Source organism: Brachypodium distachyon, chromosome 3 (genome assembly GCF_000005505.3).
Source record: "Brachypodium distachyon strain Bd21 chromosome 3, Brachypodium_distachyon_v3.0, whole genome shotgun sequence".
In the NCBI taxonomy this organism is placed as follows: Eukaryota; Viridiplantae; Streptophyta; class Magnoliopsida; order Poales; family Poaceae; genus Brachypodium; species Brachypodium distachyon.
Window position 1 is genome coordinate 16690115 of NC_016133.3, and position 116385 is coordinate 16806499.

Here is a 116385-nt window from a genome sequence, read left to right on the forward strand (position 1 = left end):
ATACCGACGATCAAATCTCGGGCAAGTAATATATCGCGAGACAAAGAGAATTGGATACTGGATTAATTGAATCCTCGACATAGTGGTTCAACCGATGAGATCTTCGTGGAATATGTGGGAACTATTATGGACATCCAGGTCCCGCTATTGGTTATTGATATTTGATCATGTCCACATGTTCTCGAACCCGTAGGGTCACACACTTAACGTTTCATGTTGCTTGGGTTAGATGAGATAAATGATGATGATATCGAATTATGATTCGGAGTCTTGGATGGGATCCTAGACGCAACGAGGAGCTCTGGAATGTTCCGGAGATAAAGATTTATATATGGAAAGTTGTTTTCAGGGTTTTGGAAAGTTTGGAATATTTCCCGGTTTTGACCGGGAAGCTTCTAGAAGGTTCCGGAGGGATCCGGAGGGTTCCACCTTGAGGCCCACCTATCCCTGGGCTAAATGGGCCTGTGAGGGAGCACCCTGGCCTTAATGGGCCGAGGGGCTAGCCCACAGGGCCCATGCGGCCAGGAGGAGAGTCCTGGCCGCGGGAGAGTCCTGGCCGCATGAGAGTCCTGGCCGCCGGAGAGTCCTGGCCACGGGATAGTCCTGGCCGGCCACGCCTCCTCTACCCCTATATAAATAGAAGGGGGGGCAAGGGAGAGAGACACCCCAAGCTTTCAGTTGGATCTCTCTCCCCTGAGCCCTCCTCTCCTCCTCTTCTCATGCGCACGGCGTAGCCCTGCCCGTGAGAATATTCACCATAGTTACCACGCCGTCGTGCTGCCGGGATCTCGTCTACCTCTCCCTCTCGCTTGCTGGATCGAGGAAGGAGGAGACAACGTGAAGCTGAACGTGTGGATACCAAGGAGGTGCTGTCCGTTCGGCACTGAGATTGATCTCATTGAAAGTTCCACTACACCAACAACGATCTCGTGATCGTAACGCTTAGCGGTCTACGAGGGTATGGTGTTCATGATCCCTCTCGTTACATACATCTAGTATATATATTCTTGGGTTTTCTTCCGCACTTCTCGTAGGAAATTTTTTTGTTTCCTATGCAACGAACCTAACACTAAACTTCATCGAAGAGCTTCGATGCCGGGCTGCTGTGCGAGCCGCGCTCTACCAGCAGGGACTCTGTCGTTATCACGACAGGCGAGTCCGTCCCCGGGGGCTCGAGAACGGAGACCTTGTCCTGCGCCGGATACAAGGAACGAAGGTCGGGAACAAGTTGACTCCGAAATGGGAGGGCTGAAGGGGCGCGTAGAGATAAACAAAAACTTTTCCTACGCGAACTCCCAAGATCTAGCCGAGGTAGAAGGCCACGAGGATTACCACTAGACGCGCAGTTGCGGATTATCGATGCGGCGCCTTGATGCAGTGCAGTCCGTCGATCCGATCCAGCCGATCCAATCCCGCGATCGTCGAAGTATTACCACTAGACGCGCAGTTGCGGATTATCGATGCGGCGCCTTGATGCAGTGCAGTCCCTCGATCCGATCCAGCCGATCCAATCCCGCGATCGTCGAAGTGCTGAACGTACAGCACCTCTACCGGTATCCACACGTGCGAGGAGGAGCTCCGGCGGCGGACTGCTAGGTCCGGTGCGACGGTTGAACTGAATCGGGCTAGGGTTCTCAACGCATGAGAGTGGAAAAACAGTTGCCCTTTAGGCATCCCACGCCCCTGCTTATATATCGAGTGGAAGTGGGCTCCAAGCCTTGTGGCCCATCCACCCTGCGAGTCCAACTCACATTGTCAGCCCAATTCCAGTTCGGGTCCAACCCGACCAAATATTTGCTCCCGCTCTTAAGTGTGTGACCCCGCAGGCTCATGGCGACTTGGACACGATTGGAGTCCGACTCACAATCGATCAATCGGTAGCGGCTCCTAGCAGAACGTGCCGACTCCCAAGTACCATCGAGTCATGACGACGTACCTTCCAATGTGACATACGTCTTAGTCCCTTTTGCCTCACGATATACCTTGTCGAACTATAAGCGATTAATCGTCATCCCTTTAATAGTTCAACTCTCTTCTCGATCTGTGATATACGATTCATCCGACTAACTCTTAGTCGATCGACCCGGTTAACAGTTAACCAAGTCGCGCATGGCCATGCTTCCCGAATCATATCACTCGAGAGGGCCCAGAGAATATCTCTCCAGTCGGAGGGGCAAAATCCCATCTTGGTTATCCACATCACACAGCTTGATTCTCAGTCAACCCGAACTCTACCTTTATAACTGTCCTGTTACGGAACAACGTTTGACAGAACCTAAGTTGGTGATCCACAACTCGGATTGTGCGATAACCTCAGGTCTAAGTATTACATTGATTGAGACATGCAAATGACGACCTACTCGTTGCATCTCAATATGGGTCAGTCCGACTCGCTAAACTCTTTAGCCGAGTCCGTGTAAGCTGGAATGACATCACCATGCCCATGACAAGTGGAACCGAGTCATCAGCCAACTTTCACATTAGTCTAGGTTATGTGTCCAGCACAACCTCAATGACTAAGGACAATTTAGTATGAACAACATGAATACATAGTTCCACAATCAAATCACATATTCAATGATACATATCAGATGTTCAAATAAGGACAACTTAATAATATTTATGAATACATTGGGAATTACATCATACATGATTGCCTCTAGGACATATTCCCAACAAGGGCCCCTTCCGGGTAGTGCAGGTGACCAGGTCGGGGGCTGTCCGGCTGGAAACCGAAGACGGCTTGCCGGTGCCCAATAGTTGGAATATTGAGCACTTGCACAAGTTCTACCCGTGAAGTGGCGGAGCCCGATCCTCAGGTGATGCCGCCGATGCATACCTCTCGAACTAGTGTAGCCGGGCAGCCCCCGTGTGTAAACCACTAGTTATTGTGAATAAAGATAAGTGTTTCGTTCTTGAGCTTTAAAGTTGTCCTGTTTATTCGCATGTTCTTCATTCTTCTGTCTCCTGCTTTAAATGCACAAAAGTGCCTTTCCATACTTGGTTGTGAGCAGGGGGGCTGCTGGAGCCTCGAAAACATAAACTCGTTGCCGGATCGTTCCGGCACGGGACATGCAGTTGCCGGGCTCCCCGCAACGTGCACCGCGCACACGCTGCGCTTGGGAAATGAAATGCTCACATCCAAGTTTGGCATCGACCCCTTTGTGCCCGGGGGCTGGGAGGCAGGAGGAGTTTGTCCATGTTGCTTTGTATTTTCGTGGATTTTGAAAATTTTGCAGCACGTTGGGCCTGGTAAAAATTGAACCTGCAAGAAAAGATGGAATCTTGTGCACTATAATACCTGTGGGCTGCCCACGGATCGTGGCATGCACCGGTGCCTTGTGGTGTGGGACGACCGCAACACAAGGGACACACCGCACTCCCAGGCTTCTGACTCGGGAGGGCGCCGCCACGTGTACCACATCGGCTTGGCATGCGTGGTGGCGGAGACTGTACTGCACTTCAAGGGAGGGATGCCGCGGGTGCCTCGCGGATCCGTCGCGCGCGGTGGCAAGTCCCTCCCCCGCGCCTATAAAAGGCACGCCCCAGCCATGGAACGCCTCAGAGTGAAGCCAAGTGAGGGGTTGGTAAGGCGGGCGGTGCCGCAGAGGCGCGATGGTGGTGCATGCCATCAGCGCTTAGCCGACGGGTGCACTGCCATCATGCCCTTGCCGCATCACCCCATCGAGCACACCCCGAGGGGCGTCGCAGAGGCACGGTGGTAGTGCATGCCATCAGCGTTCTGCGCCGACGGGTGCACTGCCGCGCCTCCTCAAGCGGGTGGCTCCTGGGCGAGGGCTGTCGCGGAGGCACTGCGGTGGTGCATCCCATCAGTGTCCGGCGCCGACGGGGTGCATTGCCGCAGTGCCCTTGCCGCACCCCTCCATAAGACACCTCCGCAAGGAGCAGGGGCTGCCGCGGAGACACTATGGTAGTGCATGCCATCCGTGCCTTGCGCCGAAGGGTGCACTATCATAGTGTCCCGGCCGCATTCCCCTTGAGAGAGCCTTATTTCAGGCGCGGGTCGTTGCGAGGATGCTGTGATGGCGCCGGTGCCGGCGCCTGCCGCCCGTTCCGGCCATCACCGCGTCCCTGCCACGGCCCTCGAGCAGTTTTGCTCCCGGGCAGCGAGGGCTGTTACACCCCTCGGGACGAGCTCCCCAGAAAAACCATGTCTCCCCAGTTGTGGGGGTTGTCGCCGGGAGGCTATAACCTCCTCGCCACCCGTGCCGCCGCTCCAGGTGGGGTGTAGTTGGCAGCGAGGACGTTATAGCCATCTTGCGACAGCTCCCGGGCGGAGTCCTCCCAGGCCAGGGTTCCCCCCTGAAGGCGAGGGTTGCCGCGGGAGCATCGTCGGTGGCGCTTGCCGCCGGCGGCGATCCTGCCTCCGCGTTCTTGCCATATCCCTCAGAAGCAGATTTCCTTGAACAGGTACCCGCGAGTGGGTCCCTAGTAAGGCAGTGCTCCAGGCGCACTTTTTCGGCAAACATCCCGAAGCATCGGACTGGACGAAAAAGCTAAGTGCTTGAACATGAACGATGAATTTGCTAAGAACTGAGCGAAATCGAGCGCTGTCTCGATGGGTGTGGCCCCAGATCCTGTGCGTAGCCGAAGTGTTAGAAGGACGCTTGCGGGGGGAGTGCGCTCCCCGTGTGGCTTCGTGGATCCGTCCCGGAAGGACACGGCTTGGAGTAGTTACCCCGCAAGTGGAGTGGCTCCCCGCTACCGCTTGACCCCAGGTCGGCACCGCGGGTCCGTCCCGGGTCCCTGGTCTGGTCAAGGGTGAGGCGCGCGAGTCCCCTGCAACACAAGGCAAAATGCGCAAAGGCTAGTAGGGCCGCCCCGCGCGGCAGCACCGGGAACAAAGAACTAGAAAATGAACATGTTGAAAAACTTGATTGACTAAGAGTCGAACGATTACATGGGCTAATCATTGTTCAAACGGCGCTAAACGTCCGTTTCAATCTGTCGCTGCCCGATCAGCGTGCCGTGATGGAGTCGAGCATCGTGCGTGGCCTTTTTGGCTTTGCGGACGTTGCCTTCCATCGCCGCGAACTCCGCGGTCTTCACCGCGATCTCATTGCCGGCCTTAGCGAGCTCCTCCCGGATGGCGGCCAACTCGGTCTCAAGTCCAGCCGCTCTGTCCTTGGCGGAGCCAAGTTGGAGCTTGTGCCAGGCCGCCGCTCCCACCGCATCTTCAGTGGCCTTGACTTGCACCTCCAGCATGATGTGAAGGCCCTGGATTTCGCCACGGTAGTTGGCGATCCGGTCACTCTTCTCGTCCAGCCGGGTCTGGGCCGTTGCGACCACCTCGGCATGCTCCTTCCTGGTCGCCTCGAGGGTGGCCGCCATCGAGTCTAGCTTCCCCTGAAGCTCCATGCGCTGGGCCTCTAGCTGCCGGTGGAGCTCGGCCTCCGGGACCACCGGCTCCCGGGCATCCTCCAAGGCCTGCCGTGTGAGGCGCGCCTCCTCCCGGGCGAGGTGCGCCTCCTCACGCAGCCGGGAGAGCTCTTGCCGCTCCCTCTCCACGGCCTTCCGCACCTCGCCGAGTTGGTTCTTGGCGGCGGCGTGGTGCTCCCTCACCTCGTTGAATGAGGTGACGAAGGCTTGTTGCTGGTCCCTGACGGCGTCCAGGAACCGGTGCCCCCGCTCGAAGATGCTCGGATCCAAGGTGATGGGGTTCCAAGCGACCCCGGCGAGGGTGCCGAGGTCGGTACCAGCGAGAGCAGCCGAGGATGACAAAGCCCCCGCTGCCGACGCAGGGCTGTGCGTAGGGTCGCCAGCCTGCTCCCGGGGGTCTTGCTGCCCTTCCCCGGTAACTTCCCCTGCGCCTGCGCCCAGGGACCCCGGGGCTGGGGAAGCCTCCCTGCTCCCGGCGGGGGTTGTCTCCTGCTGGGCGGCAGGTGAGCCCGCGCCAGTCACGTCCGAAGCCGCGGGCGCGTCGCCAGGTGCCGTCTCAGTGGCGGCGGTGTCCACCGCTGCCACTGTCTCTGTCGTGGTGGGGCTTGACGTGAGAGCCGGTTCCGGCTCCACCTCCGCCCTCGCGATTTTGACGACCGGGTCAAGATCAACCACGGTGGCGCCCGTTCCAGGTGCGGGCGCACTCGTGCCTGCAGCAATGAGAAGCATGAGGATTGGCGAGCAACAGAGCTGTCAGAAATGGACAAGGGTGACCAGGGTGGTTACCTTGCGCGGCTGACGGGCTTGCGGGGGTGACCTCTCCTGCCTCGCCCGTGCCGGCGAGAGCCTCCGAGAGGCTTGCCGCGGGCGAGCAGCCGCTCACTGCAGAAAGAGGTACGTTCATAAGTTCAACTAACGACTGAAAAAATGCAGCTGAGGAGGAGTGAAGAAGACGTACCAGTTGTCGGCCTCGCCTCTGTGGGAGCTGGGCCGTCATCGGGCGTGATTGCGTCGCTGCTGACCCCTGCAGCGGTGGGGTCAGCAGCGCCGCTGGCATCTGCGCGCACCCTCTTGCTTGGCGTGTCGGGTGGGGAATCGCCATCATGCCTCCTTGGTTCGGGACGAAGCCAAGCGAGACATACGATAGACGAAGGAAGCGCCCACCCAGCAGGAGGGCTCAAACCTGTAGTTTTGAAGTTGCAAACTCCAGCTTCGAAGCTGGAGTGCTTTAGCCCTTTCGTTTTTAAGCAAGAATCACCGCCTCGCCCTCTTGCTGGCACCCGCCGGCGAGTTGGACTTCGTGGGGTTGCGCCGGAGCGCGAAGCCCCGGAAGACCCCCCGAGCAGGCGGTGCCGTAGGTGCCCGCGTGATCGTCGTGACCCGGAGTGCCGCGGGTGTCGACGGTGATGCCACCGCGGTGCTGGGAGCCAATCCTGGGGAGGTTCCCGCTACATGGGGGAAGACCGTTGCCGAGGCTCCGGCGACCCCTGTGGGCGCGGGTGCTGCCGGGGTACCGGCGGGCACCCCGGGAGTAGCTACTGCCACATCGTGTTGGAGGGCGTGTCCTATCCCCGGGGCCCGTGTACATCCACGCGGGCCGGGAGCGCAGTTGAAGCGGCGCTATACGCCGGTGGACGAAGGTGCGTGCCACGTCCACGTCGGTGAGCCCCGCTAGCCGCAGTGCCTTGATCTTCTCCACAATGGGGAGGAGGTCAGCGTCGAGGTGGTACCTGTCCTGCCAGCCATTTTGGGGTTGCGGTAGCTCCGTCGGCGACTGGATGAACTCTTGGGGGTCCTCCACTCGGACCCAGCACCAATCGCTCCGCCACTCCTTTTCGATCTTCTTCCCCGACCGGACGATGAATTCAGACTTCATCTGGTCGCGGGCGCGGAACACCACCCCGACGACATCGCCTTCGCGTTGTTAATGCGGGGGTAGAAGTAGTGGCGGAAGAGCCCCACCGACGGCATCACCCCCACGAACGCCTCGCAGAGGAACTGGAAGGTGGCAAGGAGGAACAACGACGTGGGGTGAAGCTGCGCCACCCGCAGCTGGTAGGACTCCATCAGTGCGTGGAGGAATAGTGAGAAGGGCGGCACCAGGCCGCTGAGGAGGAAGCACGCGAACACCCGGAAGTCGTTGTCCTGGTGCTCGACGCCCGCCGAGAAGATCAGCGTCTCCCCATGCTCGTTGAAGTTGGAGGCGACGGCATGCCGGACCTTCCCCAGCGCCTCGCCGTTGTAGCCGGGGCGGTAGAAGGCGAGCGTGGCCCGCATCTCCCGCCTCTTCTGGTCCTTGGCGGCGGCCGCCTTGGTTGCCGCATCGCTCTTGCTGGCCGCGGCTTTCTTTGAGACCTGGACCTCCTTACCCTTTCTGGTGGTGGGGGTGCCATGGGGAATGAAGGCGAAAGCTAGCAGGGGCGCTGGGATGCGATATGCGAAAGGGGATGAAGACGAAGGCCGTGGGGGCAGAGTGTCTTTCCCCTTTTGGCAACAGTAAAAGCCTTATATCACCCGGCCGTTTGGTAACGGCCGGTTCCGTACCCTACGGGTGCGCGGGGATAACTCCTAATTATTAGGAGTAATGCGCGGAGTGGCCTTAACTTTCCTATTTAGGGGAGGGGAAGTTAGGGCGGAAATCACGCGCCCACTACTCCATCTGCAACGGCGCTGTACACGGGGCAGCGAAGGGACGCAGGCCCGCGGCAAATCGGGGCCCACACGTCGGTCGAGGGCGTAGCCCGGCAACCGACCCGGGAAAGACTCTTCCAGGAACAGGCGATGCCGGCCCATGCCCGGGGGCTACTGTCGCACCAGTGGCACCCGGGGTACCACCGTTGCGCGACGCGTGGGCCCTGTCCCCGAGTTCTCGGGAAGGTTCCATCCCGGGCAGCGGCTACGAGCAGCCCGGCAAGCTACCAGCCCGGAAGGGCTAGCGGGGCTTCGGGGAATATTCTCGCCCGGGCACCTCCCGGGAAGCCGCTTCCCGGGGGAAGGTTTCCGGGTGCGTTGGGCTGTCCAATCCTACTCTAGGGTTTTAGACCCCTAGCGGGTTTTAGACCCCTAGCGCCGGAGGTGGCGTCCATGCGCGCCACTAGCTCAACGGGGGGGAGTTATATGCCTCCCCGCTCGACACTTGTAGCCCATGCACCGTGGCACCTGTGGCATCCTCTTGGGTATAAAAGGAGGACCCTCGCCAGCGGTCAAAGGGGTTGCTTGGGTCTTGGTTCCAGTTCCGGTTAGAGGTTCGGGGGTCACAGGCTCCAAGCTTTCAAGGGTTGGTTCAGGGTAGCAAGTAGCGTTCGCAAGGGAAGAGAGAGAGCCCGGGGACCCTCCCCCGGCAGGTTGTAAACACTTGATCCATAATCAATACTAGCTCAGACAAGCAGGACTTAGGGTTTTACACCTCCGGGTGGCCCGAACCATGGTAAAAACGTGCGTGCATGTGTTCTTTGATTAGCGCGCACCCCTAGTACATCACTTTGCCGGCCCCGCAGGGCTCATCGGCCGTGCCGGCGGTCGCCGGGGCGAACCCCGACGCCCCTGCCGAACCTAAAAGAGGGCCGTGGCCGCACGCCCCCAGTGTCGGAGCACCGTGCGACGACAACTGCAAAATCGTTTGCATCGTTATTTTGGATGATGTGAGACAAATAGACACAAAACTTATGATTCTGCAGACAAATTAGCAAAAAATGTGCCTCATGAAGAACACTGCCTCAAAGCCTAAGGTTCCGTGAAATTTACTCTTAATTAAAGAAACGTGCAAGGGACGCGAGTTCGGCGCGCTGGCAGGAATAAATGATTGAATGCTGGTGTAATTTCACTTTCAGGTCAGAAAGCTACCATTATCTTTTGTTGACGACGTTGGACAACCATCTCAGGAATTGTAAATAATAAATTATTTATGTACAGTACTCAAAATACTGGACCACTTGGACTTGGTTGACAAAGTTGGAAACGAGCTTGGTGCATGAAGCTTTATAATGAATGGCCAGAGAGAGACTCGGCATGTTTTAATTGAGGAGGTTAGGCACCAGAGATTGCGACTGTGGAGAGTACGTGGAACCCTGGCATGCATACCAGCCATGTTAGCCATTCGACCATGTGTCGGTTCTCTATCCATCCCGGGCAGGAATCCGCTGGCCAGACCTAGCCCATCATTGCTAAGCAGGCCAGGCCAAAACTGTCTGGCCTCAGGTTGGGCTTATTTTTGCTCAGATCACTGAGGAAGAATGCAGTGCTAGTTAGTGCAACCGTGGAGCCAGTTCTTTTCGACTTCTAAACCAGCTTCTAGCTGCAGTTTAAGCTAAAAAAAACTCGATTTCAAACCGTTTCTAAGAGCAGCCCAACTTCAAAAATCCTTCGTATGAGAAAAGGTTGGTCCAAGGTAGCTTCCCGAACTTCTAAAAAATTCCACCTTTCCTTGCCCTAAAAGGGAAGCCTAAATACCTCAGAAATGCAACCGTACCGATTCGCACAAATCACACTGATTCGCACATGACGACCCTGATTCCTCTCCTTTCATCTCCTGTCTCCTCCCCTGCGTAACCGCGTCTAGGGTTCGCCGCCGCCGGAAGCCCTGCCACCGCCGTCGTCGGAAGCCCTACCACCACCGCCGTGTGGGATGCCGCCTCCCCTTCTGCTTCGTGGCGCCGCCCCCGCCGCATGGATCGTGGGCCGCCGCGGCTGCCGCCGCATGTTCCGGCGCCGCCCCGTGCTGATTCGTGGCGCCGCCGCCCCTGTTTCCTGTAGCGCCTCCGCCCTGTGTTGATTCTGTCCTCCGAAGTCCCTACTGCATCCCCCGTTGCAATATGCATTTTGGCATGTTTTTGTGAGATTTTACAGTGGATTTGTTTTGTGATAAATGATGGCAAATGTCTGACATGATTGCAAATACTCCTTGGAATACCATGGTACAATGCCACAATACGAGATGCTATTGCTCTAGGATTATGCGCTATGTGTTTTTCTATTTAGCACTTTACAATTGTGTGATATATCGGTTTGGCCTGCATATGTGTGGCAAATCTGTACGAAATAACTTAATACAAATAGCCAAGACAAAATTTTAAAATAGGGGTATTACAGACTTTTCAACAAACAACTCAGACAATAAGCTAAGATGTGAGAAGCCGAAAAGAACTGGACTACAGTTTTTTTAGAGACTTCTCCCCACCACAGTTTCTACGGGTAGAGAAGCTAAAGCCGTTTTTGGAGAAGCTGAAACTAAAAAGAACTGGCCCTGATATCATTACAACCGTGATAAAACCTTACAAGTTTTAGTATAGCTAGTTAGAAGAATTGGTTTGTGTTGCCGTGAGATGAATCCTCACCGGCCTGCCCCATATTTATATTCACCTCTCGGTTAGATAAGGATTACAAGAGATTTACGAGGGATAACAACAAGGTTGTTGTGTTGCCGGATATGCTACAGTAACAACCATCCGGCAACAGCTATACACGCTAAACCTAACTTGGTTAGGATCTTCATCGGTTAACAAGTATTACTGCGTATGGGCTTCAAGTAATCTTTCAATCATGAAGGTTGTATAGATATATATACTCCGATTTATTAACAAGCAGCATCAATGCAGTTGCTATTTGTGGTTTTATGTTCCGTCAATAATATACTCCTGCTACCTTGGTTTCAATACAACAGATGGAACCTCTCAGAAAAAATACTCCCTCCGATCGATATTAGTTGTCGAAATATTACATGTATGTAGACGTTTTTTCTGCATGGATACATCCATATTTAGACAAATTTGAGACAATTAATATAAATCAGAGGGAGTACAGTAGATGGAACCATTACAGTTCCACGCAATTTTGTTCAACAAGCTATGTGTCCAACAAACTGACACGCTGGCTATGAAAGAGAACTCAGCTCTTATGCACAGCACCTTGGTTTTGTTGCTGGCTAGTTTGGTGAAAGACTCAATCAACCATCAACTCGGTCCCTAATCGGTAAGCGGGCCTACTGCTAATGCAAATAGTTGACAATACATCTCAGAAACGATCAGATTTTTCAAACCGGGCTGTCCCCTTTCCTCCGTAATTGTTTAACGGAAATACCAAGTTCTTACTACAAGATTAAACCCGGAAAAGAAGTGGCGCTAGCAGGAATAAATGATTAAATGTTGGTATAATTTCATTTTCAGGTCAGAGTCTTTGTTGATAACGTTGGATAAGTGGATAACCATCTCACAAATTTCAAATACTCCTAAATGATTGATGTACACTTGCAGTATTGGACCATTGTCTTGGTTGACAACGTTGGTGAGAGAAAAAGTTTTCATAGTAAACGAGTTTGGAGCGACCCCGGTCGCATATGATTTCTTTTCCCCTTTACCCTGGTTAGCTCTGAACTTTCATGTTTTTTTTTAACCTTTCCATCATGCGAACACAATGGAATAAAATGCCTTGTGCGAACAGAATTGAACTTTCATGCTTATTGTGCATGAAGCTTATCAGTGTATTTCCATGATATCTTTACAGCTGTGATAAAACCCCAGCAGAGTTGATAGTTCACATGTTCTGCTTGCTTGTGAAAATGATGCTTGATATTATTACAGGTTAATCCAAATTACTCATAAGCGTAGGTCGCAAAGCAGTTCATTAAAGGTAATAACCAAATGGAGGGCAGAGTTATCTTGCCACTGTTTGGCTCTGAATTCGGGATTCATGTAAGCTGTTGTTCAGGCTTGTGCCTCCTTTAAAAATTCCAAAAGATAAGAAGGTTCCTACGTCCTGCTTGCTGGTCTAAAAGATGCATAATACTTGGCTGCTATTCTAACTTGGTTGTCGCAACAGATGGTACAGTAACTCACAGTCCCCTGTTTGCATAAATATCACAAGTAAAACATAAAACATGTAAACGTACCTTACCAGCTTGATATTCATCAATCTGGAATAGGGGAAACAAAATCATACCCAGCCTTTGGAGTCAAACCCAATTCCATGATTAAAGGAAATTTGTTTATCAAGTGACCAAAAATTGCCAGACCGTACCATCATTTGATCTGTTGTACAGTTGTACTTTTAAGGATCAGTATAAATTGGCTGCAATTTAAACATCAAACTTGTAACGGTTGCAGACTTTCCAGGGAATGATCAACAAGAAATGCTCACTCAAAATGTTTTACATGCATGTCGTTGACTGATTGTATAAGAAACTGGCAAATTTAAGTATACTGATATGTATAATCACTGCGTATGGGCCTCTTGTGATATTTCAATCTTGAAGGGAACATTAGGGTTTACGAACAAGCATCATCAATGTAGTTTCTAGGTGTTATGTTTCCTGAATAACATACTTCTGCTACATGACGCTGATTTAATACAATAGATACAACCATTACAGTTCCACATTGTTGTTCGACGAGCCATGTCTCCAACAGATTGACGAAAGGTGCTGCAAAAAACTAGCTAGGCTTACCACCCATGATTCTAGTTGGTATGAGATGCTCTGGGTATACTAGCAAGATATTCATATAATCTAAGAACTGGGCTGGGTGACAATACATGCTTTGCGAAACCTAATTGTCTTCTCTAGTTCATCTCAAGTTTCAGTCCTTTGTAATCTGTTCTCTTTGGTCAATTCTCTCGACCCCCTATGGCAATATATAACATGTTCCGTTGCTGCATAAAAAAAATATAATGGACTAAGCAAAGAAAGAAACCCATTTCGCTTTCTAGGATACGTCATTGCCTTCATGTGTTTTTTGTTCTGTGGGTACCCTTCTTGTCGTTTCATTGCTCCGAGTAATGCAAGAAGACCAATGTCTATCCAAGTCCTCAAAGTATCCAAAATCTGGCCACACAAATGCAGGGTCATCCAGCTAGTTCCATTGGTTTAACTAGATTTTGAGGCCTTGTTGTTTTCATGCTCTGAAACCATCAGATAAAAAAATTAATCATGACTATTTCCTTGAAAGAAACTATGAAATAGAACTCACTCTTATGCACAGCACCTTGATTTTGTTGTACTCTGACTGATGACTGCTAGCTTGGTGAAAGTGAAAGAATCAACAAAGTATCAACTCAGTGTTACAATCGCTAATCGATAAGTGGACTAACTGCTAATGCAAAATAGTTGATAATACATCTCAGAAATTATGAATAAATGATTAAAATTTTCAAACTGGGCTATCTCCTTTCCATTTAACTGACTTACCAAGTTCTTACAAGATGAAAGGAAATGGGAAAGCAGGGATCCAAGTTTGACACGCTAGCAGGAATAAATGACTAGATGTTGGTATAATTTCACATTCAGGTCAGAGTCTTGGTTGACAACGTTGGATCTCGAAATTATTAATGCAAACTTACGGCACTGGACTACTGTCTTGGTTGACAGTGGATTCAATACAATAGATGCAGTACAATAGGTAACATTAGGATTTACGAACAAGCTTCAACAATGTATTTTCTAGGTATTATGTTCCCTCAATAACATGCTCCTGCTACCTGATGTTGATTCAATACAATAGAATAGATGCAACAATTGCGGACACCATTACAGTTCCGCATTGTTGTTCGACAAGCCATGTGTCCAGCAAACTGACAAAAAGATGGCGCCAGAAACTAGGTAAACTTAGCACCCATGTGTTCCAGTTGGCATGAGATGCTCTGGGAATACTAGCAACATATAATCTAAGAAGTTAACCACCTAGTGACTATAGACTTAGCTTAGCATGGATGATAATACTATGCTTTGCGAAACCTACTCGTCTTCTCTAACACGTCTACTAAGACAGAAGGGCAAGATCTTTTGAGATTGGCATAATCTTGGGTAGCAACCACAGCATCCATCTTATCTGAAGAGTCGATAAATTCAATGCAAACGTCCTTGAGCTTGTCACAGTTATGCTGATCAGCTAAAGCAAGCGTAGTTGACACATTCTCCACATCAAGATTCTTGCCAAGAATGCTCTGACAGACCAACTTGAGCCTGTCCATGGCATATCTATCTGCGGCCACCAGTAAATGCCTGATCATTTCCAGTTTATCATCTCCCTCAAGATCATCCAAGCCAGGCAATGAATCAGTATAGATGAAATGCAGAAGAGCCTTGAAAACAGCAGGCTGCATGTCTTCTATGGTTACAGCCTGCATATTCGTTTCCTTCATCTGCCCGTAGAGCTCTGCTTTGAAGACGGGCGACCGCATGGCCAGCAAAATCTTGTGTGCCTCAAAGGTCTCCCCTCCAACACAGAAAGTGACATCTGTTTGCTCTTTTGCTTCCAACAGCTTGGCGAGATGCTCCGTAATGTCTGACGGCGGTACATCGATTTCAGAGCACACAACCCTGGTTTTGGTCAACAACGACTCTTTGATGACAATAACCAGACATCTAACCACGAGGCGATCGTCGTCGAGGTACTTTGATGTCTCAAGATCACTTCTTGGCACGCATCCAACTGCCCGTGTTCTACTTCTACCCAGATGAACGTCCCTAGAGTTGAACACTATCGGTTCCTTCATGGAGCTGCCCCTACTATCGGTTCCTTCATGGAGCTGCCCCTGCCCAACCGCCCGTGCTTTACCAGCCTCAGATCGTAGAAGGCCCTTGCCTCCGCATTGCTGCTCATGAACTGGAGGCTGAACGCTACATCCTCTTTGGTAACCGCGGTCAATCCGTCGGGGTAGACGCGGATGGACCAGTCGTAGCCGCCGACGGTGAAGGTGGCCGACTGGACGAACTTGCCGACGCCCATGCCCTTCTTGAGGCTGTACCCGGAGATCTCGAAGACGTGAGCTCCCTTCTCTTTCTCCGTGCTGCACCTTGACGCCGTCTCCATGGATGCTGCCCCCATCCTGTACCTGTACGCAACCAAGGTTGATTCCAGTGTCAGATGGTGAGGATCTGAGCATAAGATCAGAGGAAAACAGAGAGCTTTGTCAAAGAAGGGAGAAGAAGAAGCAAGAGGAGGAGGGAGGAGGAAGGGCAGACGAAACCTGAATTGTTAGCAGAGTGCGGCGGCCGAGCAGGGGAGGAAACCAGCGAGGGGACGGTTAGGGCGTGTGTTCTTTTTACCTTTTACCAAATTTTTGACAGCTTATAACTACAAAAATTTTGAAATTTTCTAAGTATATCTCTATGCAGGTTGGTGAAATTTGATTCTGTGTGTTTTTCTAAGATGGTTAAGTTTTTAGAAAGATCATAATTTTTTTAAAATTCCACTGAAAATTACTGAAAGCTTGTCAATTTTTTGTTGAAAGTTCAAACCAAGAGTTGTTCAAAGTTCGTCAGGAAATTTGAACTAACTGTTATAGAATTATTCAAGAACAGCAACAGATTATAGAGTCACTAAAACTCCAACGAGAAATACAGATTTGGTAAAAAGCACGAGCAAGTGAAATTAATTACAGAAGAAGCAGAGGACCCTGGCCTAAACAGGGTTCCAAGTTCCAACCTCCCTAAACCAGACTTCCTTCCAGGAAATTTCCCTGAACTCGCACCTCTGAATTCTCAGTGCTACACACAACAATGGAATCTATAAAACCACTCCTGTACATGTGTAACATAGATCATTCCTCGTCCTCTGCTTTGTACGCTTGAAAGTCCACACCATCTCCAGACGAACACACAAACAGTAAACATCCATGGTCCTCTGCTTCTGCAAATTCGCACAACATGGACCCCATGAAACAAGTATTTTGTATAATTCATAACACACTAGCTTCATCAAATTAACATGCAGCAGCTACAACCAATTCGCACAACAAAAGACTATAGATTCTTTCATGAACAGGCGATATGTTAGAAGTGTAGAGAAAAGCGTACATATATATTCAGGTTCAATCCTAGGACCAAAGGAACTCCACTATGTCAGGTTTAGGGAATGTATAACTAAAACACATTTTTTATGGATGTGATGTTCAAATCTTTGAAGCAATACTACTTACTGAAGGGCCTGCTATAGTTTTACTGCTGAAGTGCACGAAAGCATGAAAGAGATTACAGTTTGCTGGATGCATTAAGAATGGAAAACCATGGTGGTTTGCCATGAGTTTCTGGAGAAAAAAAATTGAACTGAAATGATGATATCTACAAAAGGGAAGACTTGCTTGCATCCTTTGATGAAAGGTATCGCAGCAAACTCTCCATATAAAATGTCTATCGATGCAATACTGAATGTAAGAAATATGTAAATGCAGTAGTATACAAAAATAGGAACCACCAACGTGGTGGAGCTCCATCTAAAGAGGGTGTGCCACGACAATCAACATTATGTACATTTTTATTTGGAAAAGGTGACTGATTCATCATGCATTAAGAGATACGTTAGGTCAGGCTACACACCACAAGGCAAAACAAAGGCTGGCGCTACTCATAATACTCAGACATGACATAGAGCTGTATGTTCATAACAACTGATGAGAGACATGTTCACACCATGTAGCCTCCCGGGCTTTAGCCGGCAAGGCGTTTCGGCACGGCTTCTACTGGCCACGGCCCTGGCCGACGCGGAGCGGCTGGTGAGGATGTGCGAAGCGTGCCAGTTTCACTCGAAGAAGAGCAACCAACCGGCACAGGCCCTGCATGTCATCCCTTCCTCATGGCCGTTCGTGGTCTGGGGGCTCGACATCGTCGGCAAGCTGCCGAGAGCGGTTGGCGGTTACGAATATTTGTTCGTAGCCATCGACAAGTTCTCCAAGTGGGCAGAGGTGGAACCAGTGCGGAAGGTGACCGCCCAGGCGGCCATCAAGTTCTTCAAAAGCATTATGTGCCGGTTTGGTGTGCCTAACGGCATTATCACCGACAACGGCACGCAGTTCATAAGTGCAGCGTTCCAGGTCTATTGCGAAGGCATGGGCAGTAAGTTGCCCTTTGCGTCCGTGGTTCATCCAAGGAGTAACGGACAGGCGGAGCGAGCTAACGCAGAAGTGCTGCGGGGGCTCAAGACGAGAACCTTTGACAAGCTCAAAGGCCACGGGAAACACTGGGTCGAAGAACTCCAGCCCGTGCTGTGGTCCATCCGGACCACACCTCGTCGGGCAACGGGCGAAACTCCTTTCGCCCTTGTCTACGGGGCAGAAGCGGTGCTGCCCCTCGAGCTCAAGCATGGATCTCCCCGGGTACGCGCGTACGGCAACACCAGCCAACACGAGCAAAGGGCCGACGATCTAAATGTTGGAAATATGCCCTAGAGGCAATAATAAATTTGTTATTATCATATTTCATTGTTCTTGATAAATGTTTATTGCCCATGCTATAATTGTATTGATTGGAAACTCAAATACATGTGTGGATAAATAAACAAATACCGTGTCCCTAATACGCCTCTACTAGATTAGCTCGTTGATTAAAGATGGTTAAGGTTTCCTAACCATAGACATGTGTTGTCATTTAATAACGAGATCATATCATTAGGAGAATGATGTGATGGACAGACCCAAACCTAAACATAGCTTTTGATCGTGTCACTTAAGTTTAAGTTGCTTATGTTTTATTATGTCAAGTATTATTTCTTTAGACCATGAGATCATGCCACTCCCTAGTACCGGAAGAATACTTTGTGGGCATCAACCGTCATCTCGTAACTGGGTGATCATAAAGGTGTTTTTCAGGTATCCCAGAAGGTGCTTGTTGGGTTGTATGGATCAAGACTGGGATTTGTCACTCCTTGTGACGGAGAGATATCTCTGGGCCCTCTCGGTAATATAACATCCTAATGAGCTTGCAAGCATGCGACTAATGTGTTTAGTTGCGGGGGTATTATATTACGGAACGAGTAAAGAGAACTTGCCGGTAACGAGATTAAACTAGGTATGGCGATACCGACGATTAAATCTCGGGCAAGTAATATATCGCGAGACAAAGAGAATTGGATACTGGATTAATTGAATCCTCGACATAGTGGTTCAACCGATGAGATCTTCGTGGAATATGTGGGAACTATTATGGACATCCAGGTCCCGCTATTGGTTATTGATATTTGATCATGTCCACATGTTCTCGAACCCGTAGGGTCACACACTTAACGTTTCATGTTGCTTGGGTTAGATGAGATAAATGATGATGATATCGAATTATGATTCGGAGTCTTGGATGGGATCCTAGACGCAACGAGGAGCTCTGGAATGTTCCGGAGATAAAGATTTATATATGGAAAGTTGTTTTCAGGGTTTTGGAAAGTTTGGAATATTTCCCGATTTTGACCGGGAAGCTTCTAGAAGGTTCCGGAGGGATCCGGAGGGTTCCACCTTGAGGCCCACCTATCCCTGGGCTAAATGGGCCTGTGAGGGAGCACCCTGGCCTTAATGGGCCGAGGGGCTAGCCCACAGGGCCCATGCGGCCAGGAGGAGAGTCCTGGCCGCGGGAGAGTCCTGGCCGCATGAGAGTCCTGGCCGCCGGAGAGTCCTGGCCACGGGATAGTCCTGGCCGGCCACGCCTCCTCTACCCCTATATAAATAGAAGGGGGGGCAAGGGAGAGAGACACCCCAAGCTTTCAGTTGGATCTCTCTCCCCTGAGCCCTCCTCTCCTCCTCTTCTCATGCGCACGGCGTAGCCCTGCCCGTGAGAATATTCACCATAGTTACCACGCCGTCGTGCTGCCGGGATCTCGTCTACCTCTCCCTCTCGCTTGCTGGATCGAGGAAGGAGGAGACAACGTGAAGCTGAACGTGTGGATACCAAGGAGGTGCTGTCCGTTCGGCACTGAGATTGATCTCATTGAAAGTTCCACTACACCAACAACGATCTCGTGATCGTAACGCTTAGCGGTCTACGAGGGTTATGGGTGTTCATGGATCCCTCTCCGTTACCATACAATCTAGTATATATATTCCTTGGGTTTTCTTCCGCACTTCTCGTAGGAAATTTTTTTGTTTCCTATGCAACGAACCTAACACTAAACTTCATCGAAGAGCTTCGATGTCGGGCTGCTGTGCGAGCCGCGCTCTACCAGCAGGGACTCTGTCGTTATCACGACAGGCGAGTCCGTCCCCGGGGGCTCGAGAACGGAGACCTTGTCCTGCGCCGGATACAAGGAACGAAGGTCGGGAACAAGTTGACTCCGAAATGGGAGGGCTGAAGGGGCGCGTAGAGATAAACAAAAACTTTTCCTACGCGAACTCCCAAGATCTAGCCGAGGTAGAAGGCCACGAGGATTACCACTAGACGCGCAGTTGCGGATTATCGATGCGGCGCCTTGATGCAGTGCAGTCCGTCGATCCGATCCAGCCGATCCAATCCCGCGATCGTCGAAGTATTACCACTAGACGCGCAGTTGCGGATTATCGATGCGGCGCCTTGATGCAGTGCAGTCCCTCGATCCGATCCAGCCGATCCAATCCCGCGATCGTCGAAGTGCTGAACGTACAGCACCTCTACCGGTATCCACACGTGCGAGGAGGAGCTCCGGCGGCGGACTGCTAGGTCCGGTGCGACGGTTGAACTGAATCGGGCTAGGGTTCTCAACGCATGAGAGTGGAAAAACAGTTGCCCTTTAGGCATCCCACGCCCCTGCTTATATATCGAGTGGAAGTGGGCTCCAAGCCTTGTGGCCCATCCACCCTGCGAGTCCAACTCACATTGTCAGCCCAATTCCAGTTCGGGTCCAACCCGACCAAATATTTGCTCCCGCTCTTAAGTGTGTGACCCCGCAGGCTCATGGCGACTTGGACACGATTGGAGTCCGACTCACAATCGATCAATCGGTAGCGGCTCCTAGCAGAACGTGCCGACTCCCAAGTACCATCGAGTCATGACGACGTACCTTCCAATGTGACATACGTCTTAGTCCCTTTTGCCTCACGATATACCTTGTCGAACTATAAGCGATTAATCGTCATCCCTTTAATAGTTCAACTCTCTTCTCGATCTGTGATATACGATTCATCCGACTAACTCTTAGTCGATCGACCCGGTTAACAGTTAACCAAGTCGCGCATGGCCATGCTTCCCGAATCATATCACTCGAGAGGGCCCAGAGAATATCTCTCCAGTCGGAGGGGCAAAATCCCATCTTGGTTATCCACATCACACAGCTTGATTCTCAGTCAACCCGAACTCTACCTTTATAACTGTCCTGTTACGGAACAACGTTTGACAGAACCTAAGTTGGTGATCCACAACTCGGATTGTGCGATAACCTCAGGTCTAAGTATTACATTGATTGAGACATGCAAATGACGACCTACTCGTTGCATCTCAATATGGGTCAGTCCGACTCGCTAAACTCTTTAGCCGAGTCCGTGTAAGCTGGAATGACATCACCATGCCCATGACAAGTGGAACCGAGTCATCAGCCAACTTTCACATTAGTCTAGGTTATGTGTCCAGCACAACCTCAATGACTAAGGACAATTTAGTATGAACAACATGAATACATAGTTCCACAATCAAATCACATATTCAATGATACATATCAGATGTTCAAATAAGGACAACTTAATAATATTTATGAATACATTGGGAATTACATCATACATGATTGCCTCTAGGACATATTCCCAACAAGGGCCCCTTCCGGGTAGTGCAGGTGACCAGGTCGGGGGCTGTCCGGCTGGAAACCGAAGACGGCTTGCCGGTGCCCAATAGTTGGAATATTGAGCACTTGCACAAGTTCTACCCGTGAAGTGGCGGAGCCCGATCCTCAGGTGATGCCGCCGATGCATACCTCTCGAACTAGTGTAGCCGGGCAGCCCCCGTGTGTAAACCACTAGTTATTGTGAATAAAGATAAGTGTTTCGTTCTTGAGCTTTAAAGTTGTCCTGTTTATTCGCATGTTCTTCATTCTTCTGTCTCCTGCTTTAAATGCACAAAAGTGCCTTTCCATACTTGGTTGTGAGCAGGGGGGCTGCTGGAGCCTCGAAAACATAAACTCGTTGCCGGATCGTTCCGGCACGGGACATGCAGTTGCCGGGCTCCCCGCAACGTGCACCGCGCACACGCTGCGCTTGGGAAATGAAATGCTCACATCCAAGTTTGGCATCGACCCCTTTGTGCCCGGGGGCTGGGAGGCAGGAGGAGTTTGTCCATGTTGCTTTGTATTTTCGTGGATTTTGAAAATTTTGCAGCACGTTGGGCCTGGTAAAAATTGAACCTGCAAGAAAAGATGGAATCTTGTGCACTATAATACCTGTGGGCTGCCCACGGATCGTGGCATGCACCGGTGCCTTGTGGTGTGGGACGACCGCAACACAAGGGACACACCGCACTCCCAGGCTTCTGACTCGGGAGGGCGCCGCCACGTGTACCACATCGGCTTGGCATGCGTGGTGGCGGAGACTGTACTGCACTTCAAGGGAGGGATGCCGCGGGTGCCTCGCGGATCCGTCGCGCGCGGTGGCAAGTCCCTCCCCCGCGCCTATAAAAGGCACGCCCCAGCCATGGAACGCCTCAGAGTGAAGCCAAGTGAGGGGTTGGTAAGGCGGGCGGTGCCGCAGAGGCGCGATGGTGGTGCATGCCATCAGCGCTTAGCCGACGGGTGCACTGCCATCATGCCCTTGCCGCATCACCCCATCGAGCACACCCCGAGGGGCGTCGCAGAGGCACGGTGGTAGTGCATGCCATCAGCGTTCTGCGCCGACGGGTGCACTGCCGCGCCTCCTCAAGCGGGTGGCTCCTGGGCGAGGGCTGTCGCGGAGGCACTGCGGTGGTGCATCCCATCAGTGTCCGGCGCCGACGGGGTGCATTGCCGCAGTGCCCTTGCCGCACCCCTCCATAAGACACCTCCGCAAGGAGCAGGGGCTGCCGCGGAGACACTATGGTAGTGCATGCCATCCGTGCCTTGCGCCGAAGGGTGCACTATCATAGTGTCCCGGCCGCATTCCCCTTGAGAGAGCCTTATTTCAGGCGCGGGTCGTTGCGAGGATGCTGTGATGGCGCCGGTGCCGGCGCCTGCCGCCCGTTCCGGCCATCACCGCGTCCCTGCCACGGCCCTCGAGCAGTTTTGCTCCCGGGCAGCGAGGGCTGTTACACCCCTCGGGACGAGCTCCCCAGAAAAACCATGTCTCCCCAGTTGTGGGGGTTGTCGCCGGGAGGCTATAACCTCCTCGCCACCCGTGCCGCAGCTCCAGGTGGGGTGTAGTTGGCAGCGAGGACGTTATAGCCATCTTGCGACAGCTCCCGGGCGGAGTCCTCCCAGGCCAGGGTTCCCCCCTGAAGGCGAGGGTTGCCGCGGGAGCATCGTCGGTGGCGCTTGCCGCCGGCGGCGATCCTGCCTCCGCGTTCTTGCCATATCCCTCAGAAGCAGATTTCCTTGAACAGGTACCCGCGAGTGGGTCCCTAGTAAGGCAGTGCTCCAGGCGCACTTTTTCGGCAAACATCCCGAAGCATCGGACTGGACGAAAAAGCTAAGTGCTTGAACATGAACGATGAATTTGCTAAGAACTGAGCGAAATCGAGCGCTGTCTCGATGGGTGTGGCCCCAGATCCTGTGCGTAGCCGAAGTGTTAGAAGGACGCTTGCGGGGGGAGTGCGCTCCCCGTGTGGCTTCGTGGATCCGTCCCGGAAGGACACGGCTTGGAGTAGTTACCCCGCAAGTGGAGTGGCTCCCCGCTACCGCTTGACCCCAGGTCGGCACCGCGGGTCCGTCCCGGGTCCCTGGTCTGGTCAAGGGTGAGGCGCGCGAGTCCCCTGCAACACAAGGCAAAATGCGCAAAGGCTAGTAGGGCCGCCCCGCGCGGCAGCACCGGGAACAAAGAACTAGAAAATGAACATGTTGAAAAACTTGATTGACTAAGAGTCGAACGATTACATGGGCTAATCATTGTTCAAACGGCGCTAAACGTCCGTTTCAATCTGTCGCTGCCCGATCAGCGTGCCGTGATGGAGTCGAGCATCGTGCGTGGCCTTTTTGGCTTTGCGGACGTTGCCTTCCATCGCCGCGAACTCCGCGGTCTTCACCGCGATCTCATTGCCGGCCTTAGCGAGCTCCTCCCGGATGGCGGCCAACTCGGTCTCAAGTCCAGCCGCTCTGTCCTTGGCGGAGCCAAGTTGGAGCTTGTGCCAGGCCGCCGCTCCCACCGCATCTTCAGTGGCCTTGACTTGCACCTCCAGCATGATGTGAAGGCCCTGGATTTCGCCACGGTAGTTGGCGATCCGGTCACTCTTCTCGTCCAGCCGGGTCTGGGCCGTTGCGACCACCTCGGCATGCTCCTTCCTGGTCGCCTCGAGGGTGGCCGCCATCGAGTCTAGCTTCCCCTGAAGCTCCATGCGCTGGGCCTCTAGCTGCCGGTGGAGCTCGGCCTCCGGGACCACCGGCTCCCGGGCATCCTCCAAGGCCTGCCGTGTGAGGCGCGCCTCCTCCCGGGCGAGGTGCGCCTCCTCACGCAGCCGGGAGAGCTCTTGCCGCTCCCTCTCCACGGCCTTCCGCACCTCGCCGAGTTGGTTCTTGGCAGCGGCGTGGTGCTCCCTCACCTCGTTGAATGAGGTGACGAAGGCTTGTTGCTGGTCCCTGACGGCGTCCAGGAACCGGTGCCCCCGCTCGAAGATGCTCGGATTCAAGGTGATGGGGTTCCAAGCGACCCCGGCGAGGGTGCCGAGGTCGGTACCAGCGAGAGCAGCCGAGGATGACAAAGCCCCCGCTGCCGACGCAGGGCTGTGCGTAGGGTCGCCAGCCTGCTCCCGGGGGTCTTGCTGCCCTTCCCCGGTAACTTCCCCTGCGCCTGCGCCCAGGGACCCCGGGGCTGGGGAAGCCTCCCTGCTCCCGGCGGGGGGTGTCTCCTGCTGGGCGGCAGGTGAGCCCGCGCCAGTCACGTCCGAAGCCGCGGGCGCGTCGCCAGGTGCCGTCTCAGTGGCGGCGGTGTCCACCGCTGCCACTGTCTCTGTCGTGGTGGGGCTTGACGTGAGAGCCGGTTCCGGCTCCACCTCCGCCCTCGCGATTTTGACGACCGGGTCAAGATCAACCACGGTGGCGCCCGTTCCAGGTGCGGGCGCACTCGTGCCTGCAGCAATGAGAAGCATGAGGATTGGCGAGCAACAGAGCTGTCAGAAATGGACAAGGGTGACCAGGGTGGTTACCTTGCGCGGCTGACGGGCTTGCGGGGGTGACCTCTCCTGCCTTGCCCGTGCCGGCGAGAGCCTCCGAGAGGCTTGCCGCGGGCGAGCAGCCGCTCACTGCAGAAAGAGGTACGTTCATAAGTTCAACTAACGACTGAAAAAATGCAGCTGAGGAGGAGTGAAGAAGACGTACCAGTTGTCGGCCTCGCCTCTGTGGGAGCTGGGCCGTCATCGGGCGTGATTGCGTCGCTGCTGACCCCTGCAGCGGTGGGGTCAGCAGCGCCGCTGGCATCTGCGCGCACCCTCTTGCTTGGCGTGTCGGGTGGGGAATCGCCATCATGCCTCCTTGGTTCGGGACGAAGCCAAGCGAGACATACGATAGACGAAGGAAGCGCCCACCCAGCAGGAGGGCTCAAACCTGTAGTTTTGAAGTTGCAAACTCCAGCTTCGAAGCTGGAGTGCTTTAGCCCTTTCGTTTTTAAGCAAGAATCACCGCCTCGCCCTCTTGCTGGCACCCGCCGGCGAGTTGGACTTCGTGGGGTTGCGCCGGAGCGCGAAGCCCCGGAAGACCCCCCGAGCAGGCGGTGCCGTAGGTGCCCGCGTGATCGTCGTGACCCGGAGTGCCGCGGGTGTCGACGGTGATGCCACCGCGGTGCTGGGAGCCAATCCTGGGGAGGTTCCCGCTACATGGGGGAAGACCGTTGCCGAGGCTCCGGCGACCCCTGTGGGCGCGGGTGCTGCCGGGGTACCGGCGGGCACCCCGGGAGTAGCTACTGCCACATCGTGTTGGAGGGCGTGTCCTGTCCCCGGGGCCCGTGTACATCCACGCGGGCCGGGAGCGCAGTTGAAGCGGCGCTATACGCCGGTGGACGAAGGTGCGTGCCACGTCCACGTCGGTGAGCCCCGCTAGCCGCAGTGCCTTGATCTTCTCCACAATGGGGAGGAGGTCAGCGTCGAGGTGGTACCTGTCCTGCCAGCCATTTTGGGGTTGCGGTAGCTCCGTCGGCGACTGGATGAACTCTTGGGGGTCCTCCACTCGGACCCAGCACCAATCGCTCCGCCACTCCTTTTCGATCTTCTTCCCCGACCGGACGATGAATTCAGACTTCATCTGGTCGCGGGCGCGGAACACCACCCCGACGACATCGCCTTCGCGTTGTTAATGCGGGGGTAGAAGTAGTGGCGGAAGAGCCCCACCGACGGCATCACCCCCACGAACGCCTCGCAGAGGAACTGGAAGGTGGCAAGGAGGAACAACGACGTGGGGTGAAGCTGCGCCACCCGCAGCTGGTAGGACTCCATCAGTGCGTGGAGGAATAGTGAGAAGGGCGGCACCAGGCCGCTGAGGAGGAAGCACGCGAACACCCGGAAGTCGTTGTCCTGGTGCTCGACGCCCGCCGAGAAGATCAGCGTCTCCCCATGCTCGTTGAAGTTGGAGGCGACGGCATGCCGGACCTTCCCCAGCGCCTCGCCGTTGTAGCCGGGGCGGTAGAAGGCGAGCGTGGCCCGCATCTCCCGCCTCTTCTGGTCCTTGGCGGCGGCCGCCTTGGTTGCCGCATCGCTCTTGCTGGCCGCGGCTTTCTTTGAGACCTGGACCTCCTTACCCTTTCTGGTGGTGGGGGTGCCATGGGGAATGAAGGCGAAAGCTAGCAGGGGCGCTGGGATGCGATATGCGAAAGGGGATGAAGACGAAGGCCGTGGGGGCAGAGTGTCTTTCCCCTTTTGGCAACAGTAAAAGCCTTATATCACCCGGCCGTTTGGTAACGGCCGGTTCCGTACCCTACGGGTGCGCGGGGATAACTCCTAATTATTAGGAGTAATGCGCGGAGTGGCCTTAACTTTCCTATTTAGGGGAGGGGAAGTTAGGGCGGAAATCACGCGCCCACTACTCCATCTGCAACGGCGCTGTACACGGGGCAGCGAAGGGACGCAGGCCCGCGGCAAATCGGGGCCCACACGTCGGTCGAGGGCGTAGCCCGGCAACCGACCCGGGAAAGACTCTTCCAGGAACAGGCGATGCCGGCCCATGCCCGGGGGCTACTGTCGCACCAGTGGCACCCGGGGTACCACCGTTGCGCGACGCGTGGGCCCTGTCCCCGAGTTCTCGGGAAGGTTCCATCCCGGGCAGCGGCTACGAGCAGCCCGGCAAGCTACCAGCCCGGAAGGGCTAGCGGGGCTTCGGGGAATATTCTCGCCCGGGCACCTCCCGGGAAGCCGCTTCCCGGGGGAAGGTTTCCGGGTGCGTTGGGCTGTCCAATCCTACTCTAGGGTTTTAGACCCCTAGCGGGTTTTAGACCCCTAGCGCCGGAGGTGGCGTCCATGCGCGCCACTAGCTCAACGGGGGGGAGTTATATGCCTCCCCGCTCGACACTTGTAGCCCATGCACCGTGGCACCTGTGGCATCCTCTTGGGTATAAAAGGAGGACCCTCGCCAGCGGTCAAAGGGGTTGCTTGGGTCTTGGTTCCAGTTCCGGTTAGAGGTTCGGGGGTCACAGGCTCCAAGCTTTCAAGGGTTGGTTCAGGGTAGCAAGTAGCGTTCGCAAGGGAAGAGAGAGAGCCCGGGGACCCTCCCCCGGCAGGTTGTAAACACTTGATCCATAATCAATACTAGCTCAGACAAGCAGGACTTAGGGTTTTACACCTCCGGGTGGCCCGAACCATGGTAAAAACGTGCGTGCATGTGTTCTTTGATTAGCGCGCACCCCTAGTACATCACTTTGCCGGCCCCGCAGGGCTCATCGGCCGTGCCGGCGGTCGCCGGGGCGAACCCCGACGCCCCTGCCGAACCTAAAAGAGGGCCGTGGCCGCACGCCCCCAGTGTCGGAGCACCGTGCGACGACAACTGCAAAATCGTTTGCATCGTTATTTTGGATGATGTGAGACAAATAGACACAAAACTTATGATTCTGCAGACAAATTAGCAAAAAATGTGCCTCATGAAGAACACTGCCTCAAAGCCTAAGGTTCCGTGAAATTTACTCTTAATTAAAGAAACGTGCAAGGGACGCGAGTTCGGCGCGCTGGCAGGAATAAATGATTGAATGCTGGTGTAATTTCACTTTCAGGTCAGAAAGCTACCATTATCTTTTGTTGACGACGTTGGACAACCATCTCAGGAATTGTAAATAATAAATTATTTATGTACAGTACTCAAAATACTGGACCACTTGGACTTGGTTGACAAAGTTGGAAACGAGCTTGGTGCATGAAGCTTTATAATGAATGGCCAGAGAGAGACTCGGCATGTTTTAATTGAGGAGGTTAGGCACCAGAGATTGCGACTGTGGAGAGTACGTGGAACCCTGGCATGCATACCAGCCATGTTAGCCATTCGACCATGTGTCGGTTCTCTATCCATCCCGGGCAGGAATCCGCTGGCCAGACCTAGCCCATCATTGCTAAGCAGGCCAGGCCAAAACTGTCTGGCCTCAGGTTGGGCTTATTTTTGCTCAGATCACTGAGGAAGAATGCAGTGCTAGTTAGTGCAACCGTGGAGCCAGTTCTTTTCGACTTCTAAACCAGCTTCTAGCTGCAGTTTAAGCTAAAAAAAACTCGATTTCAAACCGTTTCTAAGAGCAGCCCAACTTCAAAAATCCTTCGTATGAGAAAAGGTTGGTCCAAGGTAGCTTCCCGAACTTCTGAAAAATTCCACCTTTCCTTGCCCTAAAAGGGAAGCCTAAATACCTCAGAAATGCAACCGTACCGATTCGCACAAATCACACTGATTCGCACATGACGACCCTGATTCCTCTCCTTTCATCTCCTGTCTCCTCCCCTGCGTAACCGCGTCTAGGGTTCGCCGCCGCCGGAAGCCCTGCCACCGCCGTCGTCGGAAGCCCTACCACCACCGCCGTGTGGGATGCCGCCTCCCCTTCTGCTTCGTGGCGCCGCCCCCGCCGCATGGATCGTGGGCCGCCGCGGCTGCCGCCGCATGTTCCGGCGCCGCCCCGTGCTGATTCGTGGCGCCGCCGCCCCTGTTTCCTGTAGCGCCTCCGCCCTGTGTTGATTCTGTCCTCCGAAGTCCCTACTGCATCCCCCGTTGCAATATGCATTTTGGCATGTTTTTGTGAGATTTTACAGTGGATTTGTTTTGTGATAAATGATGGCAAATGTCTGACATGATTGCAAATACTCCTTGGAATACCATGGTACAATGCCACAATACGAGATGCTATTGCTCTAGGATTATGCGCTATGTGTTTTTCTATTTAGCACTTTACAATTGTGTGATATATCGGTTTGGCCTGCATATGTGTGGCAAATCTGTACGAAATAACTTAATACAAATAGCCAAGACAAAATTTTAAAATAGGGGTATTACAGACTTTTCAACAAACAACTCAGACAATAAGCTAAGATGTGAGAAGCCGAAAAGAACTGGACTACAGTTTTTTTAGAGACTTCTCCCCACCACAGTTTCTACGGGTAGAGAAGCTAAAGCCGTTTTTGGAGAAGCTGAAACTAAAAAGAACTGGCCCTGATATCATTACAACCGTGATAAAACCTTACAAGTTTTAGTATAGCTAGTTAGAAGAATTGGTTTGTGTTGCCGTGAGATGAATCCTCACCGGCCTGCCCCATATTTATATTCACCTCTCGGTTAGATAAGGATTACAAGAGATTTACGAGGGATAACAACAAGGTTGTTGTGTTGCCGGATATGCTACAGTAACAACCATCCGGCAACAGCTATACACGCTAAACCTAACTTGGTTAGGATCTTCATCGGTTAACAAGTATTACTGCGTATGGGCTTCAAGTAATCTTTCAATCATGAAGGTTGTATAGATATATATACTCCGATTTATTAACAAGCAGCATCAATGCAGTTGCTATTTGTGGTTTTATGTTCCGTCAATAATATACTCCTGCTACCTTGGTTTCAATACAACAGATGGAACCTCTCAGAAAAAATACTCCCTCCGATCGATATTAGTTGTCGAAATATTACATGTATGTAGACGTTTTTTCTGCATGGATACATCCATATTTAGACAAATTTGAGACAATTAATATAAATCAGAGGGAGTACAGTAGATGGAACCATTACAGTTCCACGCAATTTTGTTCAACAAGCTATGTGTCCAACAAACTGACACGCTGGCTATGAAAGAGAACTCAGCTCTTATGCACAGCACCTTGGTTTTGTTGCTGGCTAGTTTGGTGAAAGACTCAATCAACCATCAACTCGGTCCCTAATCGGTAAGCGGGCCTACTGCTAATGCAAATAGTTGACAATACATCTCAGAAACGATCAGATTTTTCAAACCGGGCTGTCCCCTTTCCTCCGTAATTGTTTAACGGAAATACCAAGTTCTTACTACAAGATTAAACCCGGAAAAGAAGTGGCGCTAGCAGGAATAAATGATTAAATGTTGGTATAATTTCATTTTCAGGTCAGAGTCTTTGTTGATAACGTTGGATAAGTGGATAACCATCTCACAAATTTCAAATACTCCTAAATGATTGATGTACACTTGCAGTATTGGACCATTGTCTTGGTTGACAACGTTGGTGAGAGAAAAAGTTTTCATAGTAAACGAGTTTGGAGCGACCCCGGTCGCATATGATTTCTTTTCCCCTTTACCCTGGTTAGCTCTGAACTTTCATGTTTTTTTTTAACCTTTCCATCATGCGAACACAATGGAATAAAATGCCTTGTGCGAACAGAATTGAACTTTCATGCTTATTGTGCATGAAGCTTATCAGTGTATTTCCATGATATCTTTACAGCTGTGATAAAACCCCAGCAGAGTTGATAGTTCACATGTTCTGCTTGCTTGTGAAAATGATGCTTGATATTATTACAGGTTAATCCAAATTACTCATAAGCGTAGGTCGCAAAGCAGTTCATTAAAGGTAATAACCAAATGGAGGGCAGAGTTATCTTGCCACTGTTTGGCTCTGAATTCGGGATTCATGTAAGCTGTTGTTCAGGCTTGTGCCTCCTTTAAAAATTCCAAAAGATAAGAAGGTTCCTACGTCCTGCTTGCTGGTCTAAAAGATGCATAATACTTGGCTGCTATTCTAACTTGGTTGTCGCAACAGATGGTACAGTAACTCACAGTCCCCTGTTTGCATAAATATCACAAGTAAAACATAAAACATGTAAACGTACCTTACCAGCTTGATATTCATCAATCTGGAATAGGGGAAACAAAATCATACCCAGCCTTTGGAGTCAAACCCAATTCCATGATTAAAGGAAATTTGTTTATCAAGTGACCAAAAATTGCCAGACCGTACCATCATTTGATCTGTTGTACAGTTGTACTTTTAAGGATCAGTATAAATTGGCTGCAATTTAAACATCAAACTTGTAACGGTTGCAGACTTTCCAGGGAATGATCAACAAGAAATGCTCACTCAAAATGTTTTACATGCATGTCGTTGACTGATTGTATAAGAAACTGGCAAATTTAAGTATACTGATATGTATAATCACTGCGTATGGGCCTCTTGTGATATTTCAATCTTGAAGGGAACATTAGGGTTTACGAACAAGCATCATCAATGTAGTTTCTAGGTGTTATGTTTCCTGAATAACATACTTCTGCTACATGACGCTGATTTAATACAATAGATACAACCATTACAGTTCCACATTGTTGTTCGACGAGCCATGTCTCCAACAGATTGACGAAAGGTGCTGCAAAAAACTAGCTAGGCTTACCACCCATGATTCTAGTTGGTATGAGATGCTCTGGGTATACTAGCAAGATATTCATATAATCTAAGAACTGGGCTGGGTGACAATACATGCTTTGCGAAACCTAATTGTCTTCTCTAGTTCATCTCAAGTTTCAGTCCTTTGTAATCTGTTCTCTTTGGTCAATTCTCTCGACCCCCTATGGCAATATATAACATGTTCCGTTGCTGCATAAAAAAAATATAATGGACTAAGCAAAGAAAGAAACCCATTTCGCTTTCTAGGATACGTCATTGCCTTCATGTGTTTTTTGTTCTGTGGGTACCCTTCTTGTCGTTTCATTGCTCCGAGTAATGCAAGAAGACCAATGTCTATCCAAGTCCTCAAAGTATCCAAAATCTGGCCACACAAATGCAGGGTCATCCAGCTAGTTCCATTGGTTTAACTAGATTTTGAGGCCTTGTTGTTTTCATGCTCTGAAACCATCAGATAAAAAAATTAATCATGACTATTTCCTTGAAAGAAACTATGAAATAGAACTCACTCTTATGCACAGCACCTTGATTTTGTTGTACTCTGACTGATGACTGCTAGCTTGGTGAAAGTGAAAGAATCAACAAAGTATCAACTCAGTGTTACAATCGCTAATCGATAAGTGGACTAACTGCTAATGCAAAATAGTTGATAATACATCTCAGAAATTATGAATAAATGATTAAAATTTTCAAACTGGGCTATCTCCTTTCCATTTAACTGACTTACCAAGTTCTTACAAGATGAAAGGAAATGGGAAAGCAGGGATCCAAGTTTGACACGCTAGCAGGAATAAATGACTAGATGTTGGTATAATTTCACATTCAGGTCAGAGTCTTGGTTGACAACGTTGGATCTCGAAATTATTAATGCAAACTTACGGCACTGGACTACTGTCTTGGTTGACAGTGGATTCAATACAATAGATGCAGTACAATAGGTAACATTAGGATTTACGAACAAGCTTCAACAATGTATTTTCTAGGTATTATGTTCCCTCAATAACATGCTCCTGCTACCTGATGTTGATTCAATACAATAGAATAGATGCAACAATTGCGGACACCATTACAGTTCCGCATTGTTGTTCGACAAGCCATGTGTCCAGCAAACTGACAAAAAGATGGCGCCAGAAACTAGGTAAACTTAGCACCCATGTGTTCCAGTTGGCATGAGATGCTCTGGGAATACTAGCAACATATAATCTAAGAAGTTAACCACCTAGTGACTATAGACTTAGCTTAGCATGGATGATAATACTATGCTTTGCGAAACCTACTCGTCTTCTCTAACACGTCTACTAAGACAGAAGGGCAAGATCTTTTGAGATTGGCATAATCTTGGGTAGCAACCACAGCATCCATCTTATCTGAAGAGTCGATAAATTCAATGCAAACGTCCTTGAGCTTGTCACAGTTATGCTGATCAGCTAAAGCAAGCGTAGTTGACACATTCTCCACATCAAGATTCTTGCCAAGAATGCTCTGACAGACCAACTTGAGCCTGTCCATGGCATATCTATCTGCGGCCACCAGTAAATGCCTGATCATTTCCAGTTTATCATCTCCCTCAAGATCATCCAAGCCAGGCAATGAATCAGTATAGATGAAATGCAGAAGAGCCTTGAAAACAGCAGGCTGCATGTCTTCTATGGTTACAGCCTGCATATTCGTTTCCTTCATCTGCCCGTAGAGCTCTGCTTTGAAGACGGGCGACCGCATGGCCAGCAAAATCTTGTGTGCCTCAAAGGTCTCCCCTCCAACACAGAAAGTGACATCTGTTTGCTCTTTTGCTTCCAACAGCTTGGCGAGATGCTCCGTAATGTCTGACGGCGGTACATCGATTTCAGAGCACACAACCCTGGTTTTGGTCAACAACGACTCTTTGATGACAATAACCAGACATCTAACCACGAGGCGATCGTCGTCGAGGTACTTTGATGTCTCAAGATCACTTCTTGGCACGCATCCAACTGCCCGTGTTCTACTTCTACCCAGATGAACGTCCCTAGAGTTGAACACTATCGGTTCCTTCATGGAGCTGCCCCTACTATCGGTTCCTTCATGGAGCTGCCCCTGCCCAACCGCCCGTGCTTTACCAGCCTCAGATCGTAGAAGGCCCTTGCCTCCGCATTGCTGCTCATGAACTGGAGGCTGAACGCTACATCCTCTTTGGTAACCGCGGTCAATCCGTCGGGGTAGACGCGGATGGACCAGTCGTAGCCGCCGACGGTGAAGGTGGCCGACTGGACGAACTTGCCGACGCCCATGCCCTTCTTGAGGCTGTACCCGGAGATCTCGAAGACGTGAGCTCCCTTCTCTTTCTCCGTGCTGCACCTTGACGCCGTCTCCATGGATGCTGCCCCCATCCTGTACCTGTACGCAACCAAGGTTGATTCCAGTGTCAGATGGTGAGGATCTGAGCATAAGATCAGAGGAAAACAGAGAGCTTTGTCAAAGAAGGGAGAAGAAGAAGCAAGAGGAGGAGGGAGGAGGAAGGGCAGACGAAACCTGAATTGTTAGCAGAGTGCGGCGGCCGAGCAGGGGAGGAAACCAGCGAGGGGACGGTTAGGGCGTGTGTTCTTTTTACCTTTTACCAAATTTTTGACAGCTTATAACTACAAAAATTTTGAAATTTTCTAAGTATATCTCTATGCAGGTTGGTGAAATTTGATTCTGTGTGTTTTTCTAAGATGGTTAAGTTTTTAGAAAGATCATAATTTTTTTAAAATTCCACTGAAAATTACTGAAAGCTTGTCAATTTTTTGTTGAAAGTTCAAACCAAGAGTTGTTCAAAGTTCGTCAGGAAATTTGAACTAACTGTTATAGAATTATTCAAGAACAGCAACAGATTATAGAGTCACTAAAACTCCAACGAGAAATACAGATTTGGTAAAAAGCACGAGCAAGTGAAATTAATTACAGAAGAAGCAGAGGACCCTGGCCTAAACAGGGTTCCAAGTTCCAACCTCCCTAAACCAGACTTCCTTCCAGGAAATTTCCCTGAACTCGCACCTCTGAATTCTCAGTGCTACACACAACAATGGAATCTATAAAACCACTCCTGTACATGTGTAACATAGATCATTCCTCGTCCTCTGCTTTGTACGCTTGAAAGTCCACACCATCTCCAGACGAACACACAAACAGTAAACATCCATGGTCCTCTGCTTCTGCAAATTCGCACAACATGGACCCCATGAAACAAGTATTTTGTATAATTCATAACACACTAGCTTCATCAAATTAACATGCAGCAGCTACAACCAATTCGCACAACAAAAGACTATAGATTCTTTCATGAACAGGCGATATGTTAGAAGTGTAGAGAAAAGCGTACATATATATTCAGGTTCAATCCTAGGACCAAAGGAACTCCACTATGTCAGGTTTAGGGAATGTATAACTAAAACACATTTTTTATGGATGTGATGTTCAAATCTTTGAAGCAATACTACTTACTGAAGGGCCTGCTATAGTTTTACTGCTGAAGTGCACGAAAGCATGAAAGAGATTACAGTTTGCTGGATGCATTAAGAATGGAAAACCATGGTGGTTTGCCATGAGTTTCTGGAGAAAAAAAATTGAACTGAAATGATGATATCTACAAAAGGGAAGACTTGCTTGCATCCTTTGATGAAAGGTATCGCAGCAAACTCTCCATATAAAATGTCTATCGATGCAATACTGAATGTAAGAAATATGTAAATGCAGTAGTATACAAAAATAGGAACCACCAACGTGGTGGAGCTCCATCTAAAGAGGGTGTGCCACGACAATCAACATTATGTACATTTTTATTTGGAAAAGGTGACTGATTCATCATGCATTAAGAGATACGTTAGGTCAGGCTACACACCACAAGGCAAAACAAAGGCTGGCGCTACTCATAATACTCAGACATGACATAGAGCTGTATGTTCATAACAACTGATGAGAGACTTGTTAAAGAACATACTGCAAACAGCAAGTCTATTCTACCAGAGTAACCAAATTGAAGCCGCAAGCCCAGAATTATGGATGAAGTTCATAAAGAACACCACTGATGACCACTTCAAACACCGTCGTCGCCAAGCTTGCCGGCACCATCTCCACCACCGGCCGAAGCACCACCACCACCACCAGCCGAAGTAGCACCACCACTAGCTTGCCTTCTTCGTTGCAAGATCTCACCTCTTCTTATATCCCACCACTCTCTTGACATCGGGTCCATTGTTCTCGGATCCATCATCATCACCTTGTTCTCCTCGGCAAGGATCTCCGCCATCACCTTGTTCTCCTCGAGAAGGACTCTCCTCTCATCAATGGCGACCTTGCGCTCCTCAACTTCCCGGAGTTCTTGCCACCTTGCCATCTCGTCTTGGTGCTTCTTCTCGGCCATGGCCATTTCTGTTTCCAATAGTTTGGCCACCAAGGTTTCCTTTGACTTCACCAAGTCCAAAAATGTTGGAGCACAAATGGTTTCTTTCTCCCTCAAGCTTGCGGCCTCGGAGATAATACTCTTGCCACCAATTTTCTCCCTCAAGCTTGTGGCCTCGGCTTGCTTCTTGGCCTTCTCCTTCTCCCTTCCATCGGGCTTCCCCTGGTTTATTTCTCCCTTCAACGCATCTCTATCATCATTATAATCCAATTCAACAAAGGCCCCTTTCTTTGGCGGTGTTTCTTGATCCCTCAACCTCCACTTCTCACTATGTTCAAGTAATTTCCAACAATGCTGAAACACAAATGGTTTGCTTTTGGATGCTGACATTTGCTTGTACCTCTCCATTGCAATATGATCCTACATTTCAAAAATTGCAATTGTGAGCACATGCATAGTGAACAACAAGACAAACAAATTTGAGACAGATTGACTCACATATTCATCAGTAGTGCAACCACTTGGAGGTGCATTCCTCACTTGATTCAAACAACCACTCCAACGGCTACAACAACTCTTGATTATCTCAAAACGGGCTTGGAGTGATCTCAATGAGCGTGCTGATGCTACCGGCATGAGACGATGAAACATGTCCTCGATTCGTTGCCAATACCTCTTTCCGGTTTGATCATTGCCGGCCACCGCATCAAGTGACACACAGTCCCATGCCTTCACCAATGCGACATCCTCAATATCCGTGTAATTCAAAGATCTCTTTGAATGATTTGGTTGAGAACCTAGATGACCCCTTTCTCAATCTCCTCCACTTCATTATCATCCCCACCCTCTTCATTACCCTCTTTCAAGCCGGCATCAAATGCCCCAAGTGCGGTATCAATGTTGACCGCATTCTCATCCAAAATATTCACATACGATGTCGAAACCGAATGCAAATAGTAACTACACAATGAAAAACGAAATAACTAAGAAAAATCATCCTATTCGGAACACATTCGGAGAGGGGGTCGGAATTTTTACCTCTCCGGCGTTTCCTCAAACACATTGCTTGCGGCGGCATCGTGTAGCTCGCGGTGGGCTCTCCGACCGGCAGAGGTGGTGGAGGAAGGCGCTGGTCTTGGAACAACCGTCTCCTTCAGCCGCTTCGGGCCGTCATTACCCGCCGCCTCAGGAAGGAACCCGGAGGACGTGGCACCGGCCTGAACGGTTACCGGAACGCCCCGCCGCTTGCGTTTGGCTGCCGCAGCGGCTGGATTGGGCGGCGTGACGGTGACGCCGGCAGCGGGAGCGACGGGTTCAGAATACTGGAAAAATATAGGTGAGTTTAGAATGCTTTCACTTTGTCCGGGTTAAAGGTCAATGCCCCAATACTGAACCATGGAGTTGAGGTTGTGCGAATAATATTCAGACATTCAATATTACTTCCTCCGTTCCATAATTCTTGTCTCAAATTTGTCCAAAAATGAATGTATCTATTCCTAAAAAGTGTCTAGATACATGTAAGATTTCGACAAGAATTATGGAAGGGAGGGAGTGTGTGTTAATGGGCACTAGTGGTCAAGTTAGATCTGGATGGCAAGCACAGGAGGGGAAAAGTCTGCTGGCTGAAGATAACTTGAAAAACGGAGTGCAGCATTATGTTGTCCATCTTTAGCTCTGAACTACTAGTATATTAGATTCATGCATAGTATTTTATCCGGATATGTGGCAGCTTGACAAATTCCATGAGAAGAGAAAATCTTTATGGAACAGAGGGAGTAGTTAGATGCTTTACTGGCTTACTCTTTGCAATAGGTAATGCAGCAAGCAATCCGGACCGGGCATCGCAAAAGAGATAGATGTTCAACACGGGGGGGGCTGGCAAAATTAAGATGAAGTTATCTCTCTGGTTACCTGAATTAAGCGCAGGCCCATAAACCCTAGGTCCAGGTCAGTACACTGATCTCAGTTGCGGTCTTACCCGATCGAGTGCCGGCGCCCTTGGCCCCTCGTCGATGCCTGTAGATTGACGGCGCCGGTGCATCTCGCCGGCAGCGCCAAGCTTGGTCGGCCGGCAGCGGGAGATCGCGGATGGAGTAGGAAATTCGCAGGAAGGAGCAAGGGAAGGAAGGAGGGCGGAGGAGGATTCTCCGGCGAGCTCCCAGCTGCGATTTAGGGGGGGAGACGAAGAGGACGAGGCCACTGGCATGTTTTTTTTAGGGAAAGTCCCACTGGCTGGCAAGTACTAGCACATGGCTCGAGCTGGGCTGGGCTGTGGCCCATAACCTATATTTTGGGCTTTTCGTTGCATTCAGAGTGTGTTTATACGTGGAGTACATTTTATGACCTTCTTAATTGGACTACATTTTCTTCAGTTCGATTTCCCTACTTCTAAGGGCTGAGTTTGGCATTGTGGTGGATTATATTAATCTAGTTTTTCTAACCAGTTTTTGCCTATTTTTATGTTTGGCTAACCAACTTATACTTGCTCTCGTGTGTATTTTTTCATAGCTGATTACTCTCTCTGGTCCTAAATTCTTGACTCAAATTTGACAAAATATGAATGTATCTATTTTTTAAAAACGTATAGATACATGTAATATTTCGACAACAATTTAGGATCGGAGGGAATATAAATAAGTTCAGCGCAGCACAGTTCAGCGATGCCAAACCGAGCCTAAATCGCTTTCCCCGGGTTAAACAGCAACATTACAATACTCAACCATAGAGCTCACTTCTGTGAAAAATATTCAGACATTCAGTATTACTCCACTCAAGGAAACGAGAAAATCGAGTGCAGCATTATCTTGCCAATCTTTAGCTCTCAACAGTATCAGATTCATGCATGGTATTTTCCCAGGTTTATGCCAGCTGCATAAATTCCAGCACAACAGAAAAACTACTATCCTGTGCTTGCCAGGGTTAAAGAGGCATACTAGTGTTAAGGGTACGTGAGGGTGGTATCTGAATATGTAAGGGTAGGTTCCCAAAAGTATGAGGATAGTACCCAAATTGTTGTGTGTGTTAGAGTATTTGTGGTATTCTACACTAGTTTAGGAGTAATTTTCTCTTGTAGTATATATAGCCCTTTGGGTCCCAAGTCAATACAAGAAAATCATTTGTCCCTCTCTCCAAAGTTAAGTAGTATACTACTAAGATGCTACACTGACATACTCCTTGCATTTGGTAATGCAGCAATATAGAAGTGCCGAATTTCATAGCTTATCACAGATACAATAGGACAACATACCTGACTTGGGCAATAAAACTGAGTTTGGCCTTTGGACTTTCAGAGTCCACCTCAGAATCTTGCTTAAACGAGATCTAACCACTTACCAGTGACCAAACAAATACAGTAAGTCTAATCTTGAACTCTTTCATTTCACCCCCAAAATTTTTTCTAACAAATGAAACTACTGCCGGGGTTTACTGAAATATAACTTCAAGAGGTCAAACTAGTATGTGGATAATTTTGGAGGTAACATAAATAACGACTGTGATAGTATAAAAGTAGTTCCACATATTGATAATATATTCATTCCAATCGATGAGGCCATAACAATCGTTCGACATATTGGCCTTCGAGTAGTTGTGCATCCGGCAGTTTGACAAAAGATGCACATAAAGTAATAAACCACTTAACACCCAAAATTATCATGAGCTGCTCGACGAAACTAACTAGCAAACTATATTCATAGAATTGAAGGACTAAGTTATCTTTTCTGCAGACTTAGCTTAGGAGGAGCTGCTCATCTACGTTTTGCGAAACTTATGTGCCTTCTCTAACGCGTCTATCAAGAGGGAAGGACAAGTTCTTTTGAGACTCGCATAACCTTTGGTTGCAACCACGGCATCCTCTGAAGAGGCAATGAACTCAATGCAAGCATCCTTAAGCTTGTCGCAGTTGTGCTGATCGGCCAAAGCCAATGTAGTTGCTACGGTCTCGGCGTCAACATAGTACTCACAGAGGAAGCTCTGGCACACCAACTTGAGCCTGTCCATGGCATATCTATCTGCAGCCACAAGCAAATGCCGGATCATTTCGCTGTCACCATCAGCAGCATCAGGATCATACATGTCAGCAGGCAACGAATCAGTGTAGATGAAATGCAAGAAGGCCTTGAAAACAGCAGGCTGCATGTCTTGGATGGTCACCCGCGACGCCGTCCTCTCCTTCATCTGCCCATAAAGCTCTGCCTTGAAGACAGGGGAGCGCGTTGCGAGGACAATCTTGTGTGCAGAGAAAGTTTCACCTCCAACTCCCGCGATCTTGCGCCGTCGCCCTCCGGCACGGGCTGCCCCTCGGATGCCCACTCCTGGAGACGCGCTTCTCCACCTTTCGCTCTCGGACTTCGCTTCGCCGGTCTGCCTCCCGCTGGCGCCGCTTTCCCCGAAGTGCTCCCCGACGTCGGTCTGGATCTCCCAGCTTCATCCGGCCCAGCTGCTCCCGTTAGGTACGATTGTTGACTTGCTGAATTACTGGATTGGTTCCTCCTTTCAGCTCCCTCTCGTTCGTTCGTTTGGCCATGGTAGATTCTCGATTTCAGTAGCTAATTTGCAAGTTCATTGTCGCGCTGCAAGGTGTTCGTCATGGGGACGCCGTCCTCGGCTTCCATGAGGCACCACCTAGTTTGAACTTTCAAATTTCAAATCCTGCTCCCCTGTCGGCTGACCTCATCCCCTCGTCCGCTTCCGATGGATGGGCTCCTCGCCGTCATCGGCTTGCAGACTTGTCCTCTTCCACGCCTGTAGGACGTTTGGCCACATCTTGCTTGTCCGCGTCTGTTCCTGCCCCCTCGTTTTGTCCGGATCCCACTCTTGACCGGCTCGGTTCCTTGGCCGCTTCCCGCGTGCCTGATCCTCCTGGGTCTTCGTCTGTTGGGCCTAGTGCTGGTGCTACGGCAGCCCACCCGACCCCTAAGCCTTTGTCTTTCCCTCGGGCTATTTCGGGACGCCTTTTGCCCATCTCCCGCCCGCAGGGTACGTCGTCCACCTCCCATTTGCATGAAAACTCTGCCGCCTTTGTTGCTGTGCGGCGCAAGCGCCCGCTCACCCTCGATGTCCTCGCTCCGGGGATCCTGCCGTTTGGACCGGTTCCTTGGCTATCTCATGGTGTCTCTTCGGCTCTGACTTCAAGGTTTGACTCCACGGGATCCTCTTCCGCGCTGCCCCAAGATTCGCTTGGCCATCCTGCTGGCTGCGCTGACGACACTTGCTCCCCCGTGAACCCTCTCGCTCTAAGCTTCGCACAAGCCGTGCTGTCTCCTGCGCCCTATTTAAGCCGGACGCCTCCCAGCCACAACAACAACTGCGCCCCTTCGAACCCTAACTTCCTCCGTCGCTGCTTCCGTTGCCTGGCCGTCGACCACCAAGTCGCTGACTATCGCGACCCGGTTCGCTGCCGTTCCTGCTGGGGGTTCGGTCACCGGCAAAGTTCCTGCCGTCGCTCAGGTCAAGCTTCGACACCGTGGTGGAGATCGTCTCCTCCGACACCGACACCGACTCGGACGCCTCCTTCCACGACAAGTACATGGTCCACGACCAGCCTGTCTGCTTCGACTCCGACGTGGACCCTGAGGAGGTGGAGCCCGCGTCGGTCGGCAACGGTGATCTCCCGCTACCTGAGCTCTCGCTCAGCTCGCCACAGGCTGCCTACTCGACGGGCGACTCCGCCGACTACGAGGAGTTCTGCTCTGGAGACGAGTCCGACGAGGGGACGGTCCTCGGCGACACTCCGTCCCCCTACGCGCGCCCGGATTGCTTGGACGTCTTCATGCCTTTCGTCCAGATGGAGCACTACAACAACCTTGCTTTCGCCCACTTCTGGCCGCCGCCGGCGTCACCTGCTTTCTTCGTCCGCCGGGCTCTGCAGTCCCGCGAGTTCCATCCGTCCGCCTCGTTGCGCCCGTCTTCTCAGGGCGCGGCACTTGTCTGCTTCGGCTCACACTATGAGAGGGAATATGCGCTCCGCAACAGTCCGTATATCGGGCGCGAACACACTGTCTACCTCACTCGCCACAACGAAACTGAAAACCGCTTCCTCTTCGACCACCTTAACCTTGCCGCTCTTTCTATCACCGACTACCCTTTAGAGCATTGGTTCCTAACCACATTTTCACCTCCACTGCTCCCTATGCTAACCCTTTTGAGATAGATCCTATCTGTATCTCCGGTGTGGACTACAGTGCGGTGTTGGTCACTGTAAAAGCTCGCTCGCTCCGCATCATCCCCCGCACCATCGCTGTCCATGGTTTCTCCGGTGATGGCACCATTGCTACTATCTCCATTATACACTCCTAGAACCTTGAAGATGTCCACGACAACCCCTTCCCCCCTCCTCGCGGAGACGGCGGCTTCTCGGACGGCTCCAACGGTGGCAGCAGCGGCGGAGGCGGGGATTTCCCTGCTTTCATGGACGCCGAGCTTGCGCCCCCCTTGCCGCCTCCCGGCGCTGGCAATGGCAGGGGCTTCTTCGGGCGGGTGGCCCAACTGCCGGGCGGCAGTGCCATGATGGCCACTCCAATGCTTTTCGTGCAGGCTGCTCCTCTCAACGCCAAGCCTAAATCGGTGGAGATGCTGCTCTTCCCTGGCTAGTTCGAGGTCCACGTCACCGGCGTCAACGGCGAGCTGGGCTTCTACCGTTTGCCGATGCAGGTGGCGGGCAAGGACGGGATGCCCGTCGCCAACCTGGCCACGTGCACCATCGGATGCCTCGACAAGGTTGCCACCGTCGGCCCTAGGCGCGCCCCCATGCTGTCGGTGAAGGTCCTTTGCCGCGATCCCATTGCCGCTCGCCTGGCAGAGGAATCGACGATCTCTCTCCTCGACGCTTCTGCTACTCTGTAGCTTGACGCCCCCCCCCCCCTCACCCCACTCTCCGCCCTCTCTGCGTCGCAGCCCTCGCCTTGCCGCCTTGGAGTCCCCAGAGTTTGTCTCCATCCTTGACAAGGCGGCCGAGCGCAAGAAGCTTAAGATGGAAGGGGGCGGCGCCGCAAAAGGGAAAAGGCTTGTCGCCGGTGAGCTACCCGCGGCGGAACTTCTCGAGCTCGCCGTCGACGGTTGCGCTCCTTTGTCTCGCCGGGACATCGTCCAACTTGCCGCAGCCTGTGATGTCGAGCCGGCTGCTTTCTTGGAGGTGCCCGAAGCAGTTTAGATGTTGCACATCACATCGTGTTTGATGCTCATGGTCACCTGGCTCTTTCTTGTGTTCTTAGTTAGCAGCTACGGCTTGTATCCTTTTTATTTTTGGGCTTCTTTAGCCTTGTATCCCCTAGCTGTTCCTTACCTTTGTTGCAGTGCTTGTTCTTCTCTCCTTCCTCCCCCTACGGGTCTTTCTACTCTGAGTCCTCACTGTTGTATCCCTTCCCTTTGTACGCGTCGGTGTCCCACTTCCTTTAAATGAATCGGAGTTTCCCTATTGTCTCATGGAATGTTCAGGGCCTCGGTCGGCCGGCGAAATGCACGGACGTTAAAGCCGCCCTCCAATCCGCTTCTCCTTCTATTATTTGCCTTCAAGAAACAAAACTTGTCGATATCTCCACCTTTAAGGCCTCATCCTTTCTTCCGCCAAACTGTCGCTCCTTTCACTTTTCTGCTTCGGCCGGAGCTTCCGGCGGAATCCTTGTTGCCTGGAACGACGATGACGGGTGCTGCTCTATGGTGGATAAGCAGCCCTTCTCACTTGCTTGCTCCTTCTCTTTCCGCTCTTCTTCCTCTCCTTCCGTGTTTCGAATGTGTATGGCCCGTGCGACGCTGTCGACAAGCAGGCCTTTTTAGATGAACTCTCGCTCCTTAGTCAGCAGGTCAACGGCCCGTGGGCCATTTTAGGTGACTTCAACCTCACCCTGCGCCCGTCGGATCGCTCAAATGCCAATTTTAACGCCGCAGATGCGGCCCGTTTCTCCTCCTGTCTGAGCAGCCTGCATCTCATCGAAATCCCGCTTCTTGGGAAGTCGTTCACGTGGTCTAATCAACAGTCGTCCCCCATTTTGGTTAGGCTAGACAGGGCGTTCATCAACCACGACTGGAGTTCATTCTTCCCCAATTCGACCCTTTCCTTCCTTCCTCGATCCACCTCCGACCATGTTCCCCTAATTCTCTCCGTTTCCTCCGATGTGCCGGTACCCTCTATCTTTAGACCGGAAAATAATCTTTTGCTTAATTCCTCCTTCCGCCTCCTGGTTGGTCGACTTTGGCGCAGTTTTGGGCCCTCCCATCGTTCGCGGGGACAGCCGGGCCTCCTCTGCCGTCGCTTCAAGCGCGTTCGGGAAGAATCAAAAAAATGGATGCGTCACACTCGTGCTCCTCCTTTGCTTGTTAAAAACTGTTTAGCGGTCATCTCTTTTCTGGATAAAATCGAAGAAGGATAGGTGCTTTCGGCCCTTGAGTTTACACTCAGAGTTGAGGTCAAACTCTCTCTCCATCGGAACAATGCTCTTCAAGCTTCCTATTGGAGGCAACACGCAAAAATTAAGGACTGCACTCTTGGGGACAAAAATTCCAAATTCTTTCACACTTGCGTCTCGGTCCGACTCCGGAAGAATCAAATCAAAGTTCTTGATCTTGACGGGACATTAGTCTTCGCTCACTCCAAGAAACAAGCTTTCCTTACTGATTTCTTCTCCTCGATCCTGGGGTCCGTCGGATCTTCCTCGTTCAGTTTCGAGCTGGATGACTTTTTCTCATCCTCTCGCCTTTCCCCATCTCAAGCTCGAGCAATTGTCGCCCACTTTTCTCTTCCTGAGATTCGATCTTGCCTGCTACCTATGGATGACTATTCAAGCCCAGGACCGGACGGCTTTGGTCCTGCCTTCTTTAAGAATTTCTGGGATCTTGTGAAGCACGATCTTTCGGACTTCATGGCTTGCTTCTTCTCCTCATCGGCCGATCTTCGGAGAATCAATAAAGCTTATATTGTCTTTCTTCCCAAAAAACAGGGGGCTTCTGCCCCCGATCATTTTCGCCCTGTTTCGCTTCAAAATTGCTGTGTGAAAATCGCGTCCAAATGCATGGCCATTAGGCTGCGGCCCCTCATCCCTTCGCTTATTCACCTTGACCAAACAGGCTTCGTTCAAGGCTGCAGTATCTCTGAAAACTTCATTTCCTGCCGATATTGTCCAAACTTGCCACCGTAGGAAGCTCCCCTCTATCGTCCTCAAACTTGACTTCCACAAGGCCTTTGACTCTGTCTCATGGGCTGCCCTTGATGGCATTTTGCGCGCAAAAGGTTTCCCCGATAGGTGGTGTGCATGGATCTCAGACCTTAATTCCTCCAGCGAATCGGCGGTCCTCCTGAACGGGGTCCCAGGACCTTGGATCCAGTGTCGCCGTGGCCTTCCGCTGCCACGGGTCTCCAGATCAATTTTTCTAAGAGCACCTTTGCCCCGATTCATGTCAACCCCACCGAGGCAGCCCAGATGGCTTCTATCTTCGGCTGTCAGGTCTCATCCTTCCCTCAGTCCTACCTGGGCCTTCCGCTTTCGACACACAAGCTTAAACTCGCGACCTTCTGCCCCATCATTGATAAGATAGACCGTCGCCTTGCAGGCTGGAAGGGTAAGCTGTTGTCCATTGGCGGCCGAACCATCCTTGTCAGGGCCGCTTTGCGTGCTCTTCCTTCATATGCGATGGGTGCGATCCGTCTTCCGGTGGGAACTATCTTGGAAATTGATAAACGTTGTCGTGCCTTCTTTTGGACCGGCGACGATCACGCCAATGGGGGGAAACTGTAAGGTTGCTTGGGACGAAGTTTGTGCCCCGGTGGAAAAAGGCGGGCTCGGCTTCCGCTGCCTTCGCACTCATAACTCGTGCCTCCTTCTCAAACACCTTCTAAAAATTCACAACCCCGTCTCTCCACCTTGGGAACAACGTTTCGCCACATCCTACGGTTGGTCCGACGGGCGGGACCTGGGAGATGTAAACCCCCTCGATTCCTCTGTTTGGAAAGACATCTCTAGTACTCTTGATCTCCTCAGGTCGATCTCTAAAGTTAACGTGGGTAACGGTCAATCCACCTCCTTCTGGCTTGACCTTTGGCTGGGGACGGAGCCGCTCGCCTCCCGCTTCCCGGCTCTGTTCTCGCACTCTTGGAGACCTAACATCTCTGTTGCTTCAGCTATTTCTTCGCTCGCCAGCCGTTCAACATTCCAGCCGCGTCTGTCCAACATGGCCCTCAACGAACTTGGCAATTTGCAAATTCTGGTTTCTACTGTTGTCTTGAATGTGCAGGCAATCGACGTCCGGGTTGGGAGATTGGATGACAGGGCTATTTCCACACGTTCGGCATACTCCGCTGCCTTCGCCACCAAGACGGATGACCCGGCGGCCACCGCCGTCTGGAAGAACTTCGCCACCAACAAAAGCAGGATCTTCATCTGGCTCGCAAATAAGAACCGGATTTTCTCAAACGACCGGCGCTTCCGTCGGGGGATTGCGGCTTCCGCCAAATGCCCTTTGTGCGATCAAGACGAAACGACTACTCATCTGTTGCTCCACTGTGAGTCCATTAGGCCGGTCTGGGACGCTCTTCAGTTGGTTCACCCAAGCATCGGGACATGCTACAGCCTTCAGGATCTGCTAGTATATCGGCCTAATGACAGGGTCCATGCCACTGTTATCATCTCGCTGCTTTGGAATATCTGGAAACGAAGAAATGCACTGGTCTTTAACAATACTCTTGAAGAGCCCTTTGAGGTGGTGCAGCGATGCTCCTCTGACATCGGACTATGGTCTCTTCGCTGCTCATCTTCAGCTTCGAAATCGATTCTTAAGGACTGGGGTCTGATGTTCGCACACCGTGCCTCTAACTTGTAATCTTCCCTCTTCGACGCCCTTGTAAATTCCACTTGTAAAGCTGTTTTTTTAATAAAGTTGTGTAGGCTGGCTGTCGTCCGCCGTAGTTCGGGTCGAAAAAAACAATGAAAGTCACATCCACTCCTTCCTGCTCCAACAATAACTTGCCGAAATGATCCGATAAGTTCGACAGCGGCACTTCGATTCGGGAGACCCTGACGGTTTCGGCGATGCGTGGTTCTCCGATGACGGTGAGGACACATTCAAAGGCAATCATCCTGAACGCAGCCTGATGTTACCCCATCACTTCTTACCATGGCTCGACCAACGACCTGTCTGCCATTGCGGAAGATGAAGGATTCGGGGGTTTCCTTCCAGCATCATACTCTTTGACAAGCCAGTAACTTGGTTCACCAACCTGAGGTCATAGACGCCCCGTACCTCGGCTTTGTTGTTCATGAGCCTGAGAAAGACTAGCCCGCACTGTCCGGAATAATCCTTGCGCCCGTCGCGATAGAAGCCGAGGGCCCAGTCGTAGCCGCCGACGGCTAAGGTGGCCGACTGGACGGGATCGCCGGTCTTGATGTCCTCGTACCCCACGATCTCGAACGTGTGTGTGCCCCTCGCCCTCTCCACGGTGCACCTCGACGCCGTCTTGCTGATTTCGGATGGCATCGTATCCTCTGTGCGAAGTGCGATCAAGATCCCAAGAACAGATCAGAACGGATAATGGTGAGGAGGGACGGGGGACGGAAGGGAACACGAGAGAGGAAAACACCTTCAAGAAACAAGGCAAGAGGATAAGAAGGCAGAGGAGAACCTTGGATAGCCGGCGGCGGAACGAGGAACCCTTGTTTTCTTAGGAGACTGGGGCGACGGGGCGAAGAAGGTTGGCAGTTTTGGATTCGTAGCGATTTTTGATTCCAATTTTTTTTTATTTTTTTAAAAGGAGGCAAAAGTCATCTCAATAATTAATAGAAAGTTCTACAGAATATTTTCAGTATTTATATAGCCGCAAAACGGCACACATCAAAATAGCCTAATCTTCGGACATTGCATTATCCAAATGATGTACGTCCGCAGTCACCCAATTTGCTGCCCCTATCTTGATTTTGTCCATAATAATCGATATTTTGGATTCGAAATAAATATTCAATTTGGTGGTGATCGTGGGGCAATCAAAGTTGACAATTTTGGATTTGGCTCACTTGAATTTGGCTCTTCGTATATAGATACAACCGACTATAAAACTGGTGGATTAATATATTCATATTAGTAAAACTGGTGGATCAGTAAATTCATATTATATTGCCGTATGTAAAATAAAATTAGTTAAAAAAAGTAAGATATTAACATGATATAGATTTATTTGGTGCCACATATACAACACATAGAGCTGCAAAATTTGTGACCCTCAGGGTATCTTTTGACCATTTTTAGTTCAACCAAATGAACTAAAAGTTTAAAATGTTGCGCCCCTAACAACACATCACTACCATGTTGCCGAAATAAATCGGCACAAATATAGATTTGGGTCAAAAAGTTGGTCGCGAGGTTAGGACAAGTGTTTGATTGCAACAACATCACATTTCTCATGCATCGTGCTAACATACTAGTATGATTGAATAACTTGCGATCAAATATGATGACCAAGGTACTCAAGACAATGCAAAGTTGGCAGATGGTTAGTATAAGCGGTTGACTGCACCAACATCACACTTCTCTTGCATCGTGTTACAACTCTAGCAATCGATTTTGACATAAAAGTTATGGCTAGATGAATTTGTGGCACAAATATGACAACCAAGATACTCAAGACAGTTCAAAGTTAGCAGATGGTTAGTACAAGCGGTTGACTGACATCATACTTCTCTTGCATCGTGCTATAACATATCATAGGATAACTTATAGTCAATATTTGTCACAAGTGTAACATGTGATTTTGTAACTAGCCATATTTGATTAAAAAAATCTTAGTTTTTTTTGTCCGCCAGCTTTGAAACATTATTTGTTTGTTGAATTCCATGCCATCCAGGTTATTTTTTCTAAAAAAAAAGCACCAGGTTATCCAAACTCACCTAACTTAGTTAAGTTGTGCCCATTACGAAGTGAGAAATTAATTGCCACTGAAACTGTGAGTAAACAAAAGAAAGAGGTTTCTTTATTTCAAACATTCAATGTGGTCTACAATCTACAACGTATAAATCCTGGCATACCATAAGTTATATAGATATATGTTTTGTTCGTGCTCACAATTGTAGATCGCCACACGCTATGCTATATCTCGCTTGCCATGGTCACTTTTACGGACATTAATTTTTGTATGGTCATAATCCTAATTTATTAACTGCACTTTTTTGATGATAACATATTGCCTAAGGATAATTTCTCCAACCAAGTAAACATAACCATACGCACCAAATCACAAGTATAACAATGACCCGCCCCAATTTGTACTTCGAAAGTCCCACTGATAAAAGTGTGCTTGAAAATATATTAGGTATCATATGTTTCTCAAAAGTTTATGAACCAGTCAAGTCCACCAACCACCAACCTGGTTCGAGAAATACGCCTCAAGAGTCAGGACAGTTATTATCGGAAAAAAAAGAGATATACGACTAAAACTTGAAAATAAAAAGGAAATACGTGATCCGGCCGGAGAAATACACGGTAGCCGACTTGGCGACGCACGGGCTGTATACACATATCGCGGTTCGCCCCTCCCAAAGTCGTTATATTCCAAACCCGCACCCCGCCGATCTTCTTCCCCTCCAAGCAAAGCAAAGCAAATCGACGAACGAACCGAGGAACCAGATACGCGCGGACTCCGGCGGCGGAATCGAACTAGGCGGAGTCGCGCGATGGCGGCGGCGACGGTGAGCTCGGCCAGCGGGCTGCTGGCGATGCTGCAGGAGCCGGCGGCGGAGCTCAAGCTGCACGCGCTCTCCAACCTCAACTCCCTCGTCCACGTCTTCTGGCCCGAGATCTCCACCAGCGTCCCCGCCATGTGAGGACCCCCCTCCTTCCCCCTGGCTCCTCTCCGCCCACGAGCTTTTCTTGTCCGGTCCACCCCGCTGAACTCTAGTTAGTATCATCGCCCGCGCTGTCGTCGTCTACCGCTGCATCTGCAGCCCTGATTCGTTTCGTGAAGTGTGGTTTTGTTTGGGTTTGGGTGGTGATAGATTCGGTTGCTGCGCGATGGCGGTGTTGCGCGGTTGAGTCAGTCTAGTTCGATTCGATCTGGCGCTGTTTTGAGGAAACCCTATGTTTTTATCTGTAGGTTGGACAATTTGGGAGACCTAAGTGTGCGGTTCCTGTCATTGGTAGCATGAAACCTAGAATTAGAGTGCAAATTTACTACACTTTAGTTGCTGGGGTTCATGTGCTTGAATTGGTGGGTACTGAAGTAGTCAACATCTAGATTCGGATCTACTAACGTTTCTGGTTGAGGGAAAAGTTAGTGAAGTAGACTTCCCATAGTAGGATGGAACCTAGCTTGAGGGTTGTGCGACTAGTATGGTTAGGTTTTTTTTTAGGGATGTATCCGAGGAATGATTTAAACCTCTTTAAAATGTCTGAATTGCAGCCTTATAGGTGGAACTTATGTTTTTTCATCTTGAGCACTTGGAACTTGGTTTGTTCTTTCTTCTTAGTTTCAATCCAATATCTAATTATATTTGAAGAAATTCCATCTGAATGTTTCAATGTGATTTACTTCCTGAGAGATATCTTCATGGTAGACAAATAGACAGTACTGGCGAACATGATGGCTTATTTGTCCATTGTGATTTAGGTGCACTGCAGAGGATCCTAAGCATTATTCTTAATCATGGGGACTGGTTGTAAAACAATACATGATGTTATGTGCTTTGTGCTTGTGTTCCAATAACTTATGTCTTATAATTGCTTATTTGTAGTGAGAGCTTGTACGAAGACGAGGAGTTCGATCAACGGCATCTCGCAGCACTTGTTGTTTCAAAGGTGTTTTACTACCTGAGCGAGCTAAATGATTCTCTGTCATATGCACTTGGCGCTGGACCCCTATTTGATGTCTCGGAGGATTCTGATTATACTAATACACTTTTAGGTGCGGAATTGCCTTGGTTTCTTATCAATTTCAGTTGAGCATTGTGAAAAAAAGGTTTGTTCACATGACAATTTGCTTGTTTCTTTCTTCAGCAAGAGCATTAGATGAATATGCCAGCATCAGATCAAAGACTTCCAAAGCTACTGAGGAGGAAGAAATGATGGATCCAAGATTGGAAGTCATTGTGGAGAGAATGCTAGACAAGTATGATAGTATCCTGTTTATCATTTGGTTTCCAGCATATGCAGTGCTCTTTTCAGTGTCTAATAGATACTTCTTTCAGGTGTATTCTCGATGGCAAATATCAACAGGCTATGGGGATGGCCGTTGAATGCAGGAGACTTGATAAATTGGAGGATGCAATCTCTCGATGTGATAACCTTCATGGAGCTCTTTCTTACTGCATCAATCTATCTCACCAATATGTTAGCCATCGTGAATATCGCTGCGAGGTAAGGGCATGATGTGGCACATTGGAGTCGTGAATCCTGCTAATTCTTACCTTGTATTTTTTATCTTTCCAGATTCTTCGTACTATTTCCTCAAGTGACCCAAAACTTTGTGTTTTTTTATCTTTCCAGATACTTCGTTGTCTTGTCAAAATATACAAGACGCTGTCCAATCCGGATTATTTAAGCATCTGCCAGTGTCTTATGTTCTTGGGTGAATCCGAAACTGTTGCAGATATCTTGCACAAGCTGCTTTCTGGAAGCGAGGTATGCACTATTGTTTTTGTTTAAAAAAATCATTTACTTGATGTGCATCATTGATTGCTGGTTAACTCAGTTGTGACCTAAAACTTTGTGTTTAATCTCCAGGATGATGCTCTCCTTGCATACCAAATTGCTTTCGATCTTGTTGAAAATGAAAATCAGGCATTTCTCCTGAATGTGCGGAATCACCTTGACACACTGAGCATGCGGACTTCGGCTCTACCAAGTGGACAAACTGATAATGCTGCTACAGAACCAGCTGGTGATATTCAGATGGGAGACGATGTTGCCACATCAAATGGAAGTGCTCAGGTTGTGGATCCGAATGAAGTAGCAGTTACTGATAAGTTGTCAAAAATTAAGGGGATATTGTCAGGGGAGACATCTATTCAGCTGACCTTACAGTTCTTATATAGCCATAATAGGTAAAGTGGTAATATCTTATCTGACTAAATTACAACACCTGATCTTGTATTAAGTCCTTTATCATATTAATTTGGTTATTTGATTCAACAGGTCTGATCTTTTGATATTGAAGACTATAAAGCAGGCTTTGGAAATGAGGAACAGCGTTTGTCACAGTGCAACTATATGTTCCAATGCAATCATGCATGCAGGAACGACAGTAGATACCTTCCTCAGAGAAAACTTGGTAAATTTTATTTACACTCAGTTACCTGACGCCAGTTTATAGCATCTTTATCTTTCATATTGTCATGTTTCCCTGTGGTATTCTCATCGCATTTTGTGACGTTATTATGTATTGTTACAGGAATGGTTAAGTAGGGCGACCAATTGGGCCAAGTTCAGCGCCACTGCTGGACTAGGTGTTATTCATAGAGGTCACCTTCAGCAAGGCCGAGCTCTGATGGCCCCGTACCTACCACAGGGTGGTGCTGTAGGCGGTGGCAGTCCATACTCAGAAGGTGGTGCCCTCTATGCTCTAGGTTTGATTCACGCCAATCATGGTGAAGGAATCAAACAATTTCTTCGTGAGAGCCTTCGCACCACCAGTTCAGAGGTACTATTCAGACCCTCTTTACTTTAATTTTTCTTCTGTAACAGGTCTTTCATATAATTTTCTCATATTTAACTTCAAACCATATTATACAGGTTGTCCAGCATGGTGCCTGTCTGGGACTTGGGCTTGCATCTTTAGGCACAGCAGATGAGGAAATATTTGAGGACATAAAGAATATTTTGTACACAGACAGTGCTGTGGCTAGCGAGGCAGCTGGTATTGGCCTGGGCTTGCTTATGGTTGGAACAGCCACTGAGAAGGCTGGAGAGATGCTTGCCTATGCACATGACACGCAACATGAGAAAATTATTAGGTAATACTTTTTTGTTGTTGCAATCAGCATCATTTGAGAAGCATAGAGTTTCTTTATCCATGATGCTAGAAATAGTCCTGTTCTGAATTCTGATACTCTCCCTCTCTCCAGGGGCTTGGCACTTGGAATTGCATTGACAGTGTATGGCAGGGAAGAGGAAGCTGATACCTTGATTGAACAAATGACTAGAGATCAAGATCCCATACTTCGTTATGGTGGTATGTATGCAATCGCTCTAGCATACAGGGGAACCGCAAATAACAAAGCTATCCACCAGCTTCTGCATTTTGCTGTGTCGGATGTGAACGATGATGTGCGGAGGACTGCAGTGTTGGCTCTTGGCTTTGTCCTGTACAATGAGCCTGAGCAGGTTAGTTTCACCTTCAATGTTTTTTGTTGATTGAAATTTTCACTAAAATCACATTTGAAATGTGCTTGATCAGCAACTGACATGTCTATAACTGTGAATGCAGACTCCCAGAATTGTGTCCCTGCTCTCTGAATCATACAATCCACATGTCCGTTATGGTGCAGCTCTAGCAGTCGGAATCTCCTGTGCAGGAACGGGATTAAGTGATGCCATCTCCTTGCTGGAGCCTCTTACTTCAGATGTTGTTGACTTTGTGCGCCAGGGCGCTCTCATTGCAATGGCAATGGTAATGATCCAGACTAATGAATCATATGATCCTCGTGTTGGAACATTCAGGCGCCAGTTGGAAAAAATTATTCTTGACAAGCATGAGGACACCATGAGTAAGATGGGTGCCATACTAGCTTCTGGCATCATCGATGCTGGTGGTAGGAACGTCACCATCAAGCTTAAGTCGAAATCAAAGCATGACAAGCTCACTGCTGTTGTCGGTCTGGCTGTTTTCAGCCAGTTCTGGTATTGGTACCCGCTGACCTATTTCATCAGCTTGGCCTTCTCTCCAACAGCCATCATTGGCGTTAACTCTGATCTGAGAATGCCGAAGCTCGAGTTTCTGTCGAATGCTAAACCATCACTCTTCGATTACCCCAAGCCAACAAGTCAGCAAACTGCGACTGCAGCAGTCCAGCTGCCGACAGCCATTTTGTCAACCTATGCAAAGGCAAAATCTAGGGCGGCAAAGAAGGATGCAGAAAGCAAAGCCCAGGAAAAGGCAGAGGCAGTCCAGGAGAAGGCAGAGACAGCCGAGGGAAAGGCAGAGGCGCCAACAAGTGAAGACGCCTCTACTTCCATGCAGGTAATTGTCTTCCAAGTTCCAGACTCTTCTTGATAATGCAACCTTGATCGATCCCTAAAGTATATATAACTCATGTTGCTTACTTTACGATCTTGTTAGGTCGACGGTGCTGCTCCAGAGAAGAAGGCGCCTGAACCGGAGCCGACGTTCCAGGTCTTGGCAAACCCAGCCAGGGTTCTCCCCGCCCAGGAGAAGTTCATAAAGTTCCTGGAAGGCAGCCGGTACGAGCCCGTGAAGATGGCTCCCTCAGGGTTCATCCTCCTACGGGACCTGAAGCCCACCGAGGCCGAGGAACTAGTCCTCGCCGACACCCCTTCGACCGCTGCAGCAGCGACAAATGCCACGAGCCAACAGTCGGCCATGGCTGTCGATGAAGAGCCACAGCCGCCCGAGCCGTTCGAGTACACCTCGTGATGAATATGGATCGGTCCACCCCACCATCACCAAGGAATGTTTGGGTTGTTTGTATTGTTGGCAGGAACTGCTTGTTTTTATCACACAGCTAATTCATTTCTTTCGGCCGGTCACGTCGCCTCTTTGTATTGATATTCCTTTTTTTTTTAAATATATTCTGTGACGACGTTTTACGGCCGCCTCGAAGGCCATGTTGTTGGGACGGGCACACTAGCTGGTAACCAACATATTGCGCGACAATATAGGACGCAAATAGGGCGCGAACGTGCCCGCGTTAGCAGGTCAGCGCGTACTACAGCAGAGCGGAGCATGCATGCATGTCCTTTTATGTTTTTGCAAAATAAAATTTCAAAATGTTATATCTCTCAAACTATATACCCGATCTACGATCCGTCTTTACAGTTAACTTTGTCGCGACGAGATCTTTGAAACCAGATCCTGCATTGATATGTTTCGACAACTTTTTTTCGTCTTAAAAATTGCCACCTTGTAATATATTAAGTTGCTATCCTGTAATATATGAAGTTATGAAGTTGCCACGTGGTAATTTCATACAAAAATAAGACTAAAGTTTGTGTACTAAAATTGCCAACCTGTTGATAATAAAGTTGCCACATAGTTCGCGTGGTAATTTCTTTCGGAGTAGTTTGGTAACTTGTGTATCAGCACACGGTAACAAAAGAGTTCGAAACGATGTAATGAGAATATGAACCGGATAGATGGCCTGACTTATAGATCACTTACAATTTCTTATATTAATCAACATTAAATGACACGCAGTTTTGCTTGCATGTACATGCATGCATGCAAAGTTAGTGTGTGATCTATGTTTTAGAATGGTTTATCCGTATATTTCTTGGTAACTTCATCGAAAATAGGATCGTATTTATGCACTGAAGTTATCATCTCATAGTATATGGATTTGCCATCCGGTAATTTATGAAATTGTCACTGTGTTAGTAACAAGTCATCACGTCACATGGCAATTTTTTTCAAAATAGAATGATAATTTTTACATTATCCCCTGGTAACTTAAGATGCCGAAAAAAGTTTGTCGAAACACACCCGAGTGGGATCTAGTTTTGAAGCCCTCATCGATACGAATCTAGCAGTGCGAAGGGATCGTGATTCGGATACACGGTTGAAGCTATAAAACGTTTCAAATTTTAAAAATAACTTTGTTTCTTTTCTCTCACGGTTGAAGCTATAAAACGTTTCAAATTTTAAAAATAACTTTGTTTCTTTTTCTCTAAAACTGCATGAACGCACCTTACGTGCATGCAACTAATGACAAAATCAAGAGTAGCACCGTGCGTACTCAACGACGAAATGGGCGTCGCGCGAGGAGGCCACAGTGGGCACGTTCTCCCGTTAAAAATCCCGGAGAATATAAACTGGAACCAACAGAGCGTCACTGTCTGCGAATAAGTTTTGTTCCAGAACAGATAGTTGCATCGTCCATAAGAACAGAGTGAAATTTGCAACTAGTAATTGGTTAATTGGCATTGCGGGATTGCCTTTCTTAGCTTCATTTTGTCCCTTTTTTCGGCGAGAGATACGGAAAGTCTGTCGTCCTTTTGAAGAACGAAGGAGAAAATACGAGACGTTTGTCTGCACTCACTTAACTGGCCGCAGACAATCAACCGGTCGCCATCCAACAAGTTCGCTGGCCTCGTGGCTCGCGTTACCGAATTTCGCTTCCAGAAGGAATCCCGTCCCTGAGTCTGTCCAGGCCAAGCAACAAGAGCAAGTCAATTCACGGAATCCGGATCTCCCTCCAGTCGCTGCCTGTTTCCTTTTTCCTTTCTCGCGTGGCTCTCTTCCGTTCCTTCGCGGCGAATCCATCTCGCATATTTCCTTTCCGTTTCTCCCCCTTCGTCCCTTTAGTTTTTAGTTTTTCCAGTTTGTCTTTTCCCGTCGCTAGCGAAGGCGAAGAAGCTCGTCCGTGCGTGCCGTAGTACGGCTTGTTGATCGCGCCCGAAACACAACAATGACACGGAGAGAACAAGAACCCGGTGACCTCGGGTGGAAAACAAGTTAATGATCAACGAGGACGGATAATCGCAAGGTTCACCGAGAAAAAAGATGGTGTGGCGAGAACTTCCAACACGGCCCCACCTAAGCCGCGCAAAGCGCAGATAAAACAAATAATGATATATCTGATGCGGTCGTTAGTGCTAGGACGGGTATGGATTGGGGAAACTCGACGAAGCGTAGTGAGGTAGGATACAACGTGTGTGGACCGAGAGGCAATGCTACAAAGCCCTCCCGATAGAGAAGCCGAACAAAGCTACAACGAGTCACTGTGAATCGAACAACGTGGGAAGATGTGCTGCCAAATCCAACGGTAGTGGCGGTGGTCAATGTTTAGGTGTCTCGAACATAACATCCGCCCGGGAAAATATCATCAATGGGACTTTAATTGTAAGAATCTTTCTACGAGGGGTTTATTGCAAAACTGACGCTTTGCTGGCAGGTGGACCCCAGGGAGAATCAATTTGCGAGACGGAGAAAGAGCCCTCCCGTCTCCTCTGTCGTCGTCTCTTCCCCCCCCCCCCCCCCCCTCCTAAAACACCAAGATGGAGACAAGCCAGGCACAGAGATTCTTCTCCGCATCGCGGCAGCAGCAGATCTCCTCCTCCCCGCGCCCAGGAAGAAACCCGCGCGCCCCTCGCCGCCACGCCGCCGGAGATCCCCGCCGTTGCCGCCTGCTCCCTTATCCCGGTGCGCCCCCCCCCCCTTTTTTTTTCTGTGCGTATAAATCTCGCGGCTTGTCGTCTTCGACACGAAAAGGAATGCAAAATTGGTTTTTGTTGTGGTGCTTGTTTGTTTTTCCTTCCTTGCCCCACTTCCAGTTCTAGTTTTTGGTGGTACATCAGGCGATCGATCCATGCCGCGTTTGAACATGGATCGTGCGTGGGCGGCGGTATGCGGCGCCATTCGATTAGTATCTCTATGTTTGCGGCATTGGGAATAGCATTTCACCGCAGGGGGAAATTTGAGCTCATGCCTTTGCTTTCTTCCACCTCTTGTGATTCTTCTGCTCGTGCTCCTCTTGTTGTTGTTGCCGATCCGTCCGTCTGCTTAATTTTGAGCTTGGCCGATTGCGACGGGGATTAGATTGTTCCTTTGGTAGTTCCCTTGCTTCAGTTTGCTGAGAATTCGAGGTTTAATTGAATTGAAGATTTTTATGGTTCCATTCTGCCAGATATTTTCCTTAGCTACAAATTACTTACATGATCTGTCAATTTTGATCTCTTGTGATGACTGATGATTTCGCCGATCATGTTCCTCTGTTCTGGAGCTGTTTAGTGTCAACAATTGTTGTTATTGAACTTCTTTTTTCTTCAGAACAAAAATAGAGAACAATAACTCATGCTATCAGCATGGATTCTTGATTTCCACTAGTTGTTATGTAGCTTCCAACGAGCGCAACATAAGTCTTCTCTGAATTCTCAAACGAGTTTTTTAGCCCATACTGTAGCTTTCCAAAATATCTGGTGGTTAGGATTTGGTCAACATGACTTAATAGCCAAGCACGTTTAGCAAATACATATAGTTCTGGTTATACGTCCAATATCTATCCAACCTTTCATAATAAAATATTGAAAAAGGCACATCTTACTTTTGAGTCACTTTCTTGTTCTAAGCATGAAAAATACATTACGCTGCAAAAACTATAGTAGTTTGGACCATGACACATTTTCGTTTCCTTTCGATTATATATATTCCACCCTTTCATGCCGTGCCGGCCTATCTGTCTTTGGAGTTTCATTTTGACAGTCTACTTATATTTTTCAGACGAAATACCAGGCTATTACATCTGTACGTCAAGATGATGATAGGTTTGCTGGCATTTGAGAACAACCAGGGTCTTTGGAATGGTGGCTACTATTCACAGTTTTTTGGAATTGGAGGAGTTATGGTTACTGTTGCAATTCTTTGGTTATCTACGGGCTATTTTGGAATTGGTGCTCCTTTTGCTCCATATTTTTGGCCATACTTGGGACAACTTCCCAAGAAGAAGGAACAACGAAGGCCCGTGCGAGTGTACATGGATGGATGCTTTGACCTCATGCACTATGGCCATGCAAATGCATTGCGGCAGGCCAAGTTGTTGGGTGATCAACTTGTAGTGGGAGTTGTCAGCGATGAGGAGATTGTGGCGAATAAGGGTCCGCCTGTGCTTTCAATGGAAGAGAGGTACTACAAATGCTAGTTTCCTCTTCCTATGAAATGCACTATTCTTTTCCCACAAAGCATGCTGGTATTGTTAGCAGTAGGATTGCAAAGTTAACTGGAAAGCTTGTTGAGCCATTTATGTTTCTGTGATATTGCCTGAAATTTATCCAAATATTTGAATTTCCTGTCCTCCGTTGTTACTTGAACTTTTATTGGAAATTAACTATAAGAGCAGGGAAAATGATCTGAAAGGGTGCATGCTACAAAAACTGCTGAATTCCTTTTGTGCCAACGCTCAAATATGTTGTTGATGAAGTCATGATTTTTCTACCAATTCCTCAAAGGATCAACTTCAGACTTTCATCCTAATGAAGAAAATTAGGGATGGTCTAATCCTATCTTATCTGTACCATAACTGTAGATTATTCTTTTTTTTGTTTGTAAACGCACAAGCTCTCTGTTTCTGTTTGAACTGACATTTTCTGTATGTGCATACGTTGTCGCTTTTTAGGTTGACACTTGTTAGTGGACTGAAGTGGGTGGATGAGGTCATTCCAAATGCACCCTATGAGATCACAGAAGAATTTATGAACGCCCTCTTCAATAAATACGACATTGATTACATCATACATGGAGACGATCCTTGTCTTCTACCTGATGGAACGGATGCTTATGCGTTAGCAAAGAAAGCTGGACGATACAAGCAAATCAAGCGCACTGAAGGTGTCTCAAGCACTGATATAGTTGGTAAGATGACCATATGGATCAGTAACATTGCTACTCCGTGCCTTTTTTCGATCCGGCATTCTGTTTCTGTATATTGTATTTGCAGTTTTGTCTCAAAGCATATCATACATAACTTGAAAAATGTTCTTCGTGCGCATTCTAGATGATGTCAATTTTTGTCCATTATAATCTTACATGGGAACAAAATTCTTAAAACGCAGGGAGGATATTGCTGACATTCAAGCATAAAGCTGTTAATGAGAATGCTGGAGCGGAACCATGCGGTCAAATGAAAAGTCAGCTATCCAATTTTCTTCCAACTTCCCGGCGGATTGTGCAGTTTTCCAATGGGCAGGTACAGGAATTGAAGCAACTCTATCCCAAGTTGTTACCACTTATCACAGGGCTAAGGCTCAGTTCCGGTTGCTGAACGTGCTGCGCGGATCTTATTTTTTAATCCGCTGTAAAAAATTACATATGAAAGCAGGAAATAGTTGGTTAACCAAACAATAAAATAGGCAAAAGAGGGTGGGACAATTGGGGTTATGAGAATCCACTGCCATTCTTACTGTCTTTATTTGATCAGCTTTCTAGGGCATTTGTAGAAAATGTGATCTGTTATATATTGGCCAGTTAATATGACGAAACATAAATTAGTACCACTTAATGCCTATGTTATACATCGTCGTCTTAGTAATAAGACAGTAGATAGTTGACTGTTCATTTTTAGTTTTTTCTATGATGATCCATTCTATCGCATTTATTGAAAAATTGCTTATCTGCATTCAGGCTCCTTCACCAGGTGCCCGCGTCGTATATATAGATGGTGCATTTGACCTTTTCCATGCTGGCCATGTTGAGGTACCTTTTTGCAGCTCATGCAAATAGTTATTCTCATAACCTTCAAAGTTTGGTCTTTGGTGTGTAGTTCATACATTACCTGTTTAATATTATTGCCCAATGCAGATCCTCAGAAGTGCTAGGCAACTTGGTGACTTTCTCCTCGTAGGTGTTCATGATGACCAGGCTATCAGGTGTTTATTTATTTTCAAGGGAACTTGTTGATCATAAATGCACATAGATACAAATGTAGATACCATGCTTATGAGAATCAGTTGTCCAGGGAAAGAAGAGGCTGTGGTCCTATCATGCACCTCCATGAGCGTACTCTTAGTGTACTTGCCTGTCGCTATGTTGATGAAGTTATAATAGGTGCGCCATGGGAGGTTTCGAGGGATATGGTATGTAAATAAATTTCTGTCGATTTATACATATTTCTTGTCCTTGAATGGTAATTTTCAAGAATGACTATTGCATGTGATTGTTTTTTGAAACCTTAGCGTTTGACACATGGTGCAGATCACTACGTTCAACATCTCATTGGTTGTGCACGGAACAGTAGCCGAGCGCAGTTCTGCAGTAAGTGCTTGCTTCCAATCTAATGTATACTGATGACTAACTTACAAATTTGTTGCACGGATTGGATTGAAACATTTTTTTGTATTAAAACCAATAATTGAAACATGATGCATACTGCAGGGTGAAGTTGATCCTTACGCCCTTCCAAAGAGCATGGGTATTTTCCAAACAGTCACAAGCCCAAAAACTATAACATCAGTTTCAGTGGCTACAAGAATAATTGATAACCACGAAGCTTACAAGGTACATTGTCGTGGTGTCGGGGACTTGCTTGATAAACACACATTTCCTTTTCTATTTTCTATGTTTAAACTCTGTTTATTCCTACTAAACATTATTGTTGGGGTTCGTATAAACAGAAAAGGAACTTGAAAAAGAAGGCAAGTGAAGACATGTACTACACGCAAAAGAAATTCGTCTCTGGAGACTAATGCTGCAAAAGGAGCACATTTTTGCAGCAAGCTGAGGAAAGCATGGCGCCTCCATGAACTGAGAAGAAGTTACTTTACAACGGAATTTGCAACATCTGCTCAGCTATAGGAAGTAGTTAGTGATAATTTGATGGCCATTCGACAGAGAGAATCAGCTCAAAGAATTAAATTAAAAGGCTGCCACATTCTTCTATTGTTGCTGTTTTTCAGCTGGGATGTCCACTTAACAGCAAGAATTCACATACATGATTCTATTTTATTACTTTGTTATCCCTGGAGGGGAAATATTTATGGCTGAACACCTTCAGCAGACAATTGATGTATACCTGTATGTTATTACTTAGGAGTGTGTGGAGTGATTAGAGTTTCATACTTCCTAACTGTACCAAGTTATACTTGAAAGTACATACTGCTGAGAAAAAGAACTTAGCGACGATCATCTGTTATTCATTTGACTTTTTATGACCTGAGAAGGTTTTGTTCAGCTTTCCTTGTTACACCAGCGATTTGTCGTGATTGTTTATCAGGGTGCACTATCTGTAAAAATTATGTTTTATCTGTGCTGCATTGTGAATATATGTATGATGGTTTCTTAGTAACTTTATTCTGCTCCTGTCTTGAGTTGAACATTGTATTTGCTATATATATGTTCGTCATCATGTTAAAATGTCAGCAAAAGATGGCTAAAGTTATTTGAAATCGTGCGTACCTTCGGAAGGATCATGGTTCACAATCAAATATGCAGATGAATTTGGCACTCTTAACCGTTAAATAGTTACATCAACTAATTTAGATCAACATTTACTGGTCTAGGTTGTGAAGATTAGCATTAGACTGCAACAAGAAGCAAACGCCAACTGACTTGCTTTATGCTGGCCACATGCTATAGCGCCAGTATTCAGTAGAGTGACACTCAGAAGAAACCTGCAATTTGTAGGATATTCAGCTTTCAATTGGCAGAACGAACGCAATATACTTTCAAATAGATTTTTCACTCTACAACTATTTTCATTCATCTCTACGTACATCTTACTAGGATCCAACCCAACCTATTTACTACATGTAAACTGAACAAGACATCCTGTTTACCATCTCTCTTTCTTTTTCTCACAGAACAATGTTTAACAGTTGGGATTGTCACTAACCTGAAAAGAAGGGATCATTCTGGCACGGCTGGTGCTGCCGGGCATCCGCCTCAACTTCCATTGGCGCCGCCACGGCGATGTTCTCATCTCGCCTGAACATAGACTGTGGGTCTGAAGATTTGACCCCGGATACAGTGTCCACCTTGCCATAGACAATGGTTGGCGCAGTAGCAGTTGGAGCAATTGCTAGTGGCTCATCCTCTTCCATCTTGTCCAGAATCATGCCATCCTAGCAACAAAAATCAGCAATTAATGCAAGCTTATCATAAGTCGAATGGAACTCAGTTAGTCCAACAAGTTTGTAAGACCAACAAGTACTACTTAGGATCATTTTCCATCTGAAAGTGCTAACTACTTCTTGTTATTACCAGTTTCTAACAAACTCATGGAACAAAACTGCATGTTCTACAGATCAGGGCACCATTGACCATACCTGAAGCTTGATCCTCTTAGGATCAAGAAAGACGGAGAACCCATGGCTGTTGACCACCACCTCAACATCCTTCCTCTTCATGATGCTCATCGGCGCCGCAAGGCCAGCCATCTTGCCTTCCCTCGAGACGAACAACTCAGGAGGATACTTGGCTAGTTAATATAGCCTGACTGTCCTAATTAACAGGATTTTACATCGCAGTTGCGTCCGGGGTCCGAGGGTTGACCACGAACCGAATATGGATTGGATCCTGACGACGCTCGGCATGTGGTAATGTAAACTAACTACAATGTGACGTGGCGTCAGTTGACTAATTCTAGTTGACTTTCTGTATGCCAATTGGTAAAAGAAAAGACTTGGCTATAGAAGAGGCGTCAAGTGACTCGGTACTACCGGTATTTTGCACTACTGAAGTGTTCCCTGTAGCAATAGTTGCATGTGCCTTGGAAAGGAGAGGGTGGGTTATCCATTCTACTCCGACCGATACTAAATTTTTGTCGTGATTTTAGTTTAAATTTATACTAAAACTATGACAAGAATTTAGAATCGAAAGGAGTATTTTATTATTTTTTATCATTGTCTTGGATATGCATCATGCCACTACAGGCCTTACTAAATTTGTTGCCAAAATGTGCTCAAGTGATTAGAGGTTTCATCTTTTATCTAATTCATTTATTTGAGATCTAATGGCACCAAATAGAGATTTTTTTTTTGCGAGTACTGAATAGAGATTGATATTTCACCAAGCAAGACAATAAGCACTAAGTACGAGTACGTTTGCACATGATTTTTGTTTCTTTGTCTTCACTGTTTTCTTACAATTTTACTACCGTTAGTTTTATTCTTTTCCAACTTCACCATTTTGGAGCATAGATGGTTTCTTTACAAATCTCGTAATAATCCATCTATCACAATTTATAATTAGCAACGTTATAAATAATAATAGAACAAATTATGATACTCCGTACATAAAATGCAACAAGTCCAATGAATTTTACTTAAGCGCTTTCACGCCAGACCACGAAACTGAAGAAAATTAAACTAAACTGATGCATACATAAATTCAACCAATTGAACAAGCATAGGACTTTGAAGCCAAATACATTACCATCAAACAACCATTTGAACAAGCATAGGACTTTGAAGCCAAGAACAGCAGCATTGCTGGACTCAGACCGCAAAGGCAAAAATTGAACCCATATGTTGCATTGGATACACAAACTTGATGTAAAAGACTGCCTCACATGATGTCATTTGGTTTACAACCCAATTCTCGCAACAAAAGAACCTAGCCCCATTCTAACAATGAATGTGCATGATCTTCACTACTAGATCTCTTTCAGCTGCTACTCGTTAGCACTAACCAGGAGGAACTCCCCCTCACATACAAGCTCACCATCCACATAGGCTTTTCCATCCATCTTTGCAAGTCCAAATCTCTTCTGATACTTGGTCAGGGTCATTCTCATGACCAAGGTGTCCCCAGCAATTACTGGCTTACGGAACCTCACTTTGTCAATCCCTGCAAAAAAGAATTTGTCTTGGGCTCCACAGACTTCAGGTTGCAACATCACAATACCTCCGACCTGCGCCAAAGCCTGTGCATAAAGGTATAAAAAGTTTCTCATGTGAGGGTAAATAAGAAACATGTCAACTCGGTGCTAGAACAGTAACATTAAATTTCACATGGAAGTAGATAGAGCCATGTGCTCACTGCTCAGGAGAATACATAGTATTGCGACGACTATACATTTTAGCAGCTTGGAGAATTTTAAGCTAGGTATTGATCATATGGAATGTGAAGCAGACACCAGAATTACAGATAAATAGTATAGCAGTTCGCAATTTGACCTCGCATGAATCGGATTCGTCAGGGTTATACATATCTGATTTGCGAACCCACGGTTTCTGATTCTAAACACGCTAGTATATGCACATATAGTAACACTAAACAAACATCCTTAGAAGATTCTAACTCTAAAACGTTGTATTTGAGCCGGCTGACATTAGTAGGATGCAAGTTCCAAAAAAATTGCTTAGAAATTAAATAGACTACCCACTAAAAAGCTGCTGCAGTAAACCAAGCTTATCTTCACGTCTCCTTGTCATCTTCACCAGAAAATCCCCAAACTCCCTCCCAAACACCTTTAGGCTCATCATGCTCCTCCAGCCATGTGAAAGCTGAGCTGCAGTGGTCTCCGCGTGGTCGCTGTCGTGTGCTTCCACTTTGCATTGCTGGCCGTGCTCTAGATCATAGCTGCTGCTGCGCGTCGCCTAGCAAACAACAAAGGACAGAGGGCTGTCCGTCGGGCATGCACGACCATGACGCGCTGACCGCTGCGCCGTCACCGTTTTCGGCAGAAGTATATTAAGCGCAGGTAAATTTGATTTTTTTGGTGTTAGCAGCTGCCTTCGATTTAGTTCTTTTGCCTGAGTTCGACAAATCGGAGCCCAAATCCTAACCGATCAGAGTAATTTAGAATCTGGATCTGGGTTGATCAATCAAGATCGCGGTTCAAGGCCCATTAAATCGGATCCAGTAACTATGGCACAATATTCATTATGCAACAGATCAGATGCTACAGTTGGGCTGGGTTCACTGTATGAAGTTTCTGAAAACTCTTCTCGAAGCTAATTCCCTTCTTGGCAGAGTGATGTATTCATGGAAACTAAATGCATTATTAATTGAGTTGCATAAAGTATGCACGTGGTTACACTTAGACAGCAAGATACGGACTACAATATAACGTGGTAAAGGTGAACTTAATTGCAGAACTATTTATTGCACAAATACTTTGCTTCACCACAAATTTTCTGGTATCTCACTGTATCGTGTAGACAATTTAACTACCGCTCCAGAAACAGTAAAATCCAGAGATAAGACGAGATGATAATTAGACTATGCAGGACGGCAGATTGGCAAATACCTCAACCATGAGAACACCAGGCATTATGGGCCGCTCTGGGAAATGCCCAGGGAAGAAGCTATCGTTTATCGTGACATTCTTGATCGCAACAGCAGATTCTCCTGCTTTGTACTCGATCACTCTATCAACAAAAAGGAATGGGAACCTAACAAGCACATCAAAATTCAGAAGTTAGAAAGAGAGTAGGAGACAATTGTATACTCATGAAGCATCATTCACCTTGCTCCTCTTGACACTAGGCAACAATAATGTAATGCATTTACCCTTACGCAAATATTGAAATAACTGCTAATCCATGTTACATTGCTACTTTCTCCAGTCAACAGAAAAAAAAGTGATATTATGGTGCATGAAGTCAAACTATTTTTGCTTTTTCTCACAATGAAAAAAACATTTTTTCTTCGGATAACAAATCATTTCTGCACATATAAATCGGCCTTACAGAAAGTGCCGACAACTCTAAATTACTGTCAGGACTTACAATAGATAAAATTAGGTAGGCGTGAAAGTTATTTTGGGAGACCATGCCAATATCTAGAATGTCATCTTTTGTGCTGGCATGGAAAGGTAACAGTAAGCAATTACTCCCTCACGTTTGTCGTTTTCAACATTGACGCAGTCACCAAAACACAACTTTGACAATTAATTTCTACTAGAGTATGTTTGCAAATCCCAATAAAAGATTTTGAAAAGTACCTTTTGAGACAAATATACACATATGTTCTTGAAGCAACTGATCTAAATTTTTTAAAGATATCGGAAACTGGTAGTCAAAGTTTGGAAGGTTCAGTTTGTCTATATCCAGAATGACCACTTTTATGGAAAAAGAGTGAGTAAGTTTTCTCATTATTTCGCGCAGCGATCCCGTTACCCACCGAATCAGTTCAATGGGAATGCAGATGCACATCTACAAGAGCCCCCCCGGAAGTGATCTGGAATTTTGGACAGCAAAAATGCAATGCGGGTAACTTGCAAGCCAGTTCAATTAACTGCGCACACAACGGAACACATAAGCAAAGCCTCGAGAAGTTATGATGCAGCAAGCAAGTGCTACCTCTTGCTACTAGCAAGGTAGCCGACAGTGGCTCACCTGTGGGGCAGGATCTCGCGGATCTGGTTGATGTCCATGACCGTCGGGAAGGCAGCGTACTCTGCAAACACACACACATAAAGAGAGAGTAGCAGGAATCACAACAGGCTCCCAACCACAAAACCACCGTCAGCAGGGACGGAAGGAAGGAAAAGGAAGCAGCAAGGAACCAACGTTTCTCGATGGGGATTGCTTCGGCCGCCGGCGCAGCAGCCACCTTATCGTCAGCAGCAGCGGCGCGGCGGGAGACGGCGAGGCTCCGGCGCGCCGCGGAGGGAGCCGCCACGGCGACGCGGCTGGGGAGGAGCGGCGCCCGGGAGGGGAGCGCGGCGGCGCGGGGGCAGGCGGATCTGGACACGGACACGGCGGCGAGCGCGGTCTCCATTGGCGATGCGGGGGAGTGGGGGGAGAGCGGAGTGAGGTGAGGTGGGGGGGCTTGGGGATTGATTGATGCGGGGGGGCTTCAAATCGAGAAGGCGGCGATAGGAACAAGGCGGCTTTGCTGGGAGGGAGGGGTTTTGCGTTTCTGCTCTGGCCTCTGGGAGCTCCGCCTTCACGCCCTCGGTTTTGGAGCTTCTTTCTGTTCTCTCTGCCTTGTTTTGGTTTTGTTAACGGTGGATATCTCCGAGGAAGGAAATGGGGAAGCTTGGTTGATCTCCTGGGTAAAAATGTTTGGCAACCAACTAACCGCCAAAATATCATGGGCCTGTCGTCCGTGGAAACTTGATCATCAAGTATCACCTTCTCATAACTCTTTGATAGAATTTTTTGCCATCCAAGAATCAAGAAATAGAGTAGTAGCAAACATTTTGGCTAGCCAATGATCGGCAATAACTAGTGTGTGGTGTAATATGGCATGAACAGACGCATTTTATGATCCATCAGGATTTTACAAACAAGTTATTTACATATAAAACAGTTTGATTATCGTGGTTATTTAGATGTTTTTTTGAGTGCTTTCCAAATATGCTACTCCAAAGTACTCCGTACTTTCCAAAATACCAGTTCTATTGGGTAGGTGAATTTTCATGTGTTATTTTGGATAAATGGATGATGGACGGGGGACTAGGGGAGAATGGTCAACTAAGTGTGCCATTTTACCCGCATGTTCTTCCTCTAGCCTCCCCCTTCTTGGTAAACTCCTTCGCTTATCCTTCCTCATGCTTGTCATCTCTGCCACAAACTCCTCCCTCTAGCTAGCCCCACTCCCCTCTAAATCCGCACACCACATTTCGCTTCTTCTTCTTCTTCTTCCCTCTCCTGGGGTCAGAGACGTCCTAAGCCTATGACTAACAATCTGTTGTCATTGTAAAGCAACACTAGAGTTACAACGTGTTGAACGGTTAGTACAAAAGATATTAGTCAGTTGTGTGTTGATAGTTTTATGCGAGGGTCGCCATACATTCTACAAAATTAACATGCAAATGCTTTTTTTAATATGATCCTTCGCCTCGTCGAATCGTGGCTTATTCCTATGTTGGGAGAGACGCGAGGATTTTGCTAGTCTTAGGCCAACAATTTGACGGGTGTAGCAAGGTGTGGAGGACAAGCAAACATGCCTTGGGCCGACAAGTTTGATAAGTTTTTAGTTGCAGCCATAATTGTAGCATGCTAAAAAAAATTAGCACCTCACCGCATATGTCATGAACTCCTTTTTAGCTATTTTTTGTCACTCTGACAACCATGTCCAAAATAGCCACCACAAGCGTCACAAGATTTGATACAAAAAATGACCCCATGACATATGTACCGTATGGCTAAAAGATTGTCGCAAACCATGTGTATGCCAGTGAACCAAACATATGACTAATAGATTATGTCATGGCTAAGATCACACATGGCCCAGCCCTAGCAATTAAACTGCTCTTGTTCCGGCGCCGCTGCCCCGCTCCTAGTTTTGCTGCGACATACCACTCCACCATGTGGAAGTTAAATTGTTTATTTTGTTTAAGATTCCTCGCGAGGTCCCTCAGTAGATCTTAACGACGTGCTCTCGGTTAATTCGAACTATTACGTCAGGTGGCAAACGTGGTTAGCTATTCTCTCAAAACTTTTTTTGTCTCTTTGCTGGACGTTTAAACGGAGAAGTAAAGGCGAAGGAGGTGTACCAAGATACACGGCGCATCATCGTTCACAACCACCGTCAACCACCACACGTTCCTTCAGTAAAGAACGATAAAACACCGATCACATTCAACAAGAAATTATCCACAAAAACAAAACAAATACTTGACACCCTGCGAAAAATGCATGATTTTGCAAACCCCCAGTTGTTCACAATAGAATTTTGCTCGTGCTTAATCATGTGCGAAGAGTATTTTGGTTGTGCTTTATTCTGAATTTGAGTTTCAAAAAAGTTCTACATTTGTCAAGCCATAATCTTCAGAATCCAGTATGCAAATGCAGTCCTAGAGAAAAATAAAACTTGCGTGTTGCAGTTGGATGTTACACATGAACAGGGGTACATCAGAGTTTAGTCAACATCAGGTACAGCTGCAAGACATACAGGCTCCTAACAAGGCGGTCGCCGAGGCATTAGGCACCACCATCTGGCCGGACGGCTGCCTAGGGAGCCGCCGAGCCTGACTAATCCTCATCTGCCTAGAGAATTTCAGAACACCGGCTACAGCTCAAGCTACTGGCCTCCAGGGGCATATACAGAAATCCAAAGAAGGAAAATGGATCAGCAGAACATGTACACTGAGGGAATCATGTGGTGTCCTGAGCGCCGCCTAGAGAGTCTCTTCCCACGGGAACCCAAGAAGGGAGCTGATCAAACAGGTCGGTGCTTTGCACAAACATGTAGAGGCAGAAGATGCATAGAGCTGGCCAGGACAACAAAAATGTGGAGTGAGTCAAGTCAATTTAGTCGTGCCAGAGGTGTTACCGCAAACAAATCTAGAGCAAAGGTACATAAACGATATCTAGTATGGTGGAATTACCAGCATAGGCAACCGCAGCGCCTGAGACAACCCTTCCCAAAGCTGCTAGGAAATACAGGGTAAAAACCACCTGCAATGCAAGGATGCAGATTGCCGTAAGCTAAACAATATGTATGGAACTCTAGCAAATATCTGACATTTCAAACCAAGGAAGATGCGCTAGAATGAGAGAAGAAAGTTTGATATCTTTTCTCCTTGCCCTTTGTATCGAGAGAATTCTAGTGGAAATGATCAAATTTGTAATTTCCACAAATTAACTCAGCTAGATGTTAACAAGCATGAGCTTTTAACATGCCAAAAATAAGAGTTCCTCTGCCTCAGTAGTTCGTCAGAGAGCACATATGAAGTCAAAGATTCAATAATACCTTGAGCAAGAGTTTCTTGTCATGTCCAGTTGCAGCCACCCTCAATACAGACTCTGCAGCTCCAATTGTGTTAGCCAAGGACGCAACTATGCTATTTGCCATCTCTTGAGAAATCTGCCACTCAAGAGGATCCACAGGCACCCTACATGCAAAACCATTTGGTTACTCAACATTATGATTGGCACCACCAATCAAGTAACAAAGATGCAGTAGAAAACAGCATAATTGCGATGTCATCATTATCATCCAAACTGTTTGCTTATCTTGTCTTGCTAATAACGTTACCAAATTAACAACCAGATGAGTTCTTGATAGTCAATACAACTTTTGATCATCTCATAATTGAATAAGTGCTACAGACGATAGAAGGATTTTCTGAAAATGTATGACTTATTCCAAACTTGCTAGGTACTGAGGTTTGTTGTTTGGAGGAGACTGTTTTTTAGAAAGCAGTAGGAAACTAGTCCTGGCAGGGTGGAAGCACCAGAAGCCAGTTATACTGCATTGATTTGACAGGAACATATCGATGATGAATTTGAAGTTGCTTAGGGCAGTTCTCTTTTGACAACAAAAAATTATCTAGGCAAGCTGAATCAAACGAAGTAGTGATGGATAGTAGCCATATTCTTCTAGCTCCATCCTTTCAGAATATGTCGAAAGCATGCACATGACTGGTATAAGCACATTCTACCATTTGGAAAAAATGGAAGAAATTCTATGCAATCCCACAAGTAAACTCAATATTACAGAAGTACTATGTCTACAATCATGTAGAAGTAGTGATCTGAAAACTCAATAATGGCTTATTCTCTTGCAGGGTGCTATGGTGCAAGGAAACGCTAGCTCATAGTTGCCTTTTAATTTGTGTCTTTTTCAGTCCACGTTGGTTTCATCACAACAAGCGTAAGCTGCTGCTGTTTCACTTACCACAAAAGAAGGGAAATGGTACATTTGAAGTCCATTTCTTTTTTTTGCAGGCACATTTCAAGTCCATTTCCACCAGGAAGAAAATCGATTTGGTAATGCACAATTGGATGGCCTTAGTTTATACCACCAATCCTTTACAAAATTCCTAAAATTGGGGATATATATAGATATTATAGTGGAAGTTGAATCCATTTTATTTCCCTAAATTTTTTTCCTCTTTTCAACACAAAGTTCATACTTCCGAGTATGAACCATTAAGCATGAGCCTTCTTTAGAAAGTTGAGTAAGATCAGCAGTTTAGAGTTTAGAGCCATCAGCAAATCATCACCAGTATAGACTCAATCAGCAGCAAGCCGGCAACTACTCCAACATCATTTCCTACTAACGTGCTGCCATGAAGAAGGAAATCACCGATGCTGGCAGGACCACCGTCAGCATCGTAACCAGCAAGGAAAGGAACAGTAAAAGGAGCCCAAGACCACCAAATCGCTGGAAACCTGGAAGTACTAAAGCAGCGGAGAATTGCGGAGAAGACGAGCCGTGGGTGAGGCGGATAAAGGGGTTCACTCACGTTATGTGCAGGTGGCGGAAGAGGAGGCCGAGGATGGAGAGGGAGCAGAGGAGGACGAGGAGCACGTCGGCGGCGAGGGACACCGCGCTGGCCCGCCGCACCGCGCAGTGGTAGTAGACCAGCCCCCCGCACACCGCGCCCACGGCCCAACACCCGGATGATCCCGCTCCCCTCGAGGAAGACGCCGCGTCGTCGCCGTCGCCGTCGCCGTCGATGAGCCCGAGGCCAGCGCTGCCGCCGGCGGTGGCCTCCATGTGTCGGTCGGTGGGTGGACTGGACGGACGGGGAAAGCTAAGTCGGATCCCCGTCGCCTTCTTGGACCGTTTCACGCGCAGACCTGTTGTTATTCCCAACACTGGGCTGGGCTTAACCGGTATTACTCCTACTGGGCCTAGTGATAAAAAGAACTACTCCAGTTCTTTCTCGGAAGAAAAAGGTCGGTACAATCACAAGCCCAAGCCCAGCATTCCTCAAAAAAGCACAAGCCCAGCATGTCTGTGGGGCCGCAGCCCGAGAGCAACCGAGGGGAAAGAGCAGAGCCCGTTTGGTTGGCGGCCTGCCGGGTGCCCGCACGAGGCCCGCACCTGCCATGCAAGTCATTTATCGTTTGGTAAGTTGGGCCGGAGCAGGTGGCTGCAGCCCAGGTGCAAAAGAAAGCCCTCCAAGTCATGTACCCAAAAAAGAAAGTTTCTCTCGTCGCAATTAGGGATTTAGGGGTACGACTTTGATGGAGTAATTCCTTATGAAGTATTTGAGTGATTACCAGGAAAAGGACTTGGTAAAAGGAATCTTATTGTTGCGAAGAAGTGGAGTTCCAAGAAAGTATTGTGAGGAACTTAGACCAGTTCTTTCGAGACTCTAGTTAGCAGGGAAAAAGTAGGAGTACGGAGTAACAAGCTATGAGTGGACCAAAAGATCCTTGATCCACTTCGCGATTCCCAGTCCGTTTCTAATTTCCACGTGCTTAATTAATTAAGCCTGAGACCTGTCGCCTGTCTATCACGTGCGTTTTCTCCGCATCGGCCCGACCGTTTGATGTCGGCATGTCCATTTGCAATGGTGCTATGAACGTATACCTTTCCTTGTCACGTCATCATATCTGACGCTTTTATCAAAAGTCTATCGGGCCCCTGACATATCTCCTTTTCGTTTCTTCTTGACCGTTTTTATACCAGGAGTATAAATTCATCTTTTTGACCATCACAACACGGTCAATCGGCTAAACAAAATATACAAATTAAATTAAGGTAAAAAGGCATTTCTCGACTCGCGGAAGAATCATGACACAGTCTTTTTGGTAGCACACCTTTCTTGACAAAACGGTGACATTTCTTTTTCTGTTTTATTTTTGCAGCCTATTTTTCCCGGCTGTCGTGCAAGAAGAGAGATCGAAGTCCTGTTGGCTGTGGCATATACGCGCAGAGAATTTAAGGCTGTTTCTTCAGATTGGCAAAGCGCGCGGCGTCCTACGGATGACGAATCCGATCCATCCGGCGGGCTTAGCTACTTTAGCGTGCGGTTTAATTATACTCAGTTTTACTGATATCTAATGGTTGATTTTTTTTTCCTTCCACTATCGGTACTGATCGTATATGCGGGGCTGCAAATTTAGGCTTGATGTGCCACACACCGAGAACTATGAGCAAAGTGTTTTAGAATAAAATAAATAAAGGATTCAGGGCAACCGTGTGTGTACTAAATCATCCTTCGTGTTCGCTTTTACATGGATCCATCGGACGTACACATCGGTCGGAGTTCCTTCATTTTGCAAGCCACCTCGATGGCCTACAGCTAGCAAATATGAGTATTCCTTCCGTTTGGGTTTATAAGGCCTACGCGGAATTTTACGTCAAATTTTGACAAAAATACATTTGTAATATGAGATTATTGCGGCACAAAAGGATACATCGTTGGATTCGTATGAAAAAAACTTTTTCTAACGGTTTAACTTTTTTTGCGAGGGACGGTTTAACTTTATATACATATACTCACTCTGTCCAACAAAGGATGTCTCAACTCTCAAGTTTGTTAAAAATTTATATGTATCTAGACATGACTTACTGTATAGATGCATTTAAATTTGATCAAAATTGAGACATCCTTCGTTGGACGGAAGGAGTACTAAATATAATTTAAATAATTATTGGTCAAAATGTGACACGAATTTCGATAGAAGCCTTATAAACCCAAACAGAGTAGTTTAGATAGCTGTCGTATGTTACAGCATGCATGCTTGTTGGAGATTAGAATATAACATTAGTAAACGGATCGAGTAATTACAAATTAAACATTGTTTGTAGCCACTAGCCTAGCTACATGTCATCCTAAGAAAAATAAAAGGAAGGGTGTGATCTAGCTCCGACAAGAGAAAAGATCTTTAACTAACATCTGATACTCCACGAGCTGTGGCCAACACTATGCGTACGCGATTATATTTATAGCTCCTGTAAGCGTGCTACGTCGTTCTTGAGTCGGCAAGGTGCCACAAGCAACTTTCTCTCCGCTTTTGGAAAAACTGCCTCAGCGCGGGCTTCGTTTCCTGACGTAGAAACATATTGCCTGCAAAAAGAAAGAAAAAAAACAGTCCAGCTGTGCTCCAGTCAAACAAAAAGAGAAGAACAAGTCACAAGTGTGTGTACTGGTACATGTTTCTTACAATTAAAGTACTCCAGTTTGATGCGGAAGAAAAGTTAAGTTAGTTAACTAAAGAATGGAGCTTTTTTACAGTTATTGTAGAGGATTCGAGGTGGATCTAACACACTACGAGAGGGTTTATTCACCTATACCAACTACTTTGGTGTAGTTGATTAGTTTCTTTTTATTTCTACTTACTTAGTGCAAGCTTCCGGGCGGCAGAGCCACTCACGTTAAAGCAAGTTTTGAATCCGGGCGGCTATGCCACTCACGTTGAAACAAGACCGTTGTGATTCCGGGCGAATCCGCTCACGTTAAATCACACTTATATGCACTAAGTATTTAGAAATAATAAGGCCTAACCGGAAGACTTATATGAACAAAGTAGTACTATATTGCTTTAGAAATATTAGTACAAGACAGAGCATACACACTTTACACTTGCTCACACCTTGTTCTCCATCTTCTTCACTTTCTTATTCTCTACTACACAAGGTGTGAGGCAAAAGTCTCTATTTATAGGACTACATGGCCATTGGATCTTTGACATGTGTCAAAATCTTAGCCATTGATACAAAATATCTAAAGCCTTCCACACACTTCTACATAAATATCTGGTACTAGAAGGTTTCCTATTTATTTATTTTAAACTCCTATTCTAGAGTATTCCAAAACTTCTACATAATTCTTCATGCATATCTAAACACTAGAAGGTTCCCTCTTTTATTTATTTTATATTCTAGAGTATTTCATAGTAATGTTTTCTTTCTTGTAATATTGAGAACACTCTAAAAGCTTGCATTGTATTCTCCGATAGTTACATACAGTACTACTGCAGTACTCAGTACTAGTACCATCTTTAATTTCTTTTTTTTTCTGATCATCCGTACTACTACCAGTAGTAGTTCAGTACAAATCACAACCGGCCGGTGCATTTCTATTTTCTTTGTTTAGAATGATACCAAGTACGTGCAGTTCTAGCTAGGAAGAACACTCCAGACTCCAGTAAGCTGAAACTAGTATATGCAACTAGTAATAATGAAGATGAAGATGTGTGTAATTAATTAATTGCCTATGGGTAAGCTAATACTAGTGGCAGCAGCAGCAGCCGGCGGTTGTGGAGAGGGAGGACATGGTGCAGGTCCAGCTTGCTCCTGTGGTGTATTGCTGGCCCCGCTGTCACTGACAGAATCGATCTCCCAACCGGAGCTGAGGATGCTCGGCAGGTCCTTGAAATTCTCCTCGTCGTCGTCGTACTTGTCGCTTGCCGCCTTTTCCTCCTGACGGCGGCACAGCTGCGGTTCAGGTGCGGAGGAGGCCGGTCGTCGTCCTTCATGAACCTCCCGCGCGGAACCTCTGTCGTAGCTGTGCCTGTACATATAGATATGATGCATCACCACCGAATTATAGGTAGGGGGAATTGTATAGATCGACGCCGATCGACCAGCCATTTATATTCAGACCACCCGTCGACCGGAGAACCGATCATCGGATAGTACAGTTGTACACTAGTGTGTGTACTTGATGACAGTGAGAGTCAACGGACGTTGACTGTTATACAGGCCCTGTTCATTTGAATCCAACACCTCGTCAATTCCGAGAGAATGACAGGGATTGCAATTGAGCTGAGAATTCATTTTTCGCTCGGATCCCTTGCAGCCCCACTGTTAAAATAAATTGTCTATACTCTTTCTATCAGCTCGGGCTCATGCAGTTCAATACTCCGGACGGCGCAGCTGTGGTTCCTGAACTTGTCGGCCTGAACCTCTGTAGCTGTACATGCATGAGATCACCACCGACTTAAGGTACTCCAACCGACGACCGGCCATTATACTCAGACCACCCGGCGATCGGATCGAACGCGGTTTCCCCGGGGGCCGCTGGACGCGTATTGGCAGTGTGTTTGTACTTGAGGATCGGATCGAGGAAAAGTAGTACTTGCCTGTTTCTTTTCTTCTTTAAGAACCTTTTGGACGATGAATTCGATACCTGGGGCAGAGGCACATCTGCATGCAAGAAATGGATGTATGATCAGGCGATCGATCGAGTCACTACACGCATGTGAGTTCATGGAGTACGTATATATGCATGTGCATGCATGCATCAAGTGATGAAGAAGAGTACTGTACGTGTGTCATGTAAATTAAGACGAAGGGCGAATTAAGGTAGGAGTAACTAAAATACGGCGTGACATACAGTTGGGAGGAGAGCAGGGCTTCGTGCATCCGGCCTCCTGCATCTCTTGGGCGCCTGATCTTATGTTCAGGTGGCCGTCGACGTCGACATCGCCATCGACCACATGATCCTCAAGCCACGTTAGCGCGTCGTCGGCAGCAGGTTCCGGCGCGATGAGTACCCGTTGGGCTTGGGCTTGAGCCCTCAGGGCGCAGGCGGCGCTCCTGGCGTGCCGATGCAGGTGGGAGGTGCCGTGCTTCCTGGGGCAGGCTTTGAGCATGGTGCCGCACCTCCTGCAAGTCGCCGTGGTGCCGCACCTGCAAGTCGCCGTGCAGCCTGATCCAGCGCCGGCGCCGGAGACGACGACGTTGCGGTGGAAGTGCTTCCACACGGTGGACGCGCCGCCGCCACCTCCTCCGCGTGCTTCATCGCTAACCACTTGGTTTGCCATGAGGTACGCCGCACTAGCTAGGTACTAGGTGTGTGTGTATTCACGTACTCCGGATGTCCACCTGCCGGTATATATAGACTAATGTTGATATATAGACTTTTCAACGTGCTCAATTAATTTAATTGACCCTTGCCCTCGTTCACAACGTGCGGCTCCTTGATCGGGCCGATCCAATTGAACACACGCGCGTACTCCCAATGCTTATTTGTAGTAGGAACTTTCCTACTACCAGTCAGTCAAAGTCAAGACATCCGGTAGTCAGAGAGATGTATAGCATTCGATCGACAAGGCACCGTCCTCCGGTGCCACGTGGTCGTCGACGCGGTCCCGTTCACGAGCGCATGTTATCCACAGAGAATGAAATAAAAGTAAATCAAACGTAGGTACGTGGGGTTTTTTGATTCGCTCGGGCTAGTGCACCGATGATCGATGACTTGCTTCTTCGCGGGGGAGAAAATCAGAATCCATCAATTCCTCGCCGCCGAGATCGATCGGTGTGATTTCGTGTGATCAAGGGTCCACTGGCAGCTGCTACCATTTCCACACCTTTTCTTTGGTGTGATTTCGTTTGATCGATCGGTCGGGCCGCACGTGTGCCGGTGTAGAAAACGCACGTACGTGTGATAATACAGCGAGCAACGGGCCGGCATATATCGGGCCGTACGTCTTTGTCCCAAGCACGAGGAAATTACAACGGACGGTTGCACGTACCTAAATGTCGTTGATCATGTGTGTTATCTCGCGAAGTATAAGTGAAATGTTTTTTTTTTCATGGTATTAGATTCAATAGGTCTATAGTTTAGGCTTTTTTTATGACATTATAATAATGGATATTTACATAGGGGTTTTTTACATGGAAAAATAATAAATGGAAATGCTCGTAATGTACTCCCTCTGTCCTTAATTAATTGGCGCCAGTCTTTTTGCAAATAAACCCCTGTAAATTTTGAAATAAACCCGCACTCCACATCTTCAATTAAACGTGTACTGCGCGTTAATTTCGGGAATTTACAGGGGGTTTGTCGCAATAGTTTCAATAGAACTTGGACTACAGGTTTATTTTGAAAATTTACAAGAGTTTTTTTAGAAAAAAATCCGGCACCAATTAATTTGGGAGGGAGGGAGTATCTAGCTCCACGAACTCTTAGCTCTATGTCTAACAAGCTGGAAGCAATCCTGTAAATGTGAAGAAGATATTGTCCAAATGATTAGTATCATTGTTGAAGATGATTTTATTTCTGTGGTTCCAAATACTCCAACATCCAATGATGATGGTTTCTTTGATGCTGACATTATTATCTTGAAGTTGGACTGTGTTGATGAGCATGTTGATAATATAAGATCTGTATCCCATTCAATACCAATTTTCCACCGGAAACTCTGACTAAATGGGCATGCAAAACAAAGGCGTTCCATGATCTCATTTGTATCGTCACATAGCACACATGATATGCATTGCTTTCAACATAGAAATTTTTCCTGGTCATCAGGTCTCTTGTATTCAATCTATCTTGTGTGAGTAGCCAGAGAAAGAATTTTTGTTTAGATTGGCAAGTAGAACTTCATATCTACTGATAGGGTGCAGGTGCAGTAGTATGTGGGACCATGGCATGATATACATCCGTTGAGGAAAACTTGTTTCCCTCGCTAAAAATGATATACATGATATACATCCATTGGTCATTTTCCTCTCCATCATGTTGTTCAACAAGAGACACCCGTGAGGGAAGCGTTGAAGTATAAATGAATTGACCTCATTTCCCTGTCAGTTTGAGGTTCAGCTAGCCTACCCAACTCGCCTCACATGACACCGACTGACAACTGACATTTCTGCATATAGCTATAGTTGAGCACATTTAATTCTGTATGACTATACCTTTTCAATTTGTATTGTTCCTTGGGGATGAGTTATCGACTTTTTAATTAGCGGGATGGATAAATTGTGTACTTCATCATGCATGCACCGTTTCTACATATGGAATCTACATGTCAGCGACTACTATGTTACCTGATGTACGTCAGGATCCTCCAAACTTACGCTCGAATCCAGGGGCGGATCCAGGACCTGGGCTGCCAGGGCTGCAGCCCCGGTGCAGTCCATCACCAACTAGGTATATTTACATGGTTTGCACAAAAGATTAAGGCTAAATGGTTACATTATCCGCCCACTGCTCGATCATTACATTATCCATGACATCCACCACCTCTTGGCAGCAAAATGGTTATTCAGAGGGGAGGAAACAGGCGGAAACAACAAATACGAGTACCAGGAAATCGACGGTTAGGGGTTCTTCTCGGTCGGTCGCCTCCGTTTCTCTCGGGTGTACTCCCTCCGTACGCAAATAAGTGTACTTTTAGGTGGTTTGACCAATTTTGTTGGAAAAAATAGCAACACCTTGTTTGGCAAGAAAAATAACGAAACTCTAAGGCAAAAAGCGTGTTTTTCTCAACGCGCCAGGGGAAAGAAAAGGTGCGGGCGTGCCAATGTACTAATGTACACAAATAAAGAAAGACAAAGTAGGGAAACATGTATTTTATTAATCTCATGTAGAGAAATGAAATTACAAGTTTCCTATAAATAATGCGCTCTGTATGGCCTGCTAGCACGGCCAACATGACATGGGCGATTGCGTTTTTTTGGTTCACCAGGCCCCGGAGAGCTCCCGCTTAATTAGTCCGCAGGTCAAGCCTGCAGACCACCTCCGATTAAGCTGCTGCAATGGTGTCGTCTTCAAATCTTGTCTTCTTCCTGTGCTTGGTGTGGAAGATGGTGGTGATGAAGAGAAAGAGAGGGGTGGTATGATCCCGCTCCGTCGAAGCTAAGCCACGACTGTTCGACCGTGTAGGTGCCGAACAGCGTCCTTCGCCGTCTTGTTGATGTACGATGAAGTGTCCAACTGACACGCGCCTTGTCAGCTAGACAGGTTGATGAAGTGGCCATCGCCTCGTCGGTACCCAGCCTGTAAAATGTCCGCCTCGTCGGACCGGACAGAATGCCTTGCCTTTGTCTCTTCGGTGCCCAGCAAGAGCATGTGATGTGGTGATGTACTTCATCGATACACGGACATGCCGGTGGAGTGGATTCGCCTCGCCGGCGTTGGGGAAGATGCTTGGATGCCGGAATGCCATCGGCAATGCAGATGAGGGAGTAGACTTGATGTTGATGACGATGATGTAGGTGCCGTCGGAGGTGCAGGAGACCTCGCCATGAGTCAATGAGGGATGCGCCAAAGCGGGCGCCGTGTAGCGGTGTCTCGACGGACACAACGTAGGAGGCCGCCATGAGTAACGGCATGCTGATTCAAAATTGGTGAAGAGTGCGCCAATCCGGGCGCCGTGTATGGCGGTGTCTCAGCGGACACCACGTAGAAGGGCGCCGCCACGAGCGGCAACGGCTAGGCCCGCAACAACCTGTGAAAATGGCACCAAGACGGCACCAGCTGTGGTGGTGTCTTAGCAGACACCACGTATAAGGCCGCCACAAGTGGCGATGTTTATACCTGTGAGGCGGGCGCCATGTGTGGCAGGTCTCCTCGGACACCACGGAAAAGGCCGCCACGAGCGGCGGCATATTGATGCTAACCTATGAAGGATGTGCCAAGACGGGCGTCCTGTACGGCGGTGTCTTGGCGGACACTAGGTAGAAGGATGTCGTGAGCCGTGAATGTATTAACATGGTGATAACCTGTAAAAAGTGCGCCGAAGCAGGCGCCGTCAGCTGCGGTGTCTCGACGACACCACGTTGAAGGCCGCCATGAGCGGCAGCGTCTAGCACGATGTCGGGTCGGTGAAGGATGCGCCAAGCCGGGCGCCTTGTATGGAGGTGTCCTAACGGACGCTTGGTAGGCTGCGGTGTCACGACACCGGGTTGGTGAAGAATGCGCCAAGACAGGCGCCCTGTGTGGCGGTGTCTCAGCGGACACCACGTCAAAGGCCAGCCACAGACTTGTGAGCTGACGGGCGCCTCCCACCGACACAGACAACATGTATGAGATGTCGCCAACAACTGTGCCGCAATCGGCGGCGGTGTTCAAATGGACGTCAGCTAGCTTGTAGATGAAGACGATGCCCTGTTCAACAAAATAGCGCTCCGCCTAGGGCGCGTGTTGTGTAGACGTCACCCACGTCCGCACCGTCGCACACGATGGTGCCCAGGCGGATGTTGATGGGCCGTTGATGAAGACAGCGCCTGCCGGATGTGGTGCACGTCGAGCATGACGATGCTCAGGCGGACACCGGTTGGCTATTGATGAAGACGACGTCTCGCATTGTGCGGGTGTCAGAACGTGGCGCTCGTCCTTAGTGTGGCGCCGGGCGGACGCCGGTTGGTTGTTGATGAAAACGACACCTCGCATTGTGCGTGCGCCAGAACGTGGCACACCTCCATGACATGGCGCCAGCAACGGTGCACGATGGCAATCATGACCACTTAGAAAGGTGGTCGCGGGCACCATACGGCCAAGCTCTGAAGATGCATCGTCGTCGTTGCTTGAAGCCGTGAGCTTTGCAGCCACAGCCTTGTCCTCCTCTGCATGGGAACAAGAGATTATAGGACATGATATTAATTACCTTCATGTGTGCATGTGTCGACGGTTGGGTGGGTGCCCGGAAACAAGCCGGCCGCCTCCTCACCATTGCGGACGTGCGGGGCGACTACGTGTGACAGCCGCCGCTATCTTGACACGGCGATACTCATCATGGGCAGCAGAGGGCAGGAGGCCGTCGAGACAGCTCGACCGGCATAGGGGCCCTGCCCCCGGCATGGCCGCTGACTGTGCGACGGTGGATTCCGGAACGTCAGCTCGGCAACATCTACATCTGCCTGTGCCCGATGCATGTATCGAGTGCCCGCGTTCTTCTCATGTTCTCCATCCATGTGAACCTGGTTGGTGCTGCTGCCAGGCATGCGTGCTCTCTGCTGCGTAGCCTTCGTGGTCGAACTGCGCCTCCAGAACACACCTAGTAGATAGAGTACCATACCCGCGCCTGGCAGCCTCGTCGGTCTTTTCATGTTCAACCGGACCTGCGCCTGGTCCTCCTTGGCGTCAAGGACGGCGTGACAGTGATCACAACCACGTTGTAAGGTGGTCGCGTAATCACGCCGCCAAGCTCTAGAGAGTACGGCCCCTGCCTACATCTCCATGGCAAGTGTCGTGTGTGTACAACCGCGCGTGGTCAGCGCGGCCGGCGAGCAGCACCACCGTGCTACCTCTTTTGCTTCGCTGCTCCTTGATCTGTGCGTCTCATTGCTGGTATGGCAGGGATGTCGCGTCCTAGATACACAAGGGCAAAAGATAGATGTACTAAGTAAGTCATACGTTGACCTGATTAGAGGTGGAGCTACGGCCGCGTGGCTCCAGGGCCCGATCGTGTGTTGTGGCGATCGCCGCCGGCCTGGGCGCGTCGTTCGCTGCCCTGGGCCTGGCTCTCCTTCGGTTCTTCATCTCCTGTTCGCCCTTGTACATGCATGCTCATCCCCTGTCAGCCAGCTAGCGGCGACGGGCGAGACGGCATGGCGTCCGCCGCCAGGCGCTGCCCAGCTCGCGTCAGCTTCCTCTTATGCCCTGGGTCTCCTCGCGCGTACGTCTGGCATGACGTACTGCGCTTCCTTCAAGTGCCGCTAGGGCCTGCGTCCTCCCTCGAACGATAGCTCCGGTGGCCTTTTATAGGCACCCGCTGTGCTTATCTCTTCAGCAAAACGCGCTTGTCTGTTTAAGGTTCAAACGAACTTTACCTGTAGATAACGTGGCTTGCCGCACGCGTCTTCTCTCTTTCTATCTTGTTAATCACCGCAGTCGTACCTGACTAAGCATGCCATGTGGGCCGGATGCTTGCTATACCTGCAGATGTATGGTTGCTTATTTTTCTCCTGCATCGAACTAACAGGCCGGATTTATACGTCTCCTGCATGCACGATACTGCTTCACGTGAACAGAACAATTTGTTAGGGTCTGATTGTTGTTTGTCTCTCATGCATAGCAATTGGACATTTGATCTCTTTTTAGCCACCGTGACATGCATGGCCAAATGAACCTGCAGGGGTGCTTCATACTAATCAAGCTACCTAATGCAAGGAACTAATTAAACCCAAAGCTGATGCATGTATGGTGTACATCCGATCCATACATGACATTACATGTATACGAGCTGCATATGTTGCACTTTCTTTTCTCGTGTTGATTTAATTTTGGGACGAAATTTTGGTACAAAATCTCGTCCAACACACCTATGACATCTAATGGTATATTATGAAACTACATTTCAAAACGATTCTAATGATACTAATTTAGTATCAGAAATGTTTCAACATTTTCAATAAAATCAATCAACGTTAATATCTTTGACTTATAACAAAACTTAAAAGTACATTTTATTTGTGGGCAGAGGAGTAGTTTTATTGGGAAGTAAATTACAGAAACCACCACATTAGGGGCTAGGTTTCACACAGATACCGGTTTACGTTTTAGTTGCAAAAAATGACCAGATTAGCATAATTCCTCGCTCGCCGTTTCTGATAAATATGGCCCACCGTCGGACCAGCGTGTCTTCCCAAATCGGCCTGCCAGCGTGCTCTCCCCTGTTCACTCCTTCTCCCCACCGAGCGGCGCGAGAGCAGAGCGGGCGCAGGGCGCGCGGCGGCTCTAGCTCCATCGAGAGCGCTGCGACCTCTCCATCCCACCTGAGAGACCGAGATCGGCGGCGTTCGCTCCGTCGCGAAGAGGCGGAGCTCGTGTGGTCGGTGTCGAGGAGAGGGAGGGCCTTGAAGAGGCTGCCGGCGGCGGCCAGCGGCCAGCGGCCAGCGCCGGACGACACCGGGGCGAGGCTGCTTCGGGCGAGGACACCGGCGGTTGCACGAAGGCGGGACGCTGCTCCTGGAGGCGATGCCGGGGAGAAGGAGGCCGCGGGCGAACGGTTCAGCGGTGGGCAGCGCTCCCACCGGAGATGGGAACGAAGACCCCCACGCGGCGCCTCGCACGCGCGGCGGTGTGCAGGCGGAGCGGCAGCAGGCGCGCGCGGGCCTGCAGAGCGTTGTCTCTGTCGTCCGCGCCCACACACGAGCCAGCCAGCCAGCCGTTTGATTATGCAGAATCAATTTGGTGATGCACAAGCTACAGGCTGAGTGAGACATGAATCCAAATCTGATTGAAGTTGCTCCTGGTGGAAGGCCTCCAAAGCAAAAGCAGAAGGAACATATTCCTGTCATCGAGCCGTGGTTTTCCGCTGCCCCTCTCTGAGCGGCGGCGCGCGGCGCGAGCAGAGCCGGCGTGGGGCGCACGGCGGCGGGCAGCTCGAGCAGAGCGGGCGCAGGGCCAATTTGTTTTTAATCTGGCTTTTCATTTCTGAATCAAGGTGATGACGCCGGCGGCGGCAACAGCCGGCTCTGACTCCTGGTGGCTCTTGCCCGGCGGCCAGAACTCCCATCAGGTTCGTACAATTCCTCACTGTCGGTTGATCTCGGCTTCGACCGAAAGGCCCACGAACCAACGTTCCGAGCCATGTCCCGAACGGATCGCGCACTGATCGGGGTGACAACCGACTCGATGCTTCTGGTCCCCGGCCACACAGCGCCTTATAAAAGGGGATTAGCGGCCCTCTCTCGTTGACCTAAGTTCACGAGAGATTTCGTCTAATCCCAACAACTCTTGTTTCCCCACCGATCTGGGAGGTTGCTGGAGTGCTCGGGAAGGCCACTACTAAGGCATCCTCTGCCGTCGTCGGCCAGTGCCGATACAGGCCGGAGGGACGCCACTACCTCACCCGTACGACTACTTCGGCTACTTCCACGACAATGGCTTCCTCTTCCTCCATCGCACGTATGAACCCCATATTTTCTCTACTGTTGAATGCTCTAATTAATTACCAGTGCATGTTTATGTTTAATCTAATGATAATTAAGTTCTAACATTGGTATCAGAGCCTAATCTGGTGATTTTAAAGCCTAATCTTCTGTGTAGGTTTTTAATCTGATTAGGGCTAATATTGATTAATTATTCTCGGTTAGTGCTAATCTTGCATGCTTAAGGATTAATTAAGGCCAGATTAACACTGTTAATGACGTATTTTTTTCCTAATCGGATTATTTTGCTGTGGGTATTCTATGGCTCACTCATGCTGTCGGTCACCAAGAAATTGGAAGGAGGGGAATTTTGAACCGCAAATGTCAAAACCCTAGAAAAATCCCCAATTCACTCGAAACCCTAGAATGTAAAAAAAAAATGCTTTCGGGTTTACCTAATGGATGGCGGCAGTGCATGTTGGACCTCGCCGTCGTCACCTCCTCATGGGCCGCCAGCCGGTCATCGCCGAACGAGCCGCGGCGGCGCCTGTCCATCCTTCGGGACGGAGCCACACGGCAAAGCAGCATGTGAGGGCGTTGCCGCCGCTACACCGCCTCCGTGGCGCGTGGAAAGCACAGGCGGTCGCCGGCGACGGCCAACGCCGGTGCGCCTCGCCTCGCTCGAGGCCTCCCGCCACCCATCGCCTCACGCCACTAACGCCGGCACCGGCGGCTCCGCTCGACGGAGCAGCGCGCGAGACGAAGTCCAGCGCACGCTGCTTCGGCGAGCGCCGCCACCGCGCCAGGACCGCAGCCGTTGCGACGCGTCGCCGTTGGCGCGCCGCCGCCTGGATCCGGAAAAGACGGGGGCGGGGATGAGAAACTGAGCGGCTAGGGTTTCGGGGTGGGCTTTTGTTCGGCCGAAATGACATCTCAGATCCAACGGCTGAGGATTACGCGGAGTCCTCGTGGGCTTGCGGAACGAAAATGGGCCAATTTGGGGAATGGGCTCCGGCCCAGGTTTAGATGGCCCATGCGGAATTTTCTTTTGTTTTCCGTTGCGCCGCGTGGGAAGTATGTGGGCCGGCCCATTTTCGGCCGTAAATTGTTTTTTAAGTTTTTCCATTATTCTAGTGCATTTATGCTGTATAAAATGATGTTTTGTTTTGCACTGTTAATGGAAAATGGCCCGAAATTTGTTCTTGCTGACAGAAATTGAACACTTAATTATTCTGAATGAGGTTGATCCAACGAGATACTTTATTTAGAATATTTTATTTGTTCTGTGATGTTTACCTTTTTAGGCATCAATTGATGATTAAATTTTTTAATGTATATTCTTGATGTCTAATTTGGTAAAATTTTGGCTCTAAAATTAATTCTGACCAATGCCGTTTTAATTTATGAGCTACCCCATTATGTTTGCTACAATTCTTTGTCTTTTCTGCCCAACGGTGATATGACTTAGAATTATATACTCTTGCATGTTTATTAATCTATCAACGTAAATTTTTAATTTAACTTATGATTTTCTTATGTTACAATGACAGCCGCTACACTGATGCGCTATGACAACATTGAGGTACTAACGGGGAGCAACTTCCAGAATTGGAAGTCCTATGTCGAAATGAGTTTGGGGGTCAATGGACTCGATTATGCTCTCAGGGAAGAGAAACCTAAGCCTCCAACTACTGGAGTTGCTGGGTATGATGAACTTATGAAAGCTTATGAAATAAAGCTGGAGAAGTGGGACAATTCAAATCATGTCGCCTTTCTTGTTATGAAAACTTCAATCTCCCCTCATATCATCGGGGCTCTCCCCGACAAGGGCACTGCTAAAGAATTTCTTAAAGCAGTTGAAGAACAATTCAAAAGTTCGGAAAAAGTATATTCTCGAGAGCTTCTTGGCAAGCTTTGAGAAGTATGTGATTGAAGTAAATGTAAGAGGTCATATCTTGAGGACGGTGAATGCAACTTCGAAGCTTAAGGCTTTGGAGTTTGTCCTTAATGAAAATATCCTAATCCTTTTGATATTAGAGTCTCTCCCTCCAGAATTTGATCAGTTCAAGATCAACTACAATTTCCTGAAAGAAAAATGGTCGCTCGCGGAGATGACTCCTCGAGTTGTTGAGGAAGAACAGAGGATCATGAAACAGGCAAAGGATCAGACTTTTCATGTTGGCTCTTCCAAGAGAAAGCATGAGGGCCAGGCATCTTCCTCAAAGGCCCCAAAGAAGCAATTCATCCACAATGATACTCAGGTTGCTCCTAAGGGCAAGGGCCAGGCTGCCAACACCTCTGTTGGAGATGTGAAGAATACTTGCCATTTTTGCAAGGAGGTAGGGCATTTCCGGAAGAATTGCCCTGGATTTCTCAAGTGGATGATGAAGAGAGGTAATGATGAAGTTACTTTCATTGATGAATCATTGTATGTTGATTTTTCTCGAAATACATGGTGGATTGACTCAGGTGCAACCATTCATGTTGCAAACTCTTTGCAGGGATTAAGTTTGATCCGCACCATAAAGGCAAGAACAAGAAGCATTAAAGTCGCCAATGGGAAGGAAGCCGATGTTGAAGCCGTGGGGACTCTCACATTGGAGCTGCACACCGGCTTTCATCTACATTTGAATAATGTTCTTTACGTACCTACATTGAGTAGGAATTTAATTTTAGTTTCTTGCTTAGACGATATTTCTATTGCATGTTTGTTTGGAAATCAACGATGCGTTATCAAACATTTATAATAATGGCGTTGGCCTCAGTGTCAGACGAGGCAAATTATATATGTTAATGCTTAATTCTTTGGTTGATGTTTTAAATGTAAGTGATGAATGTAATGTTGAGAAGAAATGGAAAAACACAAGCACTTCTTCGAAATTGTGGCATTGTCGCTTAGGCCACATTTCGAGGGGGAGAATGGAACGCCTCATTAAAAATGAAATACTTCTTCCATTAGACTTCTTAGATGCGAACAAGTGTATTGATTGCATTAAAGGAAAATATGCAAAAACGATTAAGAAGGGAGCTACAAGAGCCTCACGGGTCCTCGAATTAATTCATAATGACATATGCAGACCCTTGAATATTAAGTCTGTAGACGGGTTCGATTCATTCATCACATTCATGGACGATTTTTCCCATTACGGATATATTTACCCCATACGCGAACGATCTGAAACTTTGGACAAATTTAAGATATTTAAAACCGAAGTTGAAAATCAATTAAATGAAAAGATCAAAGTTGTACGTTCTGATCGTGGGGGAGAATATTATGGAAGGCACGCTCCTTATGGGCAAATTCCAGGACCTTTTGCAAAATTTCTAGCTGAAAATGGGATTGTTGCCCAATATTCAATGCCTGGTGAACCTTAGCAAAATGGTGTGGCTGAGCGTCGCAATCGCACGCTCATGGATATGGTGCGAAGTATGCTCAGTCATGCAAGTTTGCCAGTTAGCCTATGGATGGAGGCTCTAAAGACAGCTGCGCACATATTAAATCTCGCTCCAACAAAGTCAGCACCGAACACACCTTATGAGATGTGGACGGGAAAGAAGCCGAGTTTAAACTATTTGTGTGTGGGGGGCTGTCCTGCAGAAGCAAGAATTTTCAATCCACAACTTACGAAATTAGATCAAAAAATGATAAGTTGCCATTTTATTGGATACCCTCATAGGGGAAAGGGATACCGTTTTTATTGTCCGGGTCACACCACTAAATTTGTGGAGACCCGACAAGCGGTATTTTTTGAGGATAATGAAGTCACGGAAATAAGGGAAATTAATCTTGTGGAGAAACGGGTATGTGTCCCGTCCCCGGCCATCCAAGAGATTTATCTCCCAATACGAAATATCAACGTGACACGGAACGTTGAACCTGAGGTTCGTCACTCAGGGGATGAAACAAATGGAGATCCTGAAACAGAAGAAGGTCCCCAGCAAACTGGAGACCAAGAAAATGAGGATCCTCAACCAGAAAATGATCCTCCACCATCACCTCCTATGAGAAGATCACAGCGTGAAAGAAAGAAGGTTATCCCAGATGATTATGTCACTTTTATGAGTGAGGATATAAATGATGTTGGAAAGGTGGAGGACCCATCCCCATATAAGGAAGCGATCAAAAGCGAAAACTCGTCTAAGTGGGTAACTGCCATGGAGAACGAGTTGAAATCTATGGACACATATAATGTTTGGGACTTAGTAGAAATTCCCAATGGAGCTAAAAGGGTAGGCTGCAAGTAGTCGCTTCACAATTTTAGTCCTATATGTGGACGACATATTGTTGGCATGTAGCGATAAGCATATGCTATATGAAACCAAGAATTTTCTGTCATCTAATTTCGATATGAAAGATCTCGGTGAAGCCTCATATGTCCTTGGTATTGAGATTCATCGAGATAGGTCTAAATGCACATTGGGACTATCACAGAAAGCATACTTTGAGAGGGTACTGAAGAAATACAATATGCACAAGTGCTCCTTCTCACCTACTCCTGTAGTCAAGGGCGATAAGTTTGGAACATTTCAATGCCCCAGAAACCAAATTGAAACTGATCAAATGAAGCATGTTCCTTACGCTTCAGCTGTCGGAAGCATTATGTATGCACAAGTATGTACACGCCCTGACTTATCTTATGTTACCGGGATGCTTGACAGATACCAATCGAATCCAGGACCAGACCACTGGAAGGCCGCAAAGAAAGTCTTGCGTTATATGCAAGGTACTAAAAATTACATGCTAACGTATTGGAAATCTGATAACCTGGAAGTTTTTGGTTATTCAGATGCTGATTTTGCCAGGTGTGTGGATAGTAAGAAATCCATGTCAGGTTATATATTCACACTCACTGGGGGAGCCATATCGTGGAAAAGCTCCAAGCAAACTCTAACTGCTTCATCTACGATGCAAGCAGAATTTGTAGCATGTTATGAGGCCACTGGGCAGGCTGTATGGTTAAAGAATTTTATCCCCAGACTTAAAGTGGTAGACAGCATTTCTAAACAACTAGTGTTGTACTGCGATGATGAACCCGCATTTTTCTATGCGAGTAACAACAAGTCAAGTGCTGCTGCCAAGCACATTGACATAAAGTATCATGTTGTGAAAGATAAAATCCAGGATCAAACAATTGATGTCAAGCATATCAGCACTACTCATATGCTTGCGGATCCACTAACCAAGGGATTACCACCCAGTATTTTTCGTGATCATGTTGCCGGCATGGGACTACTGGAAGCCGAATGATCCTGAAAATTTTAAGAGACCAATAAAAGGAACCACTCCCAATAAGAAAAAAAAAGGGTTATCTTTTGAAACAGGTTGCTATACTATAAGTATTGAGTTTCAAAGACATTTTATCGGTCATTGTAACACCTTACTTTGGTACGACATTCCTGTGGAAAAGGACGAATGTAAGTAAGCATAACGATCAAGGGGGAGAATGTTGGTTGATCTCGGTTTTGACCGAAACAGATGCACGGGAGGATAAGGCCCACGAACCAACGTTTTGAGCCTTATCCCGAACGGATCGCGCCCTGATCAGGGGGGACAACCGACTCGATGGTTCTGGCCCCTGTCACACGGCGCCTTATAAAAGGGGATTAGACGGCCCTCTCTCGTTGACCTAAGTTCACGTGAGATTTCGTCTAATCCCAACAACTCTCGTTTCCCCACCGATCTGGGAGGCTGCTGGAGTGCTCGGGAAGACCACTACTACGGCATCCTCTCCCGTCGTTGGCCAGTGCCGATACAGGCCGGAGGGACGCCGCTACCTCACCCGTACGACTACTTCAGCTACTTCCACGACAATGGCTTCCTCTTCCTCCATCGCACGTATGAACCCCCTATTCCTCTACCGTTGAGTGCTCTAATTAATTACCCGTGCATGTTTACGTTTAATCCAATGATAATTAAGTTCTAACACTCACGTCTACCTGTCCTTATCCCTATACAAACCTCCATTTGGCCCAAACCGAACCTAGAAATGTTTTGTTATTGTGCTTGTTCCTGGCACCACTTCATACTCGAGGAGAAATCAAGAGATTGGCGTATTAATCAACAAATATGCACCTATCAATGACTTCATCAATCAATTAAACTGCTGGGACAGGGAGAGTAAGGCCGCCCCAGCAAGCTTGCGCCTCGGGTACAGGGAGTTTGGCCGCCAGCGACATGGGTGGAAGTGGAGAGCGGCACAGACGTCGTCCAGGAGCGCCCAGCTGCAGCTCTTGCTCCTCGGCCTCGCAGAAGAAAGTGTACAAGTCGTCTGCCCTCTCGCCCGCGCGCCGCCGGCCTCCTTCCCCGAGCGCCGCCGGCTTCTCCCCGCGCCCCGCCCGGATCCCCATCTTCAAGCCGGCGGGCGCTTCGGAGACGGGGTCGCGGCTGCTGTAGCAGGTGACGGCGCGGTCGGCAGCGAAGCTGGAAGCGCTGGCGGACATCGGCAAGGAAGCCATGACGGGGAGGTCACGCCGGTGGCCAGCCGTTCCGGAAAGCAGCGGCGCGGGTTCTTTGTTGGCTGCCACGATGTCTCTCTCTGCCACGCTGGCATGCCACGTTGGCCTGACATGTGGGTCTGTGTCGTCAGTTCCACACTTAGTTGCTAGTGAGCGAACGGTTAAGTAAATCCGGCAGATTTTAGTAACAAAAATGTAAACTGGTACCGACGTGAAACCCTAATCCGTAATGTGATGGTTTTTTATAATTTACTCTTTATTGAAAGCAATGGCGCTGACATGAACCAAATTAAACAAACCTCCCGCATCGATCAGATATTTCATTGCAAACTTCAAAATACAATCCATCATGGCCCCTAATTCATCGTGGAAGAGACAAAGATGAGAAAATAAAACAGACTCTTCGGTTAATCATTAGTCACTATTATCACATTTTTAATAAGAACAATTCGTGTATAGCGACTCTATGCCTTAAATGGAATTGACCCCTGGCTATATATGTTGCCACCACCACTTCATATGCTTTCTTCGTATGCTGGCCACATATAGCTCACAAGACAGCTACTGATCATGTGATGTCGGCCAATAGAAAATTGGCCCACAAATCTTGCACAGAAAAGATGGAAAATCGAAAGGATACAAAGGCAAAACTTTATGCCCACCATGCAACCATAATCATGCGATCAGAGATATGGAAAATCGTTTCAGAAAGGTGTGGAATATATACACAGAGGTCAAATGCTGGCCCACCTTGCATTTCGTCGTTATTCCAAGCATGTCAACTTTCTTACCCCTACAAATACCACCATCATATATCGCAATTAAGACCAGAGGTAGCAAGAAGAGAGCAGGTTGAGTAGCTAGCTAGTTCAGAGAAACTATCTGACCTCTGCTGGGATCGAAGGGCCATGCAGGACGAGGCACAGAGCAGGATGCAGCCAAGGATGACTTGCCGGCCGGCTGGCCGGCAATGTCGCCGCCGGCGTGACATGATGCTTGCCCGGCAAGTTTGTCCTTGGCTACACCTTGCTCTCTGCCCATCATGTGTTGCCCTTTGCTTGGTTTCGATTAAGCTTAGTTTACTTTACAAAATTACAAGTCATATGCACAAAGGGCCTGTTGCAGCATCGAGGGGCGTATATCTTTCATGCTTTGGGTTGATCACACTCTCTCGTATAGATTTTTAAGAATTTATATAAATTCCCGTCCCTTATTTCTAAGTTGACGATAACAACCATTTGATTCAATCATTGAGATTTGTGTAAAATTAACGTATGCCCGATGGATAAAAATAATCTTCATTTGATAACAACGATTGTTGACTGAAAATATGACTGTCCCAGAAAGAAATTAGAAGGCTAAGTTCTACCCGTTTCTTCATGCATAACATTTTTTTTTTGGAATTGTTTGGAACTTATCACTTGTCTTAAGTTCCAAAAGGAGGTTCATATGGACCCAAGATCGTTCAATCATTTTCCGTTGTCTCACGTGCAAAATAACCCGTTTCATTTTATCAAATCCTCTCCTGAAGCCACGGCCCTGGTCACCTCTCCCATCTTTAGGCCACCACCCCTCCCCCTCCTCTCTCTTGGCCTCCCCGAGATCACACGAAACGGAGATTGGGTTAGGAGCAATTCCATCACATAATCTTCAGATCCAGGCTCTGTCCCTGCATTGCTGATCCTTAATTTGGGATCCTTTAGGCTCTCCCCTGCATTAATTTCTGATTTGGTTTCCTGCCATCTGCATTCTGATCTCTCAAGGTATATAGCTTTCCTTTTCTTTTAATTAGTTTTAATTTGCAAGCTTGTTTGTCAAATCCTGAGAAGATTTCCCTTCCTGGAGATATTATTATGGATTTATGGTCTCATTTAGCTGTCACAAGATTTCGGTCTCGATCTTAATTAATTATGTGTCCTGTGGCATCCCTAGATTTGTAACCATTGATCAGGCCCTTTGTGGGTCAATGGATTTTTTTATTTTCAACAATTCCACATGATATGTATATTAGGGCATGTACAATGGTTGATAAAACTGTCTTATCTTAGGCATTCCACGTCAATTAGAAAAGACAACAAAACATGTTGTACAATGGGTCATCTTTTAGTGTTCTATCTTAAAATTAATGTTTAGATGAATAAAATTAACTAAATAAATGCTAAGAAAAAGTGAAATCTAGTACAATGGTAAATTTGTTTTATCTTTGTCTTATCATTCTTGTAAAGATATCATCTCTTAATTAAGAGAAGGCTTGTGCCTTTTCTTCGTTTCTCTCTCTTCCACATCAGATTTTATCATATGTGGCATCGCTAAAAGAAGACTGACGTCACCCCATTGTACGAGTCCATAAGGACGTGAATTTCAGACGGGGAAAATTGCAGACAATTGATTACCTTATGTATGATGTAACCAGATAATATTAGTTGTGAAGTTGTCAGGTTTTGGTAATGAGTCTGAAAGCTACCATTTTTGTTTCACGATAACTGTCACCCATGCATACTTAAAGGCCGAAGAAAAAGAAGAAAAAGAAGAGAGGATTAAATTCAGTGTCCATGGATCTGACAGCTCGCGGCCCGGGAAATTTAGCTAGAGCCTCGAGACTGCAGCATTTGTAATCAAACTCTCCATTTTTCCGGCAAAAAGAGCTTTTATTAAAATTAAAAGTCGCATATCAAGAAGATACGTCAACCAATTTCGCATCTGGCCTCTGCATGACATGATGCACCCAGCCAAGCAAAATTGTATGATAAGAAAAAAGTAAAAATCTTAATACATCCGACCGCAGTTTACGCTGTCACCCATTGTCGGTAAAACCTCCTTAAAAGCTTGCTCCATTTGCGTGCAGGCAACCATAATCATAGGCCTGTTCACTTCCCACTGCAAGCTATTATGTATCACTTGTCAATTTACTTGGTCAGTTTCTCCCGTTTTGTGTATGTGTGCAATCACAAAGTATAATGATCACTATTGGGCAAAAAAAATTAAAAATTACTTACCACCACACCATGATAGTGATACCTCAATTGATAAGGCCACTCCCAATGCTCGTCTCTTAGCACGTCATTTTAGACATTTTGCTGACATGACATCTTCTTAATGATGAAACCGTCTCTTATGCTAGCGACCGTCTCTTGACGCAAACCAACAAAGTCATTCATTCTCTCTCACAAAGTTATTAAATAACTACTACTTTAGATACCACCTTAAGAGACAATGCATTAGAGATATGGTTTCTTAGTATTTATTGTGGTCTAAGAAACACCACCTAAGAGCCGATGCATTGCGAGTGGCCTAAAATGATATGAGTGGTGCGTTATGATGATGGTTGGTATCTTTAGCATCATGGTTGTGATGCATTTACTAGCCAGTCTTGTAGTACTTCCTCCGTTCCTTAAAAGATGTCATATTAGATTTTATGAAGACAAGGTTTTGACCACAAATTACTCCCTCCGTCCAACAATATGGGGCGTATTAGATTTTCTTTGACCAATACTTTGACTACAAATTACTCTATTGATATATAATTATATGACATAGAATCATATTCATTATGTTCCTACTCAAGGATATTTGTTTATGGTTATGATTTTGATCACATTAGTCACACATTCGTAAAGTAAGTTGTGGTCAAATGCTTGGTCAACCGAATCCTAACATGCCTCATATTGTTGGACGGAGGTAATACTATGTCAAGGTGTGGTTATATGACATGAAATTAGTATCGCTAGATTGGTTATCAAAAGTACTCATGATATTTGTGGTTTCATGTCATAGATACCAAATTTTAACATCGTAAATTGTGGTCAAAACGTTGTCTTATTGAAATCTAATATGGCATTTTTAAGAAATAGATGAAGTAGCAAAAAACGTAGGAAAGAGTTCTATAAATATCTCATTTCTATTCTTGAAGCTTTCGTCAACAGTAAGCCAACAATAAAAACAAAATTATTAATCAGACATGAAATTTGAATTACAAAGCATTTTAAATAGACATTTACCGGTTATAAAAGGGGTTCTATTTTCCAATCGTCTAAAAAATAGTTATTTCTCAGTTGACAATCATAGCCATCCAATGAAGATTTTTTTTATCAATCGGACATACATTGATCTTACATGAATTTCGACAATTAAATTAAAAAGTTATTATTGTTGATTAAAAAATAGTTATTTTTCAATCGAGCAAGAAATAACAAAACCGGTAAAAAAAACATGTGCATGCTCTGCCGGTCTGCCCAGCCCTGTTCCCACGAGTTGGACTGTCCAACTTGGACAGAGCTCTGCTCCACACACAGAGGGAGGCTCAGGAGAGGCTCTTCCGCTTCCTGCCCGCGTTCTCCGCCGACTATAAATGCCACGCGAAAATAAATAAATGATTTCCTTGGCCTTCTCCAACGGAGCACCCTACACTCACTCCACATTAAATTCCACCCAATTCCTGCGTTTCGTCCAAGCGTCCGGCGGTTTCTTGCATCGGCTGAGGCGGCGACCAATCCAGGTACGGCCATCTCGCGTGTCTTTGTGAAATGTTTCCCCGCATTGCGATCCCTGGATGCGTTCTTGGAGATGGGCCTGGCCAAATTCGAGCTGGTGGTTTCGGGTGGGGAGTTGATTGGTGGGGATCAGGAGCAAGGAACATTTTGCTTGATGTTTGCCATGTTGTTCCTACATTCCAGGTCCTATGGGCGAAATTAGTTCCGGAGTATATGATTTTTTTGTGTTTGGGGGACACAAAGTTGCGGTCTCTCGAATTCAAGATTGTGTTTTTTTTTGTTTGAGAATGGGAAAAACACAAACTTTGTCCCATGCTGTATTAATGGAAAAAGAATGTAATTACAAGCATAAGTTGGCTGAAAAAACCGACCACTCAAGACAAGACAAATCAGTGGAGGAGGTGGATCCAGCAGGCCCTAAAGGACACACAAGACATCCTGCTGATGGTACAGAAGGCCCCGAAATCGCCAATCCGCACCCCTCACCTGTCACAACATATGCCCACAACCCTTAGCTGACACCCATTGAGTGCCCCCATGCGACCAAGACGCCATGACACGGGATCTTCCGTGGTTAATTCTCGATGTTTTCTTGCCACCAGCAAAGGGGGTTAATGAATGACACGTGTGCAACAATGCTTGTTTCCTTGCCTAAAGGAACAAAAGCTATGCTTAGTTTCTGTAACCCCTGGCCCTGGTATCTTGTTCATGGTTATGGATGCACACATTTATCAATTTGAGTAAATCATGTTCTAGGCCTCTAAACTCGTTTGACTTCAAATCAAAGGGATTTTGATTTGTGAACATGCAAATTTCTAAAATTTTGATAGAACCATTTGTTGTTTGATCCAATCCTAGCATTTATTTGATTAGGATAGACAAGTTGATAGTATTTAGAGTTTTTATATGAGAAGAAAACTATAACTAATCTTACATTCTGGACGATCTCGGGTTGTAACGAGCAATATGCTGGTTATCCTATGTGCATGGTTGAATTGAGTAACCAAATTATGAAAATGAGATACATTGGTGGAAAGAAATAAGTCCATTTTACCCCCTCAACTAATCAAGAAGTTCAAAAAACACCCTAAACTATGAAACCGGGTATTTAACCCCCCCGAACTTTCAAAACCGGACACCCGACCCCCCTGGGCCTGTTTCTGCCTGGTCCGGGCGGTTTTGAAAGTTTCAAAACCAGCGTGGCAGTGCCAGAGAGGCAGCCAACGTGGCGGTCAACCCGGTCAAAACCGCCCAGACCAGGCGGAAACAGGCCCAGGAGGGTCAGGTGTCTGGTTTTGAAAGTTCGAGGGGGTTAAATACCCGGTTTCATAGTTTAGGGTGTTTTTTGAACTTCTCGATTAGTTGAGGGGGGTAAAATGGACTTATTTCTTGGTGGAAAAAGAGCTAGTGGAGATCATGAATCAAGATTATCAAGACAAATTCCAATGGATTAGTCTGCGAACATCCCGGGAGGACAACAAGGAACCATCAAGACCAATGTACCCGACCCATGGATTTTAAGGGTTTGTGATCAAGTAAAGAAAATTGATTGTATTATTGGATTAATAAACAATTTTGAGGTTTGAATTTCACACTATTAGAATTTTTCTGCTGCTATAGTAAGCCTTGAATAGTTCAATGGAATATAAGCCCATCCCAACTTCCCAAGAAACACAAAGTGGATTTGTGTAATTATGGTCTTGGTTCTTGATCATCAAAATTTGGGCATATAGACATGTAATTTCCTGGGCTTCAAACTTTTTGTTACTTTTATCTTTTGTGTACTATAGAGAGAGCAAATAATCAAAACGGGATGTTTGGTTAATTAGACCAGAGTAAACCATAAACCAGCAAAACCACTTACATTTTGTATAGCCTTGCAACTGCACTACTAGTTTGATTTGCATTGTTATGTCTCAAAACAAGTTTATTAACACTTCTTTTTTTCTGATGTTAGTTCACACAAGGAACTTGTTTCCAGTTTTTACGGTGGGAGTTGTCCTAGGATGGTTTTTAAGTCAGGTAAACTCTGAGAGCAATGAAGGTGGGAGACTTTGTTGCTAGAGGCAGAAAAGTATGAAGTGGCACCAGCTGTCGCCATCGGACGCGAACGATATGAAGGGTGTTCCATTGCCTCGCGCGAGGCCGAGTCCAAGAAGACGAATATGGATACCAGTGGCTGTGTCTTTCATTGCCATCACCGTACTCTGGGCTTATCTCTACCCACCCCAGGATTATACTTATCCTGTTAGGGACTGGTTTCCTTCAGAACCTGCCAGGGAACTGACTGATGAGGAGACTGCTGCGCGAGTTGTCTTCAGGCAGATCCTCTCGACGCCGCCTTTTCCATCCAGGAACCCCAAAATTGCCTTCATGTTCTTGACTCCGGGCAAATTGCCATTTGAGAAATTATGGGAGTTGTTCTTTAAGGTATATGGTTATGTGTTCCTCCCTACATGGATGGCTACATGGATATATGATTAATTTTCTTAAAGACTATATATGATAAATATATCATATATAGTCACTCACCAGTCATAAATAAGATAGAGCAGTGGATTAGTTGGTATTTAAGGAAGATGTTCCATTTTATTTGAAGTTCTCTTTACTAGCCAATATGTCATGCATGATAAAGAAAAATAGACATATGAACTGATTCGTCTTTCCTGAGGTCAAATGAGTATACTTATTCTTTTTAATTATGCCTTTTGGGTAGCATTTGAATCCAAGCACCATATCAAACACCTAAGTTCCAACCTTATTTCCATTTCATTTACCTTCATCTCTGCAGGGCCATGAAGGTAGATATACAATATATGTCCACGCTTCACGTGAGAAGCCTGAACATATCAGTCCTGTATTTGTTGATCGAGAAATACACAGTGATAAGGTAATTATTCTCGAAGAACAAGTTTTTTTTTTTGCGGGGGTCCAAGAACGAAGTTTGATGACAATCTTATGCTGAATTATGGGGATAATTATGTTAGGTTATGTATATCATTTAATGAGAATAAACTACTCCCTCTGTCCAACAAAGGATGTCTCAACTTTGATCAAATTTGAATGCATTTATATATTAAGTCATATCTAAATACATCCAAATTTTGACAAACTTGAGACATCTTTTATTGGACGGAGGGAGTACCAAAGATATAATCCCCGTCCTCAAGCACTTCTCTCCCTTCCATCCTAGATACAAGAGGGGGGAATATATTAATGCAAAAAATAATTACAAGAGGACACTATATACAAGAGGGGGGAAGAACCCCAAGACACAGAAGCACTCAACTTAGGCCATATGCATCCTAGATGCAGAGGCCGGAGGTAATAAAGCTTCCATTTTCTAAAAACAAAAACAGAAGCTAACCAAATTAGCCAGGAGTAGCCAACCAGTCCAAAATAGCTGTACTCTCAACCTTGTCACATTCAGTGGTCTTTCAGACCGGTACCAGTTCTAGAACGTGGCACTTGACTCAGGGTCTAACATTATAGCTCCTAATAATTGTAATCCACTCAATCTACTATAACATTTTTCTGATTAATAAGTGTCGGGATCTAGTACAAAGTTAGTACAAATTTGTACTAAATCTCGGACACTTATTATGGATCAGAGGGAGTAGTATTTTCTGTGAAATTTTACTCCTGGCTTCACTACTCGTAAAACTCCAATATCCTATTCATTCGTTCAGATATTTAGTATTACTAGATAGGGAGTATATGATTATATCCAACAGTATAAAAGCAGAGGACACTCTTCAGAATTTGTAGACATATTTATCCTGGTGGAACAATGGTTTTCATGAACTCAATAGTATTCTTTGATACCACTGAGAACTTTACTCAAGAAATAAATTAACTAATAATTTTATCGCAGGGTAATTAAATTTCGACCATGCCACACAATTATTTCTGACGCTAGTCTGTATGTTTCTAAAGTTAATTCTTGTACATCCAGCCAAGCCGGTTATATACAGTTGGCTAGGTCAAAAATTATGTGAAACATCCTAGAGAATGGGAGGATAATAGTTTTGTACTATTTATTATACTCTGAAGACACTAATACTGGCAATTTCCTCCCAGGTAGGATGGGGTATGATTTCTATGGTTGACGCAGAGAGGAGGTTGTTGGCAAAGGCCCTGGAAGACATAGACAACCAACAATTTGTATTACTTTCTGACAGGTGACACACAAAGCAAAAAATATTCCAAACCCACTTTCTTCCATGAAAAGTTCATCTGGCACTGAACTATTTCTTGCACAATGATGGCAGTTGTGTTCCTCTTCACAATTTTGACTATGTTTATGACTTTCTCATGGGATCAAAACACAGTTTTCTTGACTGGTGAGTCCTTGTTTTATTTCAAGTTGTCTTGATTCATATCAGTTAGGACATTATCCAGGCCACTGCAAGGGACTTCTATGCCTCAGCTAAACTTTGTATTTTGCAATTCCCATACCGCCAACTTAAATGCCTTGGTTTGCAGTGTGACTGTAGGGGAACTGTAAAATACAATGTTTAGCTGAAAGCACAAAATTTACTTGCAATGATCTGATTTTGTTTCTACTGCTTATGTCCTTGGCCAGCTTTGATGATCCTGGGCCACATGGAGTTTTTAGATACTCAAAAAATATGTTACCTGAGGTTCGAGAGACTGAATTTCGGAAGGGCTCTCAGGTAGGCTTATCATTTTCTCATGCAAGTTCACTTTGGTTTATGACAATTCCATAAAAGAGTTGGTGTTATGAATCAAATAATGGGCTATGAAGTATAGTTAATACCAACAAGGATAGTTCCTGTTTCAAAAAAATAAAAAATTCACCAACTTTATAGTTTCAGTTTAATATTTTTGTTTTTTTTATGATGTTGTATTGAACTTTTATCAACACAATTTCTGAACTATTTCAGTGGTTTTCGATCAAGAGGCAGCATGCAATGGTTGTGATCGCAGATAGCCTTTATTATTCAAAATTCAGGCGTTTTTGCAAGGTAATCAAATCCATCTTACAGTAGTGAGTATCTGCCTAAATATGGTATAGATTTTATATCATCAGCACCTTTGGAGGTCATTAACCAAGACCTTTCATAAAGTTGGTCTGTAGCACTTGGAGGAAAGAGAATGCCCTTGTTCTAGATTCCAGTTCACTTTATGTCTACTAAGTTGATCTCAATATTCAGACCCTGTACCGCTATTTCCACTGCACATTTTCTAGGAGTTGTATTATCAGTACAAAATGCTCAATCTAAAACCTGCAACTCATGCGCACCCCCCTGGACTGAGTTCCCTGCATGGTTCTTAGCCTCGGCCTCTGTACAGTTTTTTTTGCTTTTCTTTGCCTTTGCCTTGTTTTCGCTTTGTTCCGGCTTGCCAGTTGTACTTACGCTTCTTTGCAACAACGCTCGGTGTGTTCGAGAAAAAAACACTGCGACAACTGTTGTTCATGTATTGTTTTGTCTCATTCTTCTCTGATTATTGCAAAGCATTGTTCCCTCCTCAGTGATCTGTAGTTTTGTACGGTACTAACATATCGAGTTGTGCTTTATGCTCTCTTTGCAGCCAGGAATGGAAGAGGGTCGTAATTGCTATGCAGATGAGCATTACTTACCAACACTGTTCCATGTCAGTAACTTTGTAGATAATGACCTTTGCTATTTAAACTTACTATTGTCACTAATTTGTGCTGAACTTGGAAGTTTCTATTTATATCAAACAGATGATGGATCCTGCCGGAATCGCTAATTGGTCCGTGACTTATGTTGATTGGTCTGAGGGGAAATGGCACCCCAGATCTTTTCGAGCTAAAGACGTCACTTATGAACTCCTGAAGAATATGACGGTGTGTTCCTTTTTAGTATTATCATCTTAGTACTATGCTTTAGATGATCATATATTTTTGTTTTAATGGGATGCTCTAACTTGGTCTTGTTACAGTCAATTGACGTGAGCTCCCACATTACCAGCGATGAAAAGGTCCGTTCCTCTCCCTCTGGATTACTTTGCACCTGTGGTTCTAACTAATTTATCGAGTATCCAAAAATATCACTTCAGGCTTCATAAGTTTGTGATTTAGAATTATACGTACAAATTTACTTGCTAATGTATCAATTATCAAAACATATTGCTGGGTGTTATGAATTGATGACACTTAAATTATGATAGATAGTAGTAACAATGTTACTATTCAGTCATTTCACCATCTGTGCATCAAGTTATATAATTGCCGATTGGCATGGTAAACTACAATGTTCCCCGGCCCAAAATCCGCACAAAAGGAACACTGAAAAAAAGATCAAATTCGATACCTGCCTAATGGATGTCCTTCACATCAGTTTGCTCTGTGCTGCTCCAGTTGCTGATGCCTGATGGCCTTGAAATTTTTCAGATGCGTATAGTTGCCTCTTCCATACTTCAGAAAAATGTTTTGATTTATGAATATAACCTAATGGTGTGCAGAAAATCTCTTTAATCTGTCACATGCTTATAGTTGGCTCTTCCACATTTCGGTCAATTTCCTGTGATTCTCAAATACCATGATTGGTGATAGAAAAAAAATATTGCCACACAAGTGTTTTATGTGTTTTGGTGTTCAACTACACAGGCAATACTTATATATAATTTTATTTTGGTAAGTAGCACATCCTGCAAAATGATTTACTTCCCACATTGTCATTGTATTTTCAAGTCTAGCCATCCAACTCTGCGGGTAATTTGGCTTGTTGATTTTAAATACCATCAGGCTATGTCTTACTAGCAGCAACAATGCAACATCAAATAATTCGTCCCAAACTATGTTGCAAAATATACTTAACATCATTCGCCTTTTTCTGCTTGTCCTTGAATGCAGAAAGAGCTCTTGCAGAGACCTTGCTTATGGAATGGACTGAAGAGACCATGCTATTTATTTGCAAGGAAGTTCTACCCTGAAGCTTTAAACAACCTCATGAACTTATTCTCCAACTACACAATTTTTTGAGTCCCCATGGTAAAACCTAGGCATTACTGGAAGCATCTGATTCTCAGAATTCTTTTGTACACTGCTGGAAGAGATGATCTATACACTAACCGCGTACGTACAGAAATAGGGAAGTTACCTTCGGCTGCAGCAATACTAAGATGTTGTTGTCTCATGGGTATATAATTGTTGTAGGATTTTATTCTTTTTTTCCTTAGTTTTCAGGGTTCCTTTTCCTGCAAATTTTGTCACTACTTGTCGTTGCACAAAAGGTGTGTAAAAGGGATTCTATTATTTATTCACAGTGTATGATGGTAACATAATTGTTCTGCAACAAGAGTCTGTCTTCATTTTCTGGACAGAGTTATCACTGAAAAAAAAAAGACTGCTGGCTTCCATGTTGACATTGAGGAACCTGTGATTTTCTAGTTACAATTGTTGCGACGTTGCTTGGTGTTTTAAGGGTCTCAGGGATTGGGCCCCCATAGATATTGGTTGGTTGATTTTGTGGATTGTCAATGAACTAAACTGGCAATCATTAAACAAGAATGTAAAGCATAAAAGTCCTACTACGAAAATTGTATCCAAATATTGAAATTTGTATCAAACATTATAAGTTTGGTTTTGTATAGCACTTCTCTATTTTTCGCATGGGCCAGGCCGTGCTCAGGTGTTTTGTCACCGGGCTTTATGGAGACCGGCCCAAAACCCGTATGCCCAGCCCAGGTCACCGCTTAGCATTTCGCGAAAGAAACTCCTCCTCAAAGCCTGCAACAATTCACTTGCTCAAACAAAAAAAAACCCTGCAACATTTCACTCGCCAAGCAAGAGATGGCGGCGAACTGGCAAAACTGGCAGGCACTCCACGGAGTTCGCTCTCCGCCGAGGTCGACGCCGACGCTGATCCCCTTCATCCCTCCTGCTCCAAGGTTTCCTCCTCCTTCTCCTCCTCCTCCTCCTTCTCCCCCATCTTAATTCTTCTGCCACTCCAGAAATCCGCCTCTTTCCCTCCATCGGTTCTACGTGTTATGCTCAGATCCACGCTATCTTCTCACTAATCTTGGCTGCGGACAGGATGGGGCTTGAATTGACGGACACGGCGTCGCGGTGCACCACGGGGAAGGCGGTGGGATCGCACGAGTTCGAGATCGACGGGTACAGCCTCAAGAAGGGCATGGGCGTCGGCAAGTTCGTCCGGTCGGCCACCTTCACCGTCGGCGGCTACAACTGGGCCATCCGCTTCTACCCCGACGGATTTACCGAGGATGCCAAAGATCATGTGGCGATCTGTCTCGAGTTCATGAGCAGCAACGCCAAGGTCCGGGCGTTCCACGACATGGGATTGGTAAAGCACGCCACAGGACTGATGGGCGCCGGCTTTGTCCGTTCAGAGACGATGGTGTTCACCTCTACGGCTGCAATTGACAAAACCACCATACCAAGGGTTAAGCTGGAAGGGTCAAAGTACATTCAGGACGACCGTCTCATAATCAAATGTGTGCTGACGGTCCTCAAAGAATCGCAGGTCTTTCAGACCAAGGGGTCCTCTGAAATCGAGGTGCCGCCTTCAAACATCACGGAGGACCTAGGCAAGTTGTTGGGAGCAAAGGAAGGAGCAGATGTCACTTTCAGTGTTGGGGGAGAGACCTTTCAGGCACACAAGATTGTGCTCGCGATGCGGTCGCCAGTCTTCAGAGCAGAGTTCTATGGGCCGATGCTGGAGACGAGGATGCAGTGCGTGGCAATCGAAGATATGCAACCTGCTGTTTTCAAAGCTCTTCTGCATTTCATATATACAGATTCACTGCCTAACTTGGATGATCTTGTGGAAGATGGTGATGCTAACTGTGAGATGATGAAGCATTTACTTGTGGCTGCAGACAGATATGCTATCGACAGGCTAAAGTTGATCTGTCAAAATGTTCTTGCCAAGAATCTTGATGTGGAGAATGTGTCAACAACATTGGCTTTGGCTGATCAGTTCAACTGTGACAGGCTTAAAGATGTTTGCTTTGACTTTATTGTCTCTTCAAATGAGAAGGAGGCTGTGGTTGCAACCAATGGTTATGCAAATCTCAAGAGAACTTGCCCTTCTGTTTTAGTAGATTTGTTTGAGAAGACAAGTAGGCTTCGCAAAGCATAGATGTGCAGCTCATCCTGAGTAAGTTCAGTTCATACTTCTTAGCTGTATCAGTTCCTTGCTTAGTATTCCTAAAGGCTAAAGCAGCTCATGCTAAATAGAACTCATGGTTTGCAAGTCTACTTTCTCAGATTGTGTGTATCTCTGGTCAAATTATTCGACGCACAAACAGTACAATATCAATTTGTTTAACTATCAAGGTCACTACTTCAGTGAATCGATATCTGTAGCATATCTTTTGAGGGAACCAAATAGCATAAACTAGTGTGGTGCCCACATCTTGCTACGGCAAACTTTAGAAAATGTTATTAATCTGTGAAATAATATGGAAGACAACTTTAGGAATTAAAAATTGGCGTGTTCAAATACATGTATTATCTATAAATAGCGGTCGACTGGAACACAATCTTAGATTATATAACACGCTCACACAAAGATATGTAAATTACACAGTGGTCATTAAAGTAATACTCAGTCTTTAGGAACGGAGGGAGTACACATTATATAACACGCTCACACAAAGATATGTAAATATGCAAGTTTGCACTAAAACAGCGACAAGTATTTAGGAACGGAGGGAGTACACATTTTACAACATTCTTGTTCTACATAGATGTAAATAATACTATATGGGAAAAGCAAATGCCAGGTACTGAAAGACAAGTGGTTGCACTCTAAATGCAAGTTGAGCATTTGTCTTTTCATTTAGGGCATATTTGATACTGTTTTTTGCATGATTTTTTCTAGGTTCTTATATTATAATAGTATGATGCATATCTATGGAATTTATGATTCCTGATTGCAAGAGTGGGTAAATCCCTAAACTCAAGAACCTACGTTTACATGTACAAAACCCAGTCTCACATTTATTCATCATATGTGTATCATGTATCAATAGTAGGTCAAAATTGCATGTTTTATCTGACACCATCGATTGTTGCGGATTCTCCCAAATTTGTAGCTCTTTGTAATAATTTGTATTCCTTTTGTACAGACAAACCTCACCAAGATGTCTCTGTCGGTTGGCCCCAATGATGGGGATTTCGGTCTTGGCTGGTGTTGGACATGGGTCAATAAGATGTCTTCCCTTGTGCTTTGGTGCTTGTCCTTCAATGGCTGCCATGCACTGTGGTTTACCACCATCTCCAGATTACAACATCGCTTGTGGTTGATATCTAGATTGCAGGCCTTGAATCATGCTTCTCTGCAGTATATGGACCTTTTGATTGGACTTGGCCGATGACATCTTGACGCCAAGACGCGGATCTCCGACATTCAATCAACGCTTATCTCCTATGGTCCTAGAATCATATCTCATATCTAGTAGTTAACGCACTTGCTAGATCGGTCGAGTGGCTTCCTGGGGTCATGCTGCGAACGCCTTCTTTGACCATCGCAGGCAGTTCCTCTCTATTTCGTGATCAGATGCTGGGTTGGTGTCCATGTCTTTGTGGATGGGGGTTGTGCGTCCATCCCTTGTGTTAACAGTTTGATTCCTCTTTGGAAAATGTTGCCCCCTTTATCTGTGCCCCTGGCCATTGTATAAGCATCTTAATAATTATGACTGTAATCAAAATAAATCTAATGGCTAAAATTTAAAGGGTGATGTGCTGTTAATTGGGTTACTGCATTAGGAGTCAGTTTTCGATTAAAGAGAGATAGGAACCAAACTAAAGCGACCTAATTAACAAATTGAACATACAGTGTGTCATAATCATACTCTGAAAACTTTATTTTACCTTAAATGATTCTTATCTTAGAACTTATCATGCTGTGTCATGATTATTTGAGGATCATATGCTGTGAAAACTGGCCAGGTATAGTTACACTTGATCTACTGTAGTATTTCGTGATAATCTCTGTTGTTAGGGGTGGCCGGTATTACTGCACCACCAGTTCCAAATAGTAAGTCAGAATATCAGCTAAATATTATGCATCATTCCAGCAATCCTCAATTTTGGTGGAATTATTAAGGTGCTAGAAACCTGAACAACAGCATAGAGGACTCTTCAGACTTCAGAGGTAAACACTAGCAAGATAATTCTGGCGAAAAACATGCCAGCCGAGAATTCTGGCGCACAACCACGGCTGTAATCTCCCAGCAATCTTATCCCATCTGGGAATGAAACTCAAATAATTTCGGTAAAAAAAACCCAAATAATTGACTGGCGCCTCGCACAACAGTTAGAAATTAATCACCTTGTGCTGTTTCAATGGCACTAAAATGACCATAGCTTTTTTTACAGACAACAAAGGAAAGTGACACCTTTCCGTTTGGAATCAAGCTTTGGACTAATTTTTTCCTCACAACAGCGGCGAGATCAAAAGTTTATAGAAAAGTCTAACCTCTCAACTAGCGAAAAAAACACAAGAAACAAGCTGATCATTGAGCATGGGTTGTCAAAAAACCAGAGTATTACAAGGGGAAGAAAGATAACACAAGCCGATGGCTACATTTTTTTAATTGCTTTTCAATCTAAAAGCTCATAGATAGTCCAAATGATTTCAAAAGAAGGGATCAACCATTCGAAACACCGAAACCTCTAGCTAAGAGAACAACATGGATCACTTTGGCATCATGACAACTGCATCATACCTTAATTATCGTGATGAACAGTTATGATTCTTAGCCTTTGACTTTGTATAAAATACAATACTTGCAGAGAAGATTTCAATGGAAGCGTTGATTTTGGCTGTCCATATAATCCGATCAAAGGCTAAGAATTCTGTTTTTTAAACGTTGCATTCTAGTTTTGTTACAAATTTTCAGTCGTGCTCATCAAATCTAAGAAGTGGCAAGGAAACCAGGTAGGTAGGAGCCCTAACCGCTCTAAACTAAAAGGATTACATAACATAAGCGTTAGACCTCTTTCTTTTCGACTTCTACACCACCTTTTAGGTTACATAAAGCCACTAGCTAAAACGAAACTTTTAAGGTCCTAGGAAGCCACCAACGGTAAAAGAAAGTAAAACTTCTCAGTTTTTTTTTCTTTACATAAAATCCAGCCCCTAATTCATTTGGAGAAAGTTTTTCAAACTTCTCCACCAGATTGGGCTAAAATAAAAAACTTTCCCAACCGATTACTACGGAGACACAACTGAACTTTTGTTCGAATTTACGGCCAAAATGCCACCATGTGAACACCCAAACCACCCAAATACCGAGCCGCGCCATGTTGATGAACTTTAAAAAAATCGACATGCTTAATAATTCTTATTTTTTTTGAGGGAATCTTATTTTCTTTTTTAGATAAGCAATTCTTATTGTTTTTTTAGATAACCATTCTTATTGAAAATAAGAAAGGAAAAGGTACACGGCTTAATGGCCCGACCCATTTACCTGCCAAGCGGCGGGAGTAGTAACCCGGACCCGTCGCCTCCTCCTGTTCTCATCTCCGCCGCCGTCCCCGCCGATCGGGGGTTCTCCCCTCCACGGCCAAGGTTTTCCTCCCATCACGCGCCTCTTGCCCCGAAAAAATTCGTCTCTTTTCCCCTCATTTGATCTGATCCCGAACTGTTCTTGTGTTCAGTTGTTCTGATCTTGGTCGCGGAGAGCAATGGGATCCCAATCCAAGAGGACGCTGTCGAGGTACAGCACCGTCACGGAGCATGGCTCCCACACGTTCGAGATCTCCGGGTACAGCCTCAAGAAGGGCATCGGCGTCGGCGAGTTCATCCAGTCGAGCACCTTCACCGTCGGCGGCTACGACTGGGTCATCCGCGTCTACCCCGACGGGTCATGCGACGCCGTCAAGGACTACGTGTCGGTCTATCTCGAGATCATGAGCAGGAACACGGAGGCGAGGGCGTGCTGTAGCCTCAGGTTGATTAACCAGGACACCGGAAAGCCAGTCATCATGTGGTCTGAAGAAACCCCCAAGGTGTTCAGGTCCTGCGACAGCAGTCGCTTTGGCCCCCAAAATGGACAATTCGTGCTGAGAAGTGTGCTGGAGGAGGAATCATTAGGCTACATCAAGGATGACTTTTTCCAGATCGAGTGCGACATTACTGTCATCAAAGATTCGTACGTGTACGAATCCTCAGTGTGGTCTGAAATCACTGTGCCACCATCAGATTTATCCCAGCATTTGGGCAAGCTATTGTCAGACAAGAAGGATACAGACGTGACTTTCAGTGTTGGAGGAGAGAATTTTGTGGCGCACAAGATCGTACTCGCTATGCGGTCACCTGTCTTCAAGGCACAGCTGTATGGTCAGATGAAGGAGAGGAGGGCGCGGCGCATAACTGTCGAAGACATGCAGCCTGCTATTTTCAGGGCCTTGCTGCATTTCATCTATAACGATTCGCTGTCTGCTGATATGGATGATCTTAATGATGATGAATACAGTGAAACCATCCGGCATTTGCTTGTTGCTGCAGATAGATATGCCATGGACAGGCTAAAGTTGATGTGCCAAAGCATCCTTTGTGACTATATTAACGTGGAGACCGTGGCAGCTACACTGGCTTTAGCTGATCAGCATAACTGTGACAAGCTCAAGGCTGTTTGCGTTGAATTCCTTGAATATACTGCATCCTCAGAGGGGATGGATGCTGTGGTGGCAACCCAAGGATATGCAGATCTCAAAAGAACTTGCCCTTCTGTCTTAGTGGATGTGTTTGAGAAGACAAGTAGGTCTCGCAAAGCATAGATGAGCAACTAATCCAAGCCAACTCTGTTTGCTAGGTAGTTTTGTTGTTACATTGTTATGTTAAATAGCCTACTTGCACCTAAATATTTATTTCTGACTTTTGAGAAAACTTCTCTTAGAATCATGGATATAATATTTTATCTCTTTCATCCTGCTAGTTGCATGTTACCTTTATAGTTTTTAAAGAAGTATGTATGTACAGTCTAGCACATGATCCGTATGTTCCACTGTTAACTACCCCCACCCCACTATATGATACACTGAAACCAAGAAAATGCTTATTAAATCATTTAAAAGACATGTTACAACTACTCAAACTCCTCCAAATCATTTAGTAATGGTAAAGGGTGTATATACTGAATCACCAATGCTTTTTGGTTCGATAAAGTTATGTTGAAATGGGGTTTCCCGAGGTTTTGGACTGTTATAGGGGAACTGTGGTAGTGATAATTTGGAGACCTGTATTCTATGAAATATTTGTGCATATTGCATAGTTGATCTTTTGTTTGATATTTTACTAGAAATTAATGGAACCATGGATGGAATATAAACAGGATACGCCTCATAAACCTTGTTTCATTGCGAGCCCGGACTAATTAGGCTATTTCAATTTTCTGTACAGTTGGGTTTGAGATAATATTTTCAATTATGAGATTTGGTCTTGATGTGTTGTTGTGATTACAGTTCAATGGTCTAACCTCTAGACTCATAGTTTTAGGCATATATTAGACCGGCAAGCACAATTCATGAACTGTAATCTATTTTGAGTTCACAAATGTAATATAAACATGGGAAAGATAATAGTTTGTACTTTGTTTAATATAGTTTCCTTCCAAAGGTGTCAACCAATAGCATTTTGATGTTAGCTTTCATTGACCATATAACATCAACCGTCTTTGATGCTCAATTGCTCATTATTCGTATAACCCACTTGTGTTGTTAATCCCCCAACTTAGTTTGCATAAGCTTGCTGTAGGTAACTTGACAAAAATAAATCATGATTTTACACTGGCAGAGTTCAAATGCACATTATACCTGTTGACATGTAAACTGCATCTTGCATTGGAGATGCATCACACATGAGTGTGATTGCTCAGTTATTCAGGTTTGCCTGCAACTCTGATCCAATAGCTGGTTGGCTTATATCACCAAATGCATGTGTGCCACGTACTAAAGCACGGGAGCAGGCCCAGTTGCAGTTCTCTCTTCGAATGAAATGCGATTTTCGAGGGGAGAGTTTTTTTTTCTCAGTTTTCCTACTTATATTGCAAAATCTAAATCTATCTATGCTTATGTATATTGTACTTGGTTCATGTCCACTATTCATCCAGATGACAATGCCTCTGATTGGTTCATAAGGAAAATAAGCTTAATTTTTTACATGAATTCTAACTTCATTTTGGTTTGTTATTGATAATTACCCATTGAAAGGGCTAAAAAGAAGGATTGTCAGATTGAGCTATGTAGCCGCCGGTGTACATGGTTTGCTAAACATAAGATTCTATGTTCCACCGCCATCTCATCAGCACTTGGCTTTGTTGTTCTGTATCAAGTAATATGTACTCCGTAGCTCTTTGTTGTTCATTATGCTATGATGTATCTATGAATCATTAGTGAATACCAATACAATATGGCTAAGCACTAGTTATACTGTTGGAACGGAGGTATCATTAGTGAAGACTTCAACTTCAATGTATCTATGAATCTGTCTCAAGGGACGGCTCAACACTAGAGTAAACCTTCTCAGAAAATTGGCGGTGCTCCTTTCACCCTGAGAATAACCTAATGTGCTCATCGGATAAAGGGACCGAGGAAAATGGTTGTCGTCTCCTCATGGTTGCAATACCTCTCTTCGTGCCTTGGCGTGGCTTTTTAATTGTTCAGGCTGTTTTCTTTCACGTACTAATATCCAGTTGAATATTTACTGCTCGCCGGTGATTCAAGGCTTGTTGGGCAACCAGTGGGAAAACGCGCGCTGTGGCTTCCTTATTCGAGTTGGCCGTGATCTTCTGGAATGTTTTGGGTTTATTTTCGATAAAGTTTCGTGAACAAGGGTTGTAATAAAATAGCTCATGATTTAGCTCAGTTTGCAAAAGGAGGTGTAGATTTTGCAGTTCTGCAGCTTGAGTCACCTGTTATAGCTCCTCGCTGATGATCGTAAGAACATCGTTCCTATTTAAATAAAACCCTTATTTCCTTGCAAAAAATATCCGTAAAAAGTGTCGGAGAGAGTATATTAATGACCGAGAGTAACTACATTTGATTTGTAGCATATTCGACTCATTTGGAACAAATGTTAAATGTCTTCCCGCATATCCTATAGTGATTGGGGCAATGCTAGTTAAGGAGCATTGTGCGGTTGTTTTTTCTCACGAGTTGGGAGCCCAACCCATATATCATTGGGCTTTCTTAGGCTTCGCTCCATATTACATCAGTGATCTTTTGAGAAAGTAATTTATTTTTTCAGAAACATCAGCGATCTCTCCGAGCCGCCCTGAGCCAAAACAAAAAAAAATTAGACTAGTAATAGTAGGAAGTAATACAAAATAGTAACATGCATATGTTACTATTTTACTGGATAGTACGGAGTAACATATTTGTAATAACATAGGGTTTGTTTGGTTTAGCACCCATGTGCGCCTCGCCAAGTATTGGCACGCCAGCTCTTTCACGGCATTCGTGTGCTTCAACGCTCGCACGTTGGCTCGCTAAACATCCTTCTGTAGAAAACATGTCAACGCTAGTTCAGTTTCACGCACTGGCCAAAAAAGGACGGTGAAATTCTCCGTCAAGTCGCCAGCGAACCAACTCCTTAGCGTGGTGAGCTGGGACAAAAAAACTTATTTATTAGCTTTATATAGTCATTTTATTTCAAGAAATGTGACGTGATGTAACATAATCATTAGTAGGCTTTTTTTACTCCCAAGTCCCAACTGGTCTTACGCGGTGAGCCGGTGACCCAGCAGCGGAAGGAACTGCCGTCTCGGTCAGTCGGTTGTGGGCTGCCGCCTCCCTACCGACCTCGATCGCCTTCTTCGCCGCCATCGCCACTGATCGGGTTCTTCCCTTCGAATCCAAGGTTCGCCTCCCACCTCCCCTCCCCTCCCATCGCTCGCTTCCGTTCCCGAAGAAACCTATCTTCCTCTTTTCCCCTCATTTGATCCAACTCCAATCCCGATCTGTGTTCGTCAGTAATCGGGGTTCCTGTGTCCCGGAAGAGGATGGGGTCCGTATCCAAGAAGACGATCTCGAGGCACACCACGCACACGGAGCAGGGGTCGCACGCGTTCGAGATCTCCGGGTACAGCCTCAACAAGGGCATCGGCGTCGGCCAGTACATCCAGTCCTGCACCTTCACCGTCGGCGGCTACGACTGGGCCATCCGCCTCTACCCCGACGGGGTCGTCGAGGCCTTCAGGGACTACGTGACCATCTACCTCGAGCTCGTCAGCCAGGACGCCGAGGTGCGGGCTCTGTATGACCTGTCCTTGGTTAAGCAGGAAACCGGCTTGCCAGTCAGTATGTGGTGCAAATCGACCCCGAGAGAGTTCCGATCCCGCGATAGCAGCCGTTTCGCGCCGCAGAGTGGAGGGTTCATACCGAGAAGCACGCTGGAGATGGATGACATAGGCTACGTTCTGGACGATTACCTGACGATCGAATGTGCTGTTACTGTCGTCAAAGAAGCACACTTGTACCAAACCTCGGCAGAGTATGAGATCGCGTTGCCGCCATCGGACTTGTCTGATCATTTCGGCAAGTTACTGTTGGAAGAGGAAGGAGCCGATGTGACTTTCAGTGTTGGAGGAGAAACTTTTGCTGCACATAAGATTGTGCTAGCCACACGCTCGCCTGTCTTCAAGGCAGAGCTGTATGGACAGATGAAGGAGAGGACGGCGCAAAGCGTAACCATTGAGGACATGCAGCCTGCTGTTTTCAGGGCCTTTCTGCATTTCATCTATACTGATTCGCTGGCTCAAATGGAGGATCTTGATCATGATGATTACAGTGAAATGATCCGGCATTTACTTGTGGCTGCAGATAGATATGCCATGGACAGGCTCAAGTTGATTTGCCAAAACGTCCTCTGTCAGTATATTGACGTGGACACAGTGGCGGCTACATTGGCTTTAGCTGATCAGCATAACTGTGAGAGCCTTAAGAATGTTTGCATTGACTATATGACCACTTCAGATGAGATTGATGCCGTGGCGGCAACTCAAGGTTATGCAAATCTCAAAAGATCTTGCCCTTCTGTCTTAATAGATGTGTTAGAGAAGCGAAGCAGGATTCAGAAAGAATAGATTCCTTGATGTGTAGCTCATCCTAAGCTAAGTCTGTTGTCTATGCAGTTTAGTTCTTAGATAATAATTTGCTAGGTTTCCTACAACTTTTAGGTGGTAAGTCTGGTTTCTTATGATATGTGCACCTTTTCCATCGAATTTATTGCCTGTTCATGTCAGATGGATACTGTGGTGGCAAAAGGCTAATGTTAAGCCAGTTTGAAGGAACTTGTTCAGATGTTTTGGTTGATGCATTTGGCTAGAACTAGGCTTTGGAAACATATTGCACACCTCCGCATTTAATAATAACCTGACTCTAATCATTTCGCCTACCTGTTATGTTATATATGAACGATGAATAACTCATCGTAGATCCTGAATATCTCAATCCTTGTGTGCACCATTTTGTTAAACTGTTGGATGCACCAGTATTTGGACATGAATTTGCAGAAGCTGCCATTGTTTTATCCATGCAAAGAAACTTTGTTGGATAAAAATGCTATGTTAGGTTGGAATATATCAGCATAGGTGTCAATAGTTTTGATCTATCATAATGTTAACTGTTAACTATGTTACCTTCAAAAATCATAAGACAAGTCTTCAAGCACCACATCAACTTAGCATCCACAATCTGGCACATAACTCTTTGCTTGTATGCTCTGGATGGTTGTCTGTTTTTGAATTATATTTGACTACTTAGGAAACTTATAGATTAATGATCTCATAGTGTTAATTTTGTTACCTTTCAAACTGAAAGATAACTTGAAGTTTACAATTTGACACATAATTATTTGGAGGCTTGTGTTATGTGAATACATCTGCATAATGCCTTTTTCATTTTTTATGATTCATAAAAAAGTTTGTTTTCTTTCATGTAATTATTATGGCTACACCATTTTGAGGAATGGTTACCTTTTATTATTAGGATGCTTATTAGGGAGAACTTTTCTTTTGGGATCGTGATTTTAATAGTGAACTTTGAAAAACATGCACTTTTTACCAATCAACCACCATAAAACTTCATCACTAGGCTGAGATTTACTGTAGAAAAACCTGGTTTTATTTCCCTAGGGACAGGTTAATGAATGGCCAGTTATTTGTAAAAAAAATCACTTTATGAGTACGATCGTTATTGAAATTAGGAGATTTGGTCCTACTACAATAGCGATTAAAAGACAAATCTATTATATACTAAAGTTACTTGATGGGTTATAACCAGAGAAAAGAGAGACATGCTAGAAAATCCCACAAAAAGGCACAAGATCTGTCCTTTCGTCGTGTCCACTGATACTTTTAGCACCTTGCATGCCTAGACGTCTAATCTTTCGTTGAAGACAATCATGCTGTCTGTTCCCAAGCTCTAGAAGCAGGATCGCTGCCCTGTGCTCCTGAACAGGTCCCTCCACTTTGTCCTTGTGGCCGTTTCCTCATGCTGTGAGCGCTGCCTTCGTGCTAAGAATCCTGATTGGTCCACTCTTCCTCATGCGGTGGCTGCCACCTTTGTGGCACATAAATCAGACCGCACTGGGTTTACACTAGCCGTCCATGCTGTGCTACGGTGTGTCTCTGACTCTCTCTATGTGTGTGTGTGTGGGGGGGGGGGGGTCAACTCAGAGATGCGTCGACTGCCAGAGGCTCATCAGAGCATCTCAATGTCAAGCAATTCAAAGCCTTCCCTTCTCTATATCCCCATGTAGTTATGTACTACTCCACTCAAGAGGAAAACCATACCTCTTTCTTGACTTAATTTTTTCTAGATCTGCAGTTGGGAAAACCAATATTCGGTACAACAATGCTCCAAGCCTTGCATGATGAGCTATATCTTACAGCCTCGTTCTATAGCACTAATGAATTACCCCTTGTAATTATTTCACATTGCACTGCCCTTATTCCAAATGTGGGAAGAAACAGAATGTGTCAGTATGGTTCGCTGGCTTTGATTACAAGATTGTTTTGTTTTCATGATTACTCATGAAACAAACTTCTGCAGTTCGGTCTTTCAGATACGAGAGATTAAGAAATAGTTGGCTTAGTCTTCATATTTCGGAAGATAAGGAAAATGGTTGGCTCCTTGAATGTGTCTTTTCACAGGTTAAAAAGATTTTCACTTTGGCGAGGACAACTGCATTTATAGTTTCAAACAATCTCTGTGTGCCAGTGTTGCACTATTTAGCACAGACATCTACATTGTGAAATTAAGCTAGCTTGATATTTCCATAGTTGTAGCGAATACCTATGCAGATTGAAGTTAGTTTCAGTTTGCAATTTTGTTGTGTACTTCTGTACATTTTATAAAGCTCTTAACCTGCGTCATGATCTCTTTCATTTGACGCTGTAATTCTAAAAGTTTCCATAAAAGAGGCTACTTTTCCCACATGGTGTGAATTTCCTGTTTTACAATATTTGTCCCTTTGGTCCACATATTTTTAGGTTCTCAGCTTGATGTTTACGTGGGAGATGGCAAGTGACAAGTAAGATTCGTGCCAGGACTCCTACATGTGTTCACCATTTTTTTTTAAGGCATGTGTGTTCTCCATTTTGGTGCTGTGCAAAAGTATCAGTACATATAGGGGTGGGAGGGGGCGGGGGGGGGGGGGGGGGGGGATGGATCTTGACTCAACCTTATTTGAGCTTCTCTTTCATAATAGTATTTGAATGTTGTACCTGTTTCTTGCATACGTTGATAGCTTGCAGATGTTGGCCTCAAAAATGTCTGGTATATAAGAAACCCAGTGTCCGCAGTTTCGTATGCAGGCTTAAATTATTCTTGATGTTTTTCCTTGTCAGTAGCTACAACCTTGCTGTCCATGATAATGGCCACTAGCCGGTTTGGTAAATGCAGCCTCCCTAACTTCCATATAATGTATTGTTGTATTAGTTTTTCAGAGCGTCTATTGCTCGGCTGACTGAGAAGTAGATATTCTGTTGCTCGGTGTATTGAGAAAGTTACTTCTTAGTCCACTGAGAACTGTCCGATCAGGATCTTCACACCCTTGTACTTCATGAATCTTAATGCTTGGATTGAAGGTTCGCAGCGATGAGTGAGAAATAACTATTTCTTAGTCACATTAAAATTTGCAAAACCTTTAGTTTTTCCTCCTCTCTGTATTAGTTTCGTGTCTTTTCTGAACATTATATGCAATTGTTTGTCCAACCTTTCTCTTATGCTCTTTGAATAAGAACTTCTTTCATTCAGTAAACGACTTGAACAATTTCATTGTTATCTCTCTCCAGTGTTAGTTATTTTGACACTGATATAAGT

The 116385-nt window shown here is 46.6% G+C and overlaps 13 protein-coding genes, 2 non-coding genes and 1 pseudogene across 25 annotated transcripts; 8 read left to right on the top strand and 8 right to left on the bottom strand.

Moving 5' to 3' along the window:
- Positions 1-13745: 13745 nt before the first annotated feature.
- LOC100834622 lies at positions 13746-16788 on the bottom strand (annotated as a pseudogene).
- Positions 16789-31932: 15144 nt separating this feature from the next.
- LOC104581300 (BTB/POZ and MATH domain-containing protein 1) lies at positions 31933-37613 on the bottom strand. Of its 11 annotated transcripts, none has more exons than XM_024461131.1 (4): positions 37372-37608; positions 37194-37268; positions 36432-36715; positions 31933-34206 (listed from the first exon to the last, which is right to left on the bottom strand). In XM_024461131.1, the coding sequence occupies exon 4, from the start codon at positions 33458-33460 to the stop codon at positions 32294-32296; it is 1167 nt and encodes a 388-aa protein (XP_024316899.1). In that variant the 5' UTR covers positions 33461-34206; positions 36432-36715; positions 37194-37268; positions 37372-37608; the 3' UTR covers positions 31933-32293. The 11 variants fall into 11 exon arrangements, 8 of the variants coding, with proteins under 8 accessions (XP_024316899.1, XP_024316901.1, XP_024316900.1 ...); XR_002964821.1 differs by adding exons at positions 35015-35813; positions 35892-36353 and having other exon boundaries at positions 32801-34206; positions 36432-37610; XR_002964820.1 differs by adding exons at positions 34992-35813; positions 35892-36353 and having other exon boundaries at positions 32801-34206; positions 36432-37609.
- Positions 37614-39143: 1530 nt separating this feature from the next.
- On the bottom strand, positions 39144-47154 carry LOC100834925 (BTB/POZ and MATH domain-containing protein 1). Its single transcript, XM_024461379.1, has 2 exons — positions 46600-47154; positions 39144-39816 (listed from the first exon to the last, which is right to left on the bottom strand). The coding sequence occupies exons 1-2, from the start codon at positions 46854-46856 to the stop codon at positions 39144-39146; spliced, it is 930 nt and encodes a 309-aa protein (XP_024317147.1). The 5' UTR covers positions 46857-47154.
- Positions 47155-48932: 1778 nt separating this feature from the next.
- LOC100835233 (26S proteasome non-ATPase regulatory subunit 1 homolog A) lies at positions 48933-54128 on the top strand. The gene is made up of 12 exons (XM_003571499.4): positions 48933-49188; positions 50099-50268; positions 50361-50472; positions 50552-50720; positions 50850-50984; positions 51087-51406; positions 51498-51633; positions 51754-52002; positions 52095-52315; positions 52427-52685; positions 52789-53541; positions 53641-54128. Exons 1-12 carry the CDS (start codon positions 49043-49045, stop codon positions 53953-53955), a joined length of 2985 nt encoding a protein of 994 aa, XP_003571547.1. The 5' UTR covers positions 48933-49042; the 3' UTR covers positions 53956-54128.
- A 2393-nt stretch (positions 54129-56521) lies between these two features.
- On the top strand, positions 56522-61163 carry LOC100842358 (ethanolamine-phosphate cytidylyltransferase). The gene is made up of 10 exons (XM_003573522.4): positions 56522-56679; positions 57757-58158; positions 58649-58884; positions 59085-59218; positions 59653-59724; positions 59830-59897; positions 59987-60104; positions 60223-60282; positions 60403-60525; positions 60642-61163. The coding sequence occupies exons 2-10, from the start codon at positions 57791-57793 to the stop codon at positions 60711-60713; spliced, it is 1251 nt and encodes a 416-aa protein (XP_003573570.1). The 5' UTR covers positions 56522-56679; positions 57757-57790; the 3' UTR covers positions 60714-61163.
- Positions 61164-61419: 256 nt separating this feature from the next.
- LOC106866292 lies at positions 61420-62534 on the bottom strand. The gene is made up of 3 exons (XM_014899978.2): positions 62292-62534; positions 61859-62087; positions 61420-61637 (listed from the first exon to the last, which is right to left on the bottom strand). The coding sequence occupies exons 1-3, from the start codon at positions 62400-62402 to the stop codon at positions 61627-61629; spliced, it is 351 nt and encodes a 116-aa protein (XP_014755464.1). The 5' UTR covers positions 62403-62534; the 3' UTR covers positions 61420-61626.
- Positions 62535-63362: 828 nt separating this feature from the next.
- Positions 63363-66887, bottom strand: LOC100835546 (3-hydroxyacyl-[acyl-carrier-protein] dehydratase FabZ). Its single transcript, XM_014899977.2, has 4 exons — positions 66483-66887; positions 66309-66369; positions 65219-65363; positions 63363-63889 (listed from the first exon to the last, which is right to left on the bottom strand). Exons 1-4 carry the CDS (start codon positions 66691-66693, stop codon positions 63638-63640), a joined length of 669 nt encoding a protein of 222 aa, XP_014755463.1. The 5' UTR covers positions 66694-66887; the 3' UTR covers positions 63363-63637.
- Positions 66888-68625: 1738 nt separating this feature from the next.
- Positions 68626-71434, bottom strand: LOC100842972 (reticulon-like protein B23). Its single transcript, XM_003573524.4, has 4 exons — positions 71114-71434; positions 69616-69757; positions 69251-69320; positions 68626-69133 (listed from the first exon to the last, which is right to left on the bottom strand). Exons 1-4 carry the CDS (start codon positions 71365-71367, stop codon positions 69018-69020), a joined length of 582 nt encoding a protein of 193 aa, XP_003573572.1. The 5' UTR covers positions 71368-71434; the 3' UTR covers positions 68626-69017.
- Positions 71435-74522: 3088 nt separating this feature from the next.
- On the bottom strand, positions 74523-76436 carry LOC106866368. Its single transcript, XM_024461137.1, has 3 exons — positions 75944-76436; positions 75690-75753; positions 74523-75118 (listed from the first exon to the last, which is right to left on the bottom strand). The coding sequence occupies exons 1-3, from the start codon at positions 76371-76373 to the stop codon at positions 74812-74814; spliced, it is 801 nt and encodes a 266-aa protein (XP_024316905.1). The 5' UTR covers positions 76374-76436; the 3' UTR covers positions 74523-74811.
- A 9502-nt stretch (positions 76437-85938) lies between these two features.
- Positions 85939-86897, top strand: LOC106866496. Its single transcript, XM_014900752.2, has 2 exons — positions 85939-86544; positions 86652-86897. Exons 1-2 carry the CDS (start codon positions 86262-86264, stop codon positions 86696-86698), a joined length of 330 nt encoding a protein of 109 aa, XP_014756238.1. The 5' UTR covers positions 85939-86261; the 3' UTR covers positions 86699-86897.
- A 4612-nt stretch (positions 86898-91509) lies between these two features.
- Positions 91510-91660, top strand: MIR169F (microRNA MIR169f). Its single transcript, NR_126935.1, has one exon. It is a non-coding gene; the product is annotated as a microRNA MIR169f (primary transcript).
- Positions 91661-94060: 2400 nt separating this feature from the next.
- Positions 94061-94279, bottom strand: MIR7748B (microRNA MIR7748b). The gene has a single exon (NR_127041.1). It is a non-coding gene; the product is annotated as a microRNA MIR7748b (primary transcript).
- Positions 94280-94881: 602 nt separating this feature from the next.
- On the top strand, positions 94882-102458 carry LOC100843278. The gene is made up of 11 exons (XM_003573525.4): positions 94882-95101; positions 97054-97526; positions 97888-97986; positions 99177-99277; positions 99368-99439; positions 99682-99772; positions 100004-100084; positions 100653-100715; positions 100810-100932; positions 101028-101066; positions 101941-102458. The coding sequence occupies exons 2-11, from the start codon at positions 97173-97175 to the stop codon at positions 102067-102069; spliced, it is 1152 nt and encodes a 383-aa protein (XP_003573573.1). The 5' UTR covers positions 94882-95101; positions 97054-97172; the 3' UTR covers positions 102070-102458.
- A 357-nt stretch (positions 102459-102815) lies between these two features.
- On the top strand, positions 102816-105805 carry LOC100843579 (BTB/POZ and MATH domain-containing protein 2). Its single transcript, XM_003573526.3, has 3 exons — positions 102816-102977; positions 103123-104209; positions 105183-105805. The coding sequence occupies exons 1-2, from the start codon at positions 102880-102882 to the stop codon at positions 104189-104191; spliced, it is 1167 nt and encodes a 388-aa protein (XP_003573574.1). The 5' UTR covers positions 102816-102879; the 3' UTR covers positions 104192-104209; positions 105183-105805.
- Positions 105806-107484: 1679 nt separating this feature from the next.
- Positions 107485-108997, top strand: LOC100843891 (BTB/POZ and MATH domain-containing protein 1). Its single transcript, XM_003573527.4, has 2 exons — positions 107485-107629; positions 107719-108997. Exon 2 carries the CDS (start codon positions 107746-107748, stop codon positions 108838-108840), a length of 1095 nt encoding a protein of 364 aa, XP_003573575.1. The 5' UTR covers positions 107485-107629; positions 107719-107745; the 3' UTR covers positions 108841-108997.
- A 2760-nt stretch (positions 108998-111757) lies between these two features.
- LOC100836160 (BTB/POZ and MATH domain-containing protein 1) lies at positions 111758-113402 on the top strand. Its single transcript, XM_003571501.4, has 2 exons — positions 111758-111919; positions 112033-113402. Exon 2 carries the CDS (start codon positions 112062-112064, stop codon positions 113142-113144), a length of 1083 nt encoding a protein of 360 aa, XP_003571549.1. The 5' UTR covers positions 111758-111919; positions 112033-112061; the 3' UTR covers positions 113145-113402.
- Positions 113403-116385: the final 2983 nt, after the last annotated feature.

Bases quoted from the DNA above. Each gene is read 5' to 3' on its own strand.
- LOC104581300 (XM_024461133.1), bottom strand. From the start codon at position 33,460: ATGCTCAGATCCTCACCATCTGACACTGGAATCAACCTTGGTTGCGTA.
- LOC100834925 (XM_024461379.1), bottom strand. From the start codon at position 46,856: ATGCCATCCGAAATCAGCAAGACGGCGTCGAGGTGCACCGTGGAGAGG. The intron at 39,817-46,599 runs GTTGGTGAACCA...GGCCGGATGAAG, and splicing joins CGGGGCGTCTATGACCTCAG to CTGGGAGATCCAGACCGACG.
- LOC100835233 (XM_003571499.4), top strand. From the start codon at position 49,043: ATGGCGGCGGCGACGGTGAGCTCGGCCAGCGGGCTGCTGGCGATGCTG. The intron at 50,269-50,360 runs GTGCGGAATTGC...TTCTTTCTTCAG, and splicing joins TTATACTAATACACTTTTAG to CAAGAGCATTAGATGAATAT. The intron at 50,985-51,086 runs GTATGCACTATT...TTTAATCTCCAG, and splicing joins AGCTGCTTTCTGGAAGCGAG to GATGATGCTCTCCTTGCATA.
- LOC100842358 (XM_003573522.4), top strand. From the start codon at position 57,791: ATGATGATAGGTTTGCTGGCATTTGAGAACAACCAGGGTCTTTGGAAT. The intron at 59,898-59,986 runs GTGTTTATTTAT...TCAGTTGTCCAG, and splicing joins CATGATGACCAGGCTATCAG to GGAAAGAAGAGGCTGTGGTC. The intron at 60,526-60,641 runs GTACATTGTCGT...TCGTATAAACAG, and splicing joins ATAACCACGAAGCTTACAAG to AAAAGGAACTTGAAAAAGAA.
- LOC106866292 (XM_014899978.2), bottom strand. From the start codon at position 62,402: ATGGCTGGCCTTGCGGCGCCGATGAGCATCATGAAGAGGAAGGATGTT. The intron at 62,088-62,291 runs GTATGGTCAATG...TTTTGTTGCTAG, and splicing joins CTAAGAGGATCAAGCTTCAG to GATGGCATGATTCTGGACAA.
- LOC100835546 (XM_014899977.2), bottom strand. From the start codon at position 66,693: ATGGAGACCGCGCTCGCCGCCGTGTCCGTGTCCAGATCCGCCTGCCCC. The intron at 66,370-66,482 runs GTTGGTTCCTTG...GTGTGTTTGCAG, and splicing joins AGCAATCCCCATCGAGAAAC to AGTACGCTGCCTTCCCGACG. The intron at 65,364-66,308 runs GTGAGCCACTGT...TGTGCTTGTTAG, and splicing joins CGCGAGATCCTGCCCCACAG to GTTCCCATTCCTTTTTGTTG.
- LOC100842972 (XM_003573524.4), bottom strand. From the start codon at position 71,367: ATGGAGGCCACCGCCGGCGGCAGCGCTGGCCTCGGGCTCATCGACGGC. The intron at 69,758-71,113 runs GTGAGTGAACCC...TTTTGCATGTAG, and splicing joins TTCCGCCACCTGCACATAAC to GGTGCCTGTGGATCCTCTTG. The intron at 69,134-69,250 runs GTAATTCCACCA...TGTCCTGGCCAG, and splicing joins CGCTGCGGTTGCCTATGCTG to CTCTATGCATCTTCTGCCTC.
- LOC106866368 (XM_024461137.1), bottom strand. From the start codon at position 76,373: ATGGCAAACCAAGTGGTTAGCGATGAAGCACGCGGAGGAGGTGGCGGC. The intron at 75,754-75,943 runs GTATGTCACGCC...TCTTGCATGCAG, and splicing joins GCCCTGCTCTCCTCCCAACT to ATGTGCCTCTGCCCCAGGTA. The intron at 75,119-75,689 runs GCAAGTACTACT...CTATATGTACAG, and splicing joins TTAAAGAAGAAAAGAAACAG to GCACAGCTACGACAGAGGTT.
- LOC106866496 (XM_014900752.2), top strand. From the start codon at position 86,262: ATGACTCCTCGAGTTGTTGAGGAAGAACAGAGGATCATGAAACAGGCA. The intron at 86,545-86,651 runs GTAATGATGAAG...AACTCTTTGCAG, and splicing joins CAAGTGGATGATGAAGAGAG to GGATTAAGTTTGATCCGCAC.
- LOC100843278 (XM_003573525.4), top strand. From the start codon at position 97,173: ATGAAGTGGCACCAGCTGTCGCCATCGGACGCGAACGATATGAAGGGT. The intron at 99,278-99,367 runs GTGACACACAAA...CAATGATGGCAG, and splicing joins TTTGTATTACTTTCTGACAG to TTGTGTTCCTCTTCACAATT. The intron at 100,933-101,027 runs GTGTGTTCCTTT...GTCTTGTTACAG, and splicing joins AACTCCTGAAGAATATGACG to TCAATTGACGTGAGCTCCCA.
- LOC100843579 (XM_003573526.3), top strand. From the start codon at position 102,880: ATGGCGGCGAACTGGCAAAACTGGCAGGCACTCCACGGAGTTCGCTCT. The intron at 102,978-103,122 runs GTTTCCTCCTCC...GGCTGCGGACAG, and splicing joins TTCATCCCTCCTGCTCCAAG to GATGGGGCTTGAATTGACGG.
- LOC100843891 (XM_003573527.4), top strand. From the start codon at position 107,746: ATGGGATCCCAATCCAAGAGGACGCTGTCGAGGTACAGCACCGTCACG.
- LOC100836160 (XM_003571501.4), top strand. From the start codon at position 112,062: ATGGGGTCCGTATCCAAGAAGACGATCTCGAGGCACACCACGCACACG.